Source organism: Ovis canadensis, chromosome 12 (assembly GCF_042477335.2).
Source record: "Ovis canadensis isolate MfBH-ARS-UI-01 breed Bighorn chromosome 12, ARS-UI_OviCan_v2, whole genome shotgun sequence".
Taxonomy (NCBI): Eukaryota; Metazoa; Chordata; class Mammalia; order Artiodactyla; family Bovidae; genus Ovis; species Ovis canadensis.
Window position 1 is genome coordinate 64,610,174 of NC_091256.1, and position 144,179 is coordinate 64,754,352.

Here is a 144,179-nt window from a genome sequence, read left to right on the forward strand (position 1 = left end):
ATTTGCAAGGAGATTCTTAACCACTGGACCAGCAGGGAAGTCCCTGAAGGACTCTTGAGGAAGGACTCTGTTAAAACCTGGGACTGTGTTGTGTTTCATGTAGCAGTTGAGGTTGTTGCTGGGGGCTGCTGCTTGTTTGGTTTCTTACTTAAGGTCTTTAAACCAGGTATCTAGGGTGAAGGGGAAAACATATGGGTACTCTTTCCCAGGGTACACTTGCCTGGGAAATCCCATGGATGGAGGAGCCTCCTAGGCTACAGTCCCTGGGGTCTCAAAGAGTCAGACATGACTGAGCGGCTTCACTTTCACTTTTCACTTTCATGCATTGGAGAAGGAAATGGCAACCCACTCCAGTGTTCTTGCCTGGAGAATTTCCAGGAACGGGGGAGCCGGTGGGCTGCCGTCTATGGTGTCGCACAGAGTCAGACATAACTGAAGTGACTTAGCAGCAGCAGCAGGGTCATCCAGACCTAGTTTGAATTCTAGCTTTGCCACTTTCAGTTTGAGTATGGGTTAGTTGCTTTATCTCCCTAAACTTTATTATTGCATAAAAAATGGAAATAATGATACCTAACTCACAGGACTATTATGGGAATTAGATTAGATATCATGTGAAAATGCCTCACTTGGTTCCCCAAACTTAGTTACTACCTAGGAAGTGGTGGTTGACATGGAAACTATTGTCCCATATAGAGAAATAACCCTAGCTATTTTATTTCATGTTTTTTCAGCTTTTTTGAAATGTAATTTTTTTAATATAAGAAAATGGTCAGTTTTAGCTATAAAAATGTTCATATTAAAAAGTTTTCTGCAGCCTTAGCTGGGGTTTTATTATACTCGAGAGCTTAAAATATTCTGTGGACCCATTTTTTCAAGGAAGGTATTGGAAAAAGCATGATTGAGGTTGTAAAAATTCCAATTTGCAGTTAACTTTTCAGAAATGCGTCTTTTCCCTAAGTGAGGAGCATGTGTATCCCAGATGAGATGAAAAATTCCCTGTTCCCTTTTTGTCCCTTCATTTCCTCATAATCAGACACTAGTGTCTTTTGGAAAATAGTTGCCTGTTGACAGGCACAATTTCTCAGAATCAATTGCCTCAAAAGTTCTTTTTCTGAGAGTTGCATTGGCAAGGTGCTTTCTCACCAAAGATACATTTCTATTTTCAAGGCAGCAATTCTGCCTTTTTTTCCTTGAATATACATTATCATTCTGTGCAGAGGGCTGCCTCCCTGAATTCTGCACTTCAGGATATTGAAAATCCCCACAACGCCAAGGCAAGTATCACCCATCAACAGCTCTGGAATAACTAATGAGGGGTGGGAGATGGAGCATCACAATGCAGAATTCATTTTCTTCTCTTACAGGGCTCATGATGAAGCTGAGAAAAAGGCCTCGAGTCACCCTCTGTGTTTATGTGCATGTGTGCGTGTGCCTTACACTTGCAGGTAGGGGTAGACCAGATGACCAGAGGGGCTTGGCTTGGAGGGTCTGGAAATGGGATGGGAAACTGGTAATTAGGTGTCATTTCTTAGGAAACATTTCCCATATTTTTTCTCATATTTTCAGGTGATAAAATCCACCCTCCACTGAGGTCATTTGCTCCCTAAAGAATCAGACAGCTGGCCTCCTAATAGATACTGGAAAATTTCCAAATGTAACATATCCAATCTGACTTAAGTGGCTCTGCCTTAAATGCTTCTCTCTTCAACCAGTGATGGTTAAGAGCATTTCCACGATGAACAATCTACCTGAAGATTAGACTTCATTGACTGTTGAGAACCAAGCATTCACACCTGTGGCTCAGGATTATACCTTCCCTTGGCTTCCTCTCCTTCTGACTGAATACCTGGTCCAGGACCGGTTTAGGGCTCTGTGTGCACACAGGAGGTGCTTAGTAAATGCTTACCAAGTGACATGGTTCTTTACACTCACACATATATAGCTTGTTTAGCTTATTCTGTTCCTTTCCTTGAGTGATTGCAGCTTTAACTGTGTCCACTCACCTTTCCATTCCACCACCCTGGTCACTTTTGAAATCTGTTCCATCTCATTCATTGATAGGCCTGAATGTACCTTGCGTGTAATCTGCTAATTGTTGTTGTTCAGTTGCTCAGTCATGTCTGACTCTTTGCGACCTCATGGACTGCAGCACACTAGGCTTCCCTGTCCTTCACTATCTCCTGGAGTTTGCTCAAACTCATGTCCATTGAGTTGGTGATGCCATCCAACCATCTCATCCTCTGTCATAAACTGCTAGGGAGAAGACTAATGTCAACAAAAAATTAATCAGAAAGCTCTGAGAACTCTTGCATCCCTTAGAGGCAAAGCACAGTTGTATAGGTTTTTGATTCAGAGGGCTGTACATGAAACAAAATAGGCAGTTTGCACAATATACATTTGTAAGTACAAAAGTGGTGAGTCATCATGACTGCTTTACAAGATCAAGAGGAAATATTTTTTAAGGACTTGTCTTCTTGATGATTAGGAGAATATTGCTCTTTATAACTGAGCAGGTATTTCTGTCAATGGGGAGGTTTGTTTTTCTATATTTAAATTTTTCTTGCCTTCAATTATCGTTCCTGAACTCAAGTTTTGTTGCTCACTACTCAAGAGCCAATGCTCAAGAATCAGATGTTGGTTGGAAAGGAAAGTCTGCTATATTCAGGAGACTGTCAGCCTGACACCTTGTTCACCTTGGTTTCTCTGGGGAAGATAAATCAGAAGTGAGTGTGTTTCCTGGGACATTGTTGAAGCCAATTTCTGATCTCTTGAGCAGATTGCAAACTGCTAGTTACTAATTTCATGTGTATGTTACTTGGTTAATTGACTAAAAGTTAGACATCAATGAAAGGAAAATTGACCAAAAGTTAGAAATCAATGAAAGGAAAGACTATAATGAACCCTCTTTTATGTCCCTGGTGTTTTCCCAGACAGCTAGCACACAATTCTCCAAACCTTTGGACATCAGCTGTATACCTAGTTATTCGATTCAATTCTGACATTATCTATATGAAGATCTTAAGTCTCTCCTGAATGTCTCTTTTTCCAAACATTTATTTATTTATTTTTGCTGAACTAGTTCTTCGTTGCTTTGGACGGGATTTCTCTAGTTGTGGCGCATGGCCTTTTCCTTGCAGAGGCTTCTCTTGTTACAGAGCACGGATGGGCTCCAGGGCGCTCAAGCTTCAGTAGCTGTGGCACCTGGGCTTTGTTGTTCAGCAGCATATGGAAGCTTCCCAGACGAGGGATCAAACCCATGTCCTCTGAATTGGCAGGTAGTTTCCTATCCACTGGACTACCAAGGAAGTCCTCACCTGAACTTCTGATTGATTGGCTATAAATCTGGGTTCCCATGGCTCCCTCAGGTTTGACAGTTTGATGGAACAGCTCATGGAACTTAGAAAAACACTTCTGTTTACCAGTTTATTATAGAGGACTGTGGATCAGATCATGAACTTCTTATTGCTAAATTCAGACTTAAATTGAAGAAAGTATGGGAAACCACTCGACCATTCAGGTATGACCTAAATCAAATCCCTTATGATTATACGGTGGAAGTGACAAATAGATTCAAAAGATTAGATCTGATAGAGTGCCTGAAGAACTATGGGTGGAGGTTCATGACATTGTACAGGAGGTGGTGATCAAGACCATCCCCAAGAAAAAGAAACACAAAAAGGCAAAATGGTTGTCTGACAAGGCCTTACAAATAGCTGAGAGAAGAAAAGCGAAAGGCAAAGGAGAAAAGGAAAGATATACCCATTTAAATGCAGAGTTCCAAGGTATAGCAAGGAGAGATAAGAAAGCCTTCCTCAGTGATCAGTGCAAAGAAATAGAGGAAAGCAAGAGAATGGAAAAGACTAGAGATGTCTTCAAGAAAATTAGTGATAGCAAGGGAACATTTCATGCAAAGATGGGCACAATAAAGGACAGAAATGGTATAGACCTAACAGAAGCAGAAGATATTAAGAAGAGGTGGCAAGAATACACAGAAGAACTGTACAAAAAGGTCTTCATGACCCAGATAACCATGATAGTGTGATCACTCACCTAGAGCCAGACATCCTGGAATGCAAAGTCGAGTGGGCCTTAGTAAGAATCAGTATGAACAAAGCTAGTGAAGGTGATGGAATTTCAGTTGAGCTGTTTCAAATCCCAAAAGATGATGCTATTAAAGTGCTGCACTCAATATGACAGCAAATTTGGAAAGCTCAGCAGTGGCCACAGGACTGGAAAATGTCAGTTTTAATTCCAATCCCTAAGGCAATGCCAAAGAATGTCCAAACTACCCAATTGTACTCATCTCACATGCTTAGCAAAGTAATGCTCAAAATTCTCCAAGCCAGGCTTCAACAATATGTGAACCATGAGCTTCCAGATGTTCAAGCTGCATTTAGAAAAGACACAGGAACTGGAGATCAAATTGTCAACATCTGTTGGATCACTGAAAAAGCAAGAGAACTCCAGAAAAACATCTACTCCTGCTTTATTTATGCCAAAGCCTTTGACTGTGTGGATCACAACAAACTGTGGAAAATTCTTCAAGAGATGAGAATACCAGACCACCTTACCTGCCTCCTGAGAAATCTGTATCCAGGTCAAGAAGCAACAGTCAGAACTGGTCATGGAACAACAGACTGGTTCCAAATCGGGAAAGGAGTACATCAAGGCTGTATATTGTCACCCTGCTTATTTAACTTATATGCAGAGTACATCATGAGAAATGCTGGGCTGGATAAAGCACAAACTGGAATCAAGATTGCCAGGAGAAATGTCAATAACCTCAGATATGCAGGTGACACCACCCTTATGGCAGAAAGGGAAGAAGAACTAAAGAACATCTTGATGAAAGTGAAAGAGGAGAGTGAAAAAGTTGGCTTAAAGCTCAACATTCAGAAAACTAAGATCATGGCATCTGGTCCCATCACTTCCTGGCAAATAGGTGGGGAAACAATGGAAACAATGACAGACTTTATTCTTTTGGGGCTCCAAAATCACTGAAGACTATGACTGCAACCATGAAATTAAAAGATACTTGCTCCTTGGAAGAAAAGCTATGACCAACCTAGACAGCATATTAAAAAGAAGAGACATTACTTTGCCAACAAAGGTTCATCAAGCCAAAACTATGGTTTTTCCAGTGATCATGTATGGATGTGAGAGTTGGACTATAAAGAAAGCTAAGCGCTGAAGAACTGATGCTTTTGAACTGTGGTGTTGAAGAAGACTCTTGAGAGTTCCTTGGACTGCAAAGAGATCCAACCAGTTAATCCTAAATGAAATCAGTCCTGAATATTCACTGGAAGGACTGATGCTGAAGCTGCAACTCCAATACTCTGGCCACCCGATGCAAAGAACTGACTCATTGGAAAAGACCCTGATGCTGGGAAAGATTGAAGATGGGATGAGAAGGGGATGACAGAGGATGAAATGGTTGAATGGTATCACTGACTGTTTGGACATGAGTTTGAGCAAGCTCTGGGAGTTGGTGATGGACAGGGAGGCCTGGCATGCTGTCCATGGGGTTGCAAAGAGTTGGACGTGACTGAGCGACTGAACTGAACTAATAAAGGACAATCCAGAAATAACCCAATGGGAGAGATGCATAGGGCAAGGCATGGGGAAGGGTGTGCAGAGCTTCTGGGCTCTCTCTGCGAGCACCACCCTCCAGCAACTGATGGGCTCACCAACCCAGAATCTCTCTAAATCAACCCATTCAAAAAATTAAAAAAATGTATTTTTAAGTCATGTTTATTGAAGTTGAATTTGCATTCAGTAAAACTCACTCTGAAATTTGACAGATGTCATCAGCACCGTAATCAAAGTGCAGAACTGCCCTGCAAACTCCCTCCACTCCCAAATCCATGTGCAACAAGCTCCTCCACTGTTTCCTGTCAAAGGGGTCAAACTTCATCATCAAATGATTTATTATAGAAAAAGCTGTAAGCAAAGAAACCCAAGGTTTTAAAAGGGTGCTTCAAAACATACAATGTTTAGAATAGACAAAAGAATGGGATTCAAAAAACAACCTTTATAAGTCAAAGCAGCTGACAAAGTTGTCTTAAGACCATGGTAGAATAGCTAATCTAGTTACCATGTCAAGCTTCAGGCTGGGATTTGTTGGCAGAAAAATTATTTTAAATAATGGAATTGAATTCTACAGAAATTCCCTATGAGGCAGATATATATTCTTACATATTTTTGGTGCTTTTTCTAAAGTTCACTCCAGCTACCACCATGAGAAGGACAGTAAGCAAAAACCTCTGTTCTGCATGTATTATTCACACCCTCTAGTTACTTGGTGTTTCTGGTGACCAGTCCCATCCTGAGGTGGTCTAGGGACCACACCCTAAGTCATTGCATTAGCACAAACTCAGGTGTGATCTAAAGAGGCTTGTGTCAGAATTGAGTTGGATTGTTGGGCACACAAAGAACTAGAGAACTGTGTGGCATCAGAGGAAACACACCAGAGATACAAAAGAGGATTTTGTTATGAATAACAGAAGACACTCCTATCACTCATGGATTTCCAAGGGTTTTTGAAGCTCTGTGCCAGGAATGGGGGGCAAAGTTTGAATATATTCTTATTATACTATAATACCCAAAAGTGATTTTTTTTTCAGCCTTTCAGCCCCTCATCTGTGCAACTTACATGGGATGATTTTTCTAAGGGTTCCCACTGTTTCCCCAGGATCTCGGCAGATCAAAGGCACTGACTAGGGCTTCTCTGGTGGCTCAGTGGTAATGAAGCTGCCTGGCAATGCAGGAGACACAGGTTCAATCCCTGGTTCAGGAAGATCCCACATACCTTGAGCAACACAGCTACTGAGCCTGTGTTCTAGAGCTTGGGAGTCACAACTACTGAGCCTGCGTGCCCTAGAGACCGTGCTCCACAACAAGAGAAGCTGCTGCAATGAAAAGCCTGCACACCAAAACTAGACTGTAGCACCTGCTGACCACAACTAGAGAAAGCCCATGCAGCAATGAAGACCCCAGCACAGTCCAAAATAAAAAAATAAAAATAAAAAAAAGGAAAGGCAGACTTTATTCAGGACTACAGCAATCAATATATGGTTGGGGTTAGGGGATGGAGCCAGTGCGCCACACCTGCAGAAGAATGGTGCTCAGTCCCCTGAACTGCTGGGGAGGTGGGTGGTTAATGTGAATTTGTTTCATCTATTTGCCCAGCATGGCCACTCATTAGAAGGTACGGTTACTTGAATAACTGTGTTTGCCTTTTGGTGGGTGATGAGCCAAAAGAGACAACCAAGGTAAAGATGAGGAGAAGGAAGGATTTATTCCTTGCAGCAAGTAAGGAGAACACCAAGGATCTCTCCCAAAGCAGCATCTCCCAGAACTGCACAATGGGGCAAGTTTTAAGCTAAGAGTACACGCATGTTCATGAAAGGCTTGGGTGGTTGAGAGCCCAAGCTTTGCTTGATAGAAGTCATGAGGGTCAGAAAAGGACCACATCGTCACCCCTCAGATTTCAGTTCATCTGGTAGTTGAGCACCTGGGGGTGGGGGGTGGGGGTTTAAATTTTGCCAAACAGCTCTAGAAAGTGCTCTAGGCTTGCCTTTATCATTGAAACGGAACTCAAGAGCCTTTCATTGTCATCTTTGCTTTTGTTACTTCTCTTGTTTGATAGAAGTTTGTTCTCTCATTCCCTCAACATCATTTTTACTGAGATCTGTTCAAGGACATGTGTTACGACCAGCCGTAGGTTACAGAAAGGCTTAGGCCAAAAATACCTTCTCTTCAGTCAAGAAAGCCATGTTTGGTTCTCTTTCTCCAGGGGCCCCCTACCTGATTTGTTTACAGAACCTCGGGAAGGGACATTATGTACCATCTAGCCTTGGAGTCTCATTTCCGAGATGAGACCAAGGATGAGAGAGCTTTGTGGCTTGCTCCAAATGACAGTGAGTTAGAGGCTGCACTGACCCCATAACACAGATCTGCTGGCTCAGAGTTCAGAGCTCTGTCTCCTGCCTGAAGCTGGCTGGAAGGTGACAGCCTAAGGTGCCCTGGAACCAGTTCCTGTCCACTCCCAAGAGCCAATCATTAAATATTCAAGAATTTTGCAAGCTGGTTAGTAAAACATTCATTATTAAAAATCAAATGCTACAAACTTATATTAAAAATGAAGACAATTACAAGTGTTCATGGCAGCACTATCCACAATAGGCAACATGGCTGCAGTCCATGGGGTCGCTGAGAGTCAGGCACGACTGAGCGACTTCACTTTCACTTTTCACTTTCCTGCATTGGAGAAGGAAATGGCAACCCACTCCAGTGTTCTTGTCTGGAGAATCCCAGGGACGGGGAGCCTGGTGGGCTGCCCTCTATGGGGTCGCACAGAGTCGGACACGACTGAAGTGACTTAGCAGTAGCAGCAGCAGCAGAAACAACCCAAATGTCCATCCACAGACAAATGGATAAATGAAATGTGGTAGATCCATGCAATGGAATATTATTCAGCCATGAAAAAGAATGAAGTATTGCCATATGCTACAATATGGATTTTGAAAACATTATCATCAGTGAAAGAGCCAGACAGAGAAGACCACATATTATAAGAGTCTCTTTATATGAAGTATCCTCTGTAAACAAATCCACAGAGACAGATAACAGATTAATGTTTGCTAGGGTCAAGGGGTGGAGGTGGGGGCATGGTGATGGGTATGGGATTTCAGATGGGGTCCTGAAAAAGTTCTTTAAATAATGGTGATGGTTATATAACAACATTGTGAATGTACTTACTGCTACTGAATTGAGTATATTAAAATGGCAAAAAAGGCAATAAATACTCAAAGCTCATCATCTTCTAATTTTTAACTACATTTAATTATTAATATCTATGCTCAAGAGTTTATTTACATCTAAGATGTCTGCGTGGTAGAAAGTCTATTAAACAATGTTCTACCTACTGTATATTTATCCTCAGGTCCATATTCAAGATTACCATGAGAAATAACAACCTCAGATATGCAGATGATACCACTCTAATGGCAGAAAGTGAAGAAGAACTAAAGAGCCTCTTGACAAGGGTGAAAGAGGAGAGTGAAAAAGCTGGCTTGAAACTCAACATTAAAAAAACTAAGATCATGACATCCGGTCCCATCACTTTCTGACAAATACAAAAGGAAAAAGTGGAAACAGTGACAGATTTTCTTCTCTTGGGCTCCAAAATCACTGTAGACGATGACTGCAAACATGAAATTAAAAGATGCTTGTTCCTTGAAAGGAAAGCTTTGGCAAGCCTAGAGAGCATATTAAGAAACAGAGATATCACTCTGCCGATAAAGTTCTGTATAGTCAAAGTTATGGGTTTTTTCCAGTCATCATGTATAGATGTGATAGTTGGACCATAAGAAAGGCTGAGTGCCAAATAATTGATGCTTTTGAATTGTGGTGCTGGAGAAGACGCTTGAAAGTCCCTTGGACAGCAAGAGAATCAAACCAGTCAATCCTAAAGGAAATCAACCCTGAATATTCATTGGAAGGACTAACGCTGAAACTGAAGCTCCGATACTTTGGCCACCTGATGCGAAGAGCTGCTTCATTGGAAAAGACCCTGATGCTGGGAAACATTGAAGGCAAAAGCAGAAGGGGACAGCAGAGGACAAGAGGGTTAGACAGCATCACTGGCTCAAAAGACATGAATATGAGCAAACTCTGGGAGATGGTGGACAGAGGAGCTTGGCATGCGGCAGTCCATGGGGTCGCAAAGAGTTGGACATGACTCAGCGGCTGAACGACAACAACAAACCACACTCAGTATCATCACGCTGGTAGCAAGAGGTTATCATGATGGGAGTTTGCACCACAGAAGCTGGAAAACCTTTGCAAATCAGGGTTTACTTGGCTGGGCTTTTTAAAAATTTGCATAGACTTAAGAAAGTGATGGGAAAACACTAATAATGCAAAGTGCATTGTGTCTGTGGTTATGGCATTGAGACCAGTCAAAAAAGTAAGGAAATATTCTACTATTGGAAAACTGTTACCTGATTCAGCAAAACAGCTGCTCACATAATTAATGAAATATCACATACTCCTTCATTGCTTTACTTTTGCCTGAGTTATTAAGGCAAATGAAGAGATCAATTAGTATTCACACTAGAACTACACTCAGTAGCCAGTGACATGAGCAACTGATTAGCTGAATCAGACAGTGACTGAGAAGTTATTTGTAGTCTGATTTTGCCAAATCATGGTTGAATTGTGACCAGAGGTTTGCTACAAGCTCAAGAGTTCTACAAAAATCAGGGAAAACATTCTGTGAGAATGACTTGGGCTTATGGAATTCGAAAGAAAAGGTATTGCATAATTTTAGAAATTTTTAAAATTAATTAATTTATTAATTTTTGGCTGCTCTGGCTCTTCATTGCTCCACATGGACTAGTCTATAGTTGTGGGCTTCTTGCTGCGGTTGCTTCTCTTGCTGAGGAGCCTCTAGGGCGCCCGGGCTTCAGCAGTTGTGGCTCGCAGGCTCTAGAGCACAGTGGGCTCAGTAGTTGTGGTGTGTGGGCTTAATTGCTCCACGGCATGTGGGATCTTCCTGGACTAGGGATTGAACCCGTGTCCCCTGCATTGGCAGTTAGATCCTTAACCACTGGATGCTTAGGGAAGTCCTGGTATTGCATAACCTATTATTAGTCATAAATTGTGTGCTATGTATCTTTTATGTCAGTGAAAATTTTAAATTTTTATGCATATATATATTTGGAATATGCGTTGTTTTTTTTTTTTTTTTTTTTTGTAGAGGCAGATGATTTAACACAGCACATCACTGGCTACAATGTGATTGATAGGGCCCAATTTAAATGGGTAAAGCGCTTCAGAGATTCCCCCAAACATGACAGTCCCACTAGGGCTATCATAAATTACCATCAAGACTCAGAAACAGAATGTTGACAGTATGGAGAATAAGGGGAACAGGTATTTTTTGGGAAAAGTAGGATGAATTAAGAGACTTCTTGCTCAGAATTAGTTCAGTTTATTCTCACCTGTCAGCTGAAATAAGAACATTTTCCCTACTCAGAGAACCAGTCTGCAGTATAGTCTTTCAAACTTGCCTCCAAGAATTCAACTGGGAAACCAAGCTGTTTGGTGCTTCAGTGAATGAGAAAAAAGGACATTTATTTAGCGCATGTTGCATAAAGTTCAGAAAAAAGTGTTTTGGCACCCCCAAACCTACTGGGTACTTATGTGCTTGTTAAGAGAAATACAAAGTCTTCTAGGTATGTACGCTCATAGGATTCCCACCAAAGGACCGAAGTTCCCCCAAAGGACTCGATTCATCACGCCACCCAAGGAGGGGAGCATTCTCAGCAAAAAACAGGTGTGTCGGACTTTTCAGCTCTTTCACATCTGAATGAAGAATGGATGGATCACAGTTTCCAGCTGAGGGCCAGATATTTGTGAAGCTTTTTAGAATAAATCAGGAGCTTCACAGATGCATCCCATCTAATCTTCATGGCAAATTTAAAGGGAGTCGTGTTGTTGACATAGTAGGTGAGGCAAGGAAACTGGGGTCCAGAGAGAGGAACTGGGACCCGGAGAGAGAAAATGGTCTAACCTCTTATGACTTTAGGAAAATCAAATTTGAATTCAGCCAGGAGACAAGCAAGGGCGAACAGATTAAAAAAGGGAGGGAAATAGCACTGTGGATTTTCTATTGATTTTCAGAGATGAAAAGGGTTGCTCTGGGGAGGAATGGTTAAAACTAGTATCTGGGCGGCTTAGAAAATAAGTAAGAAAACATTGTCTGCATGCATTAGGCGTGCTGGGAAGAGGCTGAGCAGGGATGTGGTGGGATTCCAAGTGGCCTGATAAGTGCCATCCTTGTCCCCACCTGAGTTCCGGATCAACTGAGAAACAAGAAAACTGTCAGTGGACAGAGGTCTGGAACATTAATCTTTATTAATGAAGGTGGCTTAAATCTGAGAGCAAGTGGACAGCCCACAGCAGATGGGCAGATGAAGGTGCCAGGTGAATGCAGAGCTGGGCAGTGTGGTGCCACCTCTGTGAACCCCCAGCTTGGAGGCACACGGCTCCCAGGAGAGAAAGATGAGAGGGACTGGGTCATACAGGCTCAGTTTCTCTAAGCTGCTCTTCTTTCCCTGTGAGGGACGGGTGAACCGACTGAGCACAGCTCCGTCCAGGTTGCAGGAGACATCGCCCACCATCCGGTGTTGGGAGCTGTGGCTGCCATGGCCTTGGATGGTCTGTGTGTTGCATGGTGCCTTTCTTAGCCTTGAATCTGCAGCTCACCTATCATGTGACAATGGGCATTCCAGTGCCTGGAACTGGAAATTTCTTTTCCACCTGCACAGCCCAGCAGCTAAGGAATGATGGCATATCTGCCTTCACAGCACTTCTTCTCCATCTTCTTGGGAAGGTTCTGTCCTTTCTATCTTTTCTGGGCTTTTGAGATACCAAATTGGGACCATGAGTGGGGAAAAGCAGGAGACAGGATGGGAAAGGCAAGTGGGCTGAGGCTTCAGAGAGTGTGGAGAGTGAGGGATTTGGAGGGTTCTGGGACAGCTGTGTGGATTTTTGCTTACATGTGAAATCTAAAAGAAATGGTACAATTGAACCTATTTATAAATCAGAAATAGTGTCACAGATGTAGAAAACAAACTTATAGTTGCCAAGAGGGAAAGTGGAGGGGGTGGGGAGAGGGACAAATCAGAAGATTGAGATTGATATATACACACTACTAGATATAACACAGCTAACCAAAAGAACCTACTGAACAGCACAGAGAACTCTACTCAAAATTCTGTAATGACCTATATCGGAAGAATAGAGTCTAAAAAAGTGGATATATCAATATGTATAACTGATTCACTTTGCTGTACAGCAGAAACTAACAGAACATTGTAAATAAACTATACTTCAGTAAAAATTAATTAAGCAAGAAAGAGAGAGTTGAGAAGAGAATGAGACAGCAGAGATTTCTAAAAAAGTTGTCCTGGCTTGTTACTTGAGAAATGGCAGCAAGGGTAGAAACTGTATTGTAATTACTTTCAGGTACAGGATGGAACTTCTTTGAATCTGACACTATAGAGACTCTTACTATGTATTCCTGACTTAGAGTTGGGATGCCCTAGGTATTAAAATGACAGGCTTCTACACCTGAAATGTGACGGAAGCTGACAGTCAGGGTGAGCCTTGGAATCTCTCCTTTCGGAGCTCATGGTTTCATGTGAGAGACAGACAGGTTAGCAAAGAATCATAACTCAGTGAGGCTAGAGTTGCATCAGAAGATGTACCAAAGACCAGAAGGACACAGGTGAGTGTACGGGCCATTCTATCCTGGGGAGCAGAGCAGGCGGAAGGGGGCCCCGGGAAGGAGGGGATACAGAGCAGGGAAGAGCATTCAGCAGGGAGATAACAGCAGGATAGAGGCACAGAGGACCAATGACCACTGCATTCAGAAGCAGGAGAGAGGCTGGCTGGAGATTGAGACCCAGGATGAGGTGGCTTTGGAACACTGAAAACCTTGATGTGTGTTCAGACTTTCTGGAAGGACAAAGGTAAGCCACTGAAGGTTTTTGTTTTGATTTTAATACCCTTTTCCTCATTCAGTTCAGTTCAGTTCAGTCGCTCAGTCATGTTCGACTCTTTGCGACCCCATGAACTGCAGCACGCCAGGCTTCCCTGTCCATTACTAACTCCCGGAGTCCACCCAAACCCATGTCCATTGGGTCAGTGATGCCATCCAACCATTTCATCCTCTGTTGTGCCCTTCTCCTCCTGCCCTTAATCTTTATAAAATGCTAATCAAACTGTTCTATATTGGAGAAGGAAATGGCAACCCACTCCAGTATGGAGTAGGAAATCCCATGGACAGAGTCTGAGACTGGTGGGCTACAGTCCTTGGGGTCGCAAAGAGTCAGACACGACTTAGCAACTGAACAGAGAGCACACTTTTCCTCATTATAAAATGCCACTTGAACTGTTCTATTTTTTTTTCCCTCTGTGTGCATGGCTGTGAAACAAAATTGGGACTATCCTACACGTAATGTTTTGTAAACAGTTTCTTTTCACTTGATATTTTCCATATCATTGAACAGTCTTCTAAAAATAACATTTCTAAGAGCTGCATAGCATTTATTTAGGTGGACATTGTATAATTTATTTTTAAAAATTATTTATTTAATTGCTTCCTTTTGTCTGAGCTAGGTCTTCATTTCTGCTAGCAGGCTTTCTCTAGTTGCAGCGAGTGGGGGCTCCTCTCTTGTTGCAGAGCACGGACTCCAGGGCACGTGGGCTTCAGTAGCTGCAGCTCGTGGGCTTCATTGCTCCATGACACATGGAATCTCCCCAGACCAGGGACTGAGCCTGTGTCTCCTGCATTGGCAGTCAGGTTCTTAACCACTGAACCATCAGGGGAATCCATAAACTCACACTTTTCAACCTGATTACTGACTTCAGCTTTGTGGTAAGCAGTAAGATCTGTGATATGCCTAACTTGTCCATTGTGCATCAGGAGAGGAAAGGCTGTGGGCATCTGGGGTTCAGAGGGCAGGTCTGTGGGACTGTGGTGGACAAGATCTCCTTCCACCCTCCTCCTCGTCTCCTTCTGGCCTCTCATCCCCCATGGTCAAGATCCTAGTTCAGGACCCCATTATCACTCTTGTTTTAAAACACGTTACTGAAATATAACCTACATACCACCAAATTTGCTCATTGTAAGTGTCCAACTCAATGATTTTTAGTTAATTTCTAAGTTCTGCGACTGTCACCGTGATCCAGTTTCAGAATATTTCCACCACTCCAAAAAGTTTCCTCATGCTTGTGTGTGCTAATCCCCACTTCTACTGTTGTCTGTGGGCAGTTCTGCTTTCTGTGTAAAGATTTGTGTATTCTGGACAATGCGTGTGTACACAATCTTACAATACGCGGTCTTTCTCATTGATTTCCTTCACTTAGCATTGCAAGTGCTCGGTCAGTTGCTCAGTCGTGTCTGACTCTTTGAGACCCATGGACAGTGGCCTACCAGGCTTCTCTGTCCATGGCATTTTCCAGGCAAGAATACTGGAGGGGGTTGCCATTTCCTCCTGCGGGGGAACTTCCCAACCCAGGGACCCAATCTGTGTCTCTTGCGTCTCTGCATTGGCAGGTGGATGACTTAACCACTGAGCCACCTAGAAAACCCTCACTTACTGTAATGCAAGATTAATCCATGTTGTACCATGGACCAGCAGTTCATCATTTTTTTAAATTACTAAATACTATTCTATTTTACGGACATATCACACTTTGTTTATCTGTTCACCAGTGGGTGAACATTCGGGTTGTTTCAGTTTGGGGCAATGATGAGTAATGCTGCTGGGAGCATTAGCTTAGATGTTTTGGGGTAGATTCACCTTGTTCCTTCTCTTGGGTAGGTAGAGTCCTTGGAGTCCTGGTGATATAATCACCCCCTTGAATTACTGTGAAAGAGTCTTGCCACCACCCCCACCCCCACCTCAATCTCTATGCTGTCCTCACAGTCTTCTCTCTAAAAGGTACACCCGGTTATATCTCTTCCCAATATAAAACTTTGCAAAGGCTCAGAACAAGGCCCAGACTCTTGGCCTCAAAATGTACTGTAGCCTTCCTGCTGTAGACAGCTCTCTCCTCTCAAACCCCTTTCACATATTGGAGATCAGGCCTGGCAGGGTGTTACTGTGTCCTCAGTGTTTGAGTCCATTTAGAATGAATGTGTTCAGTCATTCCCATTGCTGGGTGAATGCATGGGAATAGAAGCTCAGTGATCAGAGCTTTAAAAATCCTTGTATAAAACCCCAAGATTGACAGTCAGACCCTGGGACAACTGCAAAAGAAGGTCCAAAACTAGTAAACTAGGAATCAGGAGGCCTGGGTTACCTCCTAGCACTGATTTTAGAGGTTTAGTTGTCGCTGTCATTGTTCAGTTGCTAAGCTGTGTCTCTTTTCAATCCCTTGGATTGCAGCCCACCAATCTCCCTGTCCCTCAGTATCTCCTGGACTTTGCCCAAGTTCATGTCCACTGAGTTGGTGATGCTATCCAACTCTCTCATCCTCTGCTGCCTTCTTTTTCTTTCAGTCTTTAGTAGCCTTTCTCAAACATTCATGGCCAAACTCTAAATTATTTCATAAGACCTCTGTGCTTTTATACACACAGCTCTTGCTGGAATAATATTCCTTACCTGGAACAGAATCCCCAACTGTTTGGAGAACTCCTGTTCATCCTTCAAAACCTTAGTCAGCTATATGTATAGTTACTGAATCACTTGCTGTACACCTGAAACATTGTAAGTCAACTATACCTCAATTAAAAAAAAAAGACAGAAAAACCAAAACCTTAGTCAGCTGTCACTTATTCTGTGATACCTTGTCTGATCCTTCCCATCTAGGTAGAATTATCATTCCCTTCTTTCTCAATACCATTGTATTTTGTACACAGTTTTATTATTGTTTGGTTTACAAATCATTAATGTGTCCACTTCTGCCACTGGATAGTAATGTGTCCACTTCTGCCACTGGCTGGCACAGATGAAGTGGATTCACCTATTAATTGTTTGTTTCATGAACTTGGTGTGATGGCTTTGAGAAAATACATGCAAATATATGCAAATGACATGCAAATGCACACAAAAATAGCTCCCTTGTACCTCCACATTTACTAGAAAGAATTCTAGTGGCTTTATACCCTGTTCGGGTTATGTCACATTCTGTTCCTCATTTACACTCTCAGAAAGACACACCTGGCTGGAAGGAGGGGGTGTATGTACAGGTGGGGGTGTGCACATATTGGCAGGATGGTGGCCCCGAGGGCAGAGGTGGCTAGTGAGGGTGGCTTAATACTGCTCTGCAATCAGATATATGTGACTTTACGAAAATAAACAACAATTTCAGACTCTGAGGCTATAGCCAATCAGTCCACCTAAGCAGCAGCCATCTAACCACCTCCCATCATTATTAGTAATTAACAGCTCCCATTTGGCCACAAAAGTTGCAAAAAGAGCACAAGGAACTTGTTCCTGGAGTGGGAATGTCAAATATCCTTGGAGCTCCCCAGCTGTGCAAGCTGAGTGTTCAGTGAGCCATCCGAGGCTGGGTTTCTGTAAAATGGACACAATGACATCTGGGCTGCATCCCTGACAACTGCTTTGAGATCATGGGTATAAAGGGCTTTGCAGTCCCGTAAATGGTTAATGAGAGGGCTTGGGGTCACTGTCATTGTTACTGGGGTGGGGTGGTGGCAGTGAGCCGGGAGCCACGGGGCCACAGAACAGACATGTAGTACTTGTAGGGCTGAATGAACCATTCTGTGGTGTAATTACAGAGATCTCATACCACTTGAGCTTTCCAAAGCAATTCAGACTTCAAATATTTTTTGCCTGAATATCGTTCCAAATGGCAGAATCATTCATTTATATAGGCCTACACTCATTTGTTCATCAGACAAAGATATGGAGCAGCTGACCTGTGCTGGGTTCCAAGATTTAAAGATGGAAAAGACACCCACTCTGTTCACAAGGACCTTTTCCTGCAGTCCTTGTTCCTAAGGACCTTTCTTCTCACACCAGAACTCACTAATGTCCAGCAGGGGAGACAAACATGTCATCAATAAATGCCACAGCACATGCAAGGGACAGTGAGAGAAGCCTGGAGAGCAAGAGAGGTGAAGAAGGCTGCGCCGGGGAAGGTCAAGGCCACCTAAAGAAATGCACAGTGTCTTGAAGGGCGAGCAGGCACCTGCCAGGTGGACGGGCAGAGGGAAAGCCACATGCCAGAGTACAGAGCATGAAGCCAATGTGCTCCAAAACCTGATTTAGAAAATATGGTTAATGGTGTCAGATGTACATTTCCCCAGTCATACCAACCCGAGCTTCCTTGCTTCCTCCAGATGCCGGTGACATTTATGAACTCATGAGGCTTGTTGTCAGTTATCACGCAGTGAGTCCTTGAGTTGTCTGCTCTCTGCTGCTGCTGTGTCCTGTCTCTTCACAGAGTTTGTGAGTCACCTGAGAGCGGAGGCTGTCTACTCTATCTTTAGCTCCTCAGAACCCAGGTCAATGTCTTTCTTGTGAATATTAAGCAGGCAACAGACGGTTGTTGCAGGAGGAATCTAAATGGATGACAGGTCAGGTGTTGCTACTTTGAACACCAGGTTGATGTGTTAACATGCTAATTTGTACATTATCTCATTTCATCCTCATGGTGACCCTACGAGAAGGATACAATTAGTCTCCATTTTACAGATGAAGCCACTGGAGCTTTGAGAGATAACTTGCAGGAAAGATGCAGTCTAGAAGTGATGGAAGTAGGATTAGAAAGCAGCCTGACTGGCCCACGGGCTGATGCTTTTAGCCCCAACTCTATCCAATTTATTGCCCATTTCAGTGTGGTTAACAAAGCAGCATGCATTGGAGTTTTCAGACAGACAGGTAAGTCCTGAACTGTAACCAAATTGTGGTTATCTCTTCCAATGGCTGCCCCCTAAGTTAGGGGCTCCTTGAGCATGGGGCCATCCTTGCTTCATCCTTATACCCCCATACCTAACACAGCACCTGTTCTCCCGGGATGGATCATAAGGGGACCAGGGAATTGTTCAGAGCAATTCTTGAAGGCTCCCTGGAGGAGGCTAAGTTTCCTTGAGCCAAACTGCGAACATAGTAAGAGGCAAGCAGGAAAGAGAATGTGTGTGAAGACTCGGAGGTAAATGCAATAAAGTGCTGTGGGCTTTGACGGGGTGGAGTGCAGCTAAAAATGTGTTTGGGGAGCCCAAACTCCCAGGCTACTTGAAGCATACAGCTGGAACTTTGTGTTCCACATATGAATCCCTCTCCCTTCATGAGACCAGAGCTGAGGTCACCTAGGAAGGGATGAAAGTCCTTGCTCCCTCTAGGAGGTGGGTGGGCATCTCTAGGTGAAACACCACTGGGAGCTATGGAGAAACTGGTGGCCTAGTGGAAAAACATCATTTGTAGATGGAAATTAATTAAGCATTTTCCAAATGCCTATTATATTTTGGGGCTGATTCTAGGAACTGGGGCAATGTAGTGTCCATGGGGTTCTCCAGGCAAGAATACTAAAGCAGAAGCTCCAATATTTTGGCCACCTGATGGGAAGAGCTGACTCTGGAAAAGACCCTGATGCTGGGGAAGACAGATCAGGAGGAGAAGGAGGAGGCAGAGGATGAGATGGTTGGATGGCATCACCAACTCAATGGACATGAATCTGAGGAAACTCTGGAAGATAGTGGAGGACAGAGGAGCCTGGCGTGCTGCAGTCCATGGAGTCACAAAGAGTTGGGCATGACTTAGCAACTGAGCAACAATAACAAAATGTCCTCTTAGAAGGACATTTTAGTGGCAGGAGGTAAAGTGAATAAGCAAATTATCTAGCAGGCTAGGTAATATCAAGTGGTAAAGAATGCTCTGAAGAAAACAAAGCTAGGTGGTAGCACAGAAGTGATGCACGGGGAGAAGAAGCTCAGTGGAGGCCAGTCAGAGGAGGTGACATTTGGGCTGAGAAAATCTGAACGACCAAATGGCACCAACCATGCCAAAAGCTGGGGGTGGAGTGGGGCAGGAAGCGTTCCAGCCCAAGGGCACAGCACATTCAGACATCCTGGGGATGGAACAAACATGATAAATTAGATGTACAAAAAGACTAGAGTGGCTGGAGGGTGGTGAACCAAGGGGAGAGGGGTCCAAAATGCTGAGAGAGGCACATGGGGCCAGAGCATGCAGGGTCTGGTAGAGTTTTATTCCAAGTGCCAAGGTGTATTAGCTAGCTATTGCTGTGTAACAAATGCCCCAGAAATTTAGCAATTTAAAACAAAAAGAGCAGGGCTTCTTTGGTGGCTTAGTCGTAAAGAATCTGTCTGCCAATGCAGGAGACATGGGTTCAATCCCTGATGTGGGAAGATCCCACATGCTGTGAAGCAACTAAGCCCATGCTGCTGCTGCTGCTGCTGCTAAGTTGTGTCTGACTCTGTGAGACCACATAGATGGCAGCCCACCAGGCTTCTCTGTCCCTGGGATTCTCCAGGCAAGAACCCTGGAGTGGGTTGCCATTTCCGTCTCCAATGCATGAAAGTGAAAAGTGAAAGTGAAAAGTGAAAGTGAAGTCGCTCAGTCGTGTCTGTCTCTTTGAGACCCCATGGACTGCACCCCACCAGGCTCCTCTGTCCATGGGATTTTCCAGGCAAGAGTACTGGAGTGGGGTGCCACTGCCTTCTCCAACTAAGCCCATGAACCACAACTATTGAGCCTGTGCTCTAGAGCCTGGGAGTTGCAACTACTGAAGCCTTAGCACCCTAGAGCCCATGCTCCCCAATGAGAGAAGCCACTGCAATGAGAGGCCCAAGCACTGCAACTGGAGAGTAGCCCCTCAGCTCAACAACTAGAGAAAGAAGTCTGTCCAGCAACAAAGACCCAGCACAGCCGAAGACAGAATTAAACAATAAAAATAAAACAAAAACCAAGGACTTTCCTGACAATCCAGTGGTTAAGACTCCACGATTCCAATGTAGTGGGTGTGGGTTCGATCCCTGGCCGGGGAACTAAGATCACACACACTGCATGATGCGGCCAAAACAAACAGATCCCCCAAACATTTTAATCTGATGGTTTCTGTGGGTTAGGAGTCTGACAGGCCTTCGCTGGGTCCTCTGCTTAGTCTTGTTGACAGGCTGCAGCGAAAATGTTTGCTGGGTTTATGTGGTTGTTGGTAGGACTCAGTTCCTCGTGGGCTGGTAAACCTGAGCCACCTTTAGCTCCTTGCTGTGCGGGACACTCCCAACACGGCAGCCCGCTTCATCAGACCACACGAGCCAAAGTGACGGCAGAGAGGATCTTATGGCAAGGTGGAAGTCACTGTCTCTCGTGATTGAGTCACAGAAATGGCATCCCTCACCTTGGCCAAACATGTTAGGAGCAAGTTATGGGGGTGGGGGGAGAGTTAGGGAGTTTGGGACGGACATGCACACACTGCTCTATTTAAAATGGTTAACAAACAAGGACCTGCTGTAGAGCACAGGGAATTCTGCTCAATGTTATGTGGCAGCCTGGGAGGGAGAGGAGCTTGGGGAAGAATGGATACACGTATGTGTATGGCTGAGTCCCTTTGCTGTCCATCTGAGATTATCACAACATTGTTAATTGGCTATGTGAAAGTGAAAGCCGCTCAGTCCTGCCTGACTCTTTGCAACCCCATGGACTATACAGTTCATGGAATTCTCCAGGCCAGAATACTGGAGTGGGTAGCCTTTCCCTTCTCCAGGGGATCTTCCCAACCAGGGATCGAACCCAGGCCTCCCACATTGCAGGCGTATTCTTTACCAGCTGAGCTACCAGGAAGCCCTTAATCAGCTATACTTCAATATAAAATACAAATTTAAAAAAAGAAGCAAGTTCAGGTCATGCCCTCATTCAGGGATCAGTGGGGATCACTGGGGGTTCCCTTAGAAGTCTGCCTACCACTCACAGGAAGCAACGGGGGTGTCTGGACAGGAAGGTGATGTGTCCAGTGTATATTTTCAAAGGCTTACCTTGGCTTTCTGGAGAGTGAGTGGGGATTGGGCAAGGCTGGAAGTAGGAAAGCCAGCAGGGGCTTCTGTAAAAGACGATGCCTGTCTGGGCGAAGAAGGTCCCAGTGGAGGCAGAGACGTAGCACCAAGGGGCCTTGTCAATGGACAGGAGGTGAGTGTGAGGGGAGAGGAAGCTGGGATGAGTCCCGAGCTTCCTGCGACCTGAGCCTCCTGCCTGTGGGGTGATGGTGCCCTTGACTCATGGGATGTGTGCCCCATGTTTTTCTCCTGCGGGAGACAGGGTGGCACCATCTCCATCCTCTTTAACCAAGGTCACACATTTGCTGGATGGCTGGCCGGCACTAGGAGCACCGGCCATGAGCAGAGAACAGATGTCTCCTTGTGCCGGGCTGAGGGACTGACCCCGTGTCCTTGGTCTCATTAGTCTGCCCACGCTCAGGCCAATCAAGCCAGGATGCTGGAAGCTGCTCACCTACAACTGGGCTCACAAAGTCAGCCAGAGCTGGAGAGGGCTAAAGGAGTGTGTGTGTGTGTGTGTGTGTGTGTGTGTGTCTGAGAGATGCTACATTTGGAATAAGGTTCAGGGCAGGGAGAGTTATTAAAACTGATTCTAGAATGTTAGGACAAATATACATATATACCCACAGCAAATATGAGTTTCCCAGGTGGGTCGGTGGTAAAGAACTCGCCTGCCAATGCAGGAGACTCAAGAGATGCAGGGTCAGGAAGATCCCTTGGAGTAGGAAAACGTAACCCACTCCAGTATTCTTGCCTGGAGAATCTCATGGACAGAGGAGTCTGGCAGGGTCCATGGTGTCGTCAAGAGTTGGACACAACTGCACGTGCACACACACACACAGAGGCAAATATATTTCAGACAAACACTTTTATTCTTTAACTAAAGAATACCACCTCCATTAAATATTTATGTGCTCTCGGTGAAAAAATAAATAAATAGATAATTAAGTGGCCATTTGTCATGCCAAACTCACTGCTAAGCACTCCACAGATATGCCATTTAATCCTCATAACAACCCAGTGAAGTAGGCACTAGTGTTATCCCATTTCATTGATGGGAAAACTGAGGCTTAGAAAAATGAAGCAACTTGCCAGAGGTGACCGAGCCAGAGTACAAGAGAGCCAAGTTTGAGCTGACTGTGTGACTCCAAATCCATGTTATTAACCACAGCCATCCCTGTCCGTGGGATTTCTCAGGCGAGAAGACTGAGGTGGGTTGCCAATTCCTTCTCCTGGGGATCTTCCAGACCCAGGGATCGCAAAGAGTGGGACATGACTTAGCGACTAAATCACAACCACCACAAGCACCATCTGCCTCCCACTGCGGCTGGTTAAGGATCCGTTTCCCAGTTCCAGCGGTGAAACAGGGGCAAAAGCTTTTCTTCCAAAAAGTGGGTCCAGCCTTGCCAGAGAGGAGCAAAACAAAAGCAAGTCTTACTGTTCCTCCCACCACCCCAAACTAACCGAGGACACAGCTGGTGCCTTGAGAGAGGAAGGGTTCAGTTCTCACCTATACGAGCGGTGGATGGAGCCCCCTGGTGGTGATAGCTGGGAAGGACAGCGGGTGGGAACAAAGAAGAGCTTGGTGTTAGACCCTTAATGGGGGCACAGATACACCGCGATGTCCTGGGGCAGAAAGTCAGTTCCCTGGAGTCAGCCTGCCCCCAGGCAAAGGGCCAGGGCACATCTCCGTTCTTGGGGTCTATGGGGTGCCAGGTCAGCCAGGCGTTCATCAGAGATGATACATGCTAGTAACTCAAATGACATCACCAAACAGCAGCCACGCTCTTATCATTCAAACCTAGCTGCTGCTGCTGCTGCTGCTAAGTCACTTCAGTTGTGTCCGACTCTGTGCGACCCCATAGACTGCAGCCCACCAGGCTTCCCTGTCCCTGGGATTCTCCAGGCAAGAATACTGGAGTGGGTTGCCATTTCCTTCTCCAATGTGTGAAAGTGAAAAGTGAAAGGGAAGTCGCTCTGTCCTGTCCGACTCTTCGTGACCCCATGGACTGCAGCCCACCAGGCTCCTCCCTCCATGGAATTTTCCAGGCAAGAGTACTGGAGTGGGGTGCCATCAAACCCAGCACCTGTACCCAAATTCAGACTCCAGCACATACCATACTGGGATCATCTTGTTTACAATTTAGGGCCTAGGATTTAGACTAATGTAGAGGTCAGTCTGGCAACCAAGAGGGCTGATCACACAGTCAGTCAGTCAGACAGTCAGTTCAGTCGCTCAGTCGTGTCCGACTCTTTGCGATCCCATGAACTGCAGCACGCCAGGCCTCCCTGTCCATCACCAACTCCCGGAGTTCACTCAGACTCGCGTCCATCCAGTCAGTGATGCCACCCAGCCATCTCATCCTCTGTCGTCCCCTTCTTCTCCTGCCCCCAATCCCTCCCAGCATCAGAGTCTTTTCCAATGAGTCAACTCTTCGCATGAGGTGGCCAAAGTACTGGAGTTTCAGCTTTAGCATCATTCCTTCCAAAGAAATCCCAGGGCTGATCTCCTTCAGAATGGACTGGTTGGATCTCCTTGCAGTCCAAGGGACTCTCAAGAGTCTTCTCCAACACCACAGTTCAAAAGCATCAATTCTTCAGCACTCAGCTTTCTTTACAGTCCAACTCTCACATCCATACATGACCACTGGAAAAACCATAGCCTTGACTAGACACACAACCAGATGGTTTTTGCTTAGGGACAAGATACCATGTGGGGGATTTCCTTGGGACCCCACCCACATTATAGTTGCTCAGTTGTGTCTGACTGTTTTCTGACCCCATGAACTGTAGCGTGCCAGGCTCCTCTGTCCATGGAATTCTCCAGGCAAGAATACTGGAGTGGGTTGCCATTCCCTTCTCCACGGTATTTTCCCAACCCAGGGACTGAACCTAGGTCTCCTGCATTGCAGGCAGATTCTTTACTGCCTGAGCCACCAGGAAAGCCCACTTACATAGCTCCCAAGGCCCAATCTCAGGGGGAGTTGGACCAGGGGCCACTTATAGGAAGTGTTCTGTAGCTTGGGGAGCTCAGAAGAGGAGCCAGGGTTTCTGCTTGGTGACTTGGGGAATGTGCGGCGTCAAGTTTTGAAAACATGAGAGATACCTTGGGTATTTGTCCCCGTTTTGAACCTCTTGATCAGAAATCACAAAGTGTGTTGACTCTGGGAATAAATATAAAAAGGGAGTTGACAAACCGAGTCTCTGAAGGTCTGTCCACATCACTTGCAGTGCTTTTTCCTGGGGTTGTAAGAGGCCCCCTTCAAGGGGAGGCAGCTGGGGAGTTGGCTGCCTGTGTTCTATTTCCAACAACTATCACCGACTCACGGTGTGACCTTGCTGAGGTCACAGCTATGTTTTCCTTGCTGGGGGAACATCAGAGGTGGCAAACCTTGCATTTTCCCAAGGAAAGACAGTCCTGGAACATGGGGAGGGGCTCCCTGCACCCCACGAAATCTAGTCATGTCTATTCCTGCTGTTATTCATGAAAAATGGCTTTTGATTTAAATTCAAGGCACCTTGGGGGACACTCAAAGCAAGAAGCAAGGAGTTCCTGCCACAGCAAGACTTATGGCCATTTTTATATGCACTGTCTCTCCAAACACTTTCCAGCTCACGTTCCAAACCAATATCTCCCCAAGTGGCCTTCACATCGGCTGTGAAAGGGGAGAGGGAAGGTATTTTCTCTCCAGTTTCAAGAGGAGGCAGTCAAGGCCAAGAGTGTCATTTCTCAATATTCTCCTTATCGAGGACCCTTTTATTATCTTACCACCGCACATCCCCGTTTTGCAGGCCCTTGCTAAAGGCTCTGCATTTATTAGGTAGAAATTCATCTGTTTCCATTAATCAAAGTCACCAGTTTCTGCTCAGTGCAAAAGAACTAGGGCTATCACTGACTTCATTGCCAAGAACTGTGGCATTTGCTCTGGGTGACCTCTTCATAGATAAAGGCTCAATTTTCACCAGAGTTTTTGAAATTCTGCAGAGTTGATCTTCAGGGATCCCAGGCTGGGTAGTATTTCCCCAGAGAGATCAAGCAGCCTGTGGAAAGTTCTATAGCCAGTAGTGGGGCCAGGACCAAGTCCAGGAGCTTTGACATTCAGGCCAGGGCTCCAGCCAACCAGATCAATTGGCAGGGAAGGTTGATACACACTCAGACACACAGGCACATGAGTGCATGCATGCAAAATGGCAGCCAGTCAAATGCAGGTGCCCTGTAGCAGTGGTGCTGGGGGCTCAAACCAGGAAGAAATAGGTTCCCCTCTATACTGGAGTGAGGAATCAGAGCTGAGCTTGAGGTTCGAGGAGTGGAGGGTGTAGCAGATGCTTCCAGAGTGCTCCTGGATAGTTGCAATGGGGGGACCTGTTTGTTCTGTCATTAGCCTTTGCTTTCACACTGCAATAATGCATCATTAATGCAGCCAGAGACCAGAGTGGGGGCTGAGCTCTTAGAGCTGGGGATAACAAAGACAAACTGGGGACCCCAAGAGAGTGGGGACAGACAGGAAACTCAGGAGGTCTGGCATGGAGGCTGGGGCTGTAAACAGGACCCCAAGTGCCTCAAAACTTCCCCCAGGGCTCTGTACCCCTCCTTTCCCAGGGCTCCTGCAAACACTCATTCTCTGTTGAGCCCTTGGCTCAGTCCCAGAGGCTCAGGGTTTTGATCCATCGGAAAGCATCGGGCCTCACATACCTTTGGAAAAAGGCCGAGGGCTTAGCTTTGCTGCTTCAGAATTCAAACCTCCACCAATCTACGTGGGGCCAGGGGCCAGGGCCCAGGGCAGGGTATTGGGGGCCTGCTGCCCAACAGCTGTTGCTAGGTTATTTTGGTCCAGTGGGAGCTTATCAATTACAGGACATTTGGACCAAAATAGCCAACAGCAGAACCATCTCTTGGTGGCTCTGTGAGGACTTCTCCTTAGAAATGTTTCTAAAATGGGGCTGGAGAGGGAAGAGAGTTTGATTTGAGGGGTGGGTGAAGTGATGAGGGCTAGACTCACATACTACTTGCTGTCCTCTCTGACCACCTTCCTTGGGGACAAAAGCTGGGGTTTTGCTGGGGAGAGGGTAGAAATTACCAGGGAAGAGCTCATCCTTAAACTCTTTCTCTTGACTCTGTCTTCCTCCCCCCAAGCTGGAGTCATACATATTACTGTCTCCCATTTGACAGACGGGGTGCACGGGGTCCAGAGAGGAGGAAGTTACAGGTACTGGGTCAACACAACTGGAAACCCGGGCCTCTGAGCCCAGCCAGGCGGCCTCTCGGTTAGGCCTTGGTTAGACCAGCAGAGGATCCGCGCCCGGTGGCTGCCAGGTCCCCTACACACTCGGGCCAGCGTGGAAACTGCTGACTGGCCCTGGCTTTCCTTCGGGCCACAGCGGGGGCCCTGGCAGCGCCCGCCTCAGTTGACCCCCCCAGCCTCCGTGAGAGGGGTTAAGTGCCGGCGGAGGAAAAGAGGTAGGAAGGTCAGCCACCCTGAAGCTCCCTGGAGCCCGCTGGAGCCCCGCCCAATGCCGGCTCGGCAGACCCGGGCACGGCCCCGCGAGAGCCTGCCAGAATTGCACCCGGCGCGGTGCCAGAGGGACCCAGGTTGCGCTCCCGTTTGCAGCAGGGGTGGCGCGCGGGGAGCGCGCTTTGGCACCTGGCGGGCTCGGGGCGGGGGGTGGGGGCACGCTCCCGACACGCCCTCAGAAATCCACTGGGCTTGGGGGCGCGTGGGAATTGAACTTGGTCGTCGAGTGTCCCGCGCCAAGCCTGCGCGACAGGTCTTATCTCCCGGTGACGGAAAGAAGCTGCCCGGGCGGGGCCGCGTTTGGCGACGGCCACTCCGCTACCCTTAGCACTCCCGCCTCTCCTCCGGGATTTTCCAGCGGGTTAATTTCCTGTTCGGGTAAATCCTTCGCGAGTCCGTCGCCCCTCCCTCCCTGGTCCCCCGTTCCCCCACCTCCGCCCCGGCCACTCGGGCTCCCCGGGTAGGTCCGCGCTGCGCTCCGTCGCCCCCGCGCTCCCGGGCGCACGCCCTCCCCGCGCCCGGCCTCCGGGGTCCCGCGAGCCGCCCCGCGCCAGGGCTCAGCCCCAGAGTCGCGTCCGCGCCGCCGCCGTTCGCGCGGGTCCAGGCCATGAGCCCCCGCGCCGCCGCCCGCGCCCCCACCGGCGCCGCCGCGGCGGCGCTGGGGCTCTTTAGCTTCCTGCTGCTGCTCCGGCCCGGACACGGGTGCCCCGCGGGCTGCTCCTGCACCGACCCGCACACCGTGGACTGCCGCGACCGCGGACTGCCCAGCGTGCCTGATCCCTTCCCCCTGGACGTGCGCAAACTGCTGGTGGCTGGTAACCGCATCCAGCACATCCCCGAGGACTTCTTCATCTTCTACGGCGACCTGGTCTACCTGGACTTCAGGAACAACTCGCTGCGCTCGCTGGAGGAAGGTACGTTCAGCGGCTCGGCCAAGCTCGCGTTCCTCGACCTCAGCTACAACAACCTGACCCAGCTGGGCGCCGGCGCCTTCCGCTCGGCCGGGAGGCTGGTCAAGCTAAGCCTGGCCAACAACAACCTGGCTGGTGTGCACGAGGCCGCCTTCGAGACCCTGGAGTCGCTGCAGGTGCTGGAGCTCAATGACAACAACCTGCGCAGCCTCAACGTGGCCGCCCTGACCGCGCTCCCCGCGCTGCGCACCCTGCGCCTCGACGGGAACCCCTGGCTCTGCGACTGCGATTTCGCCCACCTCTTCTCCTGGATCCAGGAGAACGTGTCCAAGCTGCCCAAAGGTGAGTCTGCGCGGGGGAGCTGGGGGGGGGGGGGCGGGTACGGAGGGACAGCTTGGGGAGAGGCTGCGACGGCCGGGTAGCCTCGGCGCAGCCCTCTGGGGCAGAGACCGGCATTAGAGACCTGGTCGCTCATGGCCACTGCCCTGAATGAGAGCTGCTTCTGGTGTAATCCTCGCACGTTCCCAGCCTGAACTTTTCCTGGGACTCTCCTAGAGAAGGAGAGTGGGGAGGGACACATTTGGAATTCTCTGGACTTTCTGGGCCTTGTTGCTGTGCTTTTCCCTTTGTTTACCTCCAACAATGTTTGGAACCTGGGTTTCCCAGATCGTCTCATGGGGCTTTGGCTCCTAGCACTGGTGGATGTAGGGCTGCCTAGGTGGCTCAGTGGTAAAGAATCCAAGTTTGATCTCTGGATGGGAAAGATGCCCTGGAGAAGAAAATGGCAACCCACTCCAGTATTCTTTTCTGGGAAATCCCATGGACAGAGGAGTCAGTGGGGTCGCAAAAGAGTTGGACAGGACCAAACGACAACAGTATCAATGATGGATGTGCCTTATTTCTGGGCCCCTCCTAAGTGGAAGACTCCCTACTGTGTGAGCAGCGACTCAGCACCGTTCTCAGTACCCTGAACATGGAGAGAGAGCTCACCAGTTCTAAGAGCTCTCTAATAGCTTCTGGAGCCTGAGCTGGTTTTGATTTCTCAGCTGCCAATTTGCTCTTCTGTCTAAAAGGGGTAAGGAATATTCCTGGTGAGGAATAAGAGCAGCCTGCAAAGAGCCAGTGGTGCAGTAAAGATTTGCAGTAGCTTTTCACCCAGATGTGAAATTGCTGAACAAAAATCTCCTGGGCTGGGACACCTTTTTGCTTGCCTGGTGCACTTTTTCTGTTGGTGACATAGACATACGTGCCTAGCTGGCAGACAGGAACATAAGGGCACAGTAGGTAAGGGGCCCTGTGAAGGCCAGGAGGAAGGAGGCAAAGGCAGAACTGAGAAGAGGAGACCCCAGCATCCATAAGGATGAGCCCAGAGCCAGTGGACTGTCCTTACCTTCAGTGGATTCCAGGCTTCCACTGGTGAGCATGTGAGTGTGGTCCCAGCAGCGAGCCCTCAGAGCCAGACTCCGCCTCCCACCTTGCCTCTGGGGGCTTGGCAGAATAGGAAGCAGAGCTAAGACCCACAGTAAAAAAGGTGACATTGATATGGATTTATCTTTGAGAAATATATATATATATATATATATATATATATATATATATGTATGTATTTCCATTTATTGAGAATTCAAGGATGCTGCTCATCTATGTCCTGAATTCCTGTGCTCACTTATTCATTCCGTACTGTCACTAAACACACATCCCAGGCAATCATTTCTCTCCTGAGCTGACACTTTCAGCCTAGGCTGGCTCTCCCACACCAGCAAGTTCTAAAAAGACCTGACGTGCAAGGTGCAGAGTCCCCCAGCTTTACACTTTGCCTTCATTTACTGTCTCGCTCCCCAGACCCTCCCCACCAGAAGACTGTCCTGGAGACAGGGAGGTCCAGGTGCAGACCTCATTGTGGAATGGGGGTTCACCCTGGTTTTAATAGCTTCTGCCTTTGCTTCTTGGTGGTGTTGGCATCATGAACCCCCATTGTCAGCTGAGGGAGTATAATTGGTTCCCACTGTTATTCACATGAGGACTTGGTGTTATGGGTCAGGAGCTGTGAATTTCAGTCTCATTTCTGCTATGGATGGCTGTGACCTTGACCAGGACATGTGTCCTGTCTGGGTCTCAGTTTTTTCATTTCTAAAGTACTTTAATTGACCTCTTAGGTCTCTATAGAGCCCTGAATTTGGAAGGCATAGATTGGAGATCTGGCTTAAAAGTTGAGTGACTCTGGGCATGTCACTTAAGTTCTTTGAGCCTCCCTCCTCTTTCTTCTGGGTGAAATTGACACACAGGAATGCTGACCAATATGTCTGACTGGTGATTGTCAGTATCAGAGTGATTTAATGTGGGTAAATGAATGAGCAGTAAAAATAGAAAGGGCTTTCCAGGTGGCTCAGAGGTAGAGAATCTGCTTGCCAATGCAGGCTACATGGGAGAAGTGGGTTCAATCCCTGGGTAGGGAAAATCCCCTGGAGTAGGAAATGGCAACCCCCTCTAGTATTCTTGCCTGGAAAATTCCATGGACAGAGGAGCCTGGAGGGCTGACGTCCATGGGGTTGCACAGAGTCAGACACGATGAGGCATCTGAGCACCCATGAGCACGCAAGAATAGCAAATGTTATTCTTCCTCTTGTCCATAATATAGGAAAGCAAAGAGCCACCAGATGGAGACCTGGGGGTTAAGGATGGATGGGTCCAGAGCAAGGAAGAATGTCCAGGCCCCGGTGGAGGGTTGGTCTCCTTCAGGGAGGGAAGATGGAGGCGGCAGGAGGACAGCTTGGGGGCTCCCGGCGTCTCATGGGGTGAAGTACGAGAACATCTGTGACCTCACTGCCCGTGGCCTGTGGCCAGAGCAGAGTCTTCAGCTCTGTGAACCAGAGCGGGGCAGGGGGTGGGGTGGGTGGGTGAGTGTGGAGCACCTAGTCTAGGCCTTGAGGTGAGAGAGCTGGGTTCTGATGTGGACTCTGATTGTGACCCTCGGCAAGTCCCAGATCTCCCTGTGCCTCCGTTTCCCTGCCCTAACTTCAGGCTGAAGAACAGAATCCGAGAGCAGGTTTGCGGTGAGGGTTGTGTGAGGTCCTCTCTGTCAAGGGCACAGTGATTTTAGCAAGGAGTAGGTGATGGTCAAGCACGAATCGCTCCTTTCCCTCATGCATTTCCCTCATGCATTCGGGCCTCTCACATTTCACAGAGGCGTCTGGTGAGGGGCTGAGAGCGCAGGCTCCAGCCCAGACCTGCTTGGCTCAGACGCTGTCTCTCCCTCTTGCTAGCTGTGTGCGCTTCTGCCTTCCAGTTTCCTCTCCTGTAAAATGCGAATCATGCTAGCTCCCACCTCGCAGGGCTGTGGAGAGGGTGAGAAAGGTAGCCTCTATAACAGGGTCCCCAGCCTCGGGGATCTAATGCCTGATGATCTGAGGTGGAACTGATGTCATAATAATAGAAATAAAGCGCACAATAAATGTAAAAGCGCTTGAATCATCCCCAAACCACCCCATCCCCTGCCCTCTGGTCTGTGGATAAATTGTCTTCTGTGAAACTGGTCCCTGGTGTCAAAAAGATTGGGAACTATGAAAAAAAAAACAAAAAAAGATTGGGAACTATGGATCTACAAGGTACTTAGAACAGTGCTGGATACATGGGAACTACCAATAAGCATTAATACTGTTATTACCCTGTTTTGTCCAGAAGGCCTGGAGAGCTGATGGGAGTGACTTGCCCAAGGTCATACAGAGAGTTAAATACAGATGAAGGTGGGTGGATCAGGACCTCTTGGCTCCTGGCCTCCTGGAAGTTGGAGTCCATCCACTTCCTGCCAAGGAAACTAGGCTCCTTGGGGCACAGGCTCTAGGGGTTTCTAGGTAGGGCCTAAGTAGGAGAATTCAGAGGAAACAGCAGAGACCTGCCCCCTTCCCAGCAAAGCCCTTGCCATTACCTCCTCTGCCCCTTCCTCCTCCAGAAAAACAAACCAGGCAGAACCAGTGACCTTGACAAGCTCTGACAGCGCAAAAACATGATGCCTGCCAGGTGAACCTCTGCGCGGATGGGAGCGCTTGGTTACTGGTGGAACACCACGGGGTCGGCCGGTCCCCTCTGTGCAGACTCCTGCAGGGCTCTGCTTTCAGGGGCAGAGGGGTCTGGGGGAGCCGGCCTGCTGGGGCTGGATCTGAAGGAAGGCTCACCGGCCAACTTGGCAACAACAAGCAAGCAAACAAACCCCAAGCAAGAAAACAAACAAAATCCCAGGATGCTAATTCACTCTGAATTTCAGGTAAACAATGCATAACATTTTAGTATAAGTATATCCTGTGCAACATTTGGGATATTCGCACACATAGAATTATTTGTTGTTTTTTGAAATTCACGTCACTGGCCATCCTGTGTTTTATCAATTGGCTTCCCTGATAGCTTAGCTGGTAATGAATTCACCTGCAATGCAGGAGACCCCGGTTTGATTCCTGGGTTGGGAAGATTCCCTGGAGAAGGGATAGGCTACCCTCTCCAGTATTCTTGGGCTTCCCTTGTGGCTCAGCTGGTAAAGAATCCGCCTGCAATGAGGGAGACCTGGGTTTGATCCCTGGGTTGGGAAGATCCCCTGGAGAAGGGAAAGGCTACCCACTCCGTATTCTGGCCTGGAGAATCCCATGGACTGTATAGTCCATGGAGTGGCAAAGAGACAGACACGACTGAGCAACTTTCACTTTCACTACCTTCTGGTAGCAGTTTGTGGTTTACCAGGGCTGTCTTTTTTTAAATAAAATACCCGTGCCTGGCAAGTTACCTTTACCCTCAACTGGCCACTGAGTGTGAGGTGCAAAGAAAAGAAGTGGTTTGCACAAGTTCACGTTGTTAGTGGCTGATATAAGCACGCACTCAGGGGTGTCTGACTCCACTCCTAACTCTTTGTGATGGCCTAGAACAGGAGGGCAGGAAGAGCGCCTGCTCTATTCTACCATCCCTGACTCCCCTGGGGGACAGCTGGCTGCCCTTCCAGCCCCAGATTCCACTCCAGGTCTGGTGGTTCTCCCAGGAGCCAGTAGGTTCTGGGCCAGGTAGGACACTGTGCCCTCAAGGGAACAGTGACCATCCTTCTTTGAGTCTACCTGCAGACTCAAAGGAGCTCCGAACCTGGAAGATACAGACATGGGAACTCAGGTGACAGTGGGGTAGAGAGGGAGAGAAGGGGAGGGTCTGGGAGACAGGGAAGTGGCAGGACAGCACCCTTCTTGGGAGATGGTGATCTTTAAAGCCCTTTGGTCCCTCTCCTTGTCTTCTGTTCACAGCAGCCCAACGAGGTGGTTGGAAATGAAAACACACAGGTGGTGAGGAGCCTCTGTGTGCTGATCCCTGGGGAGTTTGTTTGACATGCAGATTCCTGGGCCCCCAGACCCACTGAATGTTGGCCTGGTGCATGAGGCCTGGGCGTCTGCATTTTAGGTGCTGCCACCTCCTGAAGGGCTTCCCAGGTGGCTCAGTGGTAAAGAATCACCCTGCAGTTGGAGAACTGGGTTTGATTACAGGGTCAGGAAGATCCCCTGGAGAAGGAAATGGCAACCCACTCCAGTATTCTTGCCTGGATAATCCCCATGGACAGAGAAGCTTGGCAGGCTACAGTATATGAGGTTGCAGAAGAATTGGACATGACTTAGTGACTAAACAACAACATTCCCTGAAAGGGGCTTGCAGTGTACACGCTCTCTAAGCTTGAAAAACGCTGCTGGAGGGAGCAGGCTTTGTGCGGCAGCTGTGGAAATGCTGTGTGACGTTGTAGGACTTTCCTGTCTCTCTGTGCCTCAGATTTTTCTTTTATAAACAAAGGCATGTGAGTGGGAGGATTTTAAGGTTCCTTCCAACTCTAAAATTCTATGGTTTCAAGGGAAGGGAAGATGGTCAGTGTCTTAAAGGTTAGGAAGCGGAGGCCTGGGAAGATCAGGCCCCTCCAGAGACCTCACTGCTAGAATCCAGGGGCCGCAGTCTCTGTGTGGTAGGGAGGGGGTAAGAGCACCTAGGAAGCCTGGGGTTCTGGGCTCACAGTTCATCCCATGTGACCCAGCCTTGCTCCTGGAGCCTTGGGCAGGAAAGGCCACTGGGTATGAGGAATCATGGCTCAGTGATAAAGAATCTGTATGCCAGTGCAGGAGACACAGGAGATGCAGGTTTGATCCCTGGGTTGGGAAGATCGTCTGGAGTAGGAAAAGCAACCCACTTCAATAATCTTACCTGGGAAGTCCCATGGACAGAGGAGCCTGCTGGGCTACAGTCTATGGGGTCGCAAAGAGTCGGACACAACTGAGACTAAGCATACATACACACATCTTACTGGGGCTTCCCAAGTGATGCTAGTTGTTAAGAACCTGCCTGCCAATGCAGGAGGCATGAGACGCAGGTTTGATCCCTGGTTGGGAAGATCCCCTGGAGGAGGGCATGGCAACCCACTCTGCAGAATCCCATGGACAGAGGAGCCTGGCGGGCTATAGGCCATGGGGTGGCAAAGAGTTGGACGCGACTGAAACGACTTAGCAGACACACACAGAGTGCATATTTTCCTTGTGCTTATACACCTAAGAGAACCACGTTCCTGGCAGACGTAGATCGAGGTCTCACTCGCTCTTTCAAGTGGCCTGCCTCCCGCTGTTGACAGGTCTGTACATGTCCTGGTGCCACAGGCGCTTGTATTTCTAACTTGTCTCTTAATTAGAGTTGAGTCCTCAGTGTCACCTTTCAGCATCCCCAGTGTCCTGGCTGGGTGTCAGCTTTTATGGGCACTGTGCTCTGGAGTTCCAGGGAGAGTCGGCTGTAGACATGACCCAAGACAACCGCTTGTCTCTTTTCTTGCTGGAGTGCCCCACCCAGTCCTGATACTCTGTCCCAAATGCTGGATCTTTCTGGAAATGACACCTTCATCCTGCTGCTGTTGCTCTTTAGTTACTAAGTCGTGTCTGAGTCTTTTGAGCCCAGGGACTGTAGCCCGCCAGGCTCCTCTGTCCATGGGATTTTCCAGGCAAGAATACTGGAGTGGGTTGCCATTCTCTTCCCGGGGAATCTTCCCGCCCCAGGGATTGACCTTGCGCCTCCTGCATCACAGGCTGATTCTTTACTTCTGAGCCACCTGGGAAGCTGGGGTGCTCTATCAATTAACTCAAAGGGCAACCTCATTGCTGGGCCAGTGGGTCAGAGGACCTGCCTCTCTGCCTGGCATGGACAGCCCTAGGGGAGCAGTTGGCAGTCTGTTCTGGAGAGGCCTGTGGCACTGTCACCTGAAGCTGGCCAGCTGCCAGCTGTCTCAGATCCTGCAAGATTTAGGCCTTTCAGCCAAGTGGCTGTCCATTGCCCTCTGTCCCAGAATCCTGTGGTCCCTGATGTAGCTGAGAATGAGGTGCTTGGCCGGTCTTGTCACCACCAGGCTGGCGGTGTGATGGTGGCCCAGAAGGACCTCCATGTAGGCTGGTTGTCATGAAGACCTGGAATCGGGTGTGTTCGTGGTTACTTGAGTCAAATTGTATCCTGAACACCGTCACTGTAAGATCACAGCAGAGTGTATCACTCCAGTCCTGGGACTGTTCTGGGCTCCTGCCCTCAGGTCTTCGCCAAGCTGTGCCAGCCACTTCCCCAATTCTCCCCCCAACCCCACCCCCCACCTTCCCATCCTCATCTCTACTTCTCTGCCTTTCTGGTTCCTACTTAACCTTCCAGCCTCCAACCCTCTGGGCCTCGAGGCTGCATTGGGAGGCTGGCCTGTGCAACCTGATTGGATCCTGTGTTACCTCTACAATCACTGCTCGACCTGCCAGTTTGCAGGTCTGGCCGGTTTTGAGGGCACAAAGTGTTTCTTTTTCTCCTTGAACCCCCAGCAGTTGGTGCACTAAATGACGTGTTTGGAAACCTGATGGATTGCATTGCACTTGGAACAAACCAGCTCCTTCCTGTGTCCTGAGAGGGTCCATCCACAGCCCAGCCACACCAGCCTTCCTCTGTCCTGGGAACAGAGCAGGTGCTTGTGACCAACCAGGACCTCCTAAATTATGGCTTTCTTGCCTGCTGAGATGGTCCTACCTCCCCATGGCTGTGTCTCCCTCATTATCAGGTCCCCATGAGATGTCCCCTTCTCAGAGAGGCCTTCCCTGATCACCCCACCCAAACAGTACCATCCCCACCCCACTCACTGTTGTCGTATCTCCTTGTGTCTGTGGCATCGCGCTTGTAGAGTCCACATTATCTTGGTCACAAGTCTTGTTGCTCTAGAAGCATGAGCTCCAGAGTCGTACGTTCCCTGCAGTGTCCTCAGGAACTGGGCCTTGCCCAGCAGAGAAGGGTCTCTGAGGGGCCGCGGGCATGTGTGAGTGGACGAACGCACACTCCTGGGGCCTCTGTCACAAGGGCCATCAGGGGACAGGCCAACATCACTGCCCTTGGCTTTTACCCCCACCACCCCCCTGCCCGCCTGTGGTCAGCCAAAGACACCCAGATCACCTTTCAGCAGGGGCAGAGGCCTGGAGTGGGGGTTCTCTGGGCTCCATTAGCAGATCCTGCTCAAACCCTCAGGTGGTTGCTGTGAAGGAGGGAGGGGGCCAGCTGCACCTACCCCATCTGTGAGAGCAGTGCTGGCAAGAGAGTGGGGCCGCCTTCGTCCGGGGAGTCTGTGAGCCTCTGCCCTGGCGAGGTGCAGTGTGAGTGGCTGGGGGAGAGGGTTCAGGACGCCGAGACCACAGATCCGTTTACCCTGCTGAATCGGAAACCTGCTTCATCTGGCGCAAGCAAACAGAAAGGTGTCTTGTAAAGATGTGGGTGTGTCGCCAGGAGCCCAAAGTCCTAAACAGTTAGGCCCAGGGAGCTGGCGGGTGAGACCTAGGAGGCTGCAGGGAACACAGCGCCTCCCTCTTTCACTCTCTGCTTCTCACACCATCTCTCTTTAACTTTCTATTTTATAGTCACGTGTAGCTGATTCAGAGCTTCCCTGGTGGCTCAGAGGTAAAGAGTCTGCCTGCAGTGCAGGAGCTGCAGGAGATACAGGTTTGATCCCTGGATTGGGAAGATCCTCTGGGGGAGAGCATGGCAACCCACTCTGGAGAGTCCCATGGACAGAGGAGCCTGGGGGGCTACAGTCCATAGGGTCTCAAAGAATTGGACACGACTGAAGTGACTTAGCACACATGCACACATGGCCGGTTAACAATGTTGTGATAATTTCAGGTGACAGCAAAGAGACTCAGCCATACATATGTGTATCCATTCTCCCCCAAACTCCCCTCCCATCCAGACTGGCATGTAACATTGAGCAGAGGTCCCTGTGCGCACATCGTCTTTTAGTCTCCTCTTCATATATTAATAGGCTTCCTCAGTTTTTCCCATGCATGTGACAAAATAATACGCTGCTCCATTCATGGGACCAGCTGAGGCCAGGCGAGATGTGCTGTCCTGGTTCCAATTTCCAGATCTGAGAGGAGGCTCTGGGGGGCGGAGCTTAGGGATGGGGGCTGGGCAGACCACCCTCTAGGCATGGAGCTAGGCATGCATGACTCTGGCCGGGCTTCCTGTGAGCTGATCCTGGGCCCTGGTGTCCCCTCTGTCAAATGCAGGTGATAGCATCTGCCCTTTGACCTCATATGAAGTGACATCATATGAAGATGCTCAGAGTACAGCTTCCTCCAGCACTGCACATAGAAGCCGTTGTTTTCTTCCTTATCCAGTTCATAGAAATGTGGACAAACAGGCTTACAAATCCCCCTGGATTTAAGCATTGCCTGTTAAATCCCAGATGTCCACAATCCATGCAGACGGGCATTAGCCGTGTGTTCACAGCACGTCCTCCCAGGGGCTCTCAGCCTGTCTCCTCTGCTTCAGAAGGTGCCCAACAAAGAGCCCCCAGTGCCTTATCTCCTTCATCCTCCAGGTTGGCCATGGGGATAAATGCCAGAGGCAGGAGTCAGGACCTCAGAGGAGCTGCGGGCCACTGAGGATTAAGGGGCAGCTTCTCAGACATGAACCCAAACCAGAGATCTAGGAATTTGGTTCCTGTCCCTACTGCTTTGTTGGCCAGCAGTCGACCTGAGTCGCATCCTCTTTCTCAGTTGCTCTCGATAATGAACAGTTACCCCAGATGCCCCCGGGGGCTGTGGGTGGGAGTCCTCAGAGGAGGTGGGATACAAGGAGAACCACAAGCACATTAGAAAGAGTTTGGAGCTCTGCACTGACTAGACTCCCCAGAACGTAGTGGTGTCTGAGTTCCTCTGTCAGCTGCAGACCCGGGGGCTGGATGACCTGGAAGGCTTCTTCTAGCTCTGATTCTGGCTGCCTCTGCACCCTCTCCAGCCAGCCTCCTCCAGGTCATGGAATGAGAAGGTCCGACAGCCCCTTGTCCCCAGCATCCAGCAAAGGTCTCCTGGGCGGGCTCCCTTGACACTGGCCCCACCACCCTGGCAGCTCTCTTTCAAATCAGCAGGTACAAGAGTATGTTCTCTTCTGCCCCCACCACATTATTAGAAAGAATGGCATTGCTTTTTCACAAAACACCAAGGGGATGATTTCTCTTTTTAACATAAGCTTCCCTGGTGGCTCAGATGGTAAAGAGTCCACCTGCAGTGAGTGAGCCCTGGGTTCGATCCCTGGGTTGGGAAGATCCCCTGGAGAAGGGTGTGGCAACCCACTGCAGTATTCTTGGCTGGAGAATCCCCATGGACAGAGGAGCCTGGCAGGCTACAGTCTGTGGGGTTGCAAAGAGTTGGACACAACTGAGCAACTAAGCACAGAGAATCATGAATGATTATCTGCATCAGAAACGAAGATGTCACATGGTCCTGTTCAGGGCCTGAGGACTTAGAGCTGAAGGTCAGGACACCTGCTGCCATGTCCTTGACCTGGGCAGGTCATCTAACTTGTCTGGTATGTGGTTCCTTCATCTGTAACCCTGAGGTTTGTCAGGAACATCAGGGAAATCCTAATGTAAAAGGGCTTTAGGAAAAAATGGGGGTGTGCAGACATGGATATGACTGTCTTTTTTTTTTTTTTTACTTTGCTTTTTCCCCATGTGCTATATTATGTATTGGAGAAGGAAATGGCAATCCACTCCAGCACTCTTGCCTGGAAAATCCCATGGATGGAGGAGCCTGATAGTCTTAAAATTACTCATGGAAAGCTACTTAGATTTTTTTGTTTGAGTCTTAAAACCAGAATTAGGTGCTATTTATTTATTTTGTCTGTGCGGCATGTGGAATCTTACTTCCCCAACCAGGGATTGAGCCTATGCTCCTGGCATTGGAAGAACAGAATCTTAACCACTGCCTTGCCATGAAAGACCCCTGAAATGACTGTCTCTAAGGATGAAGTTTTATACTCACAGATGTCTAGAAACAGGAGAAATGGAAGCCTTGCAGGGCCACACGGGGAAGCAGCAGGGATGGTCAGGAGGCAGATGAGGTAAAAAGAAAGACAGATGAGGGTCTTTATGGTGGTTTTTGCAGGAAGGAATGGGTGAAGGGGGGTAAGCAGAGGAGGCAGGTTTAAGGTTGGCTAGTTTGAGTAATTTCAGGAAGCTCTCATTAAAAGGATGATCCCTAGCTATCTAGTACCTGGCCCTGCAGTGTTTGAGGGCAGGAAGATAAGAGTCTGGGATTGCAAGAATCTGATCAAAAGAGATGGGTGGGATATCAACTGGGGTTGGTAGGTTTGCATATCAAGGGTGTGCTCATTGGCAAGGATTTAGGAACTGGCCAGCACTGGGAGCGACAGTCCTTCCCCAAGTGGCAAGGCCCCAAGATGCCAAAGCTAAATAAAATATAGAACGTAAAAATCATGATGAATACAAGGGTCATTGCAGATATAATTGAGTGGTATTTTATTTAATCCAACATATCCAAAATGTTATACTTTCAACTTGTAATCAAAAGAAAACTCATTCATGAGCTATTTTCCCATTCTTTATTTCACACAAAGTCTTTAAAATCTGGGTGTGTTTTATACTTACAGCACATCTCAGTCCAGACTAGCTGCGATCAATTTCTCAACACGTGGCTGGTGGCCACTGTAGTGGATAGTATAGCTCTAAGTATACTAGTATCTTTCAAAGAGGTCAGTGCCAGGCTTACCCCATTTTACAGATGAGAACATCAAGGCACAGATGGGTCAACGTAACTTGGCTGAGGTCACCAGCCAAGAAGTGACAGAGGGAGAGATGAGCAGGGGTCTTTGTCACTAAACATTCCATGGCTTCTCAAATCTCATGTCAGAACAAGGTCCCTTAGGCACAAACCCACTCTCTTGTCCACAGCTCCTGCTTTAGCTTAGAACCAAACTCAGTGAGCCTCGCTAACTCAGAATCTTACCTTGGCTGAATCAAAGGTGACTTGAGTGTATTAGTGGAAGTCAGAGTTCAGTTCAGTTCAGTCACTCAGTCGTGTCCGACTCTTTGCCACCCCATGAATCGCAGCATGCCAGGCCTCCCTGTCCATCACCAACTCCAGGAGTTTACTCAGACTCACGTCCATCGAGTCAGTGATGCCGTCCAGCCATCTCATCCTCTGTCGACTCCTTCTCCTCCTGCCCCCAATCCCTCCCAGCATCAGAGTCTTTTCCAGTGAGTCAGCTCTTCACATGAGGTGGCCAAAGTACTGGAGTTTCAGCTTTAACATCATTCCTTCCAAAGAAATCCCAGGGCTGATCTCCTTCAGAATGGATTGGTTGGATCTCCTTGCAGTCCAAGGGACTCTCAAGACTCTTCTCCAACACCACAGTTCAAAAGCATCAATTCTTCAGCGCTCAGCCTTCTTCACAGTCCAACTCTCACATCCATACATGACCACAGGAAAAACCATAGCCTTGACTAGACGGACCTTAGTCAGCAAAGTAATGTCTCTGCTTTTGAATATGCTGTCTAGGTTGGTCATAACTTTTCTTCCAAGGAGTAAGTGTCTTTTAATTTCATGGCTGCAGTCACCATCTGCAGTGATTTTGGAGCCCCCCAAAATAAAAATCTGACACTGTTTCTGCTGTTTCCTTATCTATTTCCCATGAAGTGATGGGACTGGATGCCATGATCTTAGTTTTCTGAATGTTGAGCTTTAAGCCAACTTTTTTGCTCTCCTCCTTCACTTTCATCAGGAGGCTTTTTAGTTCCTCTTCACTTTCTGTCATAAGGGTGGTGTCATCTGCATATCTGAGGTTATTGATATTTCTCCCAGCAATCTTGATTCCAGCTTGTGTTTCTTCTAGTCCAGCGTTTCTCATGATGTACTCTGCATATAAGTTAAATAAGCAGGGTGACAATATACAGCCTTGACGTACTCCTTTTCCTAATTGAAACCCTGTTGAAAACAAGTTCACCTCCTATTTTAGGCTCTTCTGAGACTTTATCTGGAACAATGACACCTCCCTGCTTGCCAGACAGATATCAAGTTGTGTCTTTCCTCCGCTCAGAACTCTCCAGTAACTCCCATGTTGCTGAGATTAGAAGCCAAGTTTCTTCCAAGGGCTTCCCCACCCTCTCTGCAATCTGACCTCCTTTCTTTCTGGCCTCATTTCCTACTACTCTCTTTCATTCACTCTAGTCCAGGCACCCAGGCCCCATGTTGCTTCCCAAACGTCACAGGCATATTCCTACCTCAAAGCCTTGCTGTTCCCTCCACCTGGACCGCCCTTGTCCTGATGTCCACATGACGTTCGCCCTGGCTCCTTTTAGCTGCTTGCTCAAATGCTCATGGAGCCTTTCCTCCCAGCCCCAGTGAGCTCTGAGACCTGCCACCTCCAGCTATCTTTCTCTCCCTACTCTCCTTTTTCTTTATTACACCTGTCACCTCCTGCTGCATAACACATCTTACTGATTAACTTGTGGTCTGTCCATTTCCCCTCACTAAATTGTAGTCACAAATTATTTTTTCCACTGTTTTTACTCCAAGGCTGGCATGTATTAGGTACTCAATATGTTTTTTATTTTTTTGGCTGTGCTGTGCGACATGTGGAATCTTAGTTCCCTGACCAGGGATCAAACTCGTGCCCTCTGCATTGGGAGTGTGGAGTCATAACTGCTGGATCACCTGGAAAGTTCCCTTCAGTATGTGTTTGCTGAATGAATGAATGGCTCATTGATGGGTGCTAACACCAGGCAAAGGGGAGAAGAGCAGAGAGGAGGCAGTCTCTAGGATCACCCTCTTATTTAGATGAACTAGTTTGGTAAACTGATTCTCATCAACATATTAGTGATTTGTGAGTTAACCAGGAATAGACACAGTAAAGGCAGAAGGAAGGGACCTCTGCTTACCACGGAGGCATAGTCTGCATAGAATTCCAGACACGGGGATGCTCAGGTGGAGGAGGCCTGGTGGGAAGGTCAGAGCCCCAGGCCTCATCAAATTACCGCTTCTGAGCAGTTACCTGGGCTTCCTGTCTCTTACAGGATGCCAGATATTCTTTGTATTTGGACAGCAAGACCATGTTGACATAGGGAAATGGATATTTAACTAAGGAGAGATGTGGAAGGACATAATCCCTGTTGTCAGATGTTTGAGGAGCTGTCATGCAATGTAGGAGACCTGTTTTGGCCTCAGAAGATGGACCTGTGGCTTCAAACTACAAGGAGACTGATTTTGATGCACTGTAAGGAGGAAGAGCTAGCTGTTAGGGCTCTGCAAATGGGCTGCCTGGGTAGAGAGTGAAGTTGCCATCCTTAGAGGCATTCAAGCAGAGACCAAATGACCACTTGGTGGTGGTGCTAAAGGGAGCATTAAGGAATGGGTGAGATTTCTGCCCACGGTGCTTCAGTCCTCTGAATCTGGCTTTCTGAGGTTGTTTTCATTTTCTCCTGGTTCTCTGGCTAGAGAAGCATGTCTTGAAGGAAGCTCCAGCATGCTGGAAGTCCAGTGACTGTCTGTCTTGATGGCTGGACCAGTTGCTCCACCTTTCTTTTTTCCCCTTCCTCGCCCATGCTTCTTTCTGAACCTAAATAGACAAAGTTTTTAAGTCGTGCAGCTGGAGAGAAATTCAGAGCCCCTAGCCCCTTGCTTATTGCAGGTTTGGCTCTGCTTATGCCAGTCACTGTAGGAAACCAGATCACTTGCCAACTATCAGAACTGGTTTCTAAAATGTATCATGTGTGTCCAGTTCAGGTGGCTTAGTGGTAAAGAATCCACCTGCCAATGCAGGAAACATGAGTTTGATCCATGGGTCAGGAAGATCTCCTGGAGAAGGAAATGGCAACCCACTGCAATATTCTTGCCTGGAAAATCCCATGGACAGAGGAGCCTGGCAGGGCTACAGTCCATGGGGTCACAAAGAACTGGACATGAATTAGTGACTAAACAGCAGCAACAACAACAACGCCATGCCAATTCATGTTCAGCTCCCTTTGAACCAGGATACTGGTCTTTTGGGGCTCTCCCCAAAGCCCACATAATCCGAGCTTCCAGACGCAGCAGGAATGCCCCCTGTATATGCCACCAGCTTCTTCCCTTCACTTATCTGTGAATATTTGTCATCCTTCTGTTCTATGCTCCAGAGAGCCCGGCTCCAGGGGCTCTGTCACTAACCATCACGTGGCTTCCCAAATCTCATATCAGAAGCCAAGGGCTCTTAGTTACAAGCCTATCCTCTTGGGTCCAGAGCCTCTAAATTAGTCAGTGAGCTTCCCTGATCCAGAACCTGCTCTTCAAGGGTGTAAACCAATGATGACTTGAACAGCTTAGTGGAAACCAAAGGAAGCTAGACGCCTATGAGGACAAATTCAGCTCCCAGTCTCGAGGACATAATAGTGCACCTGACAAGGGCTCGGACCTCGTGGAGGGAACATTCCAGAAGACTCAGAAAAGCTTAGATAATGGGGTTATCTTGTCTGCTTTTCTTTCAGATAGGAAACTGTGGCTCAGCGACACTGAGTGACTTGTCCAAAGTCACACAGCAAACTAATGAAAATCTAAGACAAGTGCCAAAGCCCCTGTTTCCTGGGCTGGGTGATTCCCTCACCTTGTAGGGCAGGCACTAGAGGGGGTTTTGGATTTAGATCCGCTGTGATTGGAACCCTGAGCCTTTATTTACTAGCTGTGTGAGCCTGGGCAGGTTGCTTAACCTTTCTGTGCTTCAGCTTTCTCATGTGTAAAATATGTGCTTAGTCACTCAGTCGTGTCCAACTCTTTGCGACCCCAAGGACTGTAGTCCACCAGGCTCAACTGTCCATGGGGATTCTCCAGGCAAGAATACTGGAGTGGGTTGCCATGCCCTCTTCCAGGGGACCTTCCCAACCCAGGGATCGAACCCAGACTCATGCATTGCAGGCGGATTCTTTACTGTCTGAGTCACCAGGGAAGCTCAAGAACTCTGAAGTGGGTAGCCTATCTCTTTTCCAGGGGATCTTCCCGACCCAGGAGTCGAACCGGAGTCTTCTGCATTGCAGGTGGTTTCTTTACCAGCTGAGCTAATACTCACAAGTCTGTCAAATGGGTCAAAGCATATGGGTCAAGTAACCCCTGTGACAAGCTTAGCACAGTGCCTGGCAAACAGAACGCTGTTCATAAATGCCGGCTATTACTATTATCAGCTATAGATGAAGGCCTGTATTACCGCCATAAGAACGAGCAGTTCCAGAGGCTCACCCTGAGCCACAGACGTGGCTATCACTGCAGGTGCTGGATCCTGGGGGTCCCTGTGGCCCCTGCTGTCAGAGGAAAGTGAAAGTGAAAGCGAAGTTGCTCAGTTGTGTCCAACTCTTTGCAACCCCATGGACTGTAGCCACCAGGCTCCTCCATCCATGGAATTTTCCAAGCAAGAGTAATGGAGTGGGTTGCCATTTCCTTCTCCAGGGGCTCTTCCTGACACAGGGATCGAACCCGGGTCTCCCACATTGCAGGCAGATGCTTTACCATCTGAGCCACCTGGAAAGCCTTCCTCTGCTGTCAGAGGAAACATAAATCTAACAACAACAACAAAAACAGTCTGGTTCACGACTTCCTAGAAAAATCAGAGCTCCTGTGTTGGTAAATTGTTTCAGAGCGGTTTGGGCATAGGAAGAATGTTCCCTGAAAGGGAAGTGCCAGCACTCATGGGGAGAGGTCCCAAGCTGCATGGGTGGGGATGGCCACATGTCACTCCAGAGAGATACAGGCAAGTGAAGTCCAACCAGTGATGCGAGCGAGGCCAGTCACGACAGTCTGCCACGGTGTCATGGAAAGAAGATGGGCTTTGGTGACGGCCAGGCCTGCCCTTAAGTCCAGACCCTCGCAGATGAGTTGTATGACTTCAGGCAGATCATACAGCTTCTTGGAGCCCCGGTCATTGCATCTAGAACCTACCCCATATTTGTACCCATGTTCTTAGCAGCACTGTTCAAATGACTGAAGGGTGGGAGTGACGCAGGTGTCCGCTGATGGATGAATGGACAAACAGGATGTGGCCCATCCATACAATGGACCACAAAGACGGAAATTCATGGGACTTCCCTGGTGGTCCAGTGGTTAAGACTTCACGGTCCAATGCAGGGGGTGCAGGTTCAATCCCTGGTCAGGGAGCTAAGATCCTGCATGCCTTACTGGCCTAAAAGCCAGAACAAACACGACAGAAGCAATATTGTAACAAACTCAATGAAAAATGGTCCACATTAAAAATTAATCTTTGAAAAAGCAGAAGGAAATTTTGCCACATGCTACCACATGGATGAACCTTGAGGACGTGATGCCCGTTGGAAGGGCCAGTCATAAAAGGACAAAGACTGTATCATCCACTTACTTGAGGCACCTTAGAATAGTCGATTGCATAGACACAGAATGGTGGTTGCCAAGGGCTGAGAGGAGGGAGGGGTGGAGGGCTCGTGCTTAACAGGAAGAGGGATTTAGTTTTGCAAGATGAACAGCGCTCTGGAGGTGAATGGTGGGGAGGGTTGTACACATTGTAGATGTACTTTATGCCACTGAATTGTACACTTAAACATGGTTAAGATGGTACATTTCAGATTATGTATATTTTACCACAAAATTTAAATTAAAAAATGGGACAGGAAAAAAAAATAGCCCAAAGCAGGGCATCACAGCCTCGATCCTGCTGGCACAGCATCCATGCACTCAGTCGTGTCCAGCTCTTTGCGACCCCGTGGACCGTAGCCAGCCAGGCTCCTCTGTCCTTGGGATTTCCCAGGCAAAGATACTGAAGTGTGTTGCGGTTTCCTCCTCCAGGGGATCTTTCTGATCCAGGGATTGAGCCTGTGTCTTCTGTGTCTCCTGCACTGCAGATGGATTCTTTACCATCAGGATTCTTTAGCCATCAGGAAAGCCCCTCCTGTTGACATTATGGGAAAGAACCCACCTGTCAATGCAGAAGACGAAACAGATGTGGTTCAATCCCTGGGTCTGGAAGGTCCCCTGGAGGAAGGCATGGCAACCCATTCCATTATTTTTGCCTGGAGAATCTCATGGATAGAGGAGCCTGGCCAGCTGCAGTCCTTGGGGCTGCAAAGAGTTGTACACGACTGAAACGACTTAGCTCACATGCACGTGATGCTGGCGTTACGGAGGTCATCATGGGCACTGAGTGTTTAGCAGCAGCCATACCATCTACCCACTAGCACTGCACCCAGTTTCGAGGACCAAAAACATCTCCAGCCATTGTCAGATGCCTGCTGAGGGGCAAAATCACCCCCAGATGAGAACCACTTTTCTATAGGGCTGTTGAGAAGAGGATTAAAGGACATGATGGTGCAGTACTTATCATGATTCCTGGTAAATGGTAAGTGTTTCAATAAATATTACTTCCCCACAGAAGTAATCTGAAGTACCCACTTAATGCACACACTTCTCATCACCCTCAGAACACTCAAGCATCACTTCTTCCAACTGGCCAGTGAGCCCAATGGCAGATATTAACTGGGGACACTGGGTGCTCAGAGGGGCGGGTCCAGGAAGGGAGCTGCAGCTGGTGTCTCTGAGGAGCATGGAGCATCGTCACCATGGGTGGTGGGAGATACCAGCCTCTTGGGGGCAGTCTTAGTTTTCCTCATGCTGGTCTTGCCAGAAAGATCTAACTAGTTCATTAGTTATCATAAGTAGACACAGGTTGGTGACCTCAGAACTCAGCCCAAGGTCCAACTGGTAGCAAATGTCTGTTATTGATAGTGGAGGCGGCAGCAGCAGTGGTGGTGGTAGATGGAGGTGGGCATCAGGGTGGAGATGGTAGTCATGGGGGGGTGGACATGGGAGAGGTGGGTATGAGGGTGGAGATGGTGGACATGGGCGAGATGGCCGTCAGGGTGGAGATGGTGGGTGTAGCAATGGTGGTGATGGGTCAAGATGACAGCAGTGGTGGTGGTAGCGGAAATGCTTGCATGCTTCCCAGAGGATAAAACTGCAAGCCATCTCTGCATGAAATGACCATCTCTGTCATTCCTTACCAGGGGGAAGACAGGCCAGGAAAACTGCATTGGGAGGCAGTCGGTTTTCCATGCTTATGTGTGTGACTGAGGTTGGTGTCTGGAGGTTTGGGGTGGGATTCAGGCTGGAGTGGAGGGCAGCAGACACAAGTCACAGTCCTGGTGCAGGATCCACCCTTTCTATAGGACGTGCTCTGTGGAGCCAGGACCAAGCAGGAGCCCTTGACCTGCTGCTGCCGATGCATCTTCCTCAGGGAGAAATCAGCTGATTACTTAATCAGATGGAGTGTCTCCTGGCTGAGATGGTGAAGACAACTGGGAACTTCCCCCATGTGGTGATATTTAATGAAAGTGGTGATGGGGAGAAAAGTCAGCACTATAAAAAATGAGAGCTGGTGTTCCCCAGTGCCCACTCCCCAGAAGAAGGAGTAGACCTTGCCTGCCATCTGCGATGCCCTCTCCTGTAGTCTTCCTTTGTAGCACAAAGTAGCTGCAGCAGGGGCCACGTACATGCAACTCCAGGTGCTTGTAGTGAACTAAGAACCTGATGCCCCAGAAGAGCACTAAATGAGGGGTCAGAAGACCTGGGTTCCATCCAGACTGTGTGACCTCAGGCAAGTTGCCTAACTTCTCTGGGTCTCTCAGCTGTAAAATAAAGGGGAGAGGTTGGGGAGGGATACTAGATGTCAAAGGTACCTTTGGGTTTCACCTTCTACGATGCTGTGAAATCAGGAGGCCAAAAGTCTGGCCATACGTGTGAAAGAACCACAGCTGCTTCTGCTTCCTGGCCTTTTCAGTTGGGGTGCCAGGAGGCTGGTAGGGAGGGTGTTTGACTGGCCCAGGCCCTCTTACTCCAAATGAGCAGGAGAGAAGAGTGACAGCAGTGATGACCGCTGGCCAAGAGCAGCGGGACCAACACCCGGTGGTCCTGGAGAATGCCCTTCCTCCTGGGTATGGGACAGGGGACTTCCTTTCTTGGGAGTTGTTGCTCCAGAGTGGGTTGGGTGGAGGAGTTCAGCCTGACTCTTTCCCCACTGCTCCTTGTCACAGGTCCTTCTCATCCTGGGTAGGACCTATGAATGTCTTAGCATATAGGTCTTGGACAGGCGCTTTACAGAAAAACAACTCCCAGTGGCCAGTGAGCACATCACACATGGTTTATTTAGCTCTATTGGTCATCAGAGAAATGCAGATTCAATTACCAGTGTGCCCTTTTATGGCCTGTCAGGTTGGCAAAGATGAAAAGGTGACAAAATCCATTGTTGGCATTAATTCAGGGACTCTCACACAATCTGCAATTTGGGGGCAATGTGTCTTGTGGAAATAATTAAGGATGTATGTACATGGTGCTGGGAAAGATTGAAGGTGGGAGGAGAAGGGGACGACAGAGGATGAGATGGCTGGATGGCATCACCGACTCGATGGACATGAATTTGAGTAAGCTCCGAGAGTTGGTGATGGACAGGGAGGCCTGGTGTGCTGCAGTCCATGGAGTCGCAAAGAATCGGACATGATTGAGCGACTAAACAACAGCAACAACATGGTGCTCATAGCAGCTTTGCTTCAGGAAGGAAAAAAACTGGAAGCTTTCTGGGATTGGGCAGATAAGTCAAGTTGTTCAGTTGCTAAGTTGCATCTGCCTCTTTGTGACCCTATGGACTGCAGCATGCCAGGCTTCCCTGTCCTGCACTATCTCCCAGAGTTTGCTCAGTACCTTGAATCAGTGGTGCAATCTAACCGTCTCATCCTGTGTCCTCGCCTTCTCCTGCCTTCAATCTTTCCCAACATTAGGGTCTTTTCCAATCAGTTGATTCTTCACGTCAGGTGGCCAAAGTATTGAAGCTTCAGATTCAGCATCAGTCCTTCCAGTGAATATTCAGGATGGATTTCCTTTAGGATTTATTGGTTTGATCTCCTTGCTGTCCAAGGGACTCTCAGGAGTCTTCTCCAGCACCACAGTTCAAAAGGATCAGATTTTTAGCATTCAGCCCTCTTTCTGGTCCAACTCTCACATCCATATTTGACTACTGAAAAAGCCATAGCTTTGACTATATGGACCTTTGTCTGCAAGGTGATGTCTCTGCTTTATAATATGCTCTCTAGGTTGGTCATAGCTTTTATTCCAAGGATGTAACCATTGAGTGAAGGATGTCCCCAGAATGTTTATCTACCAGAGTGGTGGAATGTGGATCTGCTCTGGGGCTTTATGTGTATGCACACAGAGAGGAATGTGAGCTCATCTTCTCTTGCGAGGACTCCAAAATTACAACTTGCTGCTGAACAACCATTGACAGGAGAATGCTGGATCCCACCAAAAAAAGTGTCCAAGCACAAAGGAGAGTACATCATGCGAAATGCTGGGCTGGATGAAGCACAGGTTTGAACAAGATTGCCAGGAGAAATATCAATAACCTCAGATATGCAGATGACACCACCCTTATTGCAGAAAGCAAAGAGGAACTAAAGAGCTTCTTGATAAAAGCGAAAGAGGAGAGTGAAAAAGCTGGCTTAAAACTCAATATTCAAAAAATGAAGATCATGGCATCTGGTCCCATCACTTCATGGCAAATAGATGGGGAAACAATTGAAACAGTGACAGATTTTATTTTCTTGGGCTCTAAAATCACTGCTTATGGTGACTGCAACCATGGAATTAAAAGATGCTTGCTCCAAGGAAGAAAAGCTGCGACAAACCTAGACAGCATATTAAGAAGCAGAGACATTACTTTGTCAACAAATGTCTGTCTAGCTAAAGCTATGGTTTTTTTGGTAATCATGTATGGATGTGAGAATTGGACCATAAAGAAAACTGAGTGCTGAAGAATTGATGCTTTTGAACTGTGGTGTTGGAGAAGACTCTTGAGAGTCCCTTGGACTGCAAGGAGATTCAACCAGTCCATCGTAAAGGAAATCAGTCCTAAATATTCACTGGAGGGAGTGATGCTGAAGCTGAAGCTCCAATACCTTGGGTACCTAATGCAAAGAGCCAACTAATTGGAAAAGACTCTGATTCTGGGAAAGATTGAAGGCAGGAGGAGAAGGGGATGACAGAGGATGAGATGGTTGGATGGCATCACCAACTGGATGAACATGAATTTGAGCAAGCTCCAGGAGTTGGTGATGGACAGGGAAGCCTGGTGTGCTGCATTCCATGGGGTCGCAAAGAGTCAGACATGACTGAATGATTGAACTGAACTGAACACAGAGAAGAAAAAAATTCTAGACAGGTGTAAGCCAATGTATTAAACATGTATTTAGTTCCTTCTTTTTAGTTCTGTTGTTTTGGTGGATACACAGGCTTTGCATAATAAGTGGAATTAGGAAGACAAAAATATATTTTTAATGACAAAAAGCACTTAGAGGAGCCTGGCATTAGCCAGGTCCCAAGAGAGGCCAAATCGGGGGAAGGGCCCCTTGCGAGCCTCTGGCTGGCTGCAGGTCTGTTTGTTGGCAAAGGGCGAGAGATTAATCTCAATCTGCCTTCCGCTGTGTCACCATCTATTTCAGGAGTGTGGCAGCTCTTCACCCTCTCCAGCTCAGGTGTCAGTTGCTGGGGAGAAGTCATCAGTCAGAGGAGAGGGCCTGGAGGGGTGGCAGCAGGCAGGGAGCCAAACCGCCCTGCATGAGGACTGGCCCATCTCTTTGGAGTGGGCCTGGCAGAGCAGGAGGAGGTGGTTCTGAAGTGAAGGAGCAGTGGGCTGCATTCTGCCTGGGCCTGGATGAGCTGGTGCCCACCTTGTTTCAGTGGAAGATGGATCTGGGTTGGAGGAAGGAGACAGAAGGTAGGAACTCAGATTTCCATCAATTGTCCCTGTTCCCCGAGTTGTCTCCCTAGGCCAGGAGATGAGCTGCACAGAGTCATCCCTGCTCCCTCAAGAGCCTGGAGCCACAGCATGTGATTTGGTGGGACAGCTGGGCAGAGTGAGATGATTTGTGACAGTGTAACAGGTGTCCGGCTCATCCTTGAACTCAGTTTTCCTATAATCTGTTGGTTAATTGGGCCTCTGAAGTGTAAACAAAAAAAGCCAATCCTGGCTAATGTAAGCAAGGAAAATGCAAGGATGTCAGGTAATTCACAGAACTGAAGAGGAGGCTTGGGAAGCAGACTCAGGAGAGAATGGGGCAGCCCTGGGAGTCTGGAAAGCAGAGACAAGTTGATGAGTTCTGCAGGGCAGGGCTGCTGGATTGAGTGGGCTCCGGCCATGCTTTTGGTCAGTCCACACAAGATCAGTGTGCTGGGGCAGAGAGACTTGGGCAAGGGGTCATGCATTTTAAGAAGGTCACATCAAGGGGCTGTCCTGGTAATCTGGTTGATAAGACTCCACATTACCACTGCATGGTGGTATTGCATGTTCAATCCCCATTCAGGGTATTAAGATCCTACATGCTGTGCAGTATGGCCAAAAAATAAATGAAGAAAGAAAGTTGGACAAGACATACCCAGGGGGTAAGAGGTGATTGCCCCAAATGAAATCTGAAAGCAGACTCCATATGAGTAGAGATGGAGTGTAAAAAGCTGAAGGATGACTGTTACATGCTAGACATCTCGATTGGGTGAATTGCATCCCCTAGAGGGATATGGACAGGGAGGCCTGGCGTGCTGCGATTCATGGGGTCTCAAAGAGTCGGATATGACTGAGCGACTCAGCTGAACTGAACTGAGAGGGATATGTTTAAGCCCTAATACCCAGAGCCTGTGAAGGTGACCTTATTTGGAAAAAATCTTTGCAGATATAGTTGAGTTAAGGATCTTGAGATGAGATCATCCTCGATTTAGGATGGGCCCTAAATCCAATGACAAGCATCCTTGTAAGAGAAAGAGAGATGTGAAAGAGACTGTTGTTATTCAGTCCCTAAGTCATGTCTGACTCTTTGCAACCCTGTGGACTGCAGCAAGCCAGGCTTCTCTGTCCTTCATAAATTATGTTCACACTCATGTCCATTGAGTCAGTGATGCCATCCAACCATCATATCCTCTGTTGCCCACTTCTCCTGCCCTCAATCTTTCCCAGCATCAGCATCTTATCCAATAAGTCAGTTCTTTGAATCAGGTGGCCAAAGTATTGAAGCTTCAGATTCAGCATCAGTTCTTCCCATGAATATTCAGGGTTAATTTATTTTGGGATTGACTGGTTTGGTCCATCAAATACAGAGCAGAAAGGCAGAACGAGATACAGAGCAGAAAGTCTTGTGAAGACAGCTGTGGAGACTGGAGTGATGCTGCCACAAGCCATGGAATGCCACGAGTCACCAGAAGCTGGAACAGGCCAGAAAGAATTTTTCCCTAGAACCCTCAGTGGGAGCCTGGCCCTACCGGCACTTTAATTTTGGACTTCTGGCCTCAACTATGAGAGGATGAATTTGTTTTAAGCCACCCAGTTTGTGATAATTTTTATGGAAGCCCTAGGATGTTAGGACAACACCCAAACTCTTCAGAAATGACCTCTCCCCACTGAGGACTCTGGGCTTGGGCCTCCATTGGAGGTAGTGAGGGTTCTAGATTGAGTTTATAAGTTTCCTGTGCAGCTTTGGCTAAAGTCTGTGACCTACTGGGTCTCAGTATCCCTACAGACACTTGTTCAAGCATTTGTAAGGCAATAGGGGAGGGTAATGACTCCAAATCCAGGCTCCATCACTTCTCCTTTGGGGAATTGGAAGCAGGTAACATAAATAGTATTCTGTTTATTTGTCTGCAAACTGGAGTTACTACAGTACCATCTATGGAGCTTGTTTTATAGATTATAGGAGCATAGACAATGCAACAGGGGCTTCCCAGGTGGCTCAGTGGTAAAGAATCTGCCTGCCAGTGCAGGAGAGGAAGGAGACACAGGTTCGATCCTTGGGTTGGGAAGGTCCCCTGGAGAAGGAAGTGACAACCTGCTCCAGTATTCTTGCCTAGAGAATCCCATGAACAGAGGACCCTGGAGGTTTGCAGTCCATGGGGCCACAGAGAGTGGAACATGACTGAGTGACTGAGCACACACACATACCCCCACAGACAATGCAGTGCTTGGCAGACTATCCTGTAAGGCTGCGGGGTGAACTGATGGGCCCTCACTCTCTGTGGGTGCTCTGTTCTGTTCCACCTGTTTCCAAAGAGCAGTGAATGTTTCCACCTCCCAAGAGGGAAAAGCATGGGAGAAACGTCTTCCTCTTTTCAGGCAGCTGTGAAGCATCTGACGATGAATTTAGGGAAGAGGACTTTTGTCCTGCAAAGGAGGTGCCTGTGCTTGTCCAGCACCAGTGGCCATTAGGTGGGACAGTTGGTCCCTTTGGGGAGACGGTTTAGGAACTCCTATGGCCACACAGGTAAGCCATGCTCTCCAATCCTGTCTTTATTCATGTTGTTGTTTTTCAGTTGCTAAGTCCCCTTCTTGGCAACCCCATGGATTGCAGCACACCAGACTTCCCTGTCCTTCACTGTCTCCCAGAGTTTGCTCAAACTCATGTCCATCGAGTTGGTGATGGACCATCCACCACCATCATCCAACCATCTCAACCTGTCACCCCCTTCTCCTCCTGCCTTCAATCTTTCCCAGCATCAGGGTCTTTTCCAGTGAGTTGGTTCTCTGCATCACATGACCAAAGTATTGGAACTTCAGCATTAGAATCAGTCTTTCTGATGAATATTCAGGGTTGATTTCCTTTAGGATTGACTGGTTTGATCTCCTTGCAGTCCAAGGGACCCTCAAGAGTCTTCTCTCCAGCACTGCAATTCAAAAGCATCAATTCTTCAGCGCTCGGTCCAGCTCTCACATCCACAGCTGACTACTGGAAAAACTATAGCTTTGACTATATGGACCTTTGTCAGCAAAATGATGTCTCTACTTTAATGGTGTACAGATGTACAAATTTTATCTTTTATAAAATGATGATAGTGTGCGTGTGTGTGTGTGTGTGTGTGTGTGTGTGCGTGGTGTCCTAACTGAACAGAATTATCAGCTGCAGTCCTCTGTCAATCTCATCTATTTCTTACTTTAAAATTTTTTACTACTATGTAAAATTCAAAAGCCTGAGGACCATAGCTCTAGACTCTAGGCTTCCGAGCAATCTTAGTCACGGGCTGATGGTTTTACCCTCAACTTCTGCCCATGCCTTGCACTTCCTGGCTGCCTCTGGGATGCAGGACATGTAGAAACCACTGCCCAGGGGATTACAAGCTCACATGCCTGCACAGGGGCCATCAGGTGACATGAATGAGTGAGCAGGCTCACGCCATGTGTCCTGTCTCATTAGGGCAGCCTGACCATTGTCTCTGTGTGACAGCATTGCCTTATCTCCTTATTTGAATGTTTCTTAAGATGCTTAAAATAAAAAATGACTGTTGTTGAGTTGGAGTTTCCCACATGGCTCAGTGGTAAAGGATCTACCTGCCAATGCAGGAGACACAGGTTTGATCCCCGGGTTGAAAAGATTGCCTGGAGAAGAGAATGGCAACCCATCCCAATACACTTGCCTGGGAAATCCCATGGACAGAGGAACCTGGAGGGCTACAGTCCATGGGGTTGTAAAAGAGTCCAACATGATTTTGCGACTAAACAACAATTGTTGAGTTGATTAAAAAAAAAAAAAGCTTAAAAAGCTATTGCAGCCTGATCCTGGCTCAGGGCTGCTTTCCTTTAATCCCTTAATCCAGATTCTCAATCCCTTGCAGTGATGCTCCAATGACTCCACACGCAGCCACTTGACATCAACCAGTAAGAGTCACTTGGGAAGATGTTGTATTTAGGGGGTGCTATTCTAGCCCAGATGTCCCAGGTGGTGCTAGTGGTAAAGAACCTGCCTGCCAACGCAGGAAACCTAAGAGACACAGGTTTGATCCTCCTAGAGACACAGGTTTGATCCTCCAGTACTGGGCTTCCTCGTGGCTGAGATGGTAAAGAATCTGCCTGCAATGTGAGAGACCTGGGTTCCAGCCCTGGGTTGGGAAGATCTCCTGGAGGAGAGCATGGCAACCCACTTCAGTATTCTTGCCTGGAGAATCCCCATGGACAGAGGAGTCTGGAGGGCTACAGTCCATGGGGTTGCAAAGAGTCGGACACGACTGAGTGACTAAGCACGCACATAGTAGCCCAGGAGGACATATCTCATGTTGCTTCTCACCAGATTCTACTCAGGCCTCTTACCTGCAGTACATTTCTCATTCCTCTCCAGTGATCCCCCAACTCAAAGATAACTTGTTCATTCCATGAATATGGATGAATACTTATCGTATCTTCCAGACATTCAGCTCTTTATTTTCTGAATTTGTAAAGCCCATACTCAATTCTCAATCATGCATCATCTTCTCCACTGCTTGCTGTTTTTAAGTTTAGGCTCCTCTGTCAGACTATAGCTTCCCAGGTGGCCTAGCGGTAAAGAATCCACCTGTCAATGCAGGAGACAAAGGAGACGTGGTTTTGATCCCTGGGTTGGGAAGATCCCCTGGAGGAGGAAATGGCAACCTACTCCAGTATTCTTGCCTGGGGAATCCCATGGACAGAGGAGCCTGGCAGGCTACAGTCCACGGGATCGCAAAGAGTAGGACACAACTGAACGACTGAACACACAGGCATGCCAGATTATAAGCTTCTGGAGGCTGAATGTGTCCCTTTCTTCAGCATTACAGGCAACATAAGGTGACAGGAAAAACACAGGCTTTGGAGTAAAACAGAGCTGAGAGGGTAAGTTGAATTCGGGCTTTCCTTATTATAGTACGTGAATTGCCAGGATTTCTGAGGCCTGCTTCCTCGCCTATGAATTGATGGTAATGCCACTCACCTCCCCAAGGGAGGTCAGTTATAAGTGTCATGTGTTAAGGGGTGTGCACTGCATCAGAACATAGTAGGTGCTCAATAAGTGCTACCTACCCCCTGCACACACACTCTTTGCAGTCTGGGAAATGAGTGAGGGCTCACAGGATTGGGAGATGTGAATGTCTTTGTTTTCAGAAATCTACCCAGGGTGCTTCCGGGTCTCCCCTGGGCTTTCTTAGTTCTGCTTTCCACCCAGTTAGACTCAGTTGGGACCAGCCATTTGCAATATGGCACTCCTTCCTTTTTCTTCCTTCCTGCCTTTTTCTCCTTTCTTATATTTTTTTGTATCTAGCATAAAACCTTACCAGTTTTGTTTAATGCACGAATTAAAACGCCATTTAACAACTAAATGTGTGCCTAGTAGCTAACAGTAGCCCTGCCTTAGAAAGTTATCTATTTAGCTGAGCATTTCAGCTGAAAGCAGCAGTTCTCAACCAGGAAATTCTGTTTCCTTCCCTGCCCTCCTCTTGGGGACATGTAGCACTGTCTGGAGACATTATTGATTGTCACACTGGGTAAGGATGCTGGCATCTAGTGGGCAGAGTTCAGGGGCAATGATAAACATCCTGCAGCGTGTAGGTCAGCCCCCTACACCAAAGAGTTATCTAGGCCCGAATGTCAGTAGTACCGAGGTTGAGAAACCCTGGTCGAGTAACTCCTGCTGGAGAGAAGAGGTGACCCCAGAGAAAGATGACTCCAGCTCCTGAGCTCTGCAGCCAGCCTTGAATGTGTCCTTAGACGGCCTGACAGCGGTGCCCTGCCCCCCTCCTCTGGGCCCTGCTGACTCTCATTTCTCTGCCCTTTGTGAAATACAAAAACCCATTAAGTCAGTATGTCTTATCGTGATGGCTCCATCAAGCGTGCGTCCAGAGTCTCCCACTCCTGGTGGGCTTGTGTGTGGTGTTTTTCAAGCAAGCCTGTTTTCTCTAGCCACAGAGAAATCGGAGATGACATTTTCTAAAAGTGTCTCTTTGTAAAAATGCCAAGTCTAATCTCAAGGCACAAAGAACTTAGAGAAATCAGAATCGACTTGAGGAGTTGTGATCGGCAAAGGTGGATTTAAATGGCAGGCTTTGTGGACTTGTGTTGTTTTGGGGGTTGGTTGTTGGCCAGTTAATACAGCTCATTGAAAAAAGGACTTCTGGACCTTTTCTCTGGGTCATGATGACCTATTATGGCTTTGAAAATTGCAAATATTACCTTGGTTTTAGAAACTGCCTGGGCTTCATGCAGTCCATTGGTATCCATCTTGTTTACTTTTGTAATATCTTTGGGGAGGGGTGGAGTGGATGCTAAGAAGAGGCAAATCAATTGATTTTCTCTATTTTCCATTGAAGAAAACAGTGTCTGCAAGGGAACCTCACTAAAACTCTCTTTTAAAGTTCTCTGGTTTTGTTTAACTGCATTTAAAAGGCTTAGAGGTAAGCAAAAGCTTGGCTTAAGAAAATAAATAGGCAGAAACATTGTCAAGTGTAAATTGGACAAACTTGCAGAGCTCTGGTCCAGGTAATTCCTTGGATATCTAAGGTAGGCACTGATTCAGGGAGAGGAGGGAACGTAAATCTGGTCGCTAGGCAATGGTTCCCATTGGAAGAACATCAGTGGGTTGGCTATAGACTGCATGAAAGGTGAGTGAGGGCAGAAGGAAGGTGAGGCTCAGCCAGTCCGCCTCCATCTTCCATTTCTGAGATAGAAGGAAAGATACACAGTAAAGACCAGCTAATCAGTGAGGTGTGAGGAAGTACCCCATGGAGATGGGTTGAAGGCAGCTTTCTGAAACCAGGAGGCACTGAAAAAGAGAATAATGGAAGTTTTCCTGAGAACAGAGAGGAAGTCAAAGGTAAACAGAAATTGCAGGCAGGTGAGCTTAATGTGAAAACAGTGTCTTCACATCTTTGTGAAACTGTGTTGTTGAAGGCAAGCTATATGGATTCTCTGTGCTTTGGTTTTTTCATCCATAAAATGGGCGTAGTAATAATTGTTGTGAGAATTCAGAGTTAATATGCACATAATACTTAAAATAGTGTTTGCATGTAGTAAGCGCAGTATGAATGTTAGTTACTACTAGCTTATTTTTCTCTCCTCTTCCAGATCAGAGACACAGCTGACCTTTTTATTCATTTAATATCATGCATTTTACTGTTATGCATTTCCTTATATTTGAAGTTTGTGAAATTATGGCAGTAATTTGACTTTGTATTAATATATAGTTCGTATTGTATATACATCAGGATGTATAGATTATGCTTGGTAATGAACAATTTTTATTGTTTAATACTAACACAAGTCTATATCTTTTATTTGTGTTCCGTGAGGATTGTTATTAGTCTACTAGGGTTGCCGTAACAAAATACCACAGATTGCGGGGCTTAAACAATAGAAATTTATTTTATCACAGTTCCAGAGACTAGGAGTCCAGATCAAGGTGTGGGTGGAGTTGGTTTCTGCTGAGGTCTTTCTTCCTGACTTGCAGATGGCCACCTTCTCGCTGTGTCTTCACATGGACTTTGCGCGTGCAGAGAGAGAGAGAGAGAGCTCTCTGCTGTCTCTTCTTCTTATAAGGACACCCGTCCTACTGATCAGAGCACCACCCTTATGACCCCATTTAACCGTAATTACCTTCATAAAGACCTTAAAGGATCTGGTGTCCCAATATAGTCATGTTAGGGCTTCAAAGTCCAGTCCATAACAGGATTGCTGGTGGAGGTGGGCCTCAGTTCATAGTATTTATTTGGAGACCCGGGTTCTCAGGGGCTCAGCCCATGTCCATCTCTCCTACCCCAGCTCTTGCTAAATTCCCCTTGGCTCACTCTGCAGCCCCAGGTGAACTTTTTTCCCATATCTTGAGTTCTTTACCAGCTTCCTTCTCTGTCTGGACTCTTATTCCATGGCTGGTTCCTTCTCAGCCTTTAGACTTTAACTGACCACCCCTTCTAAAGATGGTCGTTTGTCCCAGACAAGTCTCAGCTTTAGGCTCCTACAAGTAAGTGGAAGGGGTAAAATTCACCAACCTGCAATTCTCTAGCTGCCCTCCAACTTTGCTTGATGGCAGATAGGGTACCCCAGGAGGAACAGTTTACTGATGGGGGAGCAGTCCTCCAGAGGTATCTAAATGTCATAAACCCATTACTCTAGGAACGTGTCCCTCACCCCCAGGTGACTGACAACTTCTTTCGCCACCATTCCTCTTGGTGGCAGTCATGGGAAGGCAGCTTTGGCTTCCTGTGCCCCCTGGCCCGTGTCTTCTTGTCTATCTTTTCCAGCCCCACATCCCTTTTCTGTTCCTTTTGGAGGCACAGTGGCTATAGGCCAAGTCTACTGGAGGCAGATTATTTGAGTTAGAGTTAAAGCTAGGCCACTTACTAGCTGTGGTGCTTTGGACAAATTACTTTACCTCTCTGAAATTGTTTTCTCATCTTTAAAATGGGGATGATAGCAGGACCTGTCTCATGGAGTTGTGAGTATGAAATGATTTGTTATGTGTGAGGTGCTTAGAACAGTGCCTGGCCTATGGTAAGCTTTGTGTGTGTGTGTGTGTGTGTGTGTGTGTGTGTGTGTGTGTGTGTGTGTGTGTGTTAATTGCTTAGTTATGTCTGGCTGTTTGTGTCCCCATGGACTGTAACTCACCAGGCTCCTCTGTCCATGGAATCCTCTAGGCAAGAATACTGGAATGAGTTGCCATTTCCTTCTCCAGGGGACCTTCGCAACCCAGGGATAGAACCTGGGTCTCCCGCATTGCAGGCAGATTCTCTACTGTCTAAGCCACCAGGGAAGCCAATGGTAAGCTCTAGATTGCATTTATTGTCACTGCTGTGCTGTCCACCCTAAAGGAAATCAGTCCTCAATATTCATTGGAAGGACTGATGTTGAAGCTGAAACTCTAATACTTTGGTCACCTGATGTGAAGAACTGACTCATTTGAAAAGACCCTGATGCTGGGAAAGATTGAAGGTGGGAGGAGAAAGGGATGACAGAGGATGAGATGGCTCGATGGCAATACCGACTCAATGGACATGAGTTTGAGTAAACGCCAGGAGTTGGTGATGGACAGGGAGGCCTGGCATGTTGCAGTCCATGGGGTCTCAAAGAGTTAGACATGACTGAGTGACTGAACTGATGAAGCACTTTCTTAGCCCATATCCAGGTGTAATATTTTGGGGGGACTGTGGGTTTGAAACTTCTTTTTAAATTAACAAGCAAGATTAGAACTTCTTTTTAATCTCACTTTTCAAGTGAGATCTTAAAGGGAACCCAATATATGAGACAGAGATTGCAAGGACTTCTCTGGTTGTAGTGGGGTGGGTGTCCCAGGAACTCTCTCTAAAAACCCCTCACATTCTTCCTCATCAACTAGAAGATAATGTTTCTCAAGTGTGCCTTGGGGACCAGCAGCATCAGAATCTCATTGTTATTAAAAATGCAGAGCCTAGGGTCCCACTCCAAACCTGCTGAATTGGCTGCAGAAGGTGGAGCCTGAAAATCTGAATTTCAGTATAGTCTTCAGGTGCTTCTGAAGCACACAGGAGCTTCATGCCAGCTTCCTAACTATATACTGAAGGTCAGCTTTGGCTTATTTTCCCCACTACTCTTCTAGGGTAGTGAGTACAGTCTGTGATGCTACACTGATTTCTTTGTTCAGTTTCGCCTGGGTAGCAGTGAAAAGGAGGCTGGCATTCTTCTTGGAAAGCTACCCTACCAACTGGAGTGTGCCATCATTGGTTGGCACTGGCCCTATACATCCCACTACCTCTGTCCACCTGCAAGGCCAGATATTATCAGGTCTGGATTAGAGTCTACTGAGCTTCTAAACCCTAGAAAGATGATATTCTCTTCCATCAACCACTCTTAGTGATTCAAAATCAAGAGTGCCATGCCTTAAAGCGGTGGTTCCCAACCTTTTGGCACTAGGGCCTGATTTCATGGAAGACTAATTTTCCACAGGCTGATGGCGGGGGGTGGGCAAAGGGATGGATGGATGGTTTGGGGGTGATTCAAGTGCATTATATTCACTGTGCACTTCACTTCTAATCTGATATTGCTGCTGATCTGATAGGAGGTACATGTTCGTGACCTGGATGCTGGGGAACCCCTGTCCTGAAGCGGGTCAAGAGAGACCAGCACATTCTGGATTCTGCCATGTGATTACTGTGAGGCCTCTTGAAGCAGTCTAAATTACATTCAAGTCTGCTTTGTCCCCCTTTTGTGTTTGGGTGATGCGCCTGCTTTGCACTTGGTCAGCACTCACCTTGCTGACTTTTGGGCCATCCTGAGACACAGTCTAAACCTCTCTCTCATTCTTCCTGCCTTTTTCACAGGCCTGGACGAAATCCAGTGCTCCCTGCCCATGGAGAACAGGAGGATATTCCTGCACGAGCTGTCGGAGGCCAGCTTCAGTGAGTGCAAGTTCAGCCTCTCGCTCACAGACCTGTTTGTCATCATCTTCTCTGGCGTGGCCGTGTCCATCGCTGCCATCATCTCCAGCTTCTTCCTGGCCACCGTGGTGCAGTGCTTCCAGAGGTGTGCCCCCAACAAAGACACCGAGGACGAAGATGAGGATGAGGACGACTGAGCCACCCCCAACCCTTCCTCACTCTCTTGAACCCCAGCCGGTGGCTCCCCTCTGAGAAGAGAGGGAAATGCTGAAAGGGAGGAGAACTGACCATCAGTGCCCAGAGGAGAACATGCTTCGAGCCTGGCCCCTGGGTGCATCTGGTGAGACCTCCGATCTCGGAGTTTAGAATTCACGGAGTGGAGGAGCCAAGGAAGGATTCCCAGAGAAGAGCCTGCCTCGTGGCTTGAGATGTGTGCGCTGGGCGAAGGTGGCTGAGTCAGGCTTTGGAGCTGACAGCTGAGAGCAGCATAGGGGATGTGAAGACTGGAAGGCCTGACCTGCAAAGATGACTTTGTCCTATCCATTTCTCCTACTTGGACTGGGAGACCAGGCAGCCTCTCCTTCATCCCCGGAGGCAGCAGCCCAGATGGTGGGGACTGGAATTCAAGTCCTGGGAGCAGGACTTCTGTTCCTAAAATAGGCTTTGGCCACCTTGAGATGTTATGCAGAGAACAACCCATGTCTGGCTAAAGTGGCACTGAGGAAAAAGCTAAGACCTGGACAAAGGGTGTTTGTCATTCTGTTTTGGTGAGTGGGTCAGGAAAGCTTTGTCGACAGAACTCAAACCCTGATGGTTATCCTGAGATTGCTGTTGTTGTCTAGACACTTAGTCGTGTCCAACTCTTTGTGACCCTGTGGACTGTAGCCCACCAGCCTCCACTGTCTATGGGATTTCCTAGGGAAGAATACTGGAGTGGGTTGTCATATCCTCCTCTGATCCTAAAAGGTAGCAATTCATAAAGGAAGGACAGTCAGTTCATACCTTTGCAATGGCCTCTGCTCAGAGTCTTCCCTCTAAAGTACAGCCAGGTGGTTCCCACTTGCCCTGACACCACCCCCAACCGTGAGTCCCACCTCCACTGAATATCACCTGTTCATTTTGTGCTGGCACCATTCCAGACTTCTCATCTCCAGAACTTGCAATTAACTTTCCTGGAGGCCAGGATTCCAAAAAGCAGGTTACCTTGGACCAACAAAATGTTAAAAAAAAAAAAAAAAAAACAGAACCCTGGGACTTGGCTTCTGAAAAACCTACATCAGTGGCCTTAGGGTGTGTGTGACATTTCTTTGGAGCATAGGCTGTGACAGGTAGTGTTTTCCAGGATGTGGAATGCAGTGCTTTGATTCAGAGATAGTATGAAACAATGTCACACACCCGGCAGGTTGATGCAAGGTAATGGATGTTAGCATCATTGGACCTTGCTGGGGACTGACACTTAGGGGACTGGTGAGAAGCTCCTGGGATATTTCTGGGAATCATCTCTCCATTGTTTCCCATAATATATTCCTTATGTTTCTTTCTCTGTTGCTCCCCTTGAATTTTCTTTTTTCACTTTTAGTTTTTAATGACATTTATTTTTTTTTAAATTGGAGTATAATTGCTTTACAATGTTGTGTAGTTTTCTGCTGTACAACAACATGAATCAGCTATGTGTATACGTATCACCAACTCGATGGACATGAGTTTGAGGAAGCTCTGGGAGCTGGTGATGGACAGGGACAGCTGGCGTGCTGTAGTCTATGGGGTCGCAAAGAGTCGGACATGACTGAGCGACCGAGTGGCTGACTGATACGTATATCCTCTCCCTCTCGAGCTCTCCTCCCACCCACACCCCCATCCTGCCCCTCTAGGTCATCACAGAGCACTGAGCTGGGCTCCCTGCACTGTCCAGCTGCTCCGCACTAGCTGTCTGTTTCATGGTAGTATATGTATGTCGATGCTACTCTCCCAATGCATCCCACCCTCTCCTCCCCACACTGTGCCCACAAGTCCATGCTCTATTTCTGCATCTCTATTCCTGCCCTGCAAATAGGCTCATCAGCACCTACAATGGAATATTACTCAGCCATAAAAAGGAACAACATTGGGTCATTTGTAGTGATGTGGATGAAAGCAGACTCTGTCATACAGAGTGAAGTAAGTCAGAAAGAGAAAAACAAATACCATGTATTAACACATGTATATGGAAGCTCCCTTGCATCTTTGCCTCCACAGAGAATTACTGAGTGCTTGCTAAGTGTTCTGGCCCAGGCCCTGTGGGTGTGCCTTTCATGATGAAGACAGAGCCCTTGCTGGCTTGGTCCTCATATTCTTATGGGGGAAACAGAAAACAAACAAGTAAACAAAACAGTAATTGCAGGTAGTGATAAGTGCTGTGAGGGAAATAAATGCGGTCTTGTGACAGAGTAACTGCTTGGAGACAGTCGAGAGTGGATGATTGGGTGAATTAGCCGGGACTCTGCAGGGAAACAGCACCAATAGGAAATCATCTATCTGTCTGTCCATCTGTCTGGATTATAAGGAATTGGCTCAGGCAGTTATGGAAACCAAGAAGGCCCATGGTCTGCAGTCAGCCAGCTGGAGACATGAAAAATGCTAGTGATGTGATTCTAGTCTGAATCCAAAGGCCTGAGAACCAGGAGAGCCAAAGGTTAAGTTCTAGTTTGAGGGCAGGAAAGAACTCAGATCAAGTGGTCAGGCAGAGGGCGAGGGAGAAGGAGAGAGGCAGAGAGAGAGAGGGAGAGAAAGAGAAAGAAATTCCTCTTTCCTCCACCTTTTTGTTCTATTCAGGCCCTTGATGGATTGGACGCTACCCACCCACTTTGGAGAGGGTGATCTGTTTACTCAGTCTGCAGATTAAAGTACTAATTGAATCCAGAAATACCCTCACAGACACATCCAGAAATAATGTTTACCAAATATCTGGGTCCCTTATGACCTAGACAAATTGATGCATACAATCAGCCATCACCCGGGGGCCTCAGATTGGGTTGCTTTGAGCACTAAATCCTGCCTCCTGTTCCCACCTCCTTGCCTCTCTCACTTCATCCCCCCTTTCCTTCTCTTTCACTCTCTGTCCCTACTCTTCTTTCTCTCCTTTATCCTTGAGGAGACTCCTGGTCACCCTTTCAGCCACCAGCATTGTTGGCTCCAGTGGAGGAGACCCCTGGCTCAGAGGGGCTGTCTTCTCAGAGTCTCTGCACAGGTGGAGCAGTGTGCCAGCATCTTCCCAGAGTTAATAGCAACATCTGTGGGCTCCATGCTCAGTGCAGGTAATGCTTCCATTGGGAAAACAATATAGACAAACACACTGGTCATCCTGAACCAACAGATACTGTTTAAATTCTTGTTGAAAGGCTCCAGCCATTATTTGTACCTTACTGCGAATGAAGGTATCTGGAGATGGTTTTTGATCAAGGGAGAGAACTCCACTGATGTTCGGCCATTGTAGGGAAGATAGAGAAGTTCATGGAGGAGGGGGCTGAGGGCTCAGAGGATGGGATTTTGAGACACAAAACAGTCTATCACCAGCACCACTCCAGCCTAGCCACAGACTCAGATGAGACTTATGTGGTATTGGACTTGCTGTCATCACAATCTCTAATCCCCACTCCCGGGAGTATCCTACCAGGGACATAACTGAAGGCCCCGGATCCAACTGTTATTTTTGTTGTTGTTTAGTTGTTGTGTCCAACTCTTTGCAACCCCAGGAGGGGTAGCCCACCAGGCTTCCTGGTTCATGAGATTTTTTCCCCAGGCAAGAATACTGGAGCGGGTTGCCATTTCCTTCTCCAGGGGATCTTCCTGACCCAAGGATTGAACCTGCATCTCCTGCATTGGCAGGTGGACTCTTTACCACTGTGCCATCTCGGTAGCCCAATCCAACTGGACCTCTACCAAAGTCATGGTGTGTTTCTCCCAGAATCCTAGTGAGGTGGTGCCCCCAAGCTGTGGAAACAGCATTACACCCTCATTGTAATAGGTACTGGTAGATGAGTTCCCTCTTAATGAGTCTACTTTATTCCTTTATCCCACCTCCAGTGGTTCACTGTGGTCAGCAGACTCAGTTGTTTGCTCAAATACAAAAGCCAGGGGTCATATACTGAATGAACAGGTGAGTGGGGGAGAGGCTCCCTGGCTTGCTGGGTACCCACCAACCATCATTTTTGCCAGCCGCCACCCAGAGTTTTGGAAAGAATATGATTCTAGGGAAGAAGAAGAGTTTTAAAGTATTGCCTGTTGGAACAGTCATCTCCTGGATATAAAGTTCCATTGAAGCAGTGGGGACACCATGGGGGACCTAGGGACATCTGTGGTCAAACCCAGGGAAACATGCTGACCAGGAGCTTAGCTCAACTAGGGAAACACCTTTTGAGAAGTGACATTGCACAAACAGTAGGTGATGACTTAGTGCTCCCTGACTTGCTGTTATGTCTCAAGATATTATTAGCAATAGTGATAATTCTGCATACCAGTCGAGGGCCTCCTGTGCACCAGGAATGTCCCTCTCCCAAGTCTCCACAAGTGTCATTTGGGTCTCAAACGCTACCTCCTCAGAGTCACTTTCAACACACTGTCAACTACAAAGTGGCCCTTGCCATCTACCTCTACAAGGATTAAATCACGTGCTACCACTGCTGCTGATTTTCAATACCTCCTGAAAGGAGCTCAGGATGGAGAGCAGAAATGAGGCACTCTGTGCTCTGAGAAAAACTGGCAGAAGAGTTCTTTGGATAGATATTTTCAGGAGCTGATTTTATGAGCTCAGTTATTGTATCTCCTCATGTCTAGAAAAGCACTAAAATTCTTCATGGTGATGACTGCTCCTCACGACTGGCAGAAAACTTCTGCAAAAAAATATGTGCTTCATTGCATGAACTCCCTCTTCACCCAAATCACAGACATACTGACCTTCCCCCCTACCTTTTTGGAGCAGTTTCTCAGGGCTATGTGTATGCTGTCTCCTGGGCTATAGTCCTCCTTTTGCTCCCAAGTAAAACTTGACTCACAATTCTCATGGTGTGCATTTTTTTTTACATTGACAACATTACCCTGTATTATTTTTTGCACAGCATATACTATGGTCTGAAATTATCCCACATATTTATTTATATGTATATTGTCTACCTTTCTGGACTAAAGCATGAGCTCCTCAAGGGCAGGAACTCAGGCTCTTTGTGTCTCCAGCATTTGAACAGTAGTGGCACAATCAATATGCATATGGGGTGAAAGTGCAAACAAATGAATTCCAGGCACCATGAACTATAAACTTTACAAACTTGAGTGCTGCTAAAACACCTTGCAACTCCAGGAGTGAGCTTCTCGTTGTTCAGCTGCTAAGTCATATCCGACTCTTTGCAATCCCATGGACTGCAGCACGCCAGGCTCCTATGTCCACCACTGCTTCCACAGTTTGCTCAAATTCATGTCCACTGAGTTGGTGATACAATCTAGCCATCTCATCCTCTGCCATCTGATTCTCCTCCTCCCTTCAATCTTTCCCAGCATCAGGGTCTTTTCCAATGAGTTGGCTCTTCACATCAGGTGGCCAAAGTATTGGAACTTCAACTGTAGCATTAGTCCTTCCAATGAATATTCAGGGCTGATTTCCTTTAAGATTGACTGTTTTGACCTCCTTGCAGTCTAGGAACTCTCAAAAGTCTTCTCTAGCACCAGAATCCAAAAGCATCAATTCTTTGGCACTCAGCCTTCTTTATGGTCCAACTCTCACATCTGTACAAGACTAATTGAAAAAAGATGTGCCTTATAAAAGTCGAGAGTTATGTTTTATTCAGTGGGGATTTTTAGGACTTCAAGCTTGGTAGGCAGCATCTCAAGTAACCCTGAGAACTGCTCCAAGGAAGTGAGGGGGTGAGCCAGATTATATAGGAGTTTTGTAACAAAGAGCAAGTAGTCTGAATGTTAAATGATTATTTTAATTAAAGAAAGCCAGGTATCTCAAGTTAAGGAGTTTAGCATTTTTCTATCTATGGGAAGATATAAGAGTCTGGGCTCACTGAAATCATTTCTTTGGTATGAGTTCTCTTGGGGCTCACCAGCTCACCATTGGCTGTGGCTGCAATCAGTGATGACTGTGATGTCCTTTGTTTACTGATATGGCAGAAAATATTCCATTTCTCAATTTCATAGATGAGGAAACTGAGGCTCAGAGAAGGTGGTAGATTATAGGACACAACAGAGCCAGGACAGATTTGTGGCTGTTGGGCTCCAAAGCTATGTTCTTGGTTAAAAGTTTATGTGTATTGAGAGCATTCTCTGGGCTAGATGCTGGACTAAGACCTTTGTGCAACTCACCCCCATAAGGCAGTATATTCATCAGGGTTCTCCAGAGAAACAGAACCAATAGAATGCATGTATATATATATATATATGAACAGATTTATTTTAAGGAATTGTCTTGTGTGATTGTGGAGGCTAAGAAGTTCACATCTGCAGAAGGCTGGAGATCCAGGGAAAAGCTAGTGTATCAGTTCAAGTATGGTGGCATCTGCTGCATATCCCCTCTTACTTGGGGGTGGTCAGTCTTTTGTTCTGTTAAGGCCTTCAACTTATATGGCGAGGCCCACCCACATTATGGTGGGCAATCTGCTTTCCTCAAAGTCCACTGATTGAAATGTTAATTTCATCTAAAAACACTCTCATAGAAACATCCAGAATAATGTTTGACCTCATATCTGGGAACCAGGGCCCAACCAACTTGACACATAAAATAAATCATCATAGTTAGGTACCACTGTCATTTCTCCTTTGTGGGCTCATTGCCTCTATGTGGTCATTGAGAGATGGGATTTGGTCCTGTGAATAAATTACCCGGTTGGACATAGTTGATAAGTGATGGAGTAGGATTTGGCAAAGGATGCTGTGACCGTTGCATACCCTCTCTCTACCCAACTGCATTCCTGTCTCAGGTCAGCAGGGGCTGGCCTGGCAGGGACAGCACAGAGTGGCACATTTCTAGAGGCTGTGTGTTGTACTTCAGGAAAAGCAGCCTGCATTTGCTGGGTGCAACCAGGATGAGTTTATTTTGAGCCTCAAATTCAATATCGCAGACCCATTTGTGACAGTCAAAACCATCAAAATATCTTATCTTACCACCTTGCCCTCCTTAAGATCTAATGACCAGAGGATTCCAGCAACATCACAAATTATTTCATCTTATTGTAAAGATAGTGGATACCACAAGTACAGGACTTCCCTGCTGACTCAGCAGTAAAGAATCCACCTGCCAATGCAGGAGAGGCAGTTTCAATCCCTGTATTGGGAAGATTCCCTGGAGAAGGAAATGACAACCACTCCAGTATTCTTGCCTGATAAATCCCATGGACAGAGAAGCCAGGGTAAAGAATCTGAAGGACCAAGGGCATATATACATCCACCCAGAACCAGTGCCCTCTTCTAGCACATTCTCAAGACATCAAAATTCCCTGGATAAATGACTCCAAACTTGGGGGTAGGGGTGGGGGGAAGAGGGGGTGGTGGACCCTTCCAAGCATTCCTCCTACAGGGTGGACTGAAGGCCAGGCAGTGGATGTTGGCAGGGCATGTGAACAGAGGCTGGATTTTCATGCTGGGGCATCCAGCACAGGTATACAAGACCCCAGGAGGTCAAGATGGAGCAGCGGCTGGGAAGAGAAAGGGAGAGGTCTTAGATGACTTAGCTCTCCCCACATTCCCATATTCTGATGGACTAGGATTTGGCAACAGGTGCTGTGACCAAATTTCCAAGAATTCAAGAATCATCATTTAAACATCTTCCAAGTCATTAAGAAGGTATTTTTGTCAAGAGAGCTGGGTGGAATGTTGCCTTAGCAGTTTATCTTTCTTTATGACTTATGAATGTGTAGGTATGGGTGTGTGGAGTGTATCTGTATTCTTGTCCAGGTTTCACAGATGTTACAGGTAAGCCTGGGTACCACAGCAGAGACAGAAGGGCAGACACGCACCCTGGCTGTGGCCCTAGGACTGGACACCACTTCTTCCCAAGGGCTTCCCAGGTGGCATTAGTGGTAAAGAATCTGCCTGCCAATGCAGGAGACGCAAGAGGTGTGGGTTCTATCCCTGAGTCGGGAAGATCCCCTGGAGTAGGAAATGGCAACCAGCTCCAGTATTCTTGCCTGGAAAATTCCATGGACAGGAGAGCGTGGCAAGCTAGAGTCCATGTGGTCACAAAGAGCTGGACACAACTGAATGACTGAGCATACACGCTGCTTCTTCCCTATTTGGCTGGTCCACAGGAGCCTTTATACACCAAGGCTAAAAAGGGCACACACACTGATTGCTATCACCAGTGATGGAGAGGTTTGCATTGAATATTCATGTTTTCCCTTCCCTTCTCCATTACTTCCCCTCTTCTTCTTCATCCTGAACCTCCCCCTCTGACTTCCCCTCCTCCTCTTCTTTCTCCTCCCCACACCAGTGTTATAGGCCTAAACTTTAGGTATGTCAGTGGCTGGAGGTAGGTGGTTTTTCCACCTTTATTACATTTAACTGGACCCTGGAACACATCAAGACTCTGTTTCCTTAACATCCCACCACAACCAACTGGCCAACCTCAGACGCTGAGCCTTGGGCCTCTGCCATTAAATTTTTTAAAATGATCTCTAGTGGCCTTTAAGATTAGTGATTTATATTTTGCAAATGGTCTGTTCTCCACTGAAACTGCCCCAAAGCAGACATCTGTGGATTTTGTCTTTCGGCAACCAACAAGGTAGCCTGATTTTTTAAGACTCCAGGCTAATAAACACACATCCAAACTTTACATTGTTTTCCATATCAAATAATTTTTAGAAATAAAAATAAACAGGGTTCTCTGCTGTTTGCAAATGTGATCCATTTTCTGAAAACATACCTTTCCAGGGAGTAAATGAGTTATATTTTGGCCTTGGGAAAAATACAATGTGCTTTTCTGGTGAAACCTCACTTCCATGCACAGGGCGGTTAGTCATGAGCTCAGTTGCTCTCTGGAGAGCCTTTGGTGCCTGAGTTGGAGTGTTTTTTCCAGTACAGACCCACCATCCCTATTCAAGCCTTTGATTATGTATTCATAATTGGAATGAAGCAATCAGATGTCAGTCAGCGTCAAAAGGAGCCCTCAGGGGTGGAGGGTCAGCCTCCAGTGGAGCGAAGGCCTGTGCCCATTGCTCATGCCTTGGGCTGTGCCAGGGACCCTCTGGGAGCCTCAAGTCCTAGAGAGACACTGACTTTTTGGCAGAATTGATGAGAAAGAACACAATGAAACAATGGGAGGTATGCTCACCGCACACCCCAGACCAAAGGTGGTCCCTTCCCTCCTTCTCCAGAATCCTTGGGCATCCATAGAAAAGGGTGCCATTTCAAGAGATCAAGACCAGAGTTTGAATCCCAGCATCAGATAACAGGCCCCAAGAGCCAGCAGTCTGACAACCCCAGTGGGTAATCATAGGAGCTCAGTTCTCATTTCTACATGTTGTAATCAGTGCCCAGCCTCACTGCCAGTGGCCTGTCAAACCCAGCTGCATGTGGGGCTCGAGTCTGCATAAATGTCAGAGGCCACTTTCGCATGCATATCCCTGGGGTCCACTCATCAGGAATACAAATGAGGCCACATCAATACTCAGACTATATTGTCCTGGTGGATCCTGCCTGTCTGATGGCAGCAATGATACTCCACCCCCGCCCTACAGACACTACATATTTATGGGAATGGGGAGTGTCTCTCAGGCTTGAAATCTAGCATGAACTGGCTTCCAGCAAGCATCTGTCATTTCTGCTCAGGGTTCACGCTTGCCCTGGGCAGCATGGCCTCCACCAGCCATACTGTGGCTCCTTGGGGACCACTCTGTTGATTTAAAAAATAGTCACAACCTAAAAGTTTAAGAGTTATGTTTTATTTGGTGGGAATTTTAGGACTTCTTGTCTGGGAGGCAACATCTCAAGTAGCTCTGAGAGAACTGCTCCAAAGAGGCAAGGGGAGGAGTCAGGTTATATAGAAATTTTGCAACAAAGGGGAGGTAGTCTGAATGTTAAAGGGAAAGTTGCTCAGTGATGTCCGATTCTTTGTGATCTCATGGACTATACAGTCTATGAAATTCTCCAGGCCAGGATACTGGAGTGGGTAGCCTTTTCCTTCTTCAGGGGATCTTCCCAACCTAGGGATCAAACCTCCCACATTGCAGGTGGATTCTTTACCAGCTGAGCCACAAAGGAAGCCCAAGAATACTGGAGTGGGTAGCCTATTCCTTCTCCAGAGGATCTTCCCAACCCAGGAATTGAACTGAAGTCTTCTGCATTGCAAGCAGATTCTTTACCAACTGAGCTATCAGGGAAGCCCGTTGAACGTCAAAAGGTGATTATTAATGAAAGAAAACCAAATATCTCAAGTTAAGGAGTTTAAGGTGTTTCTATGCATGGGAAGATGCAAGAGTCTGGGCTCACTGAAATCATTCCCTTCATATGCATCTCAGCTAAGGGGACAGTATCCTGTGTTTTTCACATCCTTAGCTCCCTTGGGGCTCAGAGTAGGGAATGGCTGTAATCTGATGTCTGATAGGTTGCAGGTATTCTTCTCCTTTCTGAGCGCCACTAGGGCTCACTGGCTCACACTGAAGGGCTGTGATAGCTGATGATGACTATGACATCCTTTGTTTACTGATATGGCAGGAAATATTTCACTTTTCACCTCCCCACACCATCCCTGCCCTGTCCAGGTGTATGATCTCAGACTGCCATTCCCTCTTTCACATCCCTGGGGTGTTTCCCACAGATGTGGGGACAACCCCCTCCATAGGGTTAGGTTAGATTAGACCCTAGGCCAGGCTTAGAACCAGACCCCCTAAGAAATTCCCAATTTCCCCACCTCTCTGGCTTCCTCCCTCAGTTTTCCACTCCAGTTTATCAACAAGAACAAATAGATTCCCTGGGCAGGGCTGCCCCTACCTGCAGCCATGGCCATTAGCCAGCTTCTGAGCCAGAGGTAGCTAGGGTGGGACATGGATACAGACATCCTTCCTAATTGATGGGGGAGGCTGCAGGTTCTGCTGAGACTGAGGGGAGCCCTGGACTCTCCACATCCTGAGAGCTGCTTGGGAAAGCAAGAAATGCAGGGACAAGATATCCCTACTAGGGGACTCTGAGTTGGCACTATGGAATTCTCTGTCCCCAAAGATGCTCCATACAAAGTCAGAGCCAGTGGGTCACCTTCACTAAGTACCAATCTTTGACTAGTTTGGCAGGCGCGAGACCTCAATTGTCGCACAAACAGGGGAAAATGCACACTCTTCCATCTGAAGAGGTTCACACCATGTGGTCTACCTTAAGGGAGTCCAAGAGAGGGAGTAGGCAGGAGCAGGCTGGGGTTCATGCCAGCTTATTGCACTTGACCTACAACCACTGATATGGTCCTAACAGAGTATTTGGAAGAAGTATTGTTGGAGCATTGAAATAGCAGAGTAATAAAACTTACTGATATATGAGTACCAGGGTGTTCACACTCTGCCTGAGTACTGGGAGGGTAACCAGCAGGCCCTCAGATTGTATGATGCTGCAGTGAGTGGTCCTGGACTTTGCTGACTGCTCCCCTCCCCCAGCCCCGTCCTCATCACTCACTCCTCTCAGCCAATTGGCACCCCTTCAATCAAGGGCTCTCCCCTCAGCCCAAAATGCTCTTCCTCTAGGCCTCTGCTTCTCCTTGGCATTTAAGCCTCAGCTCAAAGGTCACTATCTCACAAAGGTCTTTCTGCCAATCCCAGCTGAAGAAAACCTCACCTGTCACCCTCTAATGCCTTGTCACCCTTGGGGAAAGCAATATTTCCTGCTATATCAGTAAATAAAGGATGTCAAAATCATCAGCAGTTGAACCAGTGAGCCCTGAGGGCACTCAGGGAGGAAAAGAATACTTGCTACCTTGCAGCCGTTCCCTGCAGCCTAAGGTGAGCCCTGAGGAAACTCAGGATGTGAAAATGCAGGATACTGGTCCCAGATAACTGTGGGGTGTATCATGTATCAAAGGAGCAGTTTCTGTGAGTTTAGACTCTTGCATCTTCCCATGCATAGTTCAGTTCAGTTGCTCAGTCAGGCCCGACTCTTTGTGACCCATGGACTGCAGCAGGCCAGGCTTCCCTGTCCATCACCAACTCCCAGAGCTTACTCACACTCATGTCTATCAAGTCAGTGATGCCAACCAACTGTCTCATTCTCTGTCATTCCCTTCTCCTCCTGCCTTTAATCTTTCCCAGCATCAGGGCCTTTTCCAATGAGTCAGGTCTTCACACCCACCCACCTTATCCATCTACTTCACAGATATTTATCAGATTTCTGCCAAGCCCTGGGCCTACAAGGTGAGCAAGGACCTTGCTCTTGCCATAAACAATTCAGAGAGGAGGAAAGGGTACACAAGCAAGCAAACAAAACCCAAGAAGCCCACACATGATTGTTGTGAAGAGAATGAAACAGGGTGTAGCCTTAAAAAATATTCACAACCTCAAAGTTGAGAATTATGTTTTATTTGGTGGGCATTTTTAGGACTTCCAGCCTGGGAAGTTGCATCTCAAGTAACCCTGAGAGAACTGCTCCAAAGAGGCAAGGGGAGCAGCCAGGCTTTATACAAGCTTTGCAACAACTGTAGTCTGTCTATCAAAAGATTATTAAGTAAATGAAAACCAGATATCTCAAGTTACAAAATTAAGTGCTTTTTACATATAGGACATGGACTGCTTCCCAGGCTGGAAGTCCTAATGATCCTCACAAATAAAATACAGTTCTCAACTTTGATGTTGTGAATATGTTTTAAGGCTACACCCTGTTTCATTCTCTTCACAGCACTCATGTGTGGGCTTCTTGGGTTTTGTTTGCTTGCTTGTGTACAGTTTCCTCCTCCCTGAGTTGTTAATGGCAAGAGCAAGGTCCTTGCTTGCCTTGTAGGCCCAGGGCTTGGCAGAAATCTGATAAATATCTGTGAAGTAGATGGATAAGGTGGGTGGGTGGATGGATAGATAAATGGGTGGGTGAATGGATGGGTGAGTAAGTGAGCAGATGGATGGATGAGTGGGTGGACTGATGAATGGAAGGATGGATGGATAAATGAGTGGATGGAAAAATTTCCACCCTTTCAAAGACTTGAAAGCCACACATAACGTGTGAGGAATATAATCAAGGAAGGATTCATAAGATATACTGACTACATTAAAAGGAAGTGTTTCTTCACCTTGCAGAGGGCACAGTTCTGAGCCTTGGGCTGCGGTAATGTCAGGAGCCACTTGTGGTGTTTTCTTCTTTAGCAGTTGCCCATCTCTGTTGCAGCTTGAAACCTTCCCCTCTGCTCTTTGTGGCCTGCTGATTATGGATGAAAACCCCTAGACCTTGTACCCTGCCTTTCGTCTGAGAGCCAGGAGAACAAGCCCTCCTTGGATCACCATGTCCTGTGGGTGGGGGCAGCGACTGACTCTTTTTCATTTGGGGTCCTCCTCCCTCGTGTTCTCCTCTCCTTGGCATAGCTAGCCTTGGTATTGGCAGCTTGGTATTGAAAGATTTCCTTTCATGACCATCTGACCCTAATTACGTCCATTAATTACTTGGACAGATTCCCTTGCAAAAAAAGCCTTAAACCCAGGGGTGGAGGGAGAAGGGGATGCTCTTCACCTGTCCTTGTCCACCATCTGCCTCTGGAGGGAGGAGGCTATGTGGCATTCAGGTTACTTAATTTTCTGGAGATTTGCTCTCAATGGAGATCAGTCTGTCACTCAGATCAGAGTTCCCTCTAAGAGCTTTTTCTCTCACTAATCCTGCGTCTTCTAAAGTGCTTGATTGCTTGTTGGAGGGAAACAAGTGTGAAGGGAGGGGAGAGCTGATGCAATGTGCAATTAACTGGTTCAGTGATTTCTGGTCCCCATTCTTACTTCCACGTCCAGGGAAAGGCCAGGCTGGGACAGAAGTCCAAGTGGGGCATTAAAAGCCTGCAGCTCCCAAGCCCCTCAAGCCACCGCCTCACTCATTGTCAACCCCCACTCCTCTCTAGTTCTAGGGAGAGTGTGACGAGCTCCCAGGTTGCCTGGCTTTGTACTTTCCCCTCATTTGCCTCCATTTGTCCTGCTCAAGTCCTCCTTGTCTTAGATGCTTCTTACTTAAGATTCACTCACTCATTTCTTTATTCAACATTTGTTAAATGTATCCCCTGGGCCAGGCACTGGATATATAATGACATAGGACAAACAGGTTCTCATCACCAGCAGTTTTCCATCAGAGAAAACAAGTCAAACAAGTGATGCACAATAATGTGATGACTTATGCTGGGGAATGCTGCTGCCTGGGAGCCCCAGAGCAGGGCCAGTTCAGGGTGAGCAGCCAGGAAAAGGTCCTCTCAGCTACTAATTGGCACTTGCCATGGGCTTCCCTGGTGGCTTAGCTGGTAAAGAATCTACCCACAATGTGGGAGACCTGGGTTCGATTCCTGGGTTGGGAAGATCCCCTGGAGAAGGGAATGGCTACCCACTCCAGTGTTCTGGCCTGTGTTCATGAACTGTGTCTGCAAAGAGTCAGACATGACTGAGTGACTTTCACTTTTTAATCTACCTTCACAAAGATCAAATCACGTGCTGCTGCAGCTTCTGACTCTCAGCCTCTCTGAAAGGAGTTCAGAGTGGAGAGCAGAAATTCTGTGCTGGTTGAGTCTGATTAGGTCTTCAGATAGGTAGATATTTTCAGGAGCTGACTTTATGAGCCCAGTTCTTATATCTCCTGATATCTAGAAAAGCACTAAAATCCTTCATGGTGACGACTCCTTCTTGTGACTAGCAAAAACCTTCTGCAAAAAATATGTATGTGCTCGAATTAATGTATTTCCCTTTCATCAAAATCACATATATATTGAACTCCCTCGCCGCCTCCCCGCTTTGGAGCAGTTTCTCAGAGCTATCTGAGATGCTGTCTCCTGGGCTGCAGTCCTCATTTTGCCCCGAATAAAACTGATCTTGCAACTTTCACATTGTACTTTTTTTTTTTTAAAGTCAACAGGCCCCTGGTGAGAACTAAAGACTCTGTCCAAACCCCTGCAACTGGGAGAGGACCGAACCCTAGCCGGGTTTCTAGGAGCTTAAGGCCTTGTCCTTAGGAAGATCCCAATCCCCATCAAATGCCTGCCTGGACACCTCCAGGCTGCCAAGAGAATTCACTGCGGTTCTAGCCAACACCTGACATTGAGCCAAACTTCTGTTTCTTAGTGATCTATTAAAAAGTACTTACCATTGTGAATCCTTCCTCTGTCCCCTTGAGATACATACATATCTCCTACATCTCAGGGGTGCCTCCTTTGGGCCTGAGGACCATCCCCTTGAGAAGTCATCATGAGGAAGATAGGGCTCCTCTCCCTTTTCTTCTCTCAGTCTCTGTGAGAGGATGAAACCTTGACCTCCACATGCCAGCTAGTAGGCACAGCTGCCCTAACTGCATGGGCACTGACCAACCCACTGGCCCATTGAGACTCTTGGCTTCTCTGACTGTACTGAGCCCCTGCACCACCCACCCCACTGCAGCTGCTCCTTCAGTCCACCTGTAACATGCCCCACCACCTCTGCACAACGGAAATGGAGCTCTGCCCTTCGCTCACTGTTGGTAGTGACTGAATACAATCTGTTTTCACCACTTTCACTCACTTCCACTTTCAGTGCCAACGTGTTTGTCATTGACACTGTTGGAGGGACATTTTATCTGAAGCTGGAAAGTTAAGCAGTAGTTAGCAGGCTAAGTGTGTGGGTCTGGGACCAGGAGGTAGGTAGGGGGTGGGGGAGGGATAAAACAGAGAACAAGGGAGAAACCAAAAGAGCACTGAGAGACTGGAGGGGGAAAGCAACATGAGGTGTTTGGTTCTTGCCAGCACACAGCCACCCAAGCCCTTTGTGGGCACAGCCTAGCCATCCATCCATGGTGAGAGACGCAGACCCTGGCTGAAGTTTCTTCCACATCCATCCAGCTTTCTTCCCTCTGCCCAGCCAGCTTTTCCCAGCTGGCGCGCAGCCTTCTCTGTCAAATCCCCAATGGGCTGGTTCAGGGCTGCCCCGCCCTCTCTGGGGACCAAGAGGATGCTGTTGCCTCCTGGCTTCTTTTTCCCCCCCATTAAAAAGATCAAGAGAGACTTCTCTGGTGGTCCAGTGGCTAAGACTCTGGCTCCCAACGCAGGGGCTCGCATTTGACCCCTGGTCAGGGAATTTAATCCCACATGCTGCAACTAAGAGTTTGCATGCCCCAACTGTGGTAAAAGATCCTGCATGGCACAGAAAGATAGAAGATCTCAAGCACTGCAACTAAGACCCAGTGCAGCCAAACAAATAAATACATATTTTTTAAAAAACTTGAAAAAAAATCAAGATAAAATTCACATACCATGTAGTCTAGCTTTATAAAGTACACAGTGGTTTTAGTATATTTACAAGGTGGTACAACCATAGCTGGGATTTCCCTGGCGGTTCAGCAGTAAAGAATCCACCTGCAATGCAGGAGATTCAAGAGACTCAGGTTCAATCCCTGGGTTGGGGAGATACCCTTGAGAAGGGCATGGCAACCTACTCCAGTATTCTTGCCTAGAGAATCTCCATGTACTGAGGAGCCTGGCGAGCTACAGTCCACAGGGTTGCAAAGAGTCAGACACCACTGAAGCGACTGAGCATGGACGCACAACCATCACTACTGTCTAACTGCAGAATGTTTCATCATCAGGAAGAGAAATCCCATACCTGTTAGCAATCACTTCCCATTTCCCCTTCCCCTGGCCCCTGCAACCTTTAATCTGCTTTCTGTGTCTGAGGAATTGCCTCGTCTGACACTTCATATATGTGGAATCATACAACATGTGGCCTTTGGTGTCTGGCTTCTTTCACTTAGCAAAATGCTTTCAAGTTTCATCCATATTGTTGGTCTCCAATAGTTTTTGGCACCTGGGGCCAGTTTAATGGAAGACAATTTTTCCACGGACTAGAATTGGGGGGTGGTTTTGGTTTCATCCACTGCTCATCTCCTGCTGTGCAGTTTGGTTCTTAACAGGCCATGGACCCATACTGGTTCCATGGCCTGGGAACTGGGGACCCCTAATTCATGTGGTATCATGGCTCAGTTTCAGTACTTCCTTTTCATGGCTAATATTCCATTGTGTGGGCATACCAAATTTTGTTTATTCATCTGTTGATGGACATCTGGGTTGTTTCTGCTTTTTAGCTACTGTGAGTAATGCTGCTATGAACATTCGTGTACGTATGGCTTCTTATGTGCACGTGTGCTAAATTGCCTTAGTGTTCAACTCTTTGTGACCATATGGACCGTAGTCCACCAGGCTCCTCTGTCCTTGGTATTCTCCAGGCAGGAATACTGGAATGGGTGCCAAGCCCTCATCCAGGGAATCTTCCCGACCCAGGGATCAAAACTGAATCTCTTATCTCCTGCATTGGCAGGTGGATTCTTTACCAATAATGCCACCTGGAAAACCCATGGCTTTTTGTGGACATATGTTTTTGATTCTTTGGGGTATAGATATGGAAGTGGAATTGCTGGATCACCTGGTAACTCAGCTTAACTTTTCGAGGAACTGCCAGACTGTTTTCCAAAGCAACCACACCATTTTCCACCCTACAGTCAATTGGCAAGGGTTCTAACCGCTCCATATCTTCAGTAACACTTGCTATTGTCTGTCTGTTGTTTTTTTTTTTTGAAATATAGTTGACTTACAGTGTTGTGCCAGTCTCTGCTGTACCAGAGACTGCTGTGCCAGTCTTTGCTCTCTGAGCAAAGTGACTCAATTATACATATGTAGACATTCTTTTTTTATTTTCTTTTCCATTATGCTTGATCACAGGATATTAAATATAGTCCCCTGGGCTATACAGTAGGACCTTGTTAATCCATCCTATATTTAATAGTTTACATTTGCTAACCCCAAACTCCCAGTCTTTCCCTCCTCTGCCCCCTCCCCTTGGCAACCACAACTCTGTTCTCTATGTCTGTGAGTCTATTTCTGCTTCAGAGATAGGTTCATCTGGCATTTGTCTTTCTCTGACCTATTTCACTTAGAATGATAACCTCTAGCTGCATCCATGTGTCTGTCTTTTTCTTTTTTTTTTTTTTTACTTTATTTTACTTTACAGTACAGTATTGGTTTTGCCATACATTGACATGAATCCGCCACGGGTGTACATGAGTTCCCAAAGATGGCTCATGACTTCTTATTTGTCATTTCACTCACCCTCTTTCACTCTGGCTTTGCCTGCAGAGTGGCACCCAACACACTTCTAGTTCCTCCTGGGGCTGGTGAGGAACCCTCAGGGGTAGGTAAGAATGCTTCAGACTCAAGGACTCAGATGTAAACCTGCCCTTTTCTGTGTCACCCTGGAGGAAATCCTTCACAGGGTCAAAAAGCCCAGAGTGGCCACCGTCCCTCGAGTGAGACTGGGAGCCTAGGTTCTTTTCCAGAAAATATGCTTGATGAGGTTCAACTAGAGAATCTCCCAGTGAAACTGTTTGGCTTTATATCAGGAGCTCTGAAGAGCTCGGGTATTATAGCTCCTTATGTCTCAGGCAGAGCAGAATTCAGGGAGAGCAAAGGGATAGATAAGTGATTTATTAGAATAAGATGCTTGTGAGGTTTGCAAGCAGGCCAGTGAGAAATGCTATGCCGTGAGAACTTACTGGACTACAGATTTGCAATCAAAACAACAGTGGGGTGGGGGGGGAGTATTTCCTTGTCTTTCTTGAGTGGACATTATACTTCCATCTTCAACTCCTCCAGGTTGAGAGGGGAGTCATCTTGTCCCTACATGATCAAGCTAGGTCCACAAATCCTTGTTTTTTAAGTTTGCTGAGAGCATGTCCTAGGAATCACTAACTCACTGAGCTCCCTGGGCAGGATGTGGGTCTCAAGCCACCATTGTTTTACTGTTTGAGGGCATGTCTCCTGCTTCAGCTGCATGGTTTTGCTGCTGATCAAGCGTGCTTGACTTTGTGGTTAAGCAAACCTGCTTTTCCAAGTAATCATTAACTTACAAGAGTCTCCCATATTTTTTTCCTACTTATAATCCCCTAGTGGGATTCACTGTTTAATCACCTGCTTTGTCCCTTTATTCTGTACCTATCACCAGCTGGCTTTCCAGGTGTCTCAGTGGTTAAGAATCTGCCTACCAATGCAGAAGACACAAGTTCAATCCTTGGGTTGGAAAGATCTCTGGAGAAGGAAATGGCAACCCATTCCAGTATTCTTGCCTGGAAAATTCCATAGGCAGAGGATTGTGGTGGGTTATATTCTCTGGGATCACAAAAGAGTCAGATACAACTGATTGGCTGAGCTCTCTCTCTCTCTCTCACACACACACACACACAGAGTGAGATTAACTATTTAATCACCTACTTTGTTTCTTTATTCTGTCCCTATCAGCTGCAGCATTTCTGTCCTCACTGTCACACCTGACTTTGGGAGCAGAATCCATACTCTTAAAGAGAGGTCAGCACCCTGAAAGTGGACAGAAAGAAAAGCGCTCAGAACACCAGCTCTGACCCGACAGGGTGGAGTGGATTGTTTCCAGAAGAGCAGGCCTCAGGGCCAGAAGCAAGGAAACCATCCAGCACCCGCAGGGCTGTCCTTCCCTCCTCTCTGCTCTCACCAGATGGCAGAGCCTCTTGCTAGAATGTGGCTCCAACTGCAGGAGTAGGAGTAAATGCTCTTTTTAATTCACCATCCCTGCTAGAAAGCTGTACACTTTCCTCCCAAAAGAGTCCTTTGGCAAAAGGAGATTCTCCATTGTCAACTGGAAAAAAAAAAGCACAACCTAAAAGATGAGAATTATATTTTATTTGGTAGATTTACTGAGGACTCTAGCCCAGGACAGCCTCTCAGGTAGCTCTGAGGGACTGTTCCAAAGAGGTAAGGGAGGAGCCAGACATATAAGATATTTTGTAGAAAAAACCAGGCTGGAACATTAAAAGATTACTGTTAATTAAAAAAAAACCAGATGTCTCAAGTTAATACATTTAGCACTTTTCTGTGAAAGATGCAAGAGTCTGGGCTTATTGAGATTATTCTTTTGATATGCACCTTCCCTATCTAGAGCCAATATCCTGTTTTTCTCCATCCTGAATCCTTTCAGGGTGCACTGTTGGGGCGGCCTCAGAGGCTAGTGGCTTGATGGCCTCAACATATTTCGATTACTGAAATGGCAGGTGCTCTTCTTCGTCCACACCAACATTGCTGTGGTTTCCCTAGATGCAGTTTGGAGTTAGACATGTTCATCCTTACATTCTTTCTGGGGCTTTGCCTAACAGCTATATCCTTCTCTGGTGCTTACAGTTGTATTGTTGAAGGCACCACCCCGGAGTCACACAGCCCTCCCGTCAGGGGTATGCTGGAACAAGGGTTCATGGAAAAAAGTCCCGATGTGTGTAGCATTTTCCAATTTCCCAGTGTAAATATTCACCCCTTGACAATTTCAAGCTCCCAATGTGATGCCACTGAACTTGGGAGTTAGAAAGAGGTGTGCAGTTGATCTCACCAGCTGGCAGGATTTGGCACTAGTATATCACTGTTCTACTTCCTAGGGTCCCACATGCTAAGGGCCAGTGGCTGATGGGGAGGAGGTAGTCAAGGGTAAAAAAGCCCCCCCTCCTTTGACTCATGTGGGAAGGGTTCTGGGAAGGGGGATAGGTTGTGCTCAGGGCTCCCTGTGGATGTGCCCCAGCTAAACTTCTGAAACCAGTCTTGGGTTCCTTCCCCTTCCTCTTCCGCTTCCCTCTGTCCCTTACTGGTTTCTTCCATCAACTTAAAAATAATCATAACCTAAAAGTTGAGAGTTATGTTTTATTTGGTGGGAGTTTTTAGGACTTCAAGCCTGGTCGTCTCAAGTGACCCCTGAGAGAACTGTTCCCAGGAGAAAAGGGGAGGAGCCAGGTAATACAGAGTTTTTGCAACAAAGGGCAAATAGTCTGAATGTCAAAAGTTTTTTTGTAAATTAAAAGAAACCAGATAAGCCAAATTAAGGAATTTAGTACTTTTCCAAGTATGGAAAATTAAGATGAAAGAAATCATTTCTTTAACCTGCACCTCAGCTACCTGGGGCCAGTATCCTCTGTTTTCACATCCTGCATTTCCTCAGGGCTCAGTGTCGGGAGTGGCTGCAGTCTGATGGCTGCTAGATGTCAGGTATTCTTCATCTTCCTTGGTTCCCTCAGGGCTCAACAGCTCACAAGGGAGGGCTGCAACTGCTGATGACTGTGATATCCTTGCTTACAGACACAGCAGGAAATATTTCATTTCTCACTTCCAAGGGCTCTCACTCTATAAATCACAGGCACACAGACCCTGGTCTCAGGCTCAGTTTCTAGGGGCCCCAACCCATGACAAGCTGCTTTGTCATGCAGCGGCCCTCCCCTGACCAGACTTTGTCCTAAAGTTGGGCGGAAGGTCTCTCCTGAACTGTGGCCCTCCACACGCCTGTTTCTGAGAGTGGAGGGATGGAGGTAATGGCCATTCCTGACATATGTGGGCTGGCCACCACAGCCCTGTGCTAGGTAGCAGGAAATCTGGATCCTACCTCCTCTGCTGACCCTTTTGCAGTGAAAAGGAAAAAAGAGGAATGAGGTTTTATTATTTTCTTTCCTTTTCCTAGAGAACCAAGAAAATAGAGAATAGTCACTAGGCTGGAGAAGAAACATAAATGGGCCTGGAAGAGCTAATTACTCATTGTTTGTTGTTGTTTATTTGCTGAGTCACATCTGACTCTTTTGCGACCCCATGGACTGTAGCCCACCAGGCTCTTCAGTCCATGGGATTTCCCAGGAAACCCACTTCCTTCTCCAGGGGATCATCTTGACCCAGGGATCAAACTTGAGTCTCCTGTATTGGCAGGTAGATTCTTTACCACTGAGCCACCATAAAGGGGCCTGAGAGAGCTAACTGCTCCTAGTTTTAACTGACCCTAATCTGTAGTTTGTAACTAGGTTTGCTTTTCCCAAAGTTAACCTGACACTCTGTAAACTACACCCTACACCTATTGCCCCCTATTGCCCCCATCCAGCCATCTCGTCCTCTGTATGAGTTATATCCTGCATCTATTATCCTTTAACTCTATGCTAATTACATCCTGTACTTGATATTTACTTTTCCTGCACACTCTTGTAGCAAATCACCCCTTATAGCTGTTTGCATTTCAGAGAGAAGGCCACAGGCCAATAACCCAGAGACAAAGGGACCCAATTATCAAACTGTCTGACACTAAGTATGACTGTTTTGAAATAATGTGGGAAGAAGAAAAATTCAATACTTTCACTACTTGAGCCTTATCATTTACCCTAAGACCACAAGACCCAGCCTATATAAAGTCTCTAAGTTCCCTTAGAGGCAGGGAGCAAGGTGGTTGAGACACTAACTAGCCTACTGTTCTCTCCTCGGCCATCTGAGGATTAAACCCATCTTTCTATTTCCTCCAAACTCAGTCTCCGTACTTTTTATTCAGCATCGGTGAGCAGAAAAAGCCAAGATTTTCTGTGGCAACAACCCTGGACAAGATCCTTCACTTCCACTGCTAAGCTGCTGCTAAGTAACTTCAGTTGTGTCCGACTCTGTGCGACCCCGTAGATGGCAGCCCACCAGGCTCCCCCGTCCTGGGATTCTCCAGGCAAGAACACTGGAATGGGTTGCCATTTCCTTCTCCAATGAGTGAAAGTGAAAAGTGAAAGTGAAGTCGCTCAGTTGTGTCTGACCCTCAGCGACCTCATGGACTGCAGCCTTCCAGACTCCTCCATCCATGGGATTTTCCAGGCAAGAGTACTGGAGTGGGGTGCCATTGCCTTCTCCGCTTCTCTTCCACTAGATCTTCACAACTGTCACCAGGAAAAAGATAGATGTTAACCCTATCATGCGAAGAAGCTTTGAAATTCTGGATCAGGTCCCATTCCTGGAAACTTGGGTTCATTAAGCCCAGGTTGGGTGTTTTTTAGTTAACAAACACCTCTGGACATCCTGTTATCAGGTGAGAGGAAAGCTGTGTTCTTGGGTAGAATTTCTCAGCCTCAGTTCAGTTCAGTTCAGTTCAGTCTCTCAGTCGTGTCTGACCCTTTGCGACCCCATGAATTGCAGCACACCAGGCCTCCCTGTCCATCACCAACTCCCAGAGTTCACTCAAACTCACGGCCATCTCATCCTCTGTCGTCCCCTTCTCCTCCTGCCCCCAATTCCTCCCAGCATCAGAGTCTTTTCCAATGAGTCAGCTCTTCACATGAGGTGGCCAAAGTACTGGAGTTTCAGCTTTAGCATCATTCCTTCCAAAGAAATCCCAGGGCTGATCTTCTTCAGAATGGACTGGTTGGATCTCCTTGCAGTCCAAGGGACTCTCAAGAGTCTTCTCCAACACCACAGTTGAAAAGCATCAATTCTTCTGCACTCAGCCTTCTTCACAGTCCAACTCTCACATCCATACATGACCACAGGAAAAACCATAACCTTGACTAGATGGACCTTAGTCGGCAAAGTAATGTCTCTGCTTTTCAATATGCTATCTAGGATATCTAGCATATCTATATGCTATTTAGATAGTTAGATACTCTCAGGAGCTGATTTTATGAGCCCAGTTCTTATATCTCCCCACATCTAGAAAAGCACTAATATCCTTCATGGTGATGATTGTTTCTCATGACTAGCAGAAGCTTCACGAGACAAATAGAAAATTTCTGCAAAAAGTATGTACTTGATTGCCTATACTCGCCCTTTGCCAAAGTCAAATATATGCTGTCTTTCCCCCCTAAATCTTTGAAGCAGTTTCTCAGAGCTATCTGAGATGCTATGTCCCGGGCCGCAGTCCTTCCAAAGAAATCCCAGTCCTGCCAATTTCTTGGAGCACAGAGTGCCTCATTTCTACTCTCCACCCTGAACTCTTTCAGGGGATGTTGGAGGTCAGCAGCTACCAGTGGCACAGGATTTAATCCTTATAGAGGTAGATGACAAGCATCCACGGCAAGTGCCAATTTGTGGTTGACAAAGGAAAGGAAAATTGCATCCAATTCTTTTTCTGGGGATGCATCAATGTTGCTTTATCTCCCTCCCCTTCATAACTGTGTCTTCTCTCAATCACTGTCTCTAGTTGTAGGTGGTCCCCTCTGAGTCTCTCTGTTCTCATTGCTGTAAGCAGAAGCTCCTTCAAGACCTAGGGTTGGGGGGCAAGTGGAAGGAGCAAGGATATATAAGAAGGAAGCAAGTCACTGTCCCTGAAGGAAGAGACTCAGAGCCAAACCTATCAGAGGTCACAGAACTGCCATCAAGTCCTAACTCAGTGGTAGGTTCCAAAAGCCTTTTAGTTGGAGAAACACATGGAACCTCAGAACACTTAGGGAGTGACTAGCAGCCCTCTTTCATCCCAATAGAGTCCTTGTAAGCCAGACAGAGAGTTGGGGCTCTTTATGTAATGCAGTAGGGAGTCATTGAAAGTTCTTGAGCAAGCGCATGGTGACACTAGCTAACATGCTGCAAAGCAGAAGGATCCTGACATTCGCTGAATATCTAGGCTTTCTGATGCCTCCCCAGCATACAGCAAGCTGCCTGAAAATAATGAGAGGGTCACTGAAGGAGGAAGAGCTCCCTAGCCACCCATCAACTAGACAGAAAAGAGACCATGTAGCCAGTTACTGGGAATTCCTTGAATGTCATATCTGTGTAACCAGGCAGGACCCCATGGGGCTTTCCCAGGGACAGGCCCTTCCCCCATATCCTCTGCTACAGTTCCTCTATGAAGTACCTAGATAATATTATTTGATGTTCATTTCCTGAGTTGTTTTGCCAATGCAAAAACTCTTCAGCAAATGGAAGATGTTAACTACTTCACGACCACAAACGCCCAGCCCCATGCCCCCTGGAGCCTAAGGACTGGTAACGTTAACTCCTGTGATATCACTCTGTTACCTCACCATCAGACAATCAAGAAATTGTGCACAATATGATCAAGTACCCTGCAACTCTCCCCTCTCCAATCTGGCTTTTAAAACTGCTTTGCTGAAACCCTTCAGGGAGCTCCTGGTTTTAGGGCATGAGCCACCTGTCTGCATGCGTGGCTGACCCTGCAATAAACCTTTCCCTGCTCCACACTCTGATGTTGCAGTGTGTTTGGCCTCACTGTGCATCTTGCACAGGAACTTGCACTAATGTTTGTATTGTAAAGTCCTTCCCCATCCAGGGCAGAGTCTAGGGGAGCAGGCGCTCTTAGCAGTGGGGGTGCTAAGGGAACAGGCAGCTTGCTACAGGTGGCAGTGCTGATAGGTGCTCTTGGTCAGTGCCTGTCTGGACCGTGGCAGGCTAGACGATCCCCACTGTGAGCAGCACTGGCTTTGGTATCCCCAGCCCTGCTGTTCCAACCAATGTCTTCCAAGCACTCTGATACGTCGGACTCAGGGACTTCTCTGTAAGGAGAGAATTTTCTCAGACTAACCAAAAGAGATAGGCATAAATGGCACCCTGGTTGCGACTTTCATGAGGACATCTCTGTCTTCTTGAGGCATAGTGTTGATTCTCCTGGATCCTCATGAGCGACAAGGATGCTGCTTCAAACCATCTTGGGATGGGAAAGCTGATCAAAGAATGTAACTCTGTGCAACTCTAAGTCCTGTCCCTTCCCTTTCACTTTTCTTTCCTCATAACCTACCTTTCTGAGTTTGAATAAATATGGTCAAGTACAATCTAGATTCTCCCATGAGGGGTTTACACAAGTCCACAGGCCTTGGCAGGTAGATGTCTTTATTTAAATCAGTAATTCAAAAGGTCATTGAAGCTGCCATTTCCAGCCCCGGATACAGCACCCAGTTTGAAGGTATGATATGGACTGTTCCTTCCCCATCACCAAAGGGTGGACTCTCATTCCTGAGCCTCTGTTCTGGCTCTTAAATTGGGCTGATTTCAAGTTAGGACAGTACCCTGGTGGCTCAGACCATAAAGAATCTGCCTGCAATGTGAGAGATCCAAGTTTGATCCCTGGGTTGGAAAGATTGCCTGGAGAAGTCCATGGACAGAGGAGCCTGGCAAGCTACAGTTCATGGGATCACAAAGAGCTGGACATGCCTGAGTGATTAACATGAAACTTTCACTTTCAAGCAATACCAACCTCCACCCAGGATATAAGAGCAGCTCAAGAATGGGTATGGGGTTTCCTTTAGGGGTGATGGAATTTTGGGGGGATTAGATGATTGCCCACACTGTGAAGGTACTAAACACCACTGAATTTACTTAAAAAAAAATCTTTATTTAATTTGTTTCAGTGTTGTTTCTGTTCTATTCTGTTCTGTTTGGCTGAGAGGAATGTGGGATCTTAACTCCCTGACCAGGAATTGAACCTGTACCCTCTGCATTGGAAGGTGAGGTCCAAACTACTGGACTATCAGGGACGTCCCAATGCCACTGAATTAACTTTTAGTGATTAATTTTATGTTAAGTGAATTTTGCCTAAACTGAAAAAAAAAAAAGGCAGATCGAGTTAACAAGTTATAGGGGCCATTATGCAGCCTCCTACCCAACTCTTTCTTACCCATGATCACATTTTTTGAACCTGAACTGGGCTTCTTGGTCTTATTTCCCTGGCTCCAAACTCAAGACTCCTTATTTGTGAACTGAAGTCACACTCTGGCTGCTCAAAATCTGACATTTACATTCATTGCTCCCCAGAAATGAGATCTCAGTCTCCAGTGTTATTTCAGCTTCAATCTGCTCCCCACATCCTCCCATTTCCTGTCTTAGTGGGGATCCCCAGGGTCCACTACAAGCCAGCTGAGTGGCCTAGGGTCCACAAATGATGGGAGGTCCTTTAATACAATAATCTCTGTAGAACTCTTAGCCAAGAAGGTAGTAAAAACAAGCAAGAGGTTGAAGGTGCCACCCCATTATGACTCCAGGTTGCTTTGCCCTTGTCTCTGAAGTGCATCTTATTTACTTGTTTACTTGTGTACATAGGATAGCAGTAGGCAGAATCCTGATAGTTTAGATTCCCACCTAGACTCTAGTCTTCAGGATTCCCACCCCTTGGTGTGTGCAAACCCTATATCACCCCTGCCTCTTGAGTGTGTGGGTGGGACTGAGAAAATGATGAGATTGCATTTGTGAGATTAGGTTACATTATAAGGCCAAAGGGTAAAGGGATTTTGCAGCTGTTGACTATGTGTTCATCAAAAGGGAGATTAGCCTGGGTGGGTCAGAAGGATGTTGAGGAGAGAGGTTCTCTCCTGCTGGCCTGGAAGGAGCAAGTTGTCATGAGCACTATGGCTGCAAAGAAATGAATCTTGCCACATGAGCTTGGAATAGGACTACGAAACTCAGATGAGATCCCAACCGCAGTGGACACCTCGACTATAGCCTCATGGGACCTTGAGTGGGGGACCCAGCTAACCCATGCCCAGACTCCCCACCCACAGAGACTGGGAGATAGTAACTAGGTACTGTTTTAAGCTGCTACATTTGTGAAAATTTGCTTTTCTTCAGAGCACCTTAAAAATATAGTGACTTGGGAAGAGAAAGTCATCCTGGTCAGAAACCAATAGGAGATTGTATCTTGGGCTTTCCTTAGGGGCCCAGTGGTTAAGAACCTGCTTAGCAGTGCAGGGGACATGTGTTTGATCCCTGGTCCAGGAATGTCCCACATGCTTTGGGGCAACTAAGCCAACAAACCACAACTACTGAGCTCACGTGCCCTAAAGCCAACAAGAGAAATCATTGCAGTGAGAAGCTCATGCACCTCAACTTGAGAGTAACCTCCACTCTCCACGACTAGAGAAGTCTGCACATGGCAATGAAGACCCAGCGCAGCCAAAAATAAATAAATAAAAAGAGAGACTCTATCTTATTTGAATGTGCATTGGTGTTGGAGGGGCAGAAGGAGTAGATGATGGAAGATTTTTTTTTTAATTTTAAAAACAACTCTATAACCAGTCCATTCTAAAGGAGACCAGTCCTGGGTGTTCATTGGAAGGACTGATGCTGAGGCTGAAACTCCAATACTTTGGCCACCTCATGTGAAGAGTTGACTCACTGGAAAATACCCTGATGCTGGGAGGGATTGGGGGCAGGAAGAGAAGGGGAAGACAGAGGATGAGATGGCTGGATGGCATCACTGACTTGATGGATGTGAGTCTGAGTGAACTCCGGGAGTTGGTGATGGACAGGGAGGCCTGGCGTGCTGCGATTCATGGGGTCGCAAAGAGTCGGACACGACTGAGCAACTGAAATGAACTGAACTGAATAGAGATATGTCTTTCCTTTCCTCTTTCGCCTTTTGCTTCTCTTCTTTGCTCAGTTATTTGTAAGGTATCCTCAGACAACCATTTTGCCTTTTTGCATTTCTTTCTCTTGGGGATGGTCTTGATTACTGCCTCCTGTACAATGTCAGGAAGCCCTGTCCATAGTTCTTCAGGCACTCTATCAGGTCTAATCCCTTGAATCTATTTGTCACTTCCACTGGATTTGATTTAGGTCATACCTGAATGGTCTAATGATTTTCCCTACTTTCTTCAATTTAAGTCTGAATTTGGCAATAAGGAGTTCATGATCTGAGTCACAGTCAGCTCCTGGTCTTGTTTTTGCTGACTGTATAGAGCTTCTCCAGCTTCAGCTGCAAAGGATGTAATCAATCTGATTTCAGTTTTGACCATCTGGTGATGTTCATACATAGAGTTTTCTCTTGTGTTGTGGGAAGGGGGTGTTTGCTATGACCAGTGCATCCTCTTGGCAAAAGTCTGTTAGCCTTTGCCCTGCTTCATTTTGTACTCCAAGGCCAAATTTGCCTGTTACTCCAGGTATCTCTTGACTTCCTACTTTTGCATTCCAGTCCCCTATAATGAAAAGGACATCTTTTTTTGGTATTAGTTCTAAAAGGTCTTGTAGGTCTTCATAGAACTGTTCAACTTCAGCTTCTTCAGCATTACTGATTGGGGCATATACTTGGATTACTGTGATATTTAATGGTTTGCCTTGGAAGCCAACAGAGATCATTCTGTCATTTTTGAGACTGCACCCAAGTACTGCATTTTGGATGCTTTTGTTGACTATGCCACCTTTATGGCAGAAAGTGAAGAGAACTGAAGAGCCTCTTGATAAAAGTGAAAGAGGAGAGTGAAAAAGCTGGCTTAAAACTCAGCTTTCAAAACACTAAGATCTTAGCATCTGGTCCCATCACTTCATGGCAAATAGATGGGGAAACAATGGCAACAGTGAGATACTTTATTTTCTTGGGCTCCAAAATCACTGCAAATGGTGGCTGCAATTATGAAATGCTCCTTAGAGGACTTCCCTGGTGGCTCAGATGGTAAAGCATCTGCCTACAACACAGGAGACCTGGGTTTGATCCCTGGGGCAGGAAGATCCCCTGGAGAAGGAAATGGCAACTCACTCCAGGGTTCTTGACTGGAGAATCCCATGGATGGAGGAGCCTGTGACCCCTACAGTCTATGGGGTCACAAAGAGTCGGACATGACTGAGCGACTTCAATTTCAATTTCACTTTGCTCCTTGGAATAAAAGGTATGACCAAACTAGCCAGTACATTAAAAAGCAGAGATATTACTCTGCCAACAAATGCCCATCTAGTCAAGGCTATGGTTTTTCCAGTAGTCATGTATGGATGTGAGAGTTGGACTAAAAAGAAAGCTGAGCACTGAAGAATTGATGCTTTAAGTATTGATGCTTTTGAACTGTGGTGTTGGTGAAGACTCTTGACAGTCCCTTGGACTGCAAGGAGATTCAACCAATCCATCCTAAAGGAAATCGATCCTGAATATTCATTGGAAGGACTGATGCTGAAGCTGAAACTCCAATACTTTGGCCACTTGATGTGAAGAACTGACTCCTTCAAAAAGACCCTACAGCTGGGAAGGATTGAAGGCAGGAGGAGAAGGGGATGACAGAGGATGAGATGGTTGGATGGCATCACCGACTTGATGTACATGAGTTTGAGCAAGCTCCAGAAGTTGGTGATGGACAGGGAAGCTTGGCGTGCTGCAGTCCATGCAATTGCAAACAGTTGGACATGACTGAGCAACTGAAATGAAGTGAGATATAATTGACACACAATAAATTGTATACATTTAAAGGATGTTATTTCATAAGTTTTTAATTTATTCATCTTTCTACCTTTCTATCCCCCAGTCATCTATGTGTCTATCATTATCTATGTATTTATGTATCTGTCTATCATCTATCTATCAATGTATCCCCATGAAATCATGATCATCAACATGACCTTTGACCTAAAGGTTTCCTCATCCTCTTTGCATCCCTCTCCCATCCCTTCCCTCTCCCTAGGCAATCATTGATCTGCTTGTCACTTCATTTTCTAAAGGTTTTATCAATGAAACTATAGAGTAGGAGTTCTCTTTGGTCTGGCTTCTTTCACTCCACACAACTATTTTGAGATTCATCCATGTTGTTGCAGGTATCAGCAGATCATTCTTTTCATTTATTGCTGAGTTGTCCTGAATGTCCTTTGATCTTAAGTACGTTGCTCAGTGCCTCAGAACCTCAGCATCTTCAGCATGCAAACAAACACCAGGTCCCCTGGGAGCTGCTATATGGCTACGTCCATTCTTTCCTTCTGGGTTTCAGGACACGGCACATCTTTTTCCAGTAATTTCTCCCCTATGTTCTAGTTGCCTGGCGTTTCTTCCTGTGTGGCTACTGCCTCTGAGTCTGAGAAATATGTCTCTCTTAGTTCTTAAATTGTTGGGTGAAAGAACTTTTGAAACTCCAAGATTCTGGGTAGCCTCTGTGATGTTGAGTGATTCCGAGAAGGCAGGCCCTGCTGGAGGACTGGCTGGCATTTTGATCACCCTGAGAACATGGGCTCTGAAAAGAGAATTCAGCATCAGTGCTGCACAATATAGAGGATCAATAGAAATCCAAGGGTCAATTTGTCACCAGCCCCTCCCCCACCCCAGTGGGGTGGTAAAGATGGTAAAGATATGCCTGCCAATGTAGGAGATGCAAGAGACAGTTTCGATCCTGGGTCAGGAAGATCTCTTGGAGTAGGAAAATGGCAATCCACTATAGTGTTCTTGCCTGGAAAATTCCACAGACAGAGGAGCCTGGTGGGCTATAGTCCATGGGGCAACAAAGAGTCAGGTATGACTAAGCAACTGAGCACACACACAGACACAGGCACACACACAGACAACACACACACACACACACACACACACACACACACACACACACACTGTCCTCCTTTCTGCTGGAATCCTGGATGAAGAATATAGAGAGTGCAGTGGGTGGTTAGGACTGGGGGCAGAGAAGCAGCAGGATATAGCCTTTGCCCTGGAAAAGGAATGAAATATGGCTGGAAAAAAAAAGAAAAGAAAAAGAGAGAAACAAACCAAAACAGAGAACACTTTTGTATCTCCTTGGCAGATCTCAAATCTTGTTTTCGGATTTCTGAAGTTTTCACAGATCTATATGGAAACAGTAGCAGTAGACAGCTTACTTCTCTGAAAAGAGTTCACCAAGCGTTGGATGAAAATTGTTTATAAAAAGATGTAGCTGGAATTTCCAAAGCAGAGAGGGCATCCACTGGTGATGTCAGCTCCCAGACCTAGGTCTGGGCAAAGAAGCCCTTATCTTGATCTGAAATTCTATTTTTTGAGGACCTCCACTGACTGGAAATCTTATCTGTTGTGGAAGTAGGGGAATTGGCTGGGTTATTCTTTTAAGATCCATTTTTCCAGCTACGCCAGACTACCTGGACATCTCTATCTGTGGTCCAGGTGGAGCCATCTCTGGTTTTCTTGCTTAAGAAACCTTTGCTTCAACACTTGCCTTTTTCTATCTCTGGTTTCTGAGACTGGTTTCCTTTAGCCAGGACAAGCCTGCCATCATTCTGATGGACTGGACTTTCTGACTGCAAGCTGGCACTCCCTCTTGGTATGGGTTCCTTTGGTCATTTGCTCAGGACAAATGCATTGAGTGCCTTCTCTGTGGCACTTTGACAGGGTAGCATCGAAGAGGCATCTCCAAGACAACCACATCTCGCCTTCTGCCTACTTTAGGAAAATGACCCTGTGAATGCATTCTATGGAAGGCTTATATTTCAGACTAAGAATCAGAGAATTTTAGAATGTGAATATAGCTTAATTTCTACAAATATATTCTCCTGCCAACTTGCTGATGTGAATATTGAGGAACAAAGAGGAGGTGAAATGACTGCAGTAAAGATATAGAACTGGTTAATGACAAAGCAGAATTAGAACCCTTTTGTATCACTTAGGATTGGGTTTGGCTATATATTATAGACCAACAAACAACAACAGCTTGAACAAGAGATGTCTTGAACAAAAATGGCTTGAACAAGAGATCAGCTTACTTCTCTCTCAGATCAGGTGGTCTGTTGAGAACTTTCTGGCTACTCCACAATTCCAGGAACCCAGGCTCCTTCTTATTATGGTTCTGTGATTCACAGCACTTGGCTTACACCTCAGGGTTCAAGATATCTGCTTGAGGTCCAGCCATCACTTCGGCATCCTAGCCAACAAGAAGGGAGGAACAGAGGAGATGGTCTCTCCACTTCCTCTTAAGGAGGTTTTCCAGAAGTTCCACACAACACTTTCGATTATTTCTTAATGGTTTGAAGATGGTTGCCAGGCCATACTACTTTAAAGGAAAACAAAATAATTTGGTCATTCCAGATAAAATGCTTTATTTTAGTAAAGAAAAAGGGAAAATGGATATTGAGAGGTACCTGGAAGTCTATATAAGTTATATATATATATGACATCTACATAGGTTTACATATCTATATACCTGGATAATCCCCCCCCACCTCTCCACCAGCCTCAGTCTCAGGTGTGACTTGGGACTGGGACTGACCAGGGAATGCAAGTGTTCGGAAAGCTTCTGCATTTTCTAATTCACCTACATGCTGAAATGTATTTGTAACCCTAACACCCATGTGTTTGCTGTCATTCACAGACATGCCTTGCAGAGAGCAGAGCAAACTTCGAGTTGTCAAATGTTTGTGCTCCCAGCTATGGTCAAACAAAGTGACACCCTGCGCTTCAATGAGGCACACAAAGTTTGCATGGCCTCTTAGTGCCAATTTTTTTTTTTTTTTGCATTTTGCACATTGTGTTTGTGACTTTGTTGTTTAAAGTGGCCATTTAAAAATGATGATTTTGTTGTTCAAATAATGTGGTTCTGAAAGTCTGTCTGGTGCTCATAAGCACAAAAAGACTGTGAAGTGCCTGACAGGGAAAATATAAGTGCCTGACTAGCTGTGCTCAAGCATGAGAAATAGTTCTGGAGGTCATGAGTCCAATGTTAATGAATCAACAATACTTAACCAATAAAGGTATGCTTTAGACAGAAGCATACATAAAACAAGGTTATATACGGATTGATTAACAAAAATGTGACCTGAGGCTCAAGAATCCTAACCCTGCCTTTTCCCTGGAATGACCAGTGGTTCAATATTGGACAGTTAATGGTTTGGGTGACTATATGGAGCATTAATTTCAAAAAATAAGCACACATACCTCATTTAATCCTCACAACATTCCAATGAAGCAGGGATCATTAAGCTCATTTGACATAAGAAAATCAGCTCAGGGATGTTAAAGGGCTCCTCCAAAGCTGCACAGCCAGCAGTGGGCTTGAATTCACCTCTATTCAAACCTATGTCTCCTTCTTGTCCTGTCTAGGCAAATTGAGAGGATTGGAGTAAAGGAAAAAGCCAGGATGGATGTGGCAGAGTAGACAATTATGCTCAGAGAGGTCACACACCCAGCTCCACTGAGCAGAGGATCCCAGAGACCCCCTTCTACCCTCTCTGGCCACAGAGTCTGCCAAGACTGCCTCAGAAAAAGTGAGCAGACCTGCTACCTGGGGCCTCCAGGTCTGACCTGCGGGGTGGGCAGTTGGCATGGGGCTGGCTCTGCCATTGGACAGTTCTATATAACTGATATATAACTAGAATGGGTGAATTTAACTCAGATGACCATCATATCTACTACTGTGGGCAAGAATGCCTTAGAAGAAATGGAGTAGCCATAACAGTCAACAAAAAAGTCCAAAATGCAGTACTTGGATGCAGTCTCAAAAATGACAGAATGATTTGTTCATTTCCAAGGCAAATCATTCAATATCACAGTGATCCAAGTATATGCCCTGACCAGTAATGCCAAAGAAGATGAAGTTGAACAGTTCTATGAAGACCTACAAGACCTTCTAGAACTAATACCCCAAAAGATGTCTTTTTCATTATAGGGGACTAGAATGCAAAAGTAGGAAGTCAAATTACTTGGAGTAACAGGCAAATTTGGCCTTGGAGTACAAAATGAAGCAGGTCAAAGTCTAACAATTTTACCAAGAGGATGCACTGGTCATAGCAAACACCCTCTTCCAACAACACAAGAGAAGACTCTACATATGAACATCACCAGATGGTCAACACCGAAATCAGATTGATTACATTCTTTGTGGCCGAAGATGGAGAAGCTCTATAGAGCCAGCAAAAACAAGACCGGGAGCTGACTGTGGCTCAGATCATGAACTCCTTATTGCCAAATTCAGACTTAAATTGAAGAAAGTAGGGAAAACCACTAAACTATTCAAGTATGGTCTAAATCAAATCTCTTATGATTATACAGTGGGAGTGAGAAATAGATTCAAGGCATTAGATCTGATAGACAGAGTGCCTGAAGAACTATGGACAGAGGTGCCTGACATTGTACAGGAGGCAATGATCAAGGCCATCCTCAAGAAAAAGAAATGCAAAAAGGCAAAGTGGTTGTCTGGTGAAACCTTACAAATAGCTGAGAAAAGAAGAGAAGAGAGGTAAAAGGCAATGGAAAAAGGGAAAGATAGCCATTTGAATGCAGAGTTCCAAAGAATAGCAAGGAGAGATAAGAAAGGCTTCCTCAGGGATCAGTGCAAAGAAGTAGAGGAAAACAATAGAATGGGAAAGACTAGAGATCTCTTCAAGAAAATTAGAGATACCAAGAGAACATTTCATGCAAAGATGGGCACAATAAAGGACAGAAATGGTATGGACCTAACAGAAGCAGAAGATATTAAGATGAGGTGGCAAGAATACACAAACAACTGTACAAAAAAGATCTTCAGGATCCAGATAATCATGATGGTGTGATCACTCACCTAGAGCCAGACATCCTGGAATGTGAAGTCAAGTGGGCCTTAGGAAGCATCACAATGAACAAAGCTAGTGGAAGTGATGGAATTCTAGTTGAGCTATTTCAAATCCTAAAAGATGATGCTATGAAAGTGCTGCATTTAATATGCCAGCAAATTTGGAAAACTCAGCAGTGGCCACAGGACTGGAAAAGTCAGTTTTCATTTCAATCCCTAAAGAAGGCAATGCCAAAGAATGCTCAAACTACTGCACAGTTGCACTCATCTCACACACTAGCAAAGTAACGCTCAAAATTCTCTAAGCCAGGCCTCCACAGTATGTGAACCATGAACTTCCAGATGTTCAAGCTGGATTTAGAAAAGGCAGAGGAACCAGAGATCAAATTGCCAATACCTGTTGGATCATCGAAAAAGCAAGAGAGTTCCAGAAAAACATATATTTCTGCCTTATTGACTGTGCCAAAGTCTTTGACTGTACGGATCACAACAAACTGTGGAAAGTTCTTAAAGAGATGGGGTTAGCAGACCACCTTACTTGACTCCTGAGAAATCTGTATCCAGGTCAAGAAGTAACAGTTAGTACAGGTCATAGAAAAACAGACTGATTTCAAATAGGGAAAGGAGTACATCAAGGTTGTATATTGTCACCCTGCTTATTTAACCTCTATGCAGAGTACATCATGTGAAATGCCTGACTGGGTGAACATAAGCTAGAGTCAAGATTGCTGGGAGAAATATCAATAACCTCAGATATGCAGATGACACCACCCTTATGGCAGAAAGTGAAGAACTAAAGAGTGTCTTGATGAAAGTGAAAGAAGGGTGTGAAAAAGTTGGCTTAAAGTTCAACATTCAGAAAACTAAGATCATGGCATCCAGTCCCATCACTTCATAGCAAATAGATGAGGAAACAATGGCAACAGTGAGAGACTTTATTTTCTTGGGCTCCAAAATCACTGCAGATGGTGACTGCAGCCATAAAATTAAAAGACCCTTGCTCCTTGGAAGAAAAGCTGTGACCAACCTAGACATCACATTAAAAAGTAGAGACATTACTTTGCCAACAAAGATCCACCTAGTCAAAGCTATGGTTTTCCAGTAGCAATGTATGGATGTGAGAGTTGGACTATAAAGAAAGCTGAGTGCTGAAGAATTGATGCTTTTGAGCTGTGGTGTTGGATAAGACTCTTAAGAGTCCCTTGGGCTGCAAGGAGATTCAATCAGTCAATCCTAAAAGAAATAAATCCTGAATGCTCATTGCAAGGGCCGATGCCGAAGCTTAAACTCCAATACTTTGGCCACCTGATGTGAAGAACTGACTCGTTGAAAAAGACCCTGATGCTGGGTAAGATTGAAGGTGGGAGTAGAAATGGATGACAGAGGGTGAGATGGTTGGATGGCGTCATTGACTTGATGGGCATGAGTTTGAGTAGGCTCCGGAAATTGATGATGGACAGGGAAGCCTGGCATGCTGCAGTCCATGGCGTCGCAAAGAGTTGGACATGACTAAGCAACTGAACTGAACAGAACTAAGGATTGATTGCTTCTGTCTCCTTGCCCTCCATCTGCCTCACTGAAGACTGCCTACTGCATCTTCATACAAATCTAGCAGTTGGAAGCCCCACCCCCACCCCAACTGCCCTCAGCCCCAGATGCTGGTCAGCACGTACCTTCACAAGTTGGGCTCTGTAGAAAGAAGAGGAAGACATTCACCTTTGTAAAAACATAAAAAGAGCAGACAGTGAAGGCAGAAAGAGCTTCTGTTGTTTCATGGAGAAAAGAATACTGGGAGGAAACATTGAGATAGAAGCAAAATGAGCATAACTGGGATGCTCAGAGCCAGTAGGTAGAAAATGATGGCTTTGAATGATTCTAGAAAAACTGTTTGAGGTTTCAGACTGTGAATTTTAAATCATTATAATTAGGCTCAAACAAGAAATGGCAACCCACTCCAGTATTCTTGTCTGGAGAATCCCATGGACGGAGGAGCCTGGTAGGCTACAGTTCATGGGGTCGCAAAAAGTCGGACACGACTGAGCGACTTCACCTCACATCTGTATTAATCAAAATAGGAGCCATTGTTATCAACACATTTTTGCCAAAGAAAAAAAGTTTGTTTATTTCTGTAGAATAAATCCATGCCTTGGGATTCGATGACCCCTTGGAAAGCATTTTCTGCCTCCTGCTGGTTGTGGAGGCGTTTTCCCTGCAAAAAGTTGAGATGCTTAAAGAAATGGTAGTTGGTTGGTGAGAGGTCAGGTGAATATGGTGGATGAGGCAAAACATTGTAGCTCAATTCATTCAACTTTTAAAGCATTGGTTGTGCAAAGTGTGGTCTGCCAATATAATGGAGAACTGGGCTCTTTCTGTTGAGCAGTGCAGCCTACAGGCATTGCAGTTTTCGGTGCATCTCATTGATGTGCTTGAGCATACTTCTCAGAGGTAATGGTTTCCTTGGGATTCAGAAAGCTGTAATGGATCAGATGGGCAGCACATCACCGAACAGTGACCATGATCTTTATTTTGATACAATTTTGGCTTTTGGAAATGTTTTGGAGCTTCCTCTTGGACCATCCACTGAGTTGGTCATCCCTGGTTTTCACATAAAATTCAGTTTTCGTTGAACAGCAAAATCTGATCAAGAAATGGTTCATTGTTGTGATGTAGAATAAGAGGAGACAACACTTCACAATGACTATTTTTCTTTCCAATCAGCTCATGAAGCACCCACTTATCAAGATTTTTCACCTTTCCAATTTGTTTCAAATGCTGAATGACTGTAGAATGGTCAATGTTGAGTTCTTCGACAACTTCTTCCGTAGTTGGTCAACTGGTCTTTGTCAACTTCTGATGGCCAGTCACTATGCTCCTCACCTCTCAAGGCTCTCCTCTCCTTTGCAAAACTTCTTGAACCACCTTTGCCCTGTATGTTCATTAGAAGTTCTTGGGCCAAATTTGTTGTTGATGTTGTGGGTTGCCTTGGCTGCTTTACAACCTATTTTGAACCTGCATAAGAAAGTCACTCGAATTTACTTTTTGACTAATATCATTTCCTTAACATAAAATAACCTGTAAGGAATAAGTAAATAGCAAAAAAAAAAAAAAAAAAAGGAAAGAGAGAGAGAGAGAGAAAGGTGCATTAAAATGATGTATAGCAACCACATTTATTTTAGAATATATTCCAATATCAAACAGCAAAGTTTAGCAATGCAAGACCACAATTACTTTAGACCAACCTAATAAGTATTTCTAATCATTTGTATTTTGCTCCACATGTGGCCTTGCCCATTGGATTTCCTACAGGGTTTGACCAGTGATGGCTGGTGATGAGGCAGTGTTCCTGAAGGAGCATCACTGGTGGTACTTTGCAAGGTTACATCCATTCCATCTGGGCCCCGTTCCAGTTGTTAGAAACCATTCTTATCAAGGAGAAAAGAAGGGGAGGTCGAGGACTAGGAATTCACATCACTTAGATCCCTTCTGACCCTGGGATGCTTCAAGTAAAATGGCTGCAAAGCCATATCTTGGCCCTGGGTCAAGAGAATGAAAATAATAATGATAATAATTACCTTTTGAGTTTCTACCACGTGCAAGGTACTTTACTTTTAATTTGTACTTATTTGACTGCACTGGATTTTAGTTGCTGCATGTGGGCTCTTAGCTGAGGCATGTGGGATCTAGTTCTCTGACTCAGGGATCAAACCCAGGCCTCTTGTATTGGGAGCACAGAGTCTTAGCCACTGGACAACTAGGGAAGCCCCCAGGTACTTTCCATACATTTTTCAAAGCTCTGTGACAGATGGGTCATATTATCTGTGACATAGATATTACTGTGTTTCCCCCATGGGGACATGGATCCTCAGATGGGAAGCCATGTACCTAGGGAGACACACATATCCATGGCTATGTCTTTCCTGTTATATCATGCTGCCCTACCATCAACAACTACAACCATTCAGAAGCTAAAACTCTGGGTGGGATGGACAGGAAGACATAATTCATCTGTAACAGTGAGTTCTTGGTTAAAACAATTCCTTGGTCTTTTGAGGATAAAAGGGAGGACCATTCATCTCTACCAATAATTTTCAACTGTATCTAGTTTTAGCAAAAAAATAGAAAAAGTCTTCAAATAGAACCTGAGGCAAGTGGACCAACCATGAAGTCCAACTTTGTGGGGTGTTCTGGAATGGGCACCCAACACATCCCTTGTCTCCTGGCAGATTTGTTCATCATCCTCTGCTCCCTGATATTGAAGAAATCAGCAGTCTCAGCCACAAACAGTCCTGGTGGGGCTCACTCATGAACTGACTGCCTCCCTAGCACAAGCTCCCCCTCTCTACACCTGGCTGACCAGGGCTACCTCTTACCTGCTCTCCTGGCTCCTCTCCCTCCTGTGTTCCATCTCCCAACCTCCTATCCCCAAGTCACCCTTTGTCAAGCAGAGAGAAACACACAAGAACCTCCCAAGACTCTTTCTATAAAGAGGCAGGCAGCCAACACTTTAGGCTTTTTGAGACACGTACATGCTGCCTCTGTTTTACAAGTTTCTTCTTTTTAAAAACTTTTTAATTTTATTGATTTATTTTTGTGTTTGGCTGTGCTGGGTCTTCGCTGCTGCACATAGGCTTTCTCTAGTGGCAGCGAGTTGGGGCTGCTCTTCGTTGCAGTGTGCTGGCTTCTCGTTGCAATGGATTCTCTTGTTGCAGAGCATGGGCTCTAGGCAAGCAGGCTTCAGTTGTAGTGGCCCCTGGGTTTAGTTGCTCTGCTGCATGTGAACTCTTCCCAGACCAGTGATCAATTGAACCCAGGTCCCCTGCATTGGCAGGTGGATTCTTAACCACTGGACCACCAAGGAAGTCCCAACTTTCTTCTTTTTGCTTCTTTGCTTTACAACTCTTTAGAAATGTAATCTCAGTTTGTTGATCCCTGGCTTAGAGAACAAAGTACAGTTGGAGCTTGGCATTCAAGGCCTCCTGAGATCTTCTCCAAGCCCTTTTTTGAGCCTTATCCCATATTATTGTCCTTCCCTTTACCACACTTCAGACAAACTGGAGTGCTCACACTTATCCACCCAAGCACTCCCACTTCCAAAGTGTTCCCTTACATCCTTCCTTCTACTCGGAAAGCCATTCACCAACCTCTTCCACCTGTCAGAATCCTATCTCTCAAATGCTGTCTCCTCCATGAAGCTTTCTGGATCCTTCTCCACAGGATGTGTTTCCTGTGACTCTGAATGTCATCCCCCATAGCTGTGCAGTGCACGGCCTGTGCAACCAAATGTGATTGTCCTACCCCCAGATGCAAATTACTTCTCCCTTCTCTGAACTTAAAAAAATATATTGATAGAGAGCATTGTCTCTATTTAGGTTCATTGTTTTCCAAAGAGTGGAGTTCAAATCTCTAGCTCTTCTTTCTTTCACTACAGTAATATATTGAGTTTAGTGAAAGTGCTAGTCACTCAGTTGTGTCCAACTCTTTGTGACCTCATAGACTGTAGCCCATCCGGCTATTCTGTCCATGGAATTCTCCAGGCAAGAATACTGGAGTGGACTGCCATTCCCTTCTTCAGGAGATCTTCCTGACCTAGGGATCAAACCCGGGTCTCCTGTATTGCTGGCAGATTCTTTACCATCTGAGCCACCAGGGAAACCTGATGAATTTATCTCCTAAAATAAAAGTACTTGGGATGTATCTACATCTCTTTTGTCCATTTTCTGTGTAGCTGAATGGAGTTTCTGATAATGGCTGCAGTGACATCTCTCGCCCTATATGGCCTTCTGCAATGTGACTTTGTCATGCCTCCATCAATGAGTGGGGCCTGTTCTGAATGTGAGGGATCTTAGGAGAACTGTGAGGAATAGACTGTAGGGAGGTCCTGCTGGGCTAGTTCCCAGAGAGAAACTTAACTGGTCTTGCAGGCTCTGCTTCTTGCCACTTTGAAGCTAGCATCACATAGAATTTCACCGCCCCTGAGACCACCAAGTGGTGGGAAACCCAGTCATGAGGGGAATGTCGCATGGAAAGAGAGAAGAGGTCAGGAGAACCAAGGATCCAGACAGGGAAAACAAGGAGCCACCTAGACATTCCAGCACCATGGAGATACCAGGCCACACACAGCTAAGCTGGTCAAAACGCCCCAGATGAGACCTGGGGAAGCAGAGACAGTGTTTCCTGACCACTCACCTGAATTCCTGAACCATGAGCACCAAGAAAATGGTGGTTGATTTTACAACTGAGTTTCAGTGTGCTACACAACCACAGCCAGAACATCCCCCATCCTAACCTGTGCCAACATCATCTCTTGGCCTTCCAAAACAGACTAACTGTGCTCCCCCTGAATCCATTCTTCCACCCAGGCGCCAGAGCCATTTTAATAATTGGATCACGTTGCTTTCTGCTTAGAAACCTCAAAACCTTTCAAAGCATTCCCATTAGTCTTACAGAAAATCTGAGCCCTGTCCCATGGCCTCTGAAGGCTGGTGAGTCTGCTGTCTCTCCAGCTCACCTCCCTCTTGCCAGGAGCTGCCCCCACCACTTTCAACCAGGTCCTGGAATATGCCGGCTCTTTCCTGCCCCAGGGTTTCTATACAAGCTCTTCCCCCAGCCTGGACTGCTGTCCCCAGGTGTTGAGAGGGCTGGTTTCTCATCAGTCAGCTTGAGGAGCACTTAGAGAGGTGGACCCAAGTAGAGTCTCCTCTCCCCTCCCATCATGCCCTCTGCCTTACGAGTTCTTCATCTCCTCCCTGCTTGGATTCTTTCTTGCTTCTTGCAACCACTTTAATTTTGATTTGTTTGATAGTCTCTCACGTAGGGCTTCCCTGGTGGCTCAGTCAGTAAAGAGTCTGCCTGCAACACAGGAGACTGACTACAATCAGAGGAGACCTGGGTTCGATCCCTGGGCCAGGAAGATTGTCTGGAGAAGGAAATGGCAACCCACTCCAATATTATTGCTTGGTAAATCCCATGGACAGAGGAGCCTGGTGGACTACAGTCCATGATGTCACAAGAGTCCGACAAAACTTAGCGACTAAACCACCACCACCACCTTATCTCACTTGCTAGAAAATATGCTCATGAGTACAGGAACAGCATTTGTCTTGGCAACTCCAGTTCCGGGTACAGTCTTGGGCAAAGAGGAAATGCTCAGTTTGCGGAATGAATGAAGTGAATGAAAGGTGATCCTCAGGCCTGGCTCAGGCCTAAAGCATCTTTGGAATCTCACAGAGCTTAGCTGGTACCTGACTCTCAGCAGATATTTGCTGAACAAAGGTGGTGATGCCCTCATACACAGGCTGGGAGTTTGGGCTTATTAGATGCAAACTATTATAGGATGGATAAACAACAAAATCCTACTATATAGCACATGGAACTATATTCAATATCCTATAATAAAACATAATGGAAAATAACAAAAAAAGGAATTTCTGAATTGAAAGTTCCTGAATCACAATCATGTGTTTTCCCTGTGATCAAGGTTGATAGGAGAGAGCCAGAGGTGTGGAGACCACCATTTCCCATATCCTCAGTATCCTAGAAGATGCTGTCTCTCCACACCCTTGACCCACACTTCCTCCCTCTCTCCCTCTTTCCTTCTTTTCCCCTCTGTCACCTCCACCCTCATCCTCAAAGCCTGCAACTCAGACTGGATGGGCTAGTTCAAGAGAAGGAGGGGGGCCTGGAGTGCCCATCTGGCCATAGATCCGAGCCACAGTCTCCTCCTAGTGTTTCCAGAACAAAATCAGCATTTGGACCTGCACCTGCCTAGCTCCTGCATCTTCTCACTCAATTCTGATATGCAGGCAGGGAGAAGAGGCATGCTCTCAAGTTATTTCCCTTCAAGTCTCAACACAAGCATATCAACAGTATGTATTGAGCATCTACGTGGGCCAGACACAGGATCACTGCTGGGTCAACACTGATAAATAAGATGCATGAGGTCTTATAATCCCCCTGGAGCTGGCCACCCCAGAAGAAATAACAATGCACATCATTTCAAATTGTGATGTTTGTTCTGTGGAGGAAACCAACAGAGTGAATGATGGGGAACATCAGAGGTGATCGGGGAGGGATTCTCGGAGGAGGTGATATGGAAGCTGAGACCTGGAGGATAAGAACGAGCAGGTCTAGTAAAAAGGGAAGAGGGTGGGAGAAGGGTAGGAGAGGATTCCAGACAGAGAGGAGATGTCCTCTGCCTATCTCCTTCCACTAACCCCACCTGCCAGAGTCAAGGTTACACAGCCCACTGAAGCTCCTGTACCACCCTCCAGCCCAGCCTGTGACAGTGGGAGATTTTACCCAGAGGGAGAAAGGCCACGTCTGTCTTGTTTGGAGGTTAGTTAATGTCCCCTGCAATGTGCTGCAGAAGAAGGTGACAGTTCTTTGATTTATCTCTTGCTGACATTCCTCCCAATCGGTGAAGAGGCAGCACCAAAATAGACCTGAAGTGCATTCAGAGAAGCTCACCTGCATATGTAGTTTACTCAGGAAGCAGAAACTGCCCGGACAAAAGAGAAACTATGTGACAGCAAAATGAATTGTTGAGAAACTGAAAGGGTTTGGCCAAATCCGTGTACAGACGGTGGATACAGGACAAGCTGCCAGCTTGATTACTTATTTATCACACTGACCAGATTCTCAAGACAGCCTCAGTGAAATACAGCATGGAAAATCAATTTCAGCTTTTCTGCAAAGCAAAAATGAAACAACGCCCCCCACACACACACCATTAATTGCTATAATATTTTATAAAGTTCCTTGATTATTCCAGAATATAAACTTGAATCTCCAATGGTACTTGAATTAGACAAAATGAAGCCTTTTATTTTTTTCAAGACTGTTTTTATGGAGCACAAGAGTAACCTAAACTGACTTCAATTTTTATCTTTCCCTCTGACCTTGGAAATGGCATTTGTTTCCTTAAAGCTAACTTTTCCCTCTGACTTCCTTGCATGACCCTGGCAGATAAAACCCTTTTATTCCTCCTTTTCCCCTTCTTTGTTTGTTCACTGTCTTGGATTTGCTTCTTTGTCCTAAATAGGGGCAATCACAAGAAATGCTCAAAGATTCAAATCAGACTAGTTAAATATGTAGGTTGTACTCTGTGCTAACTTAAGAATTAAAAACAATGAATGTTTGCCTCCCTTGAGAAAAGAACAAAGGGAAAAATGTAGTAAATCTTAAAATTGACCTCTCTTTTTGTTATCACTTGTTTTTCCTCAGGAGAAAGGGATCTTACAAGGTTGAGGATTTTTCAGAGAAGTGTCATTAAAACCAACTCGGATTCTGCACTAACTTTTTCCCTCTTGGGAGCAAAGAAAGATTTGAATGTTCAAGGAGGTTGAGCCCTCCATGTGTAACCACATCAAAGTGGGTCATAGATCTGCTCCAACAGATTTCACTGTCAGATTGGAAGCTGGCACCAAGCCCAGCCCATGATGGAAAGTTAATAGACTAGTTCTCATCCCGGAGCACTTGGATTGCATGGAGATGTTAGGGACGTGAAACCAGGCCACAGTGTTAAGTGGAAGAAAAAAATGTCATGTTTTGACAGCGAGTTAACTTTCAGACACCCTCTCCCACTGCCCGCTCATGAATATGTATATATTTCAAGAGCAGTTGAGTGAGAAGCAATTACCTCCAGTATATTCCTCGGTTTTCTTCAAGTGTCTTCTTGAAATGTCTTCTCTCTTTTGCACTTCACAGCTTTTTCCAATGGGCTGAGTGCCTGGGTCCTAAATTCCTGGAGCAACGTTGACAATTGGCATAGCTGTATTTTGTCCTGTGAAGCTGATGGCTACATCTCAGTCACTCAGCAGTGCCCTCAGCTAGAAGCAGGTTAGGCTAGGTGTAGTGGACTGTTAAAAGTCCCATCTAGACCCCTGTGCTGGGCATGTGTGCACGCATGGTAAGTCTCTTCAGTCATGTCCTACTCTTTGTGATCCTATGGACTACAGCCCACCAGGCTTCTCTGTCCATGGGATTCTCCAGGCAAGAATACTGGAGTGGGTTGCCATGCCCTCCTCTAGGGAATTTTCCTGATCTAGGGACTGAACTGTGCCTCTTATGTCTCATGCATTGCAGGCAGATTCTTCACCACTACGGCCACCTAGGAAGTCTGCCACACCCATTCCCCACTGCTGTGAGGATTGATGACCAATGGCTCTCAGTTCTTGCTTCACCTAGAGAACCATTTCCCCCACCTTCCCCAACAGAGTTCAGTTCTGTTGCTCAGTCGTGTTCGACTCTTCAGGACTCCATGGACTGTAGCACACCAGGCTTCCCTGTCCATCACCAACTCCTGGAGTTTACTCAAACTCATGTCCATTGAGCCGGTGATGCCATCCAACAATCTCATCCTCTGTCATCCCCTTCTCCTCCTGCCTTCAATCTTTCCCAGCATCAGGGTCTTTTCCAATGAGTCAGGTGGCCAAAGTATTGGAGTTTCAGCTTCAGCATCAGTCCTTTCAATGAACATTCAGGACTGATCTCCTTTAGGATGGACTGGTTGGATCTCCTTGGAGTGCAAGGGACTCTCAAAAGTCTTCTCCAATACCACAGTTCAAAAGCATCAATTCTTCAGTGCTCAGCTTTCTTTATAGTCCAACTCTCACATCCATACTTGACTATTGGAAAAACCATAGCTTTGACTAGATGGACCTTTTTTGGCAAAGTGATATCTCTGCTTTTTAATATGCTGTCTAGGTTGATCATAACTTTTCTTCCAAGGAGCAAGCATCTTTCAATTTCATGGCTGTGGTCACCATCTACAGTGATTTTAGAGCCCAAGAAAATAAAGTCTCTCACTGTTGCCATTGTTTCCCCATCTATTTGCCATGATGTGATCAGACTGGATGCCATGAATGTTGAGTTTTAAGCCAACTTTTTCACTCTCCTCTTTCACTTTCATCGAGAGGCTCTTTAGTTCTTCGCTTTCTGCCCTAAGGGAGGTGTCATTTGCATATTGAGGTTATTGATATTTCTCCCAGCAATCTTGATGCCAGCTTGTGTTTCATCCAGTCTGGCATTTTGCATGAGGTACATATGCAGTGTACCTCATGCAAAATGCCAGACTGGAAGAAAGCAAAAAGGCTGTCAAAGGAGGCTTTACAAATAGCTGTGAAAAGAAGAGAAGTGAAAAGCAAAGGAGAAAAGGAAAGATATACCAATCTGAATGCAGAGTTCCAAAGAATAGCAAGGAGAGATAAGAAAGCCTTCCTCAGCAATCAATGCAAAGAAATAGAGGAAAACAATAGAATGGGAAAGACCAGAGATCTCTTTAAGAAAATTAGAGATACCAAGGGAACATTTCATGCAAAGAATTGTTATGCAAAGAAATGTCCATACCAGAAATGGTATGGACCTAACAGAAGCAGAAGATATTAAGAAGAGGTGGCAAGAATACACAGAAGAACTATACAAAAAAGATCTTCACGACCCAGATAATCACGAAGGTGTGATCACTCACACTCACCTAGAGCCAGACATCCTAGAATGTGAAGTCAGGTGGGCGTTAGGAAGCATCACTATGAACAAAGCTAGTGGAGGTGATGGAATTCCAATTGAGCTATTTTAAATCCTAAAAGATGATACTGTGAAAGTGTGGCACTCAATATACTAGCACGTTTGGAAAACTCAGCAGTGGCCACAGGACTGAAAAAAGTCAGTTTCATTCCAATCCCAAAGAAAAGTAATGCTAAAGAATGCTCAAACTACCACACAATTGCACTCATCTCACATGCTAGTAAAGTAATGCTTAAAATTCTCCAAGCCAGGCTTCAACAATATGTGAACTGTGAACTTCAAGATGTTCAAACTGGTTTTAGAAAAGGCAGAGGAACCAGAGATCAAATTGCCAATGAAAAAGCAAGAGATTTCCAGAAAAACATCTATTTCTGCTATATTGATTATGCCAAAGCCTTTGACTGCATGGATCACAATAAACTGTGGAAAATTCTGAAAGAGATGGCAATACCGGGCTACCTGACCTGCCTCTTGAGAAACCTATATGCAGGTCAGGAAGCAAGAGTTAGAACTGGACGTGGAACAACAGACTGGTTCCAAATAGGAAAGGGGGTACGTTTAGGCTGCATATTGTCACCCTGCTTATTTAACGTCTATGCAGAGTACATCATGAGAAACGCTGGGCTGGATGAAGCACAGCTGGAATCAAGATTGCTGGAAGAAATATCAATAACCTCAGATATGCAGATGACACCACCCTTATGGCAGAAAGTGAAGAAGAACTAAAGATCGTCTTGATGAAAGTGAAAGAAGAGTGTGAAAAAGTTGGCTTAATACTCAACATTCAGAAAACTAAGATCATGGCATCTGGTCCCATCACTTCATGGGAAATAGATGGGGAAACAGTGGAAAAAGCGGCTGACTTTATTTTTCTGGGCTCCAAAATCACTGCGGATGGTGATTGCAGCCATGAAATTAAGAGACGCTTACTCCTTGGAAGGAAACTAACCTAGATAACATATTAAAAAGTAGAGACATTACTTTGCCAACAAAGGTCCATCTAGTCAAGCCTATGGTTTTTCCATTAGTCATGTATAGACGGGAGAGTTGGACTGTAAAGAAAGCTGAGCTCTGAAGAATTGATGCTTTTGAACTGTGGTGTTGGAGAAGACTCTTGAGAGTCCCTTGGACTGCAAGGAGATCCAGCCAGTCCATTCTGAAGGAGATCAGCCCTGGGTGTTCATTGGAGGGACTGATGTTGAAGCTGAAACTCCAATACTTTGGCCACGTGATGTGGAGAGCTAACTCATTGGAAAAAACCCTGATGCTGGGAAAGATTGAAGGCAGGAGGAGAAGGAGATGGCAGAAAATGAGATGGTTGGATGGCATTAGTGACACAATGGACATGGGTTTGGGTGGACTCCGGGAGTTCGTGATGGACAGGGATGCCTGGTGTGCAGCAGTCCATGGGGTCGCAAAGAGTCAGACACAACTGAGCAACTGAACTGAACTGACATTGCATGTAAGTTAAATAAGCAGGGTGACAACATACCGCCTTAATGTATTCCTTTCCCTATTTGGAGCCAGTCTGTTGTTCCATGTCCAGTTCTAACTGTTGCTTCTCGACCTGCATACAGATTTCTCAGGAAGCAGGTAAGGCTGTCTGGTATTCTCATCTCTTTAAGAATTTTCCACAGTTTGTTGTGATCCACACAGTCAAAGGCTTTGCAGTAGTCGATAAAGCAGAAATAGATGTTTTTCTGGAACTCTCTTACTTTTTCGATGATCCAACAGATGTTGGCAAGTTGGTCTCTGGTTCCTCTGCCTTTTCTAAATCCAGTTTGAACTTATGGAAGTTTTGGTTCACATACTGTTGAAGCCTGGCTTGGAAAATTTTGAGCATTACTTTGCTAGTGTGTGAGATGAGTGCAACTGTGCCATAGTTTGACATTTTTTTGGCATTGCCTTTCTTTGGGATTGAAATGAAAACAGACTTTTTCCAGTCTTGTGGCCACTGCTGAGTTTTCCAAATTTGCTGGCATATTAAATGCAGTGCTTTCATAGCATCATCTTTTAGGATTTGAAATAGCTTAACTGGAATTCCATCACCTCCACTAGCTTTGTTCATACTGATGCTTCCTATGGCCCACTTGACTTTGAATTCCATGATTTCTGGCTCTAGGTGAGTGATCACACCATCATGATTATCTGGGTCATTAAGATCATTTTTGTATAGTTCTTCTGTGTATTCTTGCCACCTCTTCTTAATATCTTCTGCTTCTGTTAGGTCCATACAATTTCTGTCCTTTATTGTGCCCATCTTTGCATGAAGTGTTCTCTTAGTATCTCTGATTTTCTTGAAGAGATCTCTAGTCTTTCCCATTCTGTTTTTTTCCCTCTATTTCTTTGCAATGTTCACCGAGGAAGGCTTTCTTATCTCTCCTAGCTATTCTTTGGAACTCTGCATTCAAATGGTTCTATTTTTCATTTTCTCCCTGGCCTTTCACTTCTCTTCTTTTCACAGCTATTTGTAAGGTCTCCTGAGACAGTCATTTTGCTTTTTTGCATTTCTTTTTCTTGGGGATGGTCTTGATCCCTGGCTCTTGTAGAATGTCAAGAACCTCCATCCATAGTTCATCAAGCACTCTATCAGATCTAATCCCTTGAATTTATTTGTCACTTCCACTGTATAATCATAAGGGATTTAATTTAGGTCATACCTGAATGGTCTAGTGGTTTTCCGTACTTTCTTAAATTTAAGTTTGAATTTTGCAATAAGTAGTTCATGATCTGAGCCATAGTCAGCTCCCAGTCTTGTTTCTGCTAACTGTATAGAGCGTCTCCATTTTTGAGTGCAAAGAATATAATCAATCTGATTTTGGTATTGACCATCTGGTGATGCCCATGTGTAGAGTCTTCTCTTGTGTTGTTGGAAGAGGGTGTTTGCTATGACCAGTGCATTCTCTTGGCAAAACTCAATTGCCTTTGACCTGCTTCATTCTGTACTCCAAGGCAAAAATTGCCTGTTACTCCAGTATCTCTTGACTTCCTTCTTTTGCATTCCAGTCACCTATATCACCTATTATGAAAAGAGCATCTTTTTTATGTGTTAGTTCGAGAAGATCTTGTAGGTCTTCATAGAATCATTCAACTTCTGCTTCTTCAGCTTTACTGGTAGGGGCATAGACTAGGATTATGATGATATTGAATCATTTGACTTGGAAACGAACAGAGATCATTCTGTCATTTTTCAGATTGCATCCAAGTGCTACATTTCAGACTCTTTTGTTGACTATGATGGCTACTCTATTTCTTCTAAGGGTCTCGCCCACAGTTGTGAACATAATGGTCATCTAAGTTTAATTCATCCATTCCAGTCCATTTTAGTTCACTGATTCCTAAAATGTGGACATTCACTCTTGCCATCTCCTGTTTGACCACTTCCAATTTGCCTTGATTCATGGACCTAACACTCCAGGTTCCTATGCAATATTGCTCTTTACAGCATCAGACTTTACTTCCATCACCAGTGACATCCACAACTGGGTGTTGTTTTTGCCTTGGCTCCATCTCTTCATTCTTTCTGGAGTTATTTCTCCACTGATCTCCAGTAGCATATTGGGCACCTACCGACCTGGGGAGTTCATCTTTCAGTGTCCTATCTTTTTGCCTTTTCATGCTGTTCTGAGGTTCTCAAGGCAAGAATACTGAAGACCATTCAGGTATGACTTAAATCAAATCCCTTAAGATTGTACATTGGAAGTGACAAGTAGATTCAAGGGATTCGATCTGATAGACAGAGTGCCTGAGGAACTGCAGAAGTAGAGCCCTTTTGGCAGCTCTGGCTCAGGCGTCCCGCAGCCATGACTCACTGACAAGGGAGAACAAAAGGCAACTCCCTGGATCCACAGCGTGATACACTCCCAGCTCCAGTGCAATACCCTGGAGGAGGGGGAGGATCAGGTGGAATCAGGCTCCAGCTGGGACCATGTCCTTGCTGGGCTTCTTCCCCTGCCTTCTCCATGTCCTTCATGCTCTTTTCCTTTCCCAGTTAACCTGTGTGCCTGCATCCTTGTATCCATCTCTGCTTCTAGGTACTGGTACCTAATACATTTAGATGTACAGGTGCCCAAAAGTCACCCAAAAGGCACACTGACCAACTGGGGGTAAACTCATCTTCATTATTTTTGCAGAAAAGCTTTTGCATTTGAAAGCCTACCAATGCACATCTAGGCATTTTCTCATCACATTGGGGTGTGGTGTTGTAAATTGCAGCTGCAACTCTGTTCACCTGGGGAATAAGTAACTTTCTCATAAAGCTCTTATACTTGTAATGGCTACACAGTAATATGAGACTGAGTGGGTCAGGATTGGACATGGCTGGCAGATAGTGGCAAGGGTGAAAAGGAGGTAAGGAGGTAAAAGAGGGCATTTCTGACAGTGCTTGCATGATTGTGGGGAGTAGATTCAGTAGTAATCTGAGACCCTTAGAATGTATGCAGAACCTGACATCTCCACAGAAGTCTCCATAATGCCATTGCTTCTATTAGTGTGATATATATTTTACACCTAAAGTAAAAATTCTGGCCTATAACAACATTGAAAGTGGAAGTGGAACTGAAAGTCACTCAGTCGTGTTCAACTCTTTGCGACCCCATGGACTATACAGTTCATGGAATTCTCCAGGTCAGAATACTGGAATGGGTAGCCTTTCCCTTCTCCAGGGGGTCTTCCCAACCCAGGGATCGAACCCAGGTCTTCCTTATTGCAGGCAGATTCTTTACCAGCTGAGTCACAAGGGAAGCCCAAGAATCCTGGAGTGGGTAGTCTATGCCTTCTCCAGCGGATCTTCCCCACTCAGGAATCCAACTGGGGTCTTCTGCATTGCAGGTGGATTCTCTACCAACTGAGCTATCAGGGAATTAGGAAAATCATTTAACATTACTTGAGTTATTTGAAAAGTGAAAGTGTTAGTTGTTTAGTTGTGTCCAACACTTTGCAACCCCATGGACTTTAGCCTGCCAGGCTCCTCTGTCCATGGGATTCTCCAGGCAAGAATACTGGAGTGGATAGCCATTTCTTTCTACAGAGGATCTTCCTGACCTAGGGATTGAACCCAGGCCTTCTGCATTGCAGGCAGATTCTTCACTGTTTGTGCCAGCAGGGAAGCTCAGAGTGTTAAATTTTATAGGCTCAGAAAAAGTTTTTTTTCTTTAGTAGAGAACATCTTCCAAAAACCTACAGAAAATACAATTAATGGTGAATCAACAGAAGCATTATAAGCAGTGTGGTGCTGGAGAAGACTCTTAAGAGTCCCTTGGACTATGAGATCAAACCAGTCAATCCTGAAAGAAATGAACCTGAATATTCATTTGAAGGACTGTTGCTGAAGCTGGTCACCTGATGTGAAGAGCTAACTCTTTGGAGAAGACCCTAATGTTGGGAAGGATTGAAGGCAAAAGGAGAAGAGGGTGAAAGAGTTTGAGATGGTTAGATAGCATCACCGACTCAATGGACATGAATTTGAGCAAACTCTGGGAGTCAGTGGAGAACCGAGGAACCTGGTGTGCTGTAGTCCATGGAGCCGCAAAGAGTTGGACATGACTTAGCAACTAAAAAACAACAGCAACAAATAACATGCCTTTGTTAATTATTCAATATTGCACTAAGGGTCTTGGCCAATTTTTCAAGAAAAGGAAATAAGAGGTATAAATGTTTGAAATAAATTGTGTGTTAATAAATGACATGGTTGCCTACATAGAAAATCCAAGAGTATCTACTGGTAAACTTTACTGAACTCATCTGTTAGTTCAGCAAGATGTGTGTGTGTGTGCCTGCTCAGTCACTCAATTGTGTCCACCTCTTTGCAACTTCATGGACTGTAGCTTTCCAGGCTTCTCTGTCCATGGAATTTTCCTGGAAAGAATACTGGAGTGGATTGCCATTTCCTAGGGGATCTTTCCAACCCAAGAATCAAACTTCTGTCTTCCTCTCCTGCATTGGCAGCTGGATTCTTTACCACTGCACCACCTGGTGGACAGGCACAAAATTAACGTGTACAAGTCAGGACCTCTTAGACTAGTCAATTCTTGCACAAAAACTAACCACACATTTAGGAATGTACAAGTAACACAGTGGTAGAGAATCTGCCTGCCAGTGCAGAAGATGCAGGAGATGCGGGTTTGATCCCTGGGCTGGGAAGATCCCGTGGAGAGGGAAATGGCAATCCACTCTAGTATTCTTGCTGGGATAATCCCCATGGACAGAAGAGCCTGGCAGGCTACAGTCCATGGGGTCACAAGAGTCAGACATGACTGAGTGACTGAGTGCATAGATAAAATATAACCCAAACTGCTTTGAATGCTTAGCTAAGCCCATAAGGGGAAAAGGAAGCATTCATTTAAATTCTAGACAAAACAGAGCTTGAAACTAGAGTGGTGAGAAAGTGAACTAGCAAAATGACTGATGGGGAAAAAGAGATGTTAGTGCAGGGAGTCATTACGGGCCCAGGAACCTAGGGGCCTGGGTTTTAAGACTCACATGGGGGACAAGTACAAAACTAGCCTGGAAAAGATAGGCAACTGGAATTAATATCATGACATAAAACTGTGTCATCAAGATCTTACCTTAAGTGAAAGGAGGAATTCTAGAAGTCTACCTGCCACTGCAGGGAGGTTCTGGGTGAGTAGGGAAAAAATTATCTCTCCTTATAAATTCAATTATCCAGCCCATTCCTTAGGTAGATTTGCAGCCTATTTTATTATTTAAAAAACGTTTTCCTTTTTACTTTGTATTGGAGTATAGCTAATTGGGGGCTTCGTAGGTGGTGCTAGTGGTGGTCAAGAACCCACCTGCCAATGCAGGAGATGTAAGAGATGAGGGTTTGATCCCTATGTCAGGAAGATCCCCTGTAGGAGTGCATGGCAACCCACTCCAGTATTCTTGCCTGGAGAATCCCATGGACAGAGGAGCCTGGCGGGCTACAGTCCATGGGGTTGCAAAGAGTCAGATACGACTGAAGTGACTTTGCACGCATGCACGTAGCCAATTGACAATGTTGTGATAGTTTCAGGTAAACATCAAAGAGACTCAGCCATACATATACATTCATCCATTCTTTCCTAAACTCCCCTCCCTCCCTGGTGTACCCTATTTTATATGCACTATGTGGTCCAGGAAACTCTAAGATGAGAAATGAAGTTACAATTTGTCCCATGTCACTGACATCACTGGGACACTTGAAAATCACGGTAGCAAAATGACCTTAGGATGGAATGGATGCTTTTGGAGAATAACCCAGTAGCAGAAGCTACAAAGAATTCCCACATATAAAGCCTGGTGAAGATGAACCCAAACCCAAATTATAGTACTCATTCTAAAATATTCCTCCAAGAGTCAGGATCAGCAAACATAATAACCAGGAGGATTAGAACCCTGGAAATAATACAGATAGAACAATCTGGAAGAGGCTTTAAAATAAGATATTAGAAATGAATGAAAACCTAAAGGAATTGAAATCTTAAAAGATACTAGTTTTAAAAACCTATTTAAAAAATAGAATCAAATAGAACTCTTTGAAACTCTTTATCCAAGAGATAAAAATTTAAAATTTCTCAGGATTTGTAGAATACTCCATCTCTTAGATTCAGGAAACCCAATAAACCTGAGCTGAATAAAGGAAAATGAATCCATCTTGATAAACTATATGAAACTCAGAACGTCAAAGGCAAAAAGGTTACCTTAAGAGTGCCAGAGAGAAAAAACCAATTACCTACAAGGGAATGACCATTTGCTTTACAGCTGGCTTCTCAGCTCCATTAATGGAAATCAAATGCCCTTCAAATAGGAACAGTATCTCCATATCATTAAGAATGTAATTGTCTTCTAAATTCAGCAAAATTCATTCAAGAGTGAGGTGGAATAAAAGCCTTTTAAGATGACAACTGAGTTTCCCACTTTTAGCTGTTGAAAAAGAAAATCACATCTATAAAAATGGTCTGAGATTCAAAAAGAAATGGTAAGTAAAGAAATTGAAAAACAGGCTGTTAATCTAAACAAACACCAACTGTACAAACAGAAATAATGACAAGTTTGGAGTACAAAAGCAAGGGGTAAATAAAATCCTAAACTCCTAACGAACAATGTAATGTAAGAAAAGAGGAGTAATTGGCATTAATTTTTTTCTATTGTTTGAAAGGAAGATAGAGACACTATTTTTATTTTTTTTCAATTTTTAAAATAATTTTTATTGGAGTATAGTTGCTTTACAGTGTTGTATTAGTTTCTACTGTACAGCAAAATGAAACAGCTATATGTGTGTGTGTGTGTGTGTGTGTGTGTATGTTAATCACTCAGTCGTATCTGACTGTTTGTGACCCCATGCCCTGTAGACTGCCAGGTTCGACCCCATGGCCTGTAGACTGCCAGGTTCCTCTGTCTGTGGAATTTTCCAGGCAAGAATACTGGAGTGGGTTGCCATTTCCTTCTCCAGGGGATCTTCCCAACCCAGGGATGGAATCTGGGTCTCCTGAATTGCAAGCATATACTTTACCATCTGAGCTACTAGGGAAGCCCAGCTATATGTATACATATATCCAACCATGAAGAAGGCTGAGTGCCAAAGAAATGATGCTTTAGATCTGTGATGCTGTAGAAGACTCTTGAGAGTCCCTTGGACTGCAAGGAGATCCAAGCAGTCTATCCTAAAGGAAATCAACTCTGAATATTCATTGGAAGGACTGAGGCTGAAGATGAGGCTGAAGCTGAAGCAACAATATTTTGGCCACCTGATGCGAAGACTATGACTCGTTAAAAAAGACCCTGATGCTGAGAAAGCATGAAAGCAGAAGGAGAAGGGGTGGCAGAGGCTGAGATGGTTAAATAGCATCACCGACTCAATGGACATGAATTTGAGCAAACTCCGGGGGATAGTGGAGGACAGAGGAAGCTGGTGTGCTGCAGTCCGGGGGATCGCAAAGAGCTGGACATGACTGAGCAACGACTGAATTGAACTGAATTAATAAGAATACATCATGAGAAATGCCGGGCTGGAAGAGGCACAGGCTGGAATCAAGATTGCCGGGAGAAATATTAATAACCTCAGATATGCAGATGACACCACCCTCATGGCAGAAAGTGAAGAGGAACTAAAAAGCCTCTTGATGAAAGTGAAAAAGAAGAGTGAAAAAGTTGGCTTAAAGCTCAACATTCAGAAAACTAAAATCATGGCATCTGGTCCCATCACTTCATGGGAAATAGATGGGGAAACAGTGGAAACAGTGTCAGACTTTATTTTTTGGGACTCCAAAATCACTGCAGATGGTGACTGCAGCCATGAAATTAAATGACGCTTACTCCTTGGAAGGAAAGTTATGGCCAACCTAGATAGCATATTAAAAAGCAGACACTACTTTGCTGACTAAGATCTGTCTAGTCAAGGCTATGGTTTTTCCAGTGGTCATGTATGGATGTGAGAGTTGGACTTTGAAGAAAGCTGAGTGCTGAAGAATCTATGCTTTTGAACTGTGGTGTTGGAGAAGACTCTTGAGAGTCCCTTGGACTGCAAGGAGATCCAACCAGTCCATTCTAAAGGAGATCAGTCCTGGGTGTTCTTTGGAAGGAATGATGTTAAAGCTGAAACTCCAATACTTTGGCCACCTCATGCGAAGAGTTGACTCGTTGGAAAAGACTCTGATGCTGGGAGGGATTGGGGGCAGGGGGAGAAGGGGACGACCGAGGATGAGATGGCTGGATGGCATCACTGACTCGATAGACATGAGTTTGAGTGAACTCTGGGAGTTGGTGATGGATAAGGAGGCCTGGCGTGCTGCGATTCATGGGGTTGCAAGGAGTCAGACACGACTGAGTGGCTGAACTGAACTGAATAAGACTTCTCTCACCCAAACCTCCAGGCTCAGCTGTCTGATGCGATTTTTCCACACTTTTAGGTAATTCCTGTCTTACACAAGTTGTTCCAGAAAATAGACAGCAGAGATAACTGTGCAATTAGTTTATGAGGCTGCCTGTAACCTATGTTTCAAAGCTGAATAAGAACATTAGAAGGGAAGTAAATTATAGGCCCATTTGGCAAACATTCTTAGCTAACTGAATCCAACAGTGTATTAAAAAGCAGTATATCATGATTAAGTAAAGTTCATTCTAGGAATTCAAGACAACCTCTGAAAAATCTATCATTAAAATTCACAATGACAGACTTAAAAAGTAAAAGTATGATTCCCTCAAAAATTCAGAAGTGTTTTAGAAATAAAATCTTATTTTTTAATTAAGAAATTCTTGGAAAATGAAATGTCATAAACTAAAAAGTCATATTAAACATCAGATACAGTGTAGAAACTAGCTATCTTCCTACGAGGTTTGAAATAAGATAAGAATCTTTGTGGGCAGCTGTGCTCACCACTATGTGACCAATGCTGCCCAAACCCTCGAATCTTTGGATTCAAAGACAGCTATGGTATTATGGTCAGTAGCAGAGAGTCCAGAGCCAGACTGACTAATTTAGGCTCAAAACCAGCTCAGTCCTCTTTGCCTATGTGACCTTGTGTGTGTGCTCAGTCATGTCCTACTCTTTGCAACCCCATGGACTGTAGCCTTCCAGGCTCCTCTGTCCATGAGATTTTCCAGGCAAGATACTGGAGTAAGTTGCCATTTCCTCATCCAAGAGAGCTTCCTGACCTAAGGTTCGAGCCCACGTCTCCTGCATTGGCAGGAGGATTCTTTACCACTGCGCCACCTGGGAAGCCCTTTGTGACCTTGTACACACTTGCTTAATCTCTCTGTGCTTCAGTTCACTCACTTGTTCAATGGGGTAATAACAATGTCTACCTTAGAGAATTACAGTGGTGTTTGTCATAACAACTAATATTATTGCTATTGTCATTATTAAATTTTAAAAATGTTACCAGTTGAAAAAGTAAGTAAAGAAGGTCTACAGTTTAGATAATTATAGGTTCACCAGGATTTCCCTGTTGTTCTGGAAGTATTAATAATAATAGCACTTTTGTTCACTCTCCAAAGTGTTTCTGGGTTGGGCAGTTAATTGTAGTATCAAGCTGTCTATAGCACTATGTGCTATGCCATGTATATGAATTCAGTTCAGTTCAGTTCAGTTCAGTCACTCAGTTGTGTCCGAGTCTTTGCAACCCCATGGACTACAGCATACCAGGCCTACCTGTCCATCACCAACTCCCAGAGTTTACTCAAACTCATGTCCATTGAGTCAGTGATGCCATCCAACCATCTCATCCTCTGTCGTCCCCTTCTCCTCCTGCCCTCAATCTTTCCCAGCATCAGGGTCTCTTCAAATGAGTCAGCTCTTCGCATCAGGTAGCCAAAGTACTGGAGTTTCAGCTTCAGCATCAGTCCTTCCAATGAACATTCAGGACTGATTTTCTTTAGGATGGACTGGTTGGATCTGCTTGCAGTTCAAGGGACTCTCAAGAGTCTTCTCCAACACCACAGTTCAAAAGCATCAGTTCTTCAGCCCTCAGCGTTCTTTACAGTCCAACTCTCACATCCATACATGACCACTGGAAAAACCATAGCCTTGACTAGACGGATCTTTGTTGGCAAAGTAATGTCTCTGCTTTTTAGTATGCTGTCCAGGTTGGTCATAACTTTCCAACACACACAAAATGACAGTACATATTTTATAAAGATATATGCAAATTAAAGGCTAGGTCATATGGTAGAATAGTTATCTACGGTGGGGAAGGGAGTGGAAGTGAATAAGGGGAATAAAAGGGATTTTATACAGTTGTATATACATATACCTGCAAGTGAGGCCCTCTTGTGGCCAATTATGACAGTGAGCCATGAATGAAGACTCTAGAATAGTCCAATTCAGAAAGATGGAGAAGGAGGAAAGGGAGGGAAAAGAAGAAATAAAAGAGAAAGAAGAGAGAAGAAAAGGAGCAAAACGTGAAATTACTGTCTTTAGTGGGATGAATTGGGATATTGCGATTGACATATACACTGTTGATTGTTGTTCTTCAGTCACTAAGTCTGAATGTCACCAACTCCCAAGGCAAAAAGGAACATTTGGGAATGTGGAAATACATTGTGCTCGATTGTATTCTGGTTTCACAGGTGAATACATTCGTCAAAACTTATCAAACTGTAGACTTTAAGATGGTAACGATAACCCTTTATGCCAGACAGCAAGAGACAAAGATGTATAAAACAGTCTTTTGGACTCTGTGGGAGAGGGAGAGGGTGGGATGATTTGGGAGAATGGCATTGAAACATGTATATTATCATATGTGAAAGGAATCACCAGTCCAGGTTCGATGCATGATACAGAATGCTCGGGGCTGGTGCACTGGGATGACCCAGAGGGATGGGATGGGGAGGGAGTTGGGGGGGGCATTCAGGATGGGGAACACATGTACACCCATGGCTGATTCATGTCAGTGTATGGCAAAAACAATACAATATTGTAAAGTAATTAGCCTCCAATTAAAATAAATAAATTTATATTTTAATAAAACTGTGGACTTTAAATATGTGTAGTTCCCTACCAATAAATTATAACATAATAAGAATGATTTTTAAATCTACATGAATCAATATGAATAAATCTCAAAGACAAAATCTTGGCCAAAAAATGCACATGGAAAAGGATATATAGAGTATCATGTGTACTATGTCACTTCAGTCAAGTCCAACTCTGAGCGACCCTATGAACTATAAGCTCACCAGCCTTCTCTGTCCATTGGATTCTCCAGGCAAGAACACTGGAGTGGGTTGCTGTGCCCTTCTCCAGGTGGGGCAGGGATTCCTGACCCAGGGATCAAACTGACATCTCTTATGTCTCCTGCATTGGCAGACAGGTTCTTTACCACTAAGGCCACCTGGGAAACCCAACATAAAGTATCACATTTATATAAATTTTACCAGCATCTGAAACTAAATGCTATTTATGGAAAATTAATTTGAAAACACTGAGTTAGCCAAAAAGTTTGTCCCCCCCCCCAACATCTTATAATTAAAACGTACATAGTAATAGTATATGACAAGTTTAAAATAATGGTTATCTTGGGAAGGAAGGGAGAGACAGAGGTTCAAGGATAGAGGAGAATTCCCCAGAAAGAGTCATCTGTATCTATAATATTATAATGGACTTACAAATAGCAAATGCTAGAGAAGGTGTGGGGGAAAGGGAATTGCCCTACACTGTTGATGGGAATGTAAATTTGTGCAGTCACTATGAAAAACAGTATAGAGTTTCCTCAAAAAACTAAAAATAGAGTTGTCATATGATCCAGCAATCTCACTCCTGGGCATATATCTGGACAATACTCTAATTAAAAAAGATACATGTACTCCTATGCTCATAGCATCATTATTCACAATAGTCAAGGCACAAAAACAACCTAAATGTGCATTGACAAATGAATGGATATAGAAGATGTAGTGTATTTATATGGTGGGATACTACTCAAGCATAAAAAAAGAATGAAATAATGCCATTTGCAGCAACTTGGATGGACCTAGATATTATCACACTAAGTGAAGTAAGTCAGAAAGAGTGAGACATATTTCATATGATATCATTTATATGTGGAATCTAAAATACAACATAAATGAAATTCTCTGTGAAACAGAAACAGACTCACAAACATAAAGCACAGACTTGTGGTTTCCAAGGGGGTGTGGGGTGAGGGAGGGACAGATTGAGAGTTTGGGATTAGCAGATGCAAACTATAGAATGGATAAACAACAAGGTTCTATTGTATAGCACAGGGAACTATATTAAATGTCCTGTAATAAACCATAATGGAAAAAATATGAGAAAGAATACATATGTGTAAAAAAATAAAAATATTGTAATAGGAACAAATCGCTAGTCTAGGTTCGATACAGGATACAGGATGCTTGGGGCTGGTGCAGTGGGATGACCCAGAGAGATGATATGGGGAGGGTGGTGGGAGGGGGGTTCAAGGCTGGGAGCTCATGTACACCTGTGGTGGATTCGTGTCAATGTATGGCAAAACCAATACAATATTGTAAAGTAAAAAAATAAAATTTAAATTAAAAAAACAATAAAAAATTTTAAAATGAATATGGCAAAATGTTGATTCAGAAGTGTAAAACTGGGTGTGAGTACCTATGTATTTTTAATTTATATTACTCAGCAAACTTCTCCATGTATTTGAGAAATAGAAAAAACAATGTGAATATGTGAAATATTAAGACATGGAGATAAGGAATGTTGAGACCTCTTCAGAAAAGATTTGCAATGAAGGAAAAGAAATGAAACAAGAGATGGAGGATGCTATAAAGTCAAGTGAGGTTTTTCTTTTCTTTCTTTTTACTTCTTTTTTAAACTGAAGATAGTGGAGAGCCTGCCATAAGTTGATGAAAATGATCTAGCTTGAGGATGAAAAGAATGATTCAGGAGAGGTGGGGCTAAATACAGGGAAAAACATTGCAAAACCAAAGAGAAGCTTTGGTGAGTATAAGGAGTTTTTTTACTCTGTCATTGATAGGAACCAAAAAATTGGAACAATATAAATTTACATAAACAGGCAAAGGGTCAAATTGTGGACCATTCTTATTCTGAAATACTGTAGCCCTGTTAATACAAATGAGGACAGAGGTTTAAAGACCTGGCTTTAAAATTTTTTTTCAAAGGAAGATGATCAAAGCTACATGAAAACACTTTTTCTATAAAGGATGAAACTAGACATTTCTACATGCACATATAAATACACAGAAAGTCAGGGAAAAGTCTCAGGAGACACAGTAAATAGAACCCTTTGGAGAGGGGCCTGGGATGAGGAGGAAGTTCATGAAGAATCTTATTCTGTTTATATTATTGGGATGTTTTGTGTTGAGAATATTTTCCTGTATTACTTGGCCAAAACCAGCAAAAGTGAGGAAAACAAATGGAAGGTTTTCTCCGTGTACAGTTTAGACATACAAATGTATTGACCACAGAAGCACAAGTGCTATTTCTTCCATATCCAACTTACTTAAACTAGTGGTAGCCAACTAACAACGAGCTTCCCCAAATTTACATTTTAGTGAATGGTAACATTTGGCTATAAACTGATGATAAAGATTTCCATGAATCATGAAGTTGTAAGCATTTACTGCCACAACAGAGTCCATGTTCAGCTTTGGGACCACAGGGTGATACAGACATGGTCCCTGCCCTATGGGAAAATCTCTGTCCAACAGGTGAGATTGAAAGGGAAAATAAAAACAAAACTGTAACCCATGCCCTCATCCAGAAATCTCACTCCTTGATATCCACCCAAATGAGCTGAAATCTTGTGTCTATACCAAACATGCACACAGAGGCTTATGGCAGCTTTATTCATAATTACCAAATCTTGCAAGCAACAAAGATGTCCTTCAAGAAGTGAATGAATAAGCTGCAATATATACAGAATATGAAAAGACATGGAGGAAACTTAAATGTCTATTACTAAGTGAAAGAAGTCAATCTGAAAAGGCTACTTACTGTATGATTCCAATTATGTTATATTTTGGGAAAGGTGAAACTCTGGGGACAGCAAAACGATCAGTGGTTGCCAGGGCTGGTGGGAGGGAGAGATGAGTAGCCAGAGCCAAGAGAGTTTCTGGGCAGTGAAACTGCTCTGTATGATATTACAATGATGGATACATGTCATTAAACATTTGACCAGACTCAAGGAGTATACAACACCAAGAGTGAACTTTAATGTAAACTGTGGACTTTGTGTGATATGATGTGTCATTGTAGGTTCATCATTTATCACAATTACCAACCCAGTGGGGGTTGTTGATAGTGGGTGAGGCTGTGTGTTTGGTGGGGGCAGGAGGTAAATGGAAATTCTCTGTCATTTCTGCTTGACTTACTGTGAACATAAATCTGCTCTAAAAAGTAGTCTACTTAAAATATATATATAATTTAAATCCAGTCTAAAATTTTATTATTCTAAATATTTTAAAGAAAATAATTCTTATTCATTGACCTTTAACATTAGTTTTAAAGTCTCATTTGTTTTGAGGCTCCAAACCAAGTTAAATATTTTTAAAAATATTTTAAAGTATACATACTTTATACTTTTAAAAGACTACTTACATTTTTAATATTATATATAAGTCACAGTGCAAATATTTATACTCAAATAACATTTACATAATGTCAGATTAAAAAAATATACTGAACTATACAGTCCTGCTTGCCAAATTGCTTAACATCTTTTTACCTGATATACCAGCAGATGGCATAGGAGACTTGAGGCTCAGAACGTCTATCACTAGCGATGACTCCAGTCTCTCCTGTGCCCTTCCCTCTCCCTCCCTGCATTGGCTGCTGGAGCAGCTTGAGAGACTCATGATACATTGATGCACTGTACTTGCATGCTCAGTTGTGCTTCATTCTTTGCAATCCCATGCACTGCAGCCCGTCAGGTTCCTCTGTCCATGGAATTTTTCAGGCAAGAATACTGGAGCAGCTTGCCATTTTCTACTCCAGGGAATCTTCCTGACCCAGAGATTGAACTCCCATTTCCTGCATCTCCTACATTGGCAGGCAGATTCTTAACCACTGCAAAACCTGAGTTATTGTTGTTCAGTCACTCAACTGTGTCTGACTCTTTGCAACCCCATGGACTGCAGTGTGCCAGGTTTTCCTGTCTTTCACTATCTTCCAGAGTTTGCTTATGTCCATTGAGTGGGTGGTGTTGTTCTGTCATTCAGTCATGTCCGACTGTTTGCAACCCCATGGACTGCTGCACACACAGGTTTCCCTGTTATTCACCATCTCCCAGAGCTTGCTCAGACTCGTGTTCATTGAGTCGGTGATGCCATCCAACCATCTCATCCTATGTCATCCCCTTCTGCTCCTGCCTTCAATCTTTCCCAGCATCAGAGTCTTTTCTAATGAGTTGGCTCTTTGCATCAGGTGGCCAAAGTATTGGGACTTCAGCTTTAGCATCAGTCCTTCCAGTGAATATCCAGGGTTGATTTCCTTTAGGACTGACTGGTTAGGTCTCCTTGCAGTTCACGGGACTCTCAAGAGTCTTCTCCAACATCACAGTACAAAAGCATCAATTTTTTGGCGTTCAGCCTTCTTTATGGTCCAACTCTCACATCCATACACGACTACTGGAAAAACCATAACTTTGACTAGATGGACCTTTGTTGGCAAAGTAATGTCTCTGCTTTATAATATGCTGTCTAAGTTGGTCATAGCTTTTCTTCCAATGAGCAAGGGATTTTTAATTTCACTATTCACAGTGATTTAGGAGCCCAAGAAACAAAGTCTGTCACTGTTTCCATTGTTTCTCCATCTATTTGTCATGAAGTGATGGGACAGGATGCCATGATCTTAGTTTTTTGAATGTTGAGTTTTAAGCCAGTTTTTTTTTTTTCAATCTCCTCTTTCACCTTTATCAAGAGGCTCTTTAATTCCTCTTCACTTTCTTCCATAAGGATGGTATCATCTGCATATCTGAGGTTACTGATATTTCTCCCAGCATTCTTGAGTTCAGCTTGTGCTTCATTCACTCTGGCATAGCTCATGATGTATTCTGCATATAAGTTAAATAAGCAAAGTGGCAATATACAGCCTTGATGCACTGCTTTCCCTATTTGGAACCAGTCTGTTGTTCCATGTCCATTTCTAATTGTTGCTTCTTGACCTGCATACAGATTACTCAGAAATATTTCTCAAAAATCCTGAGAAATACCAGGTCAGGTGGTCTGGTATTCCCATCTCTTTAACAATTTTCCATAATTTGTTGTGATCCACACAGTAAAAAGCTTTAGCATAGTCAATGAAACTGAAGTAGGTGTTTTCCTGGAATTCTCTTGCTTTTTCTATGATCCAACAGAAGTTGGCAATTTGATTTCTGGTTCCTCTGCCTTTTCTAAATCCAGCTTGTACATCTGGAAGTTATCAATTCATGTACTGTTGAAGTCTAGCTTGATGGATTTTGAGAATGATCTTGCTAGCATGTGAAGAGTGCAATTGGGTGGTAGTTTGAACACTCTTTGGCATTGCCTTCTTTGGGACTGGAATGAAAACTGACCTTTTCCAGTCCTGTGGCCACTGCTGAGTTTTCCAAATTTGCTGGCATATTGAGTGCAACACTTTCACAGCACCATCTTTTAGGATCTGAAACTCAGCTGGAATTACATTACCTCCACTAGCTTTGTTCATAGAGATGCTTCCTAAGTTCCACTTGACTTCATACTCCAGGATTTCTGGCTCTAGGTGAGTCATCACACTATCGTGCTTATCTAGGTCATTAAGATCTTTTTTGTGTAGTTCTTCTGTGTATTTTTTGCCATCTCTTCTTAATATCTTCTGCTGGGTGGCATCACCTGGGTGGCCACATGTAAAAACTGAGACCCACTTCAGGTCCAGGGCTTGTTCTCCCGGTCTTATGAACAATAAAGAGTAGGCTAGAGGGATGAAGAGTCCAGGGGGTGTCTACTAGGAGGGAAAAAGAAAGAAAAGACTCACTTATTGAACTTTTACTGTATGCCAGATCCAGTGCTAAGCCCTCAAGTGCCTCATCTCATGGGATTTTACAAATATCCCGTAAGGTGGGTATCCAACATTATTATCATTTCTTGGAGAAGCTGAGGTTCTTGCCTAAGGTTCTGTCACCCCTATATCATGTCCCCCTCTGAGCCAATTACACCAATCACTGAAGCCTCAACAGGAAGCTTTCTTATGAGTGCCCTTTGTTTAGGGTCAGTGAGATGGATGGATTTTTTGTGTGAACATTGGTTCTTGTAAAGGCATACCCAGATCACTATTAAACCTTTAATTTTGGGTGGGTTTGGGAGAGTGTTTCTGGAAAAGAAGAACATTGGAATCAGTAGACTGAGTAAAGAGATTTACTCTCACCAACATTGGTGGACATCATCCAGTCCTTGGGGTCTGAATGAAACAAGACAAATTCTCTCCTGTCTTCTTACCCAGGAACATCAGAGCTTCTGTCTTGAGCCTCCATACTCTGAAACTTAAAACAGTGGTCCCCTTGGTTCTCAGGTCTTCAGCCTCAGACTTGGAGTAATACTATCAGCTGAACTGGTTTTCAGTCTTAATCCTCAGTCTGAATTATAGCACTGGCTTTTCTTGTTCTCTAGCTTACAGAGAGCAGATTGTGGAACTTCTCAGCACCTGTAACCATGAAAGCCTGTTTCCATAATAAATCTCCTCTAATATATCCCTATATGTGCACATTGTCCTGGAAACATGAATTTGAGCTGCTAATATTCATTCACATGCATATCCTTTCAAGAATAAATATAGTTCTGCAGGATCTGCAGTTGGTGGAATCCAAGGATGTGGAAATGAGGGTATGGAGGGCAGACTGTAAGTTATATGGGGATTTTTGACTGAGCAGGACAACCCTGACTACCATGTTGTTCAATGATCAATTGTACCCTATTGGTTGGCTTCCCTGGTGGCTCAGACTAAGAATCTGCCTGTAATGCAGAAGTCCCGGGTTCCATCCCTGGGTCAGAAAGATCCCCTGGAGAAGGGAAATCATGTGCCAATGTGAGAGCTGGACCATAAAGAAAACTGAGCACCAAAGAATTGATGCTTTTGAACTGTGGTATTGGAGAAGATTCTTGAGAATTCCTTGTACTGCAAAGAGATCAAATCAGTCAATCCTAAAAGAAATCAACCATGAATATTCACTGGAAGGACTGATGCTGAAGCTGGAGCTCTAATAATTTGGCCAGCTGATGTTAAGAGCTGACTCATTAGAAAAGACCCTGATGCTGGGGAAGATTGAGGGCAGAAGGAGAAGGGAATGACAGAGGATGAGATGGTTGGATGGCTTCACCAACTCAATGGATGTGAGTTTGAGCAAGCTCTAGGAGATAATCAAGGATGGAGAAGCCTGGCATGCTGCAATTCATGGGGCTGCAAAGAGTTGTATATGACTCAGCAACTGAAGAACAACAACAAACCTATTGGCTATACCGTGTCTTACCACAGGCAAGGAGGTCACATATACCCATGGGTGTTTTGTTATACATCCTGATTATCTGATGGCAAAACATGCTATTCTAGTCTTCCCTGATGGTGAGAAACAGGTGTTATGGAAATTTTATAAATCTTTCATTGACATGATTTATCCTCTAAAGCATATAAATTTTTACATGTGGCATAGAAATACTAAAACTATGTTAAATGCCTGTACTATTTTAGCATTTTGCTAAAATGAATTTGGATGTGCACAACTAGATTAATTCAAGAAGTACAGCTACCCAGCCATGGCAGGCATGGTTTAGTGAGATCCAGAGTCTCCAGATTATTCACAGTTTGGACTACCCCTCCCAGAATTGGAGGGTTTGCCTAATATAGTCAAACCCTTTCTCAGCAACACAAAGGCCAGGAACTAAGACTTATGGACCCACCAGGAGAACCATGAGGACTGCTCATGTCCAGGATCATGATCTGTGTCAGCAGTGAGGACCCTGGAAAGAGCTCTTCACTCCACTGGTTCATTGGCCACTGAGTATGTTCCCCTTTGTGTGTATTAACCCAATGAACAGACACAGAAATAAGCAAGGAGGTATGAGATGCCCCAGATAGGATAAAGAACTTGCAGGAATAGTAGGGTTTCAGATTATAAACAACCCCATGCCTTTTATTTTTTGTTTTATTTATTATTATTTTTTTAATTTTAAAATCTTTAATTCTTACATGCGTTAACCCCATGCCTTTTAAAATATTATCAGTATCTGGAAATTTCCAAGATATAAACTGAGAAAACAGGATAACACTTCATGCAGGATAGCAGTAGGTTTACACTAGGGGTCTTTTTATTTCTGACCATTTCTTTACAATCATCCACCAGAGATAACTTTGACTTATGCTTCTCAAGCTCAAATCCCTCTAAAGTCATTTAGGTTCACATTTCTAACTCTGTGGGACACATGTTCCCGAAAGTCACATCAGCTCTCCAGGTCAACATTTTCCTTCTGCACCTTCACTGGCTCACTTTTCCTTTTCTCATTTGCACAAGATGTCTGAAACCATGGGTCTTGTTTCCCTTTATGATGTACCTGTGTCATAGATTTCAGCTTCCAAGTGCCCAGAAGAACACTTTTGATAGGTGCACCCAACTAGGCAGGGACGTATTCAATAATTTCTAAATGAGAGTATTTGTCGTAGTCATGGGACGCAAAGAAGACGAAGTTAAGCCAGATGGTCCTGGGATGTCCCAAGTCTCTCAGAATCTCCAAAAGCTCAGCTCGAAGCTGGGCAAGTCTCTCTTTTGAAAGAACTGCCTGAGAGCTGTTACTCTCCAGAGGGGCTGGGTAAAACTCTTGACTTAAACTGGGCAGCCCTGAGGTGTGACGCAGCAGCTTCTCCATAGCAGCCATGGAGAGGAGGTTCCCACACATGCTGAAGGACCTGAGCTGGGAGCAGTGGCTCAGGGCAGGCAGGATGGCCTCGATTTGGGAGTCCATGATCTCACACTGATTTAAGTCCAATACCTGGAGGGTATCTGCAACTTGCTCCAGCAGAACTTGTAGGAGCTCAGGACTAAAGTCAGCCACGGTGATACCACTCAGATCTAAGCCTTTTAGCTGACTGATGCTCGGGCACTGGGACAGGTGGGTCAAGTCTGATTCTGTAAGGAGGCAGTGAGTTATTGCAAGGTTATCCAAGGGGCTCATCAGACACCTGTGAAGAAAGGGCAATTAGGTCTGAGAAACAGGGGAGGCAGGTGATCTCCAGGTGAGAGACAAGTGATTTGCCCAAGGCCAAGGTCATTCTGACCATCAAATAAAGGTCAATATCCAACATGCCCAGTCTCATTTTAGCCTGAGTTCTTTCACCTTCACTGTATGACTGAATGAAGTACATAGAACCTTGAAATCTCTCTTTCCTAATCTGTCAAGCAAGGTGTAACATACTCTACTTCCTTATGAGGGTGAATGAACATAATGAAATATCTAGAACCAGCTCAGAGGGAGAGCCTGACATCATGTCTAAATCAAGTGCAGGCATCTCTGAGTTTTAGTATTGGGAGAGAAGGCAAAAGATACTTTCATCTCAGGCTTTCTTCTGTCTGTGCTTGGGCTCAGGCACTCATATCTCAAGCTTGGTGAGGTACCTGGGTTACATGAATAAAAAAAAAACCTGGGTAATTTCCCACAATATCAACTGAGGTTTCCAGTCTGTAGGGGCTCATTTATGTCCCTGTGTCATCTGCGAACGATCTACCACTTTCTACTGTCCCTTTGGCTCCTGCTCTATTATTATCTCCAGAACCATGCATTTCCCATAGATTAACTATCTTATCTGAAGCACAAAACATTTTAGGGACAGGGAATTTGAGAGAGGCTCATTGTGGCCACAGACTTGCAGAGCACAGAGCTTCCATTTAGAAATGCTCAGGTCCCTCCTCAAGACCCTTTCTGCTTGTTTTCCTAAGTTGTCTGGACATAGATCTCTCCTCCTAAAGTAGAAACCTCAAAATGTTCTTTGGTAGATTCCAATCCCCTAGTCTATGGCTCCCTAGATTGGTGTCCTTTTCCAGAGCCTCTATCCATTTGTTCCTCTATCTTCATTTGGGTAGCTATGTGTTACCACACTTTAGGGTAGAGCATAAAATAAGACAGTGCACTTGACATTGTAGTGTTGTTTTCACTGTTTCTCGGCCAGTGGTGCCTCTCTCACCTGAGCATCTGGTCCAGGCGGCCTGACAGGAAGAAGGGAGATTCCAGATAGAGATCCCGGAGGTGGTGCAGCTTGAGGAACTGAGAGGTAAACTGGACAACAACATGCTGTTCCTGCTCCTCAGAGGCAGAAAGTATGAGTCTCTGCACATTACTCATCTGGCCCAGGAGAGGAGCAAATGTGGCCAGGCTGGACAGATGCCAGTTCTGGTTGACTTCTACATCCTGGATACAGTCCAGCTGTACCATACTCAGGACCTTCATAGTATTTTCCACAGGCATCCCAAAGATCTTCAGCTTCTTACAGCACAGGTGTATGGAATCTTTTCTCTCTTCTGCCCACCTCATGAGGTAGGTGAGGAACTCATCCATGGCCCATTCCTTGAGGCTCATCTCTACGAACACCTCCAAGGGAGCCAAGGGCTGCTCTGTCCTTGACCTGTTCTGAGGAACTGATGCCACCAGCAAGCTTGAGGACATGTGGTCTGTGTATCCAGACCACATGCTCCAGAAGTTCTGGCCAGTATTCCTTAAATCCAGCACCCGCAGTTTGCACCTCCTGAGGGGAAACACCAGATGGGCATCAATGGTTTAAAATCCAAACTGAATGGAACCAGTCTCAGAATAAATGCAACACTAAGACTTCTCACCTGAGTTTTTACTTCAGATTCCTGACATTACCTGCTTTCTTGCCCTCTTCCTCTTCAGTAGAGATACTGCCTCACTTGCCTCTATCTCCTTTGCCCCTACATCCTTCCTGATTTTCTACTTCTACAATCCTTAAGAATCCCTGGGAAGAGGCTGGGACACGTTCTTGCAGGTTTCCCTGCATCTTAGACACTCCTACACTTCCAGAAGGCATTTCCCAAAGAGGGCTCAGCAATGATTAAGGCCTCTGAAATTCTTCACTGACATCATTAGAAGCCTCTGGTCCATCCCTTGACCATTCACTCTATGACCTCAGCTGTCTCGTCAGGATGTCTAGTAACCTTCCAGGCTATCTGGATTAGACTCACCTGGGGCGCTCCTTCTGGGTAAGCAGGACATCAAGTCCATCCAGTACTGCTTGTAAGGTTATCAGATGAGGCAGCTCCATCAGGCCCCCCAGAGGCAGGCGGACAAAAGGCCAGGCATGCACCATGGTCTTCAGGGTCTTACTGTGACTCCCATAGAAGGCTTCCATGAAGAGTGGGGGGAAGAGCTCGATAGGCAGAAACTCCAAAGCACTCATGGCCAAGTCCTCTTTCCTTAGCAGGCTCATAGCTGCCAGGTCCAGGAGTCTGGGTGGGGTCCAAAGACTCATTCTGATCTGACTCTGCTACAAAAGAAATCCTGTGGAAACTTCCAGAGAACAAGGTATTATTCTCAGGCAAAGCAAGAACACACCTCTGTCTCCCCACTCTTCATAGGAATCTTCTCAGGGCCAAGGTCACTGTCCTGGGAGTAGTGCAAGTGCCTGTTAGTCCCAGTTACACTCTGGACTCAGTGAGCACAAAGCCATAGCTCCACCCCTATGGGCACTAGAGCATGATCTCACAAGTAGCAAGAAGGGAGAAATCCAACCATTAGTCTATCCATTTCCATCCACTGCTTTGCTTAATCATGTATCACTGGGAAGTGGGTAACACGAGCTAAAGGCTGAGCTTCATCTTTTTTTGGGGGGAAAATTTTAATATATCACTTAGAGCCTTATAACTATGGGAATAGGAGCATCATGTGGCCCAATATAGCCCACAGTTCACTGAGCTGGGAAAGGGTAAGAGATACCCATAGAATGAATGCTGTTTGTGCTCAAACTAAACATTTTAAATTTCAAAAAAAGAGAAAAAAATTAAAAAAAGAAATGAAATTCCAAAGATGTTTTTCACTAAAAAGAGCATCTGCTTTGTTAAGACATTTAAAAAGCACCAATCAAATATTTGGGATTAAGTCAATACTACATTCAAGGTAAAACCAAAATCTTAAATCAGTGTATATGAAAATAAATAATTTTTATTCGTTTATTTTTATTTTTCAATTTTGGCAGCATGGCATGGGGTATCTTAGTTCCCAGACCAGGAATGAACCTGCTATCCCTGTAGTGGTCCAATTACGGGATCCCCAGGGAAGTCCCCAGTAAGCAGGTTTTAAAATAAGTCTCTCCTTTCATCCTAATATGCCTGCCACCATTCAAGACCAGTTGACCATGGGTACAGTGAAGGTGTCTATAGTTGCATCTGTGACTTACCAGCTCTGTTGTGGTTGGCAGGCTGCTTGCACCTCAGACTTGAGAATCCCAGTGGTGACGCTGGAACCCTGAAGATTCTGCATCTCTTTGGTGTCTAAGGCTTATATAGACTTTTCTAATCACATCTTCCTTCTTTCCAACAACTAACTGCCAATCAGAAAGTGATACCTGATTAGATTTCAGACTATTAGGTTAATCTTGATTGGATCTTTGTTACCTTTAGAGGAATTGATTGAATCAGATTTCATTCAGGAAGGATAAAAAATGAGGGAGGGGTATTGGATTTCTTGATTCACTCACAAATATTGATTTGGCTTTACTAATATTAATAGTAATAGGCCTGGGTGTGAGACAGGAAAGGGGTTATCCTTCTGTGACAGAAAAAAACAAAACTTTGAAGCACCATTGTTTGGGGATCGTCAGCCATAAAAAAATTATCAAAATGTTCCAGAATTAAAATTGCTTTATGAAGACAGTAGTATTGTTCCCAAAGGAAGCAAAATAAAAGTATCCACTTCTATCAGTTGTCACTCAGGTGTTATGTTTGACAAGTGGAGATCAAGAATCTACTCAAGAAGCAAAGGGAAGTCCTTTTGGGGATGTGACTGGTATTCCAATCTTTTTTTTTTTAACTTTATTTTACTTTACAATACTGTATTGGTTTTGCCATACATCAACATGAATCCACCACTGGTGTACATGAGTTCCCAATCCTGAACCCCCCTCCCACCTCCCACCCCATACCATCTCTCTGGGTCATCCCAGTGCACCAGCCCCAAGCACCCTGTATCCTACATCAAACCTAGACTGGCGATTCGTTTCTTACATGATAGTATACATGTTTCAATGCCATTCTCCCAAATCATCCCACCCTCTCCCTCTTCCACAGAGTCCAAAAGTCTGTTCTATACATCTGTGTCTCTTTTGCTGTCTCGCATACAGGGTTATCGTTACCATCTTTCTAAATTCCATATATATGTGTTAGTATACTCTATTGGTGTTTTTCTTTCTGGCTTACTTCATTCTGTATAATCGGCTCCAGTTTCATCCACTTCATTAGAACTGATTCAAATGTATTCTTTTTAATGGCTGAGTAATACTCCACTGTGTATATGTACCACAGCTTTCTTATCCATTCATCTGCTGAATGGTTGCTTCCATGTCCCGGCTATTATAAAGAGTGCTGCAATGAACATTGGGGTACATTTGTCTCTTTCAATTCTGGTTTCCTCGGTGTGTATGCCCAGCAGTGGGATTGCTGGGTCATAACTATGCCAAAGGCTTTGACTGTGTGGATCACAATAAACTGTGGAAAATTCTGAAAGAGATGGGAATACCAGATCACCTGACCTGCCTCTTGAGAAACCTATATGCAGGTCAGGAAGCAACAGTTAGAACTGGACATGGAACAACAGACTGGTTCCAAATAGGAAAAGGAGTACGTCAAGGCTGTATATTGTCACCTTGCTTATTTAACTTCTATGCAGAGTACATCATGAGACACGCTGGACTGGAAGAAACACAAGCTGGAATCAAGATTGCCAGGAGAAATATCAATAACCTCAGATATGCAGATGACACCACCCTTATGGCAGAAAGTGAAGAGGAACTAAAAAACCTCTTGATGAAAGTGAAAAAGAAGAGTGAAAAAGTTGGCTTAAAGCTCAACATTCAGAAAACTAAGATCATGGCATCCGGTCCCATCACTTCATGGGAAATAGATGGGGAAACAGTGGAAACAGTGTCAGACTTTATTTTTTGGGACTCCAAAATCACTGCAGATGGTGACTGCAGCCATGAAAGTAAGATGCTTGCTCCTTGGAAGAAAAGTTATGACCAACCTAGATAGCATATTCAAAAACAGAGACATTACTTAGCTGACTAAGGTCCGTCTAGTCAAGGTTATGGTTTTTCCAGTGGTCATGTATGGATGTGAGAGTTGGTCTGTGAAGAAGGCTGAGCATTGAAGAATTGATGCTTTTGAACTGTGGTGTTGGAGAAGGCTCTTGAGAGTCCCTTAGACTGCAAGGAGATCCAAACAGTCCATTCTAAGGGAGATCAGCCCTGGGATTTCTTTGGAAGGAATGATGCTAAAGCTGAAACTCCAGTACTTTGGCCACCTCATGCGAAGAGTTGACTCATTGGAAAAGACTCTGATGCTGGGAGGGATTGGGGGCAGGAGGAGAAGGGGACGACAGAGGATGAGATGGATGGATGGCATCACTGACTCAATGGATGTGAGTCTGAGTGAACTCCAGGAGTTGGTGATGGACAGGGAGGCCTGGCCTGCTGTGATTCATAGGGTCGCAAAGAGTCAGATGCGACTGAGAGACTGAATTGAACTGAACTGAAGGCAGTTGTATTTCCATTTTTTTTGAAGGAATCTCCACACTGTTCTCCATAGTGGCTGTACTAGTTTGGATTCCCACCAACAGTGTAAGAGGGTTCCCTTTTCTCCACACCCTCTCCAGCATTTATTGCTTGTAGACTTTTGGGTCACAGCCATTCTGATTGGTGTGAAATGGCACCTCACTCATTGTGGTCTTGATTTGCATTTCTCTGATAATGAGTGATGTTGAGCATCTTTTCATGTGTTTGTTAGCCATCTGTATGTCTTCTTTGGAGAAATGTCTATTTAGTTCTTTTTTTGATTGGGTCGTTTATTTTTCTGTAATTGAGCTGCAGGAGTTGCTTGTATATTTTTGAGATTAATTCTTTGTCATTTCCTTCATTTGATATTATTTTCTCCCATTCTGAAGGCTGTCTTTTCACCTTGCTTATAGTTTCCTTTGTTGTGCAGAAGATTTTAATTTTAATTAGGTTCCATTTGTTTATTTTTCCTTTTATTTCCAATATTCTGGGAGGTGGGTCATAGAGGATCCTGCTGTGATTTATGTCTGAGAGTGTTTTGCCTATGTTCTCCTCTAGGAGTTTTATCATTTCTGGTCTTACATTTAGATCTTTAATCCATTTTGAGTTTATTTTTGTGTATGGTGTTAGAAAGTGTTCTAGTTTCATTCTTTTACAAGTGGTTGACCAGTTTTCCCAGCACCACTTGTTAAAGAGATTGTCTTTAATCCATTGTATATTCTTGCCTCCTTTGTCAAAGATAAGGTGTCCATAGGTGTGTGGATTTATCTCTGGGCTTTCTATTTTGTTCCATTGATCTATATTTCTGTCTTTGTGGCAGTAACATACTGTCTTGATGACTGTGGCTTTGTAGTAGAGCCTGAAGTCAGGCAGGTTGATTCCTCCAGTTCCATTCTTCTTTCTCAAGATTGTTTTGGCTATTCGAGGTTGTTTGTATTTCCATACAAATTGTGAAATTATTTGTTCTAGCTCTGTGAAAAATACCGCTGGTAACTTGATAGGGATTGCATTGACTCTGTAGATTGCTTTGGGTAGTATACTCATTTTCACTATATTGATTCTTCCAATCCATGAACACGGTATATTTCTCCATCTATTAGTGTCCTCTTTGATTTCTTTCATCAGTGTTTTATAGTTTTCTATATATAGGTCTTTAGTTTCTTTAGGTTGATATATTCCTAAGTATTTTATTCTTTTCGTTGCAATGGTGAATGGAATTGTTTCCTTACTTTCTTTTTCTACTTTCTCATTATTAGTGTATAGGAATGCAAGGGATTTCTGTGTGTTAATTTTATATCCTGCAACTTTACTATATTCATTGATTAGCTCTAGTAATTTTCTGGTGGAGTCTTTAGGGTTTTCTATGTGGAGGATCATGTCATCTGCAAACAGTGAGAGCTTTATTTCGTTTCCAATTTGGATTCCTTTTATTTCTTTTTCTGCTCTGATTGCTGTGGCCAAAACTTCCAGAACTATGTTGAATAGTAGCGGTGAAAGTGGGCACCCTTGTCTTGTTCCTGACTTTGGGGAAAATGCTTTCAATTTTTCCCCATTGAGGATAATGTTTGCTGTGGGTTTGTCATATATAGCTTTTATTATGTTGAGATATGTTCCTTCTATTCCTGATTTCTGGAGAATTTTTATCATAAGTGGATGTTGAATTTTGTCAAAGGCCTTCTCTGCATCTATTGAGATAATCATATGGCTTTTATTTTTCAATTTGTTAATGTGGTGAATTACATTGATTGATTTGCAGATATTGAAGAATCCTTGCATCCCTGGGATAAAGCCCACTTGGTCATGGTGTATGATCTTTTTAATGTGTTGTTGGATTCTGATTGCTAGAATTTTGTTAAGGATTTTTGCATCTACGTTCATCAATGATATTTTCCTGTAGTTTTCTTTTTTTGTGTGGCATCTTTGTCAGGTTTTGGTATTAGGGTGATGGTGGCCTCATAGAATGAGTTTGGAAGTTTACCTTCCTCTGCAATTTTCTGGAAGAGTTTGAGTAGAATAGGTGCTAGCTCTTTTCTAAATTTTTGGTAGAATTCAGCTGTGAAGCCGCCTGGACCTGGGCTTTTGTTTGCTGGAAGATTTCTGTTTACAGTTTCAATTTCCGTGCTTGCGATGGGTCTGTTAAGATTTTCTATTTCTTCCTGGTTCAGTTTTGGAAGGTTGTACTTTTCTAAGAATTTGTCCATTTCTTCCACGTTGTCCATTTTATTGGCATATAATTGCTGATAGTAGTCTCTTATGATCCTTTGTATTTCTGTGTTGTCTGTTGTGATCTCTCCATTTTCATTTCTAATTTTATTGATTTGATTTTTCGCCCTTTGTTTCTTGATGAGTCTGGCTAATGGTATGTCAACTTTATTTATCCTTTCAAAGAACCAGCTTTTGGTTTTGTTGATTTTTGCTATGGTCTCTTTTGTTTCTTTTGCATTTACTTCTGCCCTAATTTTTAAGATTTCTTTCCTTTTACTAATCCTGGGGTTATCCATTTCTTCCTTTTTTAGTTGCTTTAGGTGTAGAGTTAGGTTATTTGACTTTTTTCTTATTTCTTGAGGTATGCCTGTATTGCTATGACCTTTCCCCTTAGCAGTGCTTTTATAGTATGCCACAGGTTTTGGGTTGTTGTGTTTTCATTTTCATTCATTCCTATGCATATTTTGATTTATTTTTTGATTTCTTCTGTGCTTTGTTGATTATTCAGCAGCGTGTTGTTCAGCCTCCATATGTTGGAATTTTTAATAGTTTTTCTCCTGTAACTGAGATCTAATCTTACTGCATTATGGTCAGAAAAGATGCTTGGAATGATTTCAGTTTTTTTGAATTTATCAAGGCTAGATTTATGGCCCAGGATGTGATCTATCCTGGAGAAGGTTCTGTGAGCACTTGAGAACAAGGTGAAATTCATTGTTTTGGGGTGAAATGTCCTATAGATATCAATTAGGTCTAACTGGTCTATTGTATCATTTAAAGTTTGTGTTTCTTTGCAAATTTTCTCTTTAGTTTATCTATCCATAGTTGTGAGTGGGGTATTAAAGTCTCCCACTATTATTGTGTTACTTGTTAGCATTTGTCTTACATATTGTGGTGTTTCTATGTTGGGTGCATATATATTTATAATTGTTATATCTTCTTGGATTGATCCTTTGATCATTATGTAGTGTCCTTCTTTGTCTCTTTTCACAGCCTTTGTTTTAAAGTCTATTTTATCTGATATGAATATTGCTACTCTTGCTTTCTTTTGTTCTCTATTTGCGTGGAATATTTTTTTCCAGCCCTTCACTTTCAGTCTGTATGTGTCCCCTGTTTTGAGGTGGGTCTCTTGTAGACAACATATATAGGGGTCTTGTTTTTTTTATCAATTCAGCCAGTCTTTGTCTTTTGGTTGGGGCATTCAACCCATTTACGTTTAAGGTAATTATTGATAAGTATGATCCCGTTGCCATTTACTTTATTGTTTTGGGTTCGGGTTTATACACCTTTTTTGTGTTTCCTGTCTAGAGAATATCCTTTAGCATTTGTTGGAGAGCTGGTTTGGTGGTGCTGAATTCTCTCAGCTTTTGCTTGTCTGTAAAGCTTTTGATTTCTCCTTCATATTTGAATGAGATCCTTGCTGGGTACAGTAATCTGGGCTATAGGTTATTTTCTTTCATCACTTTAAGTATGTCTTGCCAATCCCTCCTGGCCTGAAGAGTTTCTATTGAAAGATCAGCTGTTATCCTTATGGGAAGCCCCTTGTGTGTTATTTGTTGTTTTTCCCTTGCTGCGTTTAATATTTGTTCTCTGTGTTTTATTTTTGTTAATTTGATTAATATGTGTCTTGGGGTGTTTTGCCTTGTGTTTATCCTGATTAGGACTCTCTGGGTTTCTTGGACTTGGGTGATTATTTCCTTCCCCATTTTAGGGAAGTTTTCAACTATTATCTCCTCAAGTACTTTCTCATGGCCTTTCTTTTTGTCTTCTTCTTCTGGGACTCCTATAATTCGAATGTTGGAGTGTTTCATATTGTCCTGGAGGTATCTGAGATTGTCCTCATTTCTTTCAATTTGTCTTTCTTTTTTCCTCTCTGATTCATTTATTTCTACCATTCTATCTTCTATTTCACTAATCTTACCTTCTGCCTCCATTATTCTACTATTTGTTGTCTCCAGAGTATTTCTGATCTCATTTATTGTGTTATTCATTATATATTGACTCTTCTTTATTTCTTCTAGGTCCTTGTTAAACTTTTCTTGCATCTTCTTAATCCTTGTCTCTAGGCTATTTATCTGTGATTCCATTTTGATTTCAAGATTTTGGATCATTTTCACTATCACTATTAGGAATTCTTTATCAGGTAGATTCCCTATCTCTTCCTCTTTTGTTTGGTTTGGTGGGCATTTATCCTGTTCCTTTACCTGCTGGGTATTCCTCTGTCTCTTCATCTTGTTTATATTGCTGCATTTGGGGTGGCCTTTCTGTATTCTGGCAGTTTGTGGAGCTCTCTTTATTATGGAATTTCCTTGCTGTGGGTGGGATTGTATCAGTGGCTTGTCAAGGTTGCTTAGCTAGGGAAGCTTGTGTCAGTGTTCTGGTGGGTGGAACTGGATTTCTTCTCTCTGGAGTGCAATGACATGTCCAGTAATGAGTTGTGAGATGTTAGTGGTTTTGGAGTAACTTTGAGCTGCCTGTATATTGAAGCTCAGGGCTGTTCCTATGTTGCTGGAGAATTTGCATAGTATTCTTGCTCTGAAACTTGTTGGCCCGTGGGTGGTGCTTGGTTTCAGTGTAGGTATGGATGTGTTTGGTGAGCTCCTATCAACTAATGTTCCCTGGAGTCAGGAGTTCTCTGATGTTCTTAGGATTTGGACTTAAGCCTCCTGCTTCTGGTTTTCAGTTTTATTTTTACAGTAGTCTCAAGGCTTCTCCTTCTATACCGCACCATTGATAAAACATCTAGATTAAAGATGAAAAATTTCTCCACATTGAGGGACACCCAGAGAGGTTCACAGAGTTACATGGAGAAGAGAGGGAGGGGGTAGTTAGAGGTGACCCAAATGAGATGAGGTGGAATCAAAAGAGGAAAGAGCAAGCTAGCCAGTAATCACTTCCTTATGTGTGCTCCACAGTCTGGACCTCTCAGAGATGTTCACGGAGTTATACAGAGAAGAGGAGAGGGAGGAAGGAGACAGAGGAGTATAAAAGAGGGGAATGAAAAAGAGAGAGACAGATCCAGCCAGTAATCATTTCCCTAAGTGTTCTCCACCATCTGGAACACATAGAGATTCACAGAGTTGGGTAGAGAAGAGAAGGGGGAGGGAGGAGACAGAGGCAACCTGGTGGAGAAAAAGGAGAGTCCAAAGGAGGAAAGAGCAGTCAAGCAAGTAATCTTGCTCTCAAGTGAAAATGGGTACTGAAGATTGGGTTTTTGAAGGTACAAAATTGATAACAAATACCAAAAAGCAAAGATTAAAAATCTAGAGTAGAGGTTGGATTTTCAAAAATACAATATTAAAAAAATAAGAAGAAGGAAAAATAAAGTCACAAGAATGATTTTAAAAAAGTATATATGAAGTTTGCTTTAAAAATAAGGTCTTTTTTTGGGGGAAAAGTAACAGTAGGTTATAAAAATGAAAATTAAAGGAGAAATAGAGACCTAAAAATTTAAAAAAATGTTTAAAAAAAGAAGAAAAAGAAAAGAAGAAAAAACAAACATCAAAAAAAGAATGCTTGTAAAAATAGTAAAGATACATCTAGGACTTTCTCTGGTGTTGTTGTGGGCCGTGTGGGGTCAGTTTATTTTTGGATAGTTCCTTGGTCCGGCTTATATTTCTCAAGATCTATAGACCCCTTCCTATGTAGTCGGTCCTAAGGACAGGGTTTTAATCTATTGCACCTGTCACTTCCAAGGCGGTTCCCTTTGTTTTAAGTTCTCCTGTTTGCTAGTCTCTTCAGTGTCTGATTTCAGCCCTGACACAAGGAGGGGTGGTGGTGGACACTTTTTTTTAGGCTCACTTGTTCAGTCACGCTGTCGGGAGGGAGGGATTCTGCAAACAGATAACACTGGCGTGTGCTCGCATTGTCTCAGCCATGCTGGGTCTGCCCCCGCTTATGGTGCACACAGCTCAGGCTCTAGGTTGCTCCACCAGGAACAGTCTGAGGCCAGCCCTGGGCTGCATGCACCTCCCAGGTCTAAGCTGCTCAGGCTCAGGCACTCAGGTAGTCCTCAGAGGTGCAGACTAGGTTGGGCCTGCATTTTGTGCCCTTTCCAGGTCCGAGTAGCTCAGGTGTTTGGTAAGCACAGTCGCTTTGACTTATCACCTCTCCCATCCCTGCTGCTCAGTTTTCTGGGTGTACAACTGGCACACCTTCTCAGGAGGATGATGACTGTCCAGAACCCCAAGAAGTCTTAGTTAGCAAAGAAGCCTGTTTGCAGTTTGGTAGTTAATGTCTCTCTGGGACTGCTATTGCCCCTTTCTGGCTCTGGCTACCTGTCACTGGAGGGGGATGGTCTGCAGTTGGCTAATTCTGTTCCATCCTTTGTTCTGTGCGTGGTCCTGATGGTGTCTTATGTTAGAGCTTTTTGCCCAGTAGCTATCCCACAGTCTGGTTTGCTAGCCCAAGTTAGCTCGCTCTGGTTACACTTGGGGCATTCAGGCCTGATCCTTATAAAGTAATTCAGCCTGTGCCTCCCTGCCCAGCCCTGGCTTGCTAGTGGCGGATGCAGGCATCTGCGCTGCTTCTCCACAGGGGGAGTTACCCTTGGGCTCATAATCTGTAGATTTTAATTATTTATTTATTTTTCCTCCCTGTTATGTTGCCCTCTGTGCTTCCAAGGCTCGCCACAGACTCGGCAGTGAGAGTGCTTCCTGGTGTTTGGAAACTTCTCTCTTTTTAAGACTCCCTTTCCAGGACAGAGCTCCCTCCCTACCTCTTTCGTCTCTTTTTTTTGTCTTTTGTATTTTTTCCTACCTGTTTTCAAAGACAATGAGCTGCTTTTCTGGGTGTCTGATGTCCTCTGCCGGCATTCAGAAGTTGTTTTGTGAAATTTACTCAGCGTTGAAATGTTCTTTTGATGAATTTGTGGGGGAGAAAGTGGTCTCCCCATCCTATTCCTCTGCTATCTTAGGACCACCCCCTGGTATTCCAATCTTAGGTCAAGACATCTCTGAAGACATCAGATCAAAATCACATTTGAGAGGTATGAGTGAGGGCTGGGTAGTTGGAGCTGGGCGTCCCTAGAGGGACAATGTGAGTAACGCAAATAGTATAAAATGTAAGGTTGTTGTTGTTTTTTTTTTTCCTTCTCTTGGGGAAGAAGGAAATTTAGAAGACTTTTCTCTGGGTTGTGTTTAGAAATTAAAAGGAGTGACTAAAAGGAAGCAGTATCATCTCTGAAGGGTTTCCTCTCCAAAAGTTGAGATCAGTACCATAAATTGAATGAAAAGATTGTTTTCACTTTAAAAATTTAAAATGAGAAATTGCAGAAGCCTTGTAACTAAGAGTGTTATTAAGATGTGGGAGTCTATCTGAGCTGGAAAGCTTTGAGATGTACATTTTAAAACATTCTTTCTTTACATATATAAGAATTACTGAGACAGGAAAGGGGCAAGGCACAACCTTTAAAAGAAGGACATGACATAAACTGATTAGAAACAACCAGGTCCAGGATGATGGACTCAACTTGCACTTGCCCTTGCCCTTTATCCTCAGTATAGCTCATTGTAGCACAATCCAGCTGCTACGATGGTTCCAAGGATGAACGTTAATGGTCAAAAAGTGGGCAGTGGTCCAATTCCTGGAAAGCTCCACCCCTTCCCCAAGATGAAAGGGGCTTCCCTGGTGGCTTAGATGGTAAAAGAATCGGCCCACAACACAGGAGACCTGGGTTCGATCCCTGGGTCGGGAAGATCCCCAGGCTACCCACTCAAGTGTTCTTGCCTGGAGAATTGTGTGGACAGAGGAGCCTGGCAGACTATAGTCCATGGGGTTGCAAAGAGTCAGACACAACTGAGTGACTAATATTTTATTGCTCCAAGATAGCTGGAAGACTCCTCCCACTCATTAGCCTATAAAATTACCTGCCCCTATAAAAGTGGACAAACCTGGTGCCTCTCTTGCTTTCCATGATGGCCCACTGTCTCTCTATGGAGTGTGGGACTTTATATCATTCTTGCAACATTACTGCTTTGGAAAGGAGTTCAGTGAATGGAACACTTCATACCCAGTTGTTATTGTTTCAGTCAATAAGTTGTGTCAGATTCTTTTGTGACCTCATGGACTGTAGCCAGTCAGGCTCCTCTGGCAATGGGATTTCCCAGGCAAGAATACTGGAGTGGGTTGCCATTGCCTACTCCAGGGGATCTTCCTGACCCAGGGATTGAAGCTTTGTCTCCTGCATTGGCAGGCATTCTTTTTACCACTGAGACACCAGGGAGAGACTTTAAAAATAGCATATGAAATGCTGATTTCCAAGTAGTATGTATGTGTGTGTGTGTGTGTGTGTGTGTGTGTGTATGTATATATGTCATCATATATATATATGATGACAAACCTAGATAGTGTGTTGAAAAGCAGAGACACTACTCTGCTGACAAAAATTCACATGTCAAGGCTATGGCCTTTCTAGTGGTCATGTATGATTGTGAGAGCCAGACTGTAAAGAAGGCAGAACACCAAAGAATTGATGGCTTAGAACTGTGGTGCTAGAGAAGACTCCTGAAAGTCACTTGGACAGCCAGGAGATCAAATCAGTCAATCTTACTGGGGATCAATCCTGAATATTCACTGGAAGGGCTGATGCTGAAGCTGAAGCTCCACTATTTTGGTCATTTTATGTGAACAGATGACTCATTG

At 45.2% G+C, this 144,179-nt stretch overlaps 1 protein-coding gene across 1 annotated transcript; it reads left to right on the forward strand.

Annotated features, from left to right (window-relative positions):
• Positions 1-26,983: 26,983 nt before the first annotated feature.
• On the forward strand, positions 26,984-63,097 carry LRRC38 (leucine rich repeat containing 38). Its single transcript, XM_069544906.1, has 2 exons — positions 26,984-28,319; positions 61,412-63,097. The coding sequence occupies exons 1-2, from the start codon at positions 27,674-27,676 to the stop codon at positions 61,663-61,665; spliced, it is 900 nt and encodes a 299-aa protein (XP_069401007.1). The 5' UTR covers positions 26,984-27,673; the 3' UTR covers positions 61,666-63,097.
• The last annotated feature ends 81,082 nt before the right edge of the window (positions 63,098-144,179 follow it).

Coding starts and splice junctions, on each gene's coding strand:
- LRRC38 (XM_069544906.1), top strand. CDS start 27,674: ATGAGCCCCCGCGCCGCCGCCCGCGCCCCCACCGGCGCCGCCGCGGCG. Junction 28,320..61,411: donor CGTGTCCAAGCTGCCCAAAG/GTGAGTCTGCGC, acceptor CCTTTTTCACAG/GCCTGGACGAAATCCAGTGC.